This window comes from Gallinula chloropus (assembly GCF_964237585.1).
Source record: "Gallinula chloropus genome assembly, chromosome: 2".
Classification (NCBI taxonomy): Eukaryota; Metazoa; Chordata; class Aves; order Gruiformes; family Rallidae; genus Gallinula; species Gallinula chloropus.
In genome coordinates this window covers 22,415,027-22,559,205 of record NC_140086.1, presented here as the reverse complement: position 1 = coordinate 22,559,205, position 144,179 = coordinate 22,415,027, and the positions used below count along the sequence as shown (strand labels likewise).

The window sequence follows — 144,179 nt, the reverse complement described above, 5'->3', positions numbered from 1 at the left end:
CACTTAACACTGAAAGCAAATGCAAAAGCTGACATGCACCTACTATTTGTCATTGGGATACAAAAGAATTAATTTGACCCAGAAATTTGGAGGGGAAAACTAATAATACCACAAGTCTGTATGGACTTTATGAGGGAAAAATATAAACCCAAATTATTTTAAGCCTGTCTTAGAAAAATTATGAATTTAAACTCCCCCAGAGTCCCTTCCCCTACTCCTCCCCTGCCCACCCTGTCCCTTTACTTCCTACTGGAGTTTTTGGAGTAGGGAACAGCCATAGAAACCAGCACATCCAGAGGATCCGTAACTGACAGCACAAGGAGGAAAAGCATCGCTGCGTAGTGTGCATCAGGCAGCATAAAACCAGAACAGCTAAAGCACAGCCCAAGCTTCATGAACAGGATCTCTGGGAGACCATACTGTTGCTAACGATTAATGGAGAGAGGTCACATATTACTGCTTTAATAATCTCCTGGCATGAAGGTACCAGCATCACAAATTAAACAAGACCAAAACATTGGCATTCTTAATCTTACTCTCGCTAGGTTCCACCACCTTGGGGGCTGAAATAAAAGAAGAAAAGTTATAAAGTCACCCTCCCTTCCCCCCATCTCTGCAGATCTTGATTCTTCACTCACACCCTGCCATCAACCTCTTCCTGCCCTACACCGATGGACTCAGGCTAAAGAGTCATCTGATTCTGTGTATTTTCTGTGCCTCTGAAGGCAGGTTTGCTTTTCTGTCCACTTTCTTCTCTGGTACAATTTTCAGTGCAAAATTCATCTTATTGAATTAATATTCTTGTACGGTTACCTTACTGTGTTAAAGCTGCTGCCATCTGCTTTATGGCAGCCAATGTGTGAAGTAAAACACATTTCATTGCCATAGGTTTTGGTACATTGCCACTCTTGCAGAGACCCACTCCCACAAGTGCTACCTACCTCGGGGTTTGCTCTTCAGCTCAGGAGTGAATCCAAAGGGTGCAGATACTCACTTGCCAGTGAGAAGTAATTTGCTTAATTAATCAGAATGGATATTGATGCAGAGGTACACGCTATTGATTGCATTCGTCTCTTTAGCAAAAGAACACAAAACTCTGTTTTTCTCTAGTCTCTCAGAGCAATTCAAAAGACACCGAAGAATAAAGATTCTTTCAGCTGCAGAAAGAAAATGCAGCTTCAAAAAAGGCTTCTCAGTTCCACTAGGAATTGATGAAAATAAAATTAAACCATTTACTTACTAGAGTTAACTAGTGCATTTTGCTCATGTTATTCATGTAAACATTTTTATTTTGAAGGGTTTTTGAACTCATTTGAACCTTGTCATACTCTGATACTGTTACTATTGTCCATGTGATTTAATAAACAAACCAAAAATGACACCAGCTGCTTAGATACAAGAGCAGTAATGGTTATATTGTTGGTTTTATGCATTAATTTGCTCCATGTTCCACCAAAGGCAGAAATTTGGAAGTTGATGCGAACTACAACTGCAAAACCAGCCACCTCCATAGAACTCAAGGAGAAGGAATGTGGTTGGGTATGACGCCTTAGGAACCTACTTTGCATTTATGGTCTAACTCCTCCCTAGCAGTGGTAAAAACAACAGAAAAGCAAGAGAAGCATTTCATTGTTCTCTTGCCAGTTGCTTTTCAAGGGGTTGAAAATCATGCTAGAAAAAAAACATCTCCAAAGGTGAAGTTCCTGCAAGTACAGCTAGAACTGAAACCTGAGTGATGTGCAAGCACACGAGCAAGGAGATGCCGTCCTGCTGGAGCCCTTTCAGCTTTTAACTTGAAATGAAACAAAACTAAAAGACTCCCTCAAAGTTCTGTCCCAGCATGTAGGTTGTTTAGCACCTAGGGTCTAGAAAGTTGCTTCACACAGTTATGGTGTGAGACACTGACTGTGTCGCTCAGGTTTTCATGTGGAGACCCCAGTACAGCTGGCAGCTTTCCTGGGCCATGCCCTGTGCCCACTTAGGGCTCAGGCAATCCCTGGTAAGTGGGATGTGTGTGTTAGAGCTCTTTATTGGCTTCAGACACTGTTGTATTACATCACCCTGGGGACTATTTACTGGTGGGGCAGTCTGATTGAAACAAAACGCCTGTTGGATCTCCTTTAAAAAAAAATAAAAAAAAGTCTTATTAATCCAGGAAAAAACTTATCAGAGTGATGAAAAAAGTGTCTGCTTCCCCTCACTGCCCCACTGATCCAGGGACCTTGGTAGCACAAGTACCTATGTGGACTATAAATGTCAGCAGTGCTTGGGTGCTGTGAGGGATCTCAGCACATCTCAGTAGGAAAGTAAGATGGTTGTGAGTCAGTGTTTGGCTGAGAAGCTGCTGAGAAATATCTCAGTAGTCATCTGCTTTGGGAAGCATAAGGGGTGATTCAGCAACCCAGGCAGCACTCTCTGACCCGAACCACTTTGGAACTAGAACCTGGGACTTACCGCCTGGGATGAAAAGCTAAGGCCTGCTGGATCCTCTTAAAGATCTTGTACCAGCCTTTTAGGAACAAGAGCTCTTTGCTCCGGGGAGTTTGTGCTTCTACCTGTAACTCTTGCAACACAGGGCAGCCTGAGGTTCTCCAGATTTCACTGGATGTACCCTTTTTACTCAACAGCTGTGTTGTGTAACAGCATGAAGTGCAGTACACATGAATTTTGTATCACTCTAAGTCGTCTCAGGGGAATTAGTCATACCTGCTGCTCTACTACAAAATTATTACAGGAGAGGAACATTTATTTGGGATGAAGTCTCTGTCTCGTGATATGATCCCACAGTGCCTCATGTTCATGGGGATTGCTCCATCCCTGATGAGGCCCTTGAGGAGCAGCTACTGGCGTACAATCTGCAACCACTTATTGATATGGCTCAAAACAGTATCAAATCTCTCTCTCTGTGCCTGCCATTCAGATCCCCTGCAACAGCATAAATTATAGTCTGTTTCACAGGAATAGGATGCTCTCGTTTGCTTCCCAAAGTGCCTGTCTAAGAGAAAAGAGTGGAAGTTTCTCTGGAGTTAAGTGTTCAGCATTGCATCTTCAGTTCCAAATTATACAGCAGCAAATCAGCTCATGCTGAAGGTGGAAGCAAGGCTCTCCCACAGAAATCAAGGATGGAGCAGATGGCTTTAGCAAATGGGGTGCAAGACTCAATCAGGGTATTTAAATGGGGTGCAAAACCAGGCCAAGAGGACTGCTATGGCGGGCTGGCATGCAATACCGGTGTGTGTAGATATAGATTTGGTCCCTGACCTAGGGAAGAGAGAAAGCCAGCCAGCCCCAGGCGTGTGTCTGCTTCAGCTGCGCGGAGCCGAGGGGCTCTGCCGGGCAGGCCAGCGCCGCAGCGGGGACACCCATGCCCCTCCGCCCCGGGCCTCGGCCGTGGGCTCCCGGGAACCGGGCACGGGAAGAAATGGGGACGAGCCGGGAGGCGGCGGGATGGGAGAGAGGAGAAAAGCGGGAGGGGAGGGAAGGGGGTAACGGGAGGAGAAGGGGAGGGAACAGCCAGGAGGGAGGGGGGGCTACTGGAGATAATAAAGCCGGGGAGGAGGGAGAGAAGGGCGAGCGCAGCTGGCTAGAGCCGGGAGAGCGAGGATGGGGCGGAGGGCGTGAGCGGGCAGCGGGGGCGGGAGGTGGGGGCGCACCGGGGCAGGGGGGAGCCGTCCCCGGCGGCGCGATGCTGCCCGGACAGCGGCAGTGAGCGGGGCGCCGCCATGGGCTGCGGGGGCAGCAGGGCCGACGCTATCGAACCCCGCTACTACGAGAGCTGGACGCGGGAGACCGAGTCCACCTGGCTGACCAACACAGACTCCGAGAGCCCGCCGCAGGAGGGCGGCAGCGCCGAGGCCGGCGGCCGGGAGCAGGGCGCCCCGCGCCCCGGTGAGTGGGGGCCCCGCCGCGGGTGGGCGCCGCGGGCTGCCCGGCAGCCGGCCGGCCGGCGGGGAGGGCAGGGCTGCGCCTCACGTACTTCTGTGCACACGCACATAGCGGGCGGGGGTGCGCGTACCCACCTGCCCATCCGCCTTACCTGCTGGTCAGGGAACGGCTGTACCTCCCTCCCTCCCCCCCCCCCCTCCGAGAAACGCAGACGCCGAAGTCGGTGCTTAGAAATCCCGTGGGCTCGCCACGGCAGCGCGGTGGGCTCGGAGCATCTGCCCTTCCCTGCCGGCCCCCCGCTCCCGGCTAGCGCGCTGAGACCTGCTATCCGTGCTCTGGCCTTTCCCCTACACGAGCTGGTTCCCTGTCTTGAGACCTTCTCACGGCAGGGCTTGGGTGTGAGACTGAGCATATAAACACCATCAGCTGTGTGATAACGTCACTAGGAGGGAAGAGAACTTGGTGTTTGAGGTTTTTGCTGTGGAATACATGGGGTGGGGGTGGTGTTTTGTTTTGTTTTTTCAAAACAAGTCGTTTAGGAAATAAGGAAGAGGTGGCGATGCGCCGGCCTTCTTCCACACTGCCTCCAATTAGCATGACAGAGAGGAAACTGGCCGGATGGTGGGATGCGTTGGAGATGGCCTCCAAGTACCAGCTTCCCAGTTCTCTTGTCAGCGTGGTACAGTCTGAGCTGTGCACCTGAGGTGTTGGAGTAGGGACAGGGATGGGAAAGGGAATGGGGAACTCTGATCTGGTGTGGGGTTTAAAATGTTATCAGAATGACTACGTATTGCAGCAGTACCTAGAAATCTCAGCCTAGGTCAGAAATTCATCGTGCTAGATGTTGTGCAAACCCAACATGAAAGTAGTTGCTCCTCCAGGTAGGTAATATGCCTATTGGCACCTTCCAAGGAGAATAAGGAGCTGTGCAGACTTCTTAGCAACCCACAAAGTGACAGGAAGAAAACATGAAAGTGCTGATGTGAAAACTCACAAAAGTGGGTACCACAGGCCAGCTGGGTAGGGAATGGTGACCCTGTGCCTAGTGAAATGGAACAGGGATGGAAAAGTCATAAAATTTGTCCTGGACTTCTGAAGGCTAAAGAAAGACTTTGTGGTAATCACATGTGAAGTTCTCAGAGTTTGGAGGTGAATCGGTACATGAAATGCTGCATTAAACAAGAATGTGTCAGTTATGTAAAGAGGTTCAGGGTGATACTGGACAATAAGCATGAACAACAGGTCACAATCTTGTCTCTGGCAATGAAAGCTAAACACAGAGAGTGTTACCTCTGTACCCAGGCTTACCATCTTTACCTGAACGCAGCTGTGATGCCTGAACATCAGAAACAGAAGCCAGATAGTCTGAGACTTGAAATTGAATGGATGAGAATACCAGAGATAAGCAGAAAAGAACAATGCTCAAGTCCAATAGAGCCTGACTGGGGTAAGAGAGGCTCTTTCTTTCTTCATGAAAGAAAACCATGCAGAAGAGATTAGAGAAGAGGGGAATGAGGAGGGGACAGACTAGTAGGAACAAAGGAAGGACTAGTAGGACTTCAGTAAGGGTGAGATTCACCCTTCAACAAAGCCATGGTGGCAGCAGCTTAAGGAACCTGAGGGACACACACTGGTCCTGATTGGTACCTTCAAAGTCATAATGTACTTCATTGAGAGCCGTTGTAAGGTAAGGCTTGGGGTAGGAAAGGAAAGGGATAAGGAGAGGTACTCCAGGGATTAGAAACAGCATGTTCAGTGGATTTACAGTTGAAAGGGAGAGGAAGCAGCAATTGGAAGGGCATATGAGGTGAAGTATGGTTTTGAGACCTGAAGAGGAGAACGTGCCTTTATTGTGAGAACCAAAAGCTACCCAAGAGTGTGAGACAAAAAGGAAGAATAAGGGAGGGGATAAGAGCAGGATGGGGGAGAGGACGAGGTGGGGCATAACATTGGCATCAGCGGAGGCAGGAAACTTCTCTGACTGGGACATAGAAGGGGAGGAGGCAGCTGGGGAAGGGGGGACCAGCCAAAGGTGGCTAGGGAGAAAAGGATTAAGTTGTTCTTTGGCATTTTTTGCTTGAAATAAATTGATGAAATTCTGTGAAGAGAGAGAAGTGGAGGCAGGATGAAGGAAAGATTTCAGGAAAAAGCCAAAAGCAGTAAAACATGGCTGTGATTGTCAACATGTTTCAGTTAAGTGAAAAAAACCCTCACCAGATGCTGGACAGCAAAATGGAAGGAGGGGTAAATCACTCAGGGGTGAAAGAATGCATGGTATACAGGATCAGCAAGCATATCTATGAGAAAGGGGTTAGTAACTACTATGTATTAAACTTAGTAACCTCGTCCCACCCCAAAAATTTCATTATATCCTTCTCTTTTTGTCTGCCAGCATATTTAGCTTTCTTGTCAGCTCTCATTGCAACTGTATGTGTTTGTGTAGCCAAACGTTGCATCTTTACTATAGCATTTTGAAAGCTGAAGTATTATTAAATTAAAAAGGAAGTGATGAGTTAAATTTTTGCTTTGCTTTTCCTTTCTTCCTCTTTCAACTGTTTTCTTCAAACATTTGCTCACTTTCCTAACTGCTGTTTGAATCCATTTTAATAAAGGTGATTGCAGCCTCCCTGTTTTTCACAGCAAGACATGCAGGACAACAGGAGTTGTTGCCGTAAGACAACTTTTCCTGGGTTCACAAGGCACTAACAGCCACGAATAGAAGGGGTAGTGACTTATTGCAGTACGCTGCTGAGGCTCTGACAGTGATGAACAGGGCAAATTGATGTGGCTGAAGGGGGCTAGAAAAGGAGTAAGTAACTTCATGAAGCACTGCGGGTGGTGAAATTTTTAAAGGACATCTTCCAGAAGATAGGCATACCTACCATCCGTAGGGCAAGGGGCTTCCAGGAGGGAGGAAAAGAGGGCAGACTGTCAGCCAGCCTGTACAATAGAGCAGTTTCTTTGAAGAACATCCACTGCTATGTAAGCAGAGAACTTTTCACAGAATTCAGCTGCTGCGTAGGCTATAGCCGGGGAAAATAATAGACTGCATTTCTGCTTAGTAACCGTCCCTTGATCCTTGCAACCCTTTGCACAAATTGCCTTCTCTTTTCGAGGGTCTGATTCAGCTAAGTGGAAGTGTTAGCACAAGTAATGACTTTCTGGGGAGGTAGAAATCTGCAGGAGCAGGCGAGTCCCCAGGGCAGTCACCATGGGTTACGAGTGAACCGTGGGGAAAAGGTTCAATTAACAAAAACCTGCGCAAAAAATGTCAAGTATTTTAGAACACATTTGTGTCTTCTGCTGTGTTACAGGGGGATAACTCACTGATACGCAGATACAAGTAGGCCTGTTGCTTAAGATGCACATTTTCCTACCAGAAACCGGTGCTGTAAAAGGGCTTTATAAACCCGTTCAGTAGCACCTATATAAATATGTAATATTTTTGGTTAAAGCAGGCTTGAAGTAATCTTATTTCTATTTATTCCCATTTTTCAGTGCTAATAAAATATTGGTTTATTTTTTCATCCGTACGTGATTCACAGTATCAGCTGAGGCTTTAAAAGCAATTGTTTTTTCATTCTTGGTACTTTGCACTGATTCTACAGTAAAGTCTTTTTTCCTGAAGTGTATTAAAGAAAAACGTTGTCCTGTTTTCCCACAGTCTCACCTGATGCACTTGAGAGAAAAACTTGCTCATGGCATCAGCAAATGTACCTGCAGTCGGCCAGGAATAAATCTGCAATTTAGGAACAGTTCATCCCCTAGTGAAGACATTTGCAAAATAGCTATGAAATGGGTCGAGTGCTTTGTAAAATAAAGAAGGAAAATCAGAGGAATGCAGGAGAAATGTTATCAGTATCTAGTAAGTTGGCTGGCTACCGGTTTCTCTTGTGCAGTTGCCTTTAATATAGGTGTGTGTTTACAAATAATTCTTGCTCTTTCCTCTGGGGTTAAATGGTCGGTTTGAGCCGCTGCTCGACTTATTTTCTGATTGCTGACAACAGTCAGAAGCTTTATGGACCAGGCTCATCTGTGTGGTTAGCTTCTGGCTGAGATTCACTGAGCAGAAAACAGGGTTTGAGAGATAACATTTAATAGAGAAGTTTTTGGGAAATTGCTTTCCCATCCTTTACAGTAGGAGGGCTGGAAGCAGCAGCAGCCAAAGAGCAGGGCTGTGTGAACACCAGTTGCCGTAACAACCGGGACTGGTGCTGGCTTGGACCACAGCTCAGTCTGCGCTGTCATTTACCCGGTATATGTCAAGTTAAAAGCTGAACAGAAATGGCTAAGGAAGCAACAGGCTGTAAATGAAGAACGGGGTGCAGCAGATGGCTTCTTGTAAATCAGACTGCAGAGAAGTATTTATTAAAAAAACCCTATTTTATTTCAGGAGTGAAAGAGGGCTCAGTTGTGCTGGTGTGTAATGTGGGTATATCAGTGTCTCCTTGTGGTATATTGTCCTCTTACACCCACTTACTGCTGTTAATTTATTAATGGGTAGGTTCAAAATCTGGTATGTTTAAGAATCAATTATAGCAGTGATTCTGACCTGATATTTTCAGGAGATAAGCTAATTGCAGAATTACAGTAAAAGTGAATAAATACAGCCTCTTCCTGCACCATAGACCTATTACAGGAATTCTTTATTCCACCTCAGTCCAGATCTTGGTTATAACGATAAGGCATTTGCTAAAGGATCCCATTTGTATACTGTTTCTGGATTTTAATTATATGGTGCCTTCAATTTTGGTTGTCACTAGCTGTATGGAGGGTGATGCTGAGGAGACCTTCATAAACCTCACGAAAGGGGCAAGGAAATCTAAAACAGCATGTGGGATGTTTAATAGAGACAGGAGAGAGAGCCTCTGGATCTGATTTTTACCATCTAGCTTTCAGAAAGCAGCTTTCTAATGTGGCTGTTCAGTTTTGTACACCATCTTTTTGTGTGTTGATATCTACATGGGTGGGTAATAGACTTCTTATATATGTGAATTGCTTCTATAAAGTGGGTTTGTGTAGGTGCTTCCACCTGGACAGGTGGAGGGTACAGTTCAGAGCCCTCTGAAAATCGCTTTCTCAAAATTCTTCAAAAGGTTTCATTCCAAATGGCACCTGGTTTCGTGTTGTGCCTCACTGCACCCCTGGAAGACCACGTGAACCTCCCTGTCAGAACTGAAAGTGCAAACACAGTACCCAATGTGGAGGTCAACTAAAGCAAAGGGAAAGCCCGGAGCCCCCACTCCTTCAGAGGAATTAACCATTCCCAGATGCTTTAGGGACTTCTGGTGTAACTTTTCACAGCACATCTGCGGAATGTTGCAGGGTGGAAGGGAAATATCACCGATGCCGAATGGCTCCCTCAGAAACAGAAAAATAATGAGCTTTTTGCCAGTAAAAAATGACATTGGTCTATGGACCCAGGAATGATAGAGAACCTTAGACAGCAATAGGGGAAAATAATGGAATTAAATGGGTAATCTCTGTAGTAAATGATGACTGTCAACACACTGACCTGAAAATCCTCCACACTGCCATTCTTCATTCAACATATACTTGGGGTTTGTTCTGCCTAGTCAAAAATTCCAGAGCTGACCTAAACCAGTATTTACTCCACCATGTGACAGCATAAAAATTATTGGGAAAATTAGACTCAGCTAATAAATGCAACTTATTGTAATAACCATACTTTTCATCCCAACCTTTGCTGTTAATTTTTCCAGTCTGGACATTTTAATCTTTGCTGTCAGTTGATGGTTTAATGCTGTCTTAATTTCACGTGGGTACAGATGTAATTTAAGAACAAAAGCTGGAATACAGATCAGAAGGAACAAAATAGTTCAACATATTGTCAGAGAACTTTGGTATTTTCATTTCACATCACAAAGTCATCCCACCCTTCCCCATTCCACCCCTAAAACTAAACATCTCCTTGTTTTCAAGCATGGGAAAAGTCTTATTGATACTAATGCCTTAAGCTTTTTGTTGAGCAATGAGAGAGAGGGATTGTTACAGATACACGCGTTGTTTGAGTTAACGTATAGGGAATGTAGGTGATTTGGATGGGACTGATGCTGCTGTTTTGCGCTGGGACCGTTCTGTGTCATTGTGCCTTGTGGGTGTTGTATTGATTTTGTTTGGTTGAGACAGATTAAAAAAAGAAGTCACTGGTACATACTTGGCCTATCTGAACTGCCTCTCCCCCTGTAAAAAGTAATTTTGAATGAATTCCTTATTAATAAGTATTAACTGCCATATAAAAGGGAAGAGTCCATAGCAAGGAAAAATTTATTAGAAGTATAAGATAATTTATAGGTGAGAGAATTTCTTCTATTGTGAGCCTTCAACTTGCTATTTGGTGAGATGTATTCGACTCAATTACTGGAAAAAACCTTCAATCTCATTTAATGGTAGGTGGTTAGTGACATTCAGGTACTACACAAAGCCTCCAGAAAGGTTCTGGTGTCCCTGGCAGGAGCAGGCACCCTGTGTCCCTGCAGCAGGAGGGTAGGGGCTGGGGCTGGATAGGGATCTCAGGCTGCCCACTCCTTCCTCGGCAAGACATTTAATTGCACTTGTTGCCTCTAGGAGTCTCTCAGAGCAGTGCAAAATCTGTAAAAAAAACCTCCTATAAAATAAAAAAGATGTTAAAATATGCTGTGGTAACTCTTCCTGAGTTAGTCTGTGATTTATTCCTATTTAGTTAATGGCCAAGAGTCTTGCTAAACCCCTCTGGCAATCAAAAGCAGATGCACTAGGACTGAGCACCCACAGTTTGCCTCAGCACAGTCATTTACCCGTGGATAAAATAAATTCACTAAGACTGCAATGTGTGTGAACACTGGAGTTACATGAAAGGCTTTCCTAGCTGTCACGGCACCGGAAAGGAGAACGGTGGTTGAGCGTCAAGAAGGCGATTTGCAGGTGAGATGATTTGGAACCTTCCTGCTGGATAATTTTCCAGTGGGGAAAAAAAAAAATCCAAACCACTTCTTGCAGCACTGACGTTTTCCATGTGAAAAATTTTCATTGTCACTGAGAGCCAGAGGGCTGCCATGGACAACGTGAAGAGCTGCTACCCTCTGCCTCTGCAGCAGGTGGGGGGAGGAGGGGTGGTGAGAAAGGGAGAATGTCAGAAAGAATTTAGGAAGGAGAGCTGTGTGGTGGGTTTTGGCCATGGCAGATCCTGCCTGCAGGATGCACAGAAGTAAACTGTTCTGCAAAATTCTTCTTCTTGTAGAAAAAGCACTCCTTCCCCCCCACACCCTCCCCTGCCCCCACCCCACCTTTTATATCCTGATTCAGGGTATTTAAAAAAAAACTTATTTCTTTTCCTCAGGGATGGATTTACACTTTCTGTCCAGTTCTAATCCTGCCTTTTCCAGTTGAGGAACATATAGTCCAAAACTAACACTCTAAATGGAATTAGCATTAAGTGAGGACTCCTGCCAAACTTGAAGCAGATGTGTGATGTATTTCATACAGGAAGCACAGCTCAGAGTGACGTTTACCTCCCTGATGATTAAAATTTCCAAAAATTTCCACATGGAGCAGATATTCCAGTGACAGAAAGCTGTCTTTTCTGTACCTATAGTCAGGTATAGAGATAGATTTCTTAACAGAAATGGAACTGATATTCTCAGGCACTCCTGCAGCTTAAAAATTGGGCAAATTGAAGTTTAAAACAATCTCGTATCTGAAGCTGGGTTTTATCTTAAATAGAAATAGTGCTAGTTAAGACTCAGAACCTGGATGATCAAAGCCATGAGTTTATTATAAAGCTTTTTGTTTGGCTCGTGTCAAGCAGAACTCTTTTCTAGGTTATGCAGGTAACATTTGGAAAGCTGTGTGACTGTGTGCATTTTCTTGCATGAAAGAAGTGCCTTATTCCTTTCCTGTGTGCAAGTAAATAATGTGTTCCTATCCCAATTTTATTATCCGATGCTTACACGCATAACAGTTTCCCTAGACTGTCATATTGCCTTTTCTGTTCTGCTTAGGAAAAATGCAGGCTGAAAGTAAAACAAGCAGGGGGAGCCGACTGGCATGGGCAGGTAGGGCTGCCAGGCAGGGCTTTCCATTTTAAGGTTTTCTTGAATCAACTGAGCCCCTCCAGATTACTTCTGCGTTGCTGTTTACTTGACTGAGCCGTAAGTGTTAAGCAGCTGATGAAAAAGAAGTGACACCGAGCCTCTTGCTCCTCCTGGAAAAGCAGGGATGCAGGCTAGCCTGTTCAGGAGGAGGCTAGCTACCAAACAGCAAAATAATTAGTCCCTCTATTGATTTTCTGAATTTTTATGGTATTTTTAAACTAGTTCCATAGCAATGTGTATGGCTGTGTTTCCGTCTCTGTGTGTTTCATCTTCACTTTGCAACCGTCACTCCTGTAACCCGCTAGTGTTTCCCAGGTGGGCCATCAGAATTGTTCCAAGCACTTGCAGTGCTAGCAGTGCAGACTTCTGTTGCTCACTTAAAGCTGGTGCCTGAGTGCTTTCTGGGGTTTGGCACCATCTGTGGAAAAGATGACCAAAAAAAGCATGGATTTATCCGGTAGGTAGTTAACAGCTGATGGCGTTAGGTTTGCACACAGCCACTGCCCTCATTTTAGGGTGAACACTAAATGTGAGTGATAACTTTTTCACATGCTTAAGCCAAAAGATTTTATGACTGCAGTTGTACTGTGAGCCAGTTAGTTCATCAGTATCCTTTCCTATGTTCATCAACTGTAAGGCTGGAAACGTCACCTGGCCATACGCTGGTCTTTCCTGAACTAATTGCCATATGCAGCATACCTTTGGAACATTCTGACTTCATTTACAGCTTCTCAGTGGCTGACGTTTTGCCTAAACCTTTGTAAATTAGGCCAGTAGCTAATCTCTCATTGTTAAAAAACATGTATAATGGCTCACCTGAAACCTTCAGTTTCATTTTCCAGCTGCTGAACCTTGGTAAGCAAGAGAGTAATTTCAGCTCAAGTTTCATGTACATATAAAAGCTTTTTGTAAGGATTTCTGTTTAGTCTGCTCCTCAGTATGATTAATTGAAATGTTGCTATCTACTCATCTTAAAATTCCATGCATGATTAGCGAGGTAATGAGCATGATAATAATACTTCCCATTTCTGTGTTGGAAATCAGTCTAAAACATAGCGAGCGGTGTTTCATTACCACAGCCCGAAAGGAAAGGCCACAGGAAGGATATTGAAAAGGCCATGGGAACATCTACAAGTCTAAGTCACTGTTAAAAACCTCTAAAACAGGGTGGGTGCAGTTGTGGGAAGGATGGCTGAAAGGGGGGCAGCAGCCTGCAGCTTGTTTTCCATCTCACATGGTGCTTTCCTACAGGGGAAGCTTCTTTCTTTGTCATTTAAGGAAAGGGTCGGGTGGGAGCTAAGCTAAAAGTGAGCACCTTCTGAAAACAGGCTGACTTCACTTCATGATGCCTGTGATGTAAGGTATTGAGAGTGGAGGGTATCATTTTTAAGGTGAGTTTTTCGTGGAAGTACAGTACATAGCCTGTCTCCCTGTTTGTGGAGAAGCAGATCCCTACACCATCTATCCTTGGAAAATGCAGTGTTATGAGCAGCACTTCAGAGGTTTGCTGTCAGGGTGTTAGTTTTTCACTTTGGAGGAATGAGTGATCTGTTTCTGGTACATCATGTGGCACTGCTACATTACTGAATCCGTTCTGTCTTGTGATTTTCTCAGGCATAAAATGCACTCAGCCTTCGATGCCTTTGACTTCTCCGTGTATTTGAAGGCTCTTACAAAATACTGCCAATTCTTATTCCACAGTATAGTGAAAATTCAGTTCTTTCCTGTTCCAGTTATTAAAGTTTTATCTTAATCCATCAAACCCTGTTGTCTTTCTGCCATTAAGCCCTTCTCTAGCACCCTAATTGCAATTCTTTCAAGTCTGTATTTCATATCTGTCCTTCAGAGTCAGACTGATTTCCCCCATTCTGCTTCCAAGTCTATTTTCCATGTTGTCCTTTGACATGTTCACATATTGTTAACAAGTCTTGCAGTGTGCTTTTTATCTTTGGAATAAATACAAATTTTATATTTGGCCTTTATTTCATAGATGTGGTTGCAGCACCATTAAGTTTGTCTACAGGTCAGTCGTACCATGATTCTGTATCATGATTTAAAATGAAAATGTACCAACATGCAAAGATTTGGCATCTGCCTATACCTGGGAAATCAGGCCATGTAAGGAATATCGAGGTTTGCAGCTTTAATGCTGCCTTCTTTGTCTTCTGCTTGTCTGCTAGGATCCTTGGATACCCTCTAGTAGAAATACTCATAGTAATAAATCTGATCAGGCCTTCAGAGCTATTTATCATATGCTTATATGGTAGTGGTTAAAGAAGTTTTGAAATACAGAAATCCTTAGGACTCTGGTTTATGCTCAGAAATGAAGTGGCAGGAAATAGGAAAAGCAGCAAACCTGTCAGCCAAAATGGTCACAAGATGCAGTGCTTGGTCTCACAGCTTTGCCAGGACTCCGATGTCCGAATGGTCATCTAAAAGCATAACATATTCATTGTGAGCCACATCTTTTAGTGCTGAATTAGACTTTTAATGCCATAATCTTAGAGAAGAATGTAATTCCATAAGGCTCCTGATTATGCCCAAACCATGGCATGAACAGGATTGAAAAGTTTGATCTGCTTTCTGTTATCAGCTATTATCTGAGCCCCCTTGTTGAAATTATCACTTATCCCCTACTTCCCTTGGTACTGAAAAAGTGGATACCTTCAAATGAAGAGAGTTAGTGCTGGAGGGTGAGCTGAGTTCAAATAAGCATCCCCTGGAAGTCAGGAGGAAGGAACACAGCTCCCTCCTGCTTCCTGGCGTCTGCCGCACTTGGCATGGCTCTGCCCTGCCTGGCCAAAGTCAGCTTTGAAGGGACCTGCTCCATGTGGAGGGCTTCATGTGAGCACAGATCTCCCTCCCTTGCCTTGTTCCCAGCCCATGGGGGAACATTCCTGTAGCAACTCTGAAAAGAGACTCTGTAGAGTTTTGATGGTTGATATAGAATGTGTTGAAGATGGAGAGATGTCTCTTTTGTTTTGTTTTGCTTCACCACCTAAAATCCTTACTGCTTTAGAGTTGAGATAAATAATTCTGGATTCTCTGAATGTCTGGGCAGTAAATTTGTTGCATTATTGTGTTTGCTGATTCAATAAATACAAAACATGATTTCTGATGACATTTTCCTGCTGCAGCAGGTTCTCCTTCTGCAGATCTTCTGGATCCTTTGTCCTGCCTTACAACCCCACACTCTGCTCTATCTTAAAGTTTCTCAGTTCTTCCTTGTTAGGAAAAAAAAAACCTATTGCCATTTTCCTGAGCACTCCAAGGCTTCTGCTTTGGAGGAAATGACTTAAACTTGACTTTTGTCACAACCTCCGCTCCATTCATTTTTGATAGGATCCATGCTTGCTTCATTCCTGCAGCAGAAGGACACACCAGCACTCAGACCTGCAGATACGTCATTTTCCCAAAAATGCAGGGTTTCAAATCAGGAAAACGGGTATAGAAAACAGGGATTTCGGTGCTCTCTATACTTATCACTGCAGCATTAAAAACAATAAAGTGCCGGTAACAAATACCTATTTTGCTCTGGAAAGCTCCTGCATGCTGTGATAGCATCGTGCATCCATCTTCACTGCGAGCTTTCTCAGAGTACGTTCTTATAATGCGGTATCTTACTAAGCAGGCATTTTCTAAAACAGCATCTTATGCATTATTCATGAGAGAACAGCCACAATAAATTAAAAACAAGGGTGCTGCTGAACCAGAAAATTGAACCTTACTGGTTTGTTCATAGATATATTGTTCCAAAGATATAAATTTAGCATACTAATCGGCAGCTACCCACTTTAAACAAATACAGGCCTGCTATTTAATGGCAGAGCATGTGATGACACAGGGTCAGATCTGTAGCATATTTGGGTCAGGATTCATGTCCTGTTTTGGCCACTACCTGCTGCTTTCCAATCAACTAGGAGAATATTGTGGCAAGCATATGTGGAATAACTTTCTCCACGAAGGTCTGACCCTTTTGGCTCAGATTAGTTTAGCCTCTGTACCACAAGGCTTCACGCCCTTTTGAATTGCTTGGCAGCATTAGCTATTGCAGCTCTGCTGATTTTTGCCAGTCTTTGCCAGTCGCAGACATTTTTAGTTCAGTTTTGGATTGGATGAAGATACTGCTCTCTTGGTGAGGTCCATACAAAGGGATCCAGGCAGACCAACCCTCATGCTGCTTGTGGTTTGGAAAGTGTCCTGTAGTCAAGATAATTAAAGGGCAACCCCTAAATGTCGTCATTCGGTTCCTTCTCACATTCTTGATCATTAACAAATATATATTAGCTTTCTAATGCATAGATAAGGTCTAGCAAAATGCATTGGGGAAGTCACACCTTCATCTTCTGTCATGCCCAAAATTGACCCCCACAGTTCCCCTTTTTTCCTGCCAGTTCTCAATCCATGCTACTGGTTTGCTTTTTCCTCCAGTTTTAATTTCACAGTCTGAATTGCTCATGGAATTTTCCATCTCTTCGCATCATCTTTATTTCCATACTAAAATCTGGTTAGAAAGTGTTAAATATTAAAGGTAAAATTTTCCTCTCCTCTTTATGAGATATTCTCATAAAAGATCATTTGAATTTTTAGGTGCAACCAGGCTGTATGAAGAACTACAGCAGCATCCGTGCATTGTTATTATAATGGAAGAAATCAGAGATGCAGGTCTAATGTCTGAAATTTCCATGCCACAGTTAACATTTTCTCTGAATTCTCCGTGATGAACATCCCAGTTACTAAAATGATTCTTTAAAAATCTTTCTCAGAATGCTCCCTCTGTCTTTTAAGAGATAAAACATGATTTAAGCACATGATTTATTTTGAGTGGACATAACTTGCAAACCCGTGTGCAACTTTTCACACTACAATTGTAAGGATCTATCCCCTAAATTAAAAAATACCCGAGGGATGCTGCTGTTTGGGAATTTCTGAAAACCCATTCAAAATTTAAAAATTATTAGGACTGGTAGGCAAAAGAACACATGCTAGCACAGGTGAGGATGTCACATGGTGGGAGATGGCGGGCCATGGGTGGGCCCATGGTGGGACTTGGTGCCTCTTGCTCTTGGAAATGTGAGGAGCAGCCAGATGGGAAGCTAAGTGGGGCAGAGAGGGAGGTGCTGAGAGAGAGAAGTTAGGGCATAAGAATGTTACAGCCAGCAGAGAAAGAGGGGCATCGCAGACACATTCCTCTGAATGCCTTGATGAATTTGCCTCAGATTTCCAAGCGGGATTTATGAGCTGATGCACACACATCGGATGGACACACCGATGTTTACAGCCTGCAATTTGTTCTTTGCAAAATGGTCATGTCCTACCTGTGATTAACACCTGTGAGTAACACTTTGTGTCTGAAACACAAAGCATCCTGCCCACAGTAACTATGGTTAATTAACAAAGATGATTTCAAAGCAGGGATAGAAATAAAGTAACAGACTCACAGAATGATAGAACGGTTCACAGAAGCACTGATGTGTTCAGAGTCAGTCTTCTAAATACTGATTTTGACGTTTGCTTGGACACACTGAATTTTTCATTATGTCTGCAGCAGACAGAGTAGAAAGTTGTCCCAGAAAGACTGGAAAAACTTGTGTCCTACTGGCAGCCTGAATATTCAACATTAGGATAAACTAGTAATTATGAGTAGCAGCAGGGCTTATTGAGTTAATTTTATTCATACCGTTTATGTGGGCTACTTAAAAATACCAGTGCCTTTATTTTTGTGTTAGTATTGACAAATGTCATATTCTATTGTCTTTGTCCTCTTGTAGCAGTTTATATTACATTTAATAGGCCTGTTGTTTTCCACATAACATATGTATTTCAGACAGATTTGTCCTGTCTTGCTGGTCTTCATACTTACATTGAGAGGGCCCTGATTTTAGGTAACCTTCTGTTCATTATGTATCAATATAATCACAAAACTGTTTTAAAATGCCCTTCTCTTAAATCGTGGAACAGCTATAACATATCCAGGTATCCTAGGGACTGATTTTTAGTTTTGATTTGTAAAATTCAATAACTATATTTCATTTTTGTCCATATCCACATTTTCCAAAACTTCTGTATTTTGGGAATTTTGAAGAAAAGGCAGTGACCTAATGCAGGTATTATTGTGTGGAAAACAACTTAAGCAATTTGGGTTTTTTTTTAAACCCATTCCAATTTTAAATTTGAAAACACACAAATCAAAAGATTATTTGGACTGCCATCCTTTGGTCTAAATCATCAGATTCCTGAAGTGAAAGAGGTTTTAGAAATAAAGTTTCTTTGTACAGATTATTTGTTGTCAGTCAGCCAGATCACATCTTAGTCAGGGCCAGCAACTTCTGTAGAAGTCTTCGGGACACTGTTTTTCCTGTAGGACAGACAACAGGAATCCTCAGTGAATCCAGGCTAAATGGCTGAAACGAATGTGCATCTCCTGATGCAGGGGGTAGTTGGGAGTGACATGAATGCACCTCCAGCAGATTTAGACAGCTCAGCAAGGCAACTTGGTGAGAAAAACGAGTGTAGCTGGATGCGTGGGGCTTGGGGTTGTTCTGTCTGTTGGATAGCACACCAGCCTGAGCCGCTTTCTGCTGCTTGTTTTGATTCCTGTGCTACCTCCCAGGTTGTGCCAGTCTGACTGCTTGCGTCACTGGGTGATGAATAAAGTCTGGGGATTGATTTCAGTTTAAAATAACTTTCTTTTTATTTTTCCCCTGGTGCTGCTGAAAAAAGCGTTTGTCAAACTGCAGCCTAAAGGATTTCTGTAGGGCTGGTAGAAAGGCAGGAGTTAGCTCCCCTGTGTAGCCCAGCAAGCCCGTGAAAAGAAGACGACCATAAGCATTGCCACAGGCGAGGAAAGCCTTTTAAGCACGTTTCTTGTTGGAAAGATTGACTTGGATTTGCAGGCAGTGGGGCTGCTGCTTGGGTATTCTCCTCACATCCATTGAGAGTGAACTCATGTATGTACTTTATAAATAAACCTGATTATGTGCAATGAAATACCTGCCTCATTATCCAGAACAGCCTGGCAGACCCCCAAACCCTGAGGAACCATTCCTGAGGGAAAGGTCACCGTCACACTGGTGGGGTTTGATGATCACCCAGAAACTCAGGGTTTGGGATGGAGACGTAAGAATTTTCCAGGCTTGCCAGTTCATTTAAAAATAAAATATATGGATTGACAGAGCGCTGTGATGGGATCTGCTTTCCTCGGCCTCAGGAGCCCCACAGACTTTTGGCATAGAACACGAGAATGAAAACAACATTACTGAATCCATTTGTTTAAATTTCTACTGGAGCTTTACAGTGAAAGACAGAGGAGGTTATTTACCGATCCCATGCTAGGAGGGTGATAAAGAAGTCTTGACAGTTACCTTGGTTTAAAAGACACTGGGGCAAGATCCTGAGCATTACCACCCTGCTAGTCTGCAAATTCCAGATTGTGCAGAAGAAAAAAGTTAACTTTCCCATTTCTGTGTACTGTGGTAAATCCAAAAGAGCAATGCAAAAATATTTTCTAGTTAAAAACCAAGCGTGTGTTCCTAATCTTTTCTTAGACATCCTCTCTGTTTCACAATCAGCACTTCGTCTTATATATCTGGTCTATAAAATAGGTTTCCCCTTATGACTTGCCATCAAATCTTGTGCTCTTGCTTTCACTGCTCAGGTGTTCTCTCTGTAATTTCTGCTCAGATGTAAAGAGCAAGTCATTGGAGCCTGTAACCTTCAGAATAACAAACATATATTTCAGAATAAAATTTAAAAAAAAATCTTTCACTAGTATTGGTGCCACTAGGTCATGCATGTACAATTACAGTGGAGTGATAGTGGAAAGCTCAGATACTGGTGGCTGAAAAGTATTTAAAAAAACCCAAACAAACAGAAAAAAGGTCTCCCCTCAGCAGTGCAGGATGCAACAAGGATGCTCCGGCTGTAAAACCAGCATTAAAAAATGGACTAGATATACCATTTTTGGGACTGAGATTTGCCATCAGCTTCCAGAAATGGATTGATGTAAGAAAAATTATTCTGCGAGAGACCAAAAGATGCAACACAATCTGATAAATGAGCAATTGTGCTTGAACAAAGTGGCTTTTCAGCTGACAGCTGTTTCTCCAGGCAGCTTAGTTAGAGGCCAGATGGCCAAAGGGGCACATGGTGGAAAGTAATTTAGTAGGATGACTCCACAGAAGGAAAAACTCATAATTTGTATACGTTTGAAACATCCAAGATTCAATTAATGGAATTAGGATGTAATGCCTAGGGCATTTTCCCTGTTCAAAGCTGTACTCTGACTTGTTCTCACAGCTCCACTGCAAGGTGAAGCAGCAAGCTATATGGTGTGACTCCTGGCTTAGAGTTCTGATTCATCCACGGCTAATTGCCTCTCCATCTCCCTCCCTGATGACTGATTTGGGCTAGGATATCAGGCTAGGCCACTTCTGCACCAAGTCATTTTTCTGCCTCTCGTTTTGCTCTGCAGAGTGGTAGGAGGAGATCAGACCTAAACCACAAGTGGGTGAGGACCTTCGGGAGATGCCAGAGAGTTGAGGTTTGCCCCTGTCTTGTGGGAAGTTGCTGGTAGATTTAGGTGGGAGAATGACATTGGTTTTGTTTCCAGCAGGAAAAGGCAGCTTCCAAAGGTTGGAGTTTGTTGTGTGGGTTTTTTGTTTGTTTGCCGGTTGGGTTTTGGGGTTTTTTTTAAACTATAATGTAAGATTTTAAGGTTCCAACTCAATTTTTTTCCTTTCAAATAGTCGATGATTGAACATTATTCTCGGTGACCACCACGGCAAACTAAACTGGTTTAGGAAAACTCTAACGCCATCTCCTGACTGTGTAGGGAAATGCAATGACTACTTTGCACAGAAGTCCTGAACAGATTTAAATATTTTCAATAGCAAGACTTGGAATATTTGGTTGAAGCTTTATTGATTTCAGTCATCGCCTTTGCAGGATGCTACTGATGTTTCTGTCCAGTGATTTTTACAGATTTCTGGGAAATAATTCAGGGCTTTCACCACTTGCTTTTTATTACCCTCAATACTGGGCTTGAATTCCCACCCAATTCACAACAGAGGGTTCTGTCGACACAACACACACTCAAGTGAATTCAGTGAATTGCCATTGGTTTTCTTCATACTTATTTTTCCCTCCATGTCTGTGTCTCCTTGCTTCTTTCTTCAGTTTCAGTTCCTGCGTTGCCAGTTAGTAAATCTGGGGTTGTTTTGGTTTGGTTTTTTTTTGGGGGTGTGTGTCTTTTTCCTATTTGAACACAAAGCCCTTATAAATAAAATTGAGAACTCAAATAATGCATGCCACTTGCTCTGTGTCTTTGGATTTCAGACCCAGCATTGCAACATTTAGTGCTCTGCACTCACTATAAATGCCAACTGATTGTTTTTAATGCAATAAAATGAGAAAATTATTTTAGGCTGTCCAATATCATACTGTGAAATGCAACTTTTATCCATACAGCTAGAGTAGAAAGCAAATGAATCATTTATTTGATTATTGATAGTTCAAGTGGGTATGAAATATACTTTTTTTCTTAATTTCTTTTCTCAACTTTTGATTAACAAGATGTTCAAGGCCATAAATAGAGAAATCCTTCCATCCATATTGGTCTCATCTCTCATAGTCATATCTAGCCCCTTCAATTTATGCATCAATGTGCATCTGCAGCCCAGAAGGCTAACTGCATCCTGGGCTGCATCAAAAGAAGTGTGGCCAGCAGGTCCAAAGAGGTGATTCTGCTCCTCTACTCTGCTCTGGTGAGATCTCACCTGGAGTACTGCATCCAGCTTTGGAGCCCTCAACAGAAGAAGGACATGGACCTCTTGGAGCACATCCAGAGGAGGGCCACAAAGATGATCAAAGGGCTGGAGCACCTCTCATATAAAGACAGGCTAACAGTTGGGCTTCTTCAGCCTGGAGAAGAGAAGGCTCCAGGGGGGGACCATATAGCAGCCTTCCAATCCAAGTGCCTATAAGAAAGCTGGGGAAGAACTGTTCCCAAGGGCGTGGAGCAACAGGACAAGGGGTAATGGTTTTAAGCTAGAAAAGGGGGGATTTACAGTGGATATCAGGAGAAACATCTTCACTATGAGGGTGGCAGATCACTGAAACAGGTTGCCCAGAGATGTAGTGGAGGCCCCTTCTCTGGAGATATTCAAGTTCAGGCTTGATGGGGCTCTGAGTGACCTGACCTAGTGACGATACCCCTGCTTAGTTTTTCTATGATTTGCTGGAAATGGAACAGGTTTAAGTGGAACCCCTTTGGGTCCTCAGCCAGACTCTTGGTCAGTCAAGCAGCTGTGTGTGTGCAGAAGCCAGTGGAGACCTGCAGATGACCAAAAGGCTGCTGCTAACTCCTTAGCTGGTTTTCCCCATGTTCTGAGCCAATGTTTCACAGAGCAGTGGACTATAGGAGAAGGGCCAAATAACAGGAAGTGTGAGGATAAAGGTGACAAATGGAGGGAGGCTGCAGCCACTGCAGTACCGTACCTTGCCTTCCATAACATGTGCTATAAGAAAAGTATGGTGAAATAGAGGGAAACCAGAGGCACAACTATAAATTAATCAGTATTAATTGCCCAATTTCATCCTCAGGTATTCTGGAGGATGGAAAATCAGCTCAGCCTGGTGTAACTACAGCGTCAGCCACAGCTGGAATACTGAACACTGAGAAGAAGAACAATGCTGGTCCTCAGTGTGTGAATCCCATGGTCCATGGCACGGGAGCTACAACGCAGAGACAGAACGGCTTCAGAGCAGCGGAGGTGAGAGTATAATTATGTTCTCTGATGCTCAGCAGTAGCTTCAACTGGGTCAAACTTAATTTTGTGACAATCTTCCTCGCTGCAGTCAAACTGTATTTAATGCCTCAGGGTAAGACAGGCACAGCGTGATTGAGCCCAGCACCTCTGACAACACCTCATGCCTGAATGGCCACAAAATTGATGTTTTATTCGGCAGCTGGAGTAACACATACATTTGTTACAGCAAAACCCCTCTCCCTGCTTATTTTTTTCCAGCTCTGTCCAACTGTGGCATCTATTGTGCAAACTGTTCAGGTTAATCAACTGAAAGGGAATGTGTTTTTCCTTAATTGCTGCTTTGCCTTAATTATGTGCATGGCACAAACTCTGATTCACTCTGGATACAAATTTGATGGAAATCTTTTCAACAACTTCACCAGGCTTTGGATCAGTTCCTCCCCCCTTCCATGCCTCAACAGCCATAGACTTTGTCAAAGGATCACCTAGTGTAACAATAATGTATGGAAACCCAAGACTTTGGGAACTTCTCCTGTCCTGTCTCTCAAGGGTTTCCACCCGCTGCCCTGTCTATGTAGCAGCTGCTGACCTGCTGCACACTAAACTAATCCAAAACCTATGGTTGGTTTATTACTTCCTCAGTTTCTCAAACAGGGGAGATCTCTCAGCACAGAGTGTGGTGGAACTGCAACACCCACCCCATAAGAAGCTGTCCCTTCTTTGGAATCACATCCTTGAGAGAGGCAAATTTAAACACCGGGGGGGACTGAGCAATCAGAGAATCCAGCTTTAAAGGGACCTTTAAAGATCATCTAGTCCAACCCTGTTGTAAGTAAGCAGGGACACCTTTAATTAGATCAGATTACCCAGAGCTTCATCAAGCCTGACCTTGAATGTCTCCAGGGATGGGGCCTCCACCACCTCTCTGGGCAACCTGTTCCAGTGTCTCACCACCCTCATAGTGAAAAACATCTTCCTAATGTCTAATCTAAACTCACCTTGATCTAGTTTAAAACCATTGCCCCTTGTCCTATTGCTCCATGCCCTTACAGTCCTTCCCCAGCTTTCCTGTAGCCCCTTCAGGTACTGGTGGGCTTCCATAAGGTCTCCCCTGAGCCTTCTCCAGACTGAACAACCCCAACTCTCTCAGCCTGTCTTCATAGGAGAGGTGCTCCAACCCTCAGATCATCCTGGTGGCCCTCCTCTGGATGTGCTCCAAGAGGTCCATGTCCTTCTTCTGTTGAGGGCTCCAAAGCTGGATGCAGTACTCCAGGTGATCTCTCACCAGAGCAGAGTAGAGGGGCAGAGTCACCTCTTTTGATCTGCTGGCCACACTTCTTTTGATGCAGCCCAGGATGTGGTTGGCCTTTTGGGCTGCAACTGCACATTGTTGTCTCATGTCCAGCTTTTCATCCATAAATACCCCTAAGTGTCTTTCCATAGGGCTGCTCTCTATCACATCATCCCCCAGCCTGTACTGGTAGCAAGGATTGTCCCAACCCAAGGGCAGGATCTTGCACTTGTCCTTGTTGAACTTCATGGGGTTTCCATGGGCCCACCTCTCTAGCTTGTCCAGGTCTCTCTGGATGACATCCCATCCCTCTGGCATGTCAGCTGCACCACTCATCTTGGTGTCATCTGGAAACTTGCTGAGGGTGCTCTTGATCCCACTGTCTATGTCGTTGATGAAGACACTAAACAACACTGGTCCCAGTAGGGATCACCACCCATCTCCATCTGGAAATTGAGCCATTGACTGCTACCCTCTGGATATGACCATCCAGCCAACTCCTTATCCACTGGACAGTCCACCCATCAAATCCATATTTCTTCAACTTAGAAACAAATGAAAAGAGAATTTGTATTGAACTTCAGCTTGTGTTTGCCAACAACTACCCTCTGGATATGACCATCCAGCCAACTCCTTATCCACTGGACAGTCCACCCATCAAATCCATATTTCTTCAACTTAGAAACAAATGAAAAGAGAATTTGTATTGAACTTCAGCTTGTGTTTGCCAACAACCAACATATTGGTACTTCTATGTTTATTTTATACCTCCACTGCGTTATCTTCTGTAGTGCTGTAGTACAGACATATTCCTTGGTGACATGGATGCTGCTGTACCTTTCCATGAGATAACACAGCTCCAGAGGTACAGGGCCACATCCTACAGCAGCATGACATCTAGAGTCATTGGTTTGTTGTAGACTGGAAACAGAAATGCCTGTCCCAGTCATTAGCTCACAAATAAAAATGAATTGCTTGGGTTGAATATCGTTGAAGAGAAGTGACATAGTTATTAATCCAAGTTGAAAAAGACTTGGCGACACTTGAGAGTTGCAGTTTATGCCTGACATATTGTTGGAGAAAAAGGTTTGCCTGATTTTGTAAGCACTTGAAACATTATTTCTGTAGTTAAACTTACTAGGAAATGTGGGCAATTTCCCACAACATATTAATGATGTGAGTACTGACTAATGGGCCTACTTAGAGAAGTGTGGGTTCTTGACCTGGGGCCTTATGGCTTTGCATGTATCCTCCCACCTTTTTCTAGCTAAGATACATTCAGTAATATATATCTGTGCTGTTTCAACCCAGTAGAAAGACATTACTGATGATAAGTAGGGCATTCACATTATTCTATGCATCTAGTGGAGGTGTCTAAGAAAGAAAGGTAATTTGAGTCTTACAGTGAAAAAAGAAATGCATTTTCCTACAGTGAAAGTGTAGTATCTAAGTTAGGCTCCAGCCATTGTTTGCCATTCTGAATCTCTGTTTCTCCACTGATTGCTTAGGGAAGTGTAAGATGAGCAGGTTTCTAATTTGGACACCTAAAGTTTCGGTGCCTAGAGTTGAGAAGTTGAGAGTGTAGCTATCCCCCACATCCCGCCCCCCCCTCCCCCCCCTCCAACTCAAAATGTGCCCATTTTATTAATCTGAACATTCACATTGACTACAGCTCTTCTTTTGTCTCTTCATGCTGTAGAATGCAATGCAATGCAGCATAGGGCACTCTCAGGAGACATGGGCTCCACCGTCAGCCCACAGGGTAGCAGGGGGGTGAGCTGCTTTACCTCTCTGGTATCGAGCTCTAAAGCATCCTACTGCCTGATCCCTAACATAGGTTCTGTGACAGGGTACAGTTTGTGGTGTTGAAAGGGAAATGATTTGACACAAGCTGCATCTGGGAAACTCCAGTATCCTCTCACGAGGGTAAAAAACTTGGAAGTAAAAGGTGCTGCTGGTGAAAGGAGTCCTCATACCAGTAAAGGAAATATAATGGTCAGGCGCTCCAAAAGCCAAGGTGGTATCCAGATTATGTCATGGACTGACAATAACCTGGTTGATTTTCATGATGTGTGTAGTCTTCAGAGAGTCCTTATGTGAACAGGAGGAGCATGGGGTGGGTGGGTAGCAAAGGAGCACATGTATTCAGGCTGCGGCAGCGTGAAGTAACACACAGCAGCAAATATACACCAGGTTTTGCTCTCAGATAAATATGTACCTCCCGCTCACGTCAGTGGAAGTTTACCAGACATTATTCCACCTGGCATTATTACCATGTAAATGACACCTAATTTACCTGGCATTCTTTAGGCTTACAAATTGCCTCATGAAGCACTGGCAATGCAATCATCAGGCGCCCCTAACTCAGCCCTGTGTCTCTATCAGCCTGGATCAGAGTGTCCTTTGCTAGACCGATCCAGTTTACTGCGCAGTATAGTGCGTTGCTTATGGCAACAAGCAGACAGATGAGGCGATGGAGAAGGATAAATTTAAATTAGGGATGCACTTGCATGCCTCAGAGGGACTGACTTTTTTGAATATTTGGAAATAATCCGATGAAGCTCTGGCAGGTTTATATGTTATTTCCATCTTACATGCAGGCAGAACTAAATGTTATTTTGAAGCTATATTTTCACTAGGAAACATAAAATAAGGTACAGAAAATTCTGCCTCAGACTAGTCACACTCAACTCCCAGTGACCTCAAAAGGAACCTCTAATTTCCACTTCTGGGCCAAAACCAGATTTATTTGCTCCGTGTTACACTTGCAGAGAGAATAATTATAGCCAAGAGAGTTGATCCAAAGTCTGTTGACATCCACAGCCTTTATAGCAGGCATAAAACCTTGCATCCATGCTGAACGAGACAGTTGCCCTCCATCACAGTACAATGTGAAGAATGCTGGAGTCTTTCTGTTTATGAAGTAGAATACACCTGTTCTCATAAATTAGGAGGTAATCATCAATGATTCTTTGTGTTGTCAGTGTGGAACTCACTGTACTGTTTAAAACTTTCACAGAATAAATGGGAAACACAGAAAATGTCCACAAAAGAAGTCACCATTAATGTTACAAAAAGCATCAGACAAAGTGACAGAAGGAAAACAAAGAATTGTGTCAATTAACAAAGGCAAGCACAGGTGAGGATGGACCTACCAATGCTTCGCTGCACTTTAAGGGTCATCAGTTGCTGAAGATATGAAGATCTCCAGATGTTCCATGTTGAATACAGCAGGCAGCTGCTACTGAGTGCCTTCAGAAACACATCTTGTAGAAACCAGCTGCAGACACTGTAGAATGTTCAGATTGCCATTGGTCTGCAGCAGTGGTGCTGCGCAGACAATGCCAACATTCACGCCGTTCGGTTTTTACTAAGTCCCATGTCATCTACTTGTGTGTGTCCTGCTCTGCATTGCTGTGAGGATGAGGCTGGGTGCTTAGAGGTACAGTTTATCGCAATTTAAAACAGGAAATGAGCAAATGAATCTGCTGGTTTAGTGGCACAGGGATTTGAGAGTGTACAATCAAACCCACAGAGTCCATTTAAAGCGCTCGCCTTCATAAAACTCAGATCCAGAGAGCTCAGAGACACAGAGGTGGCATCCACTAAATATCTTTCAAACAACATATATTGGTTGTGTATAGTTAAGTTACATAGTAACCTTTTTATATTATTCTTTTAATTGCTTAGTTTTAATTTATTTTCTGTATTGGGAGAATTTAGGTTTCAAAATGGTAACTTTCATATTGATTAGCCTTCCTTGAAGTCCCTAGTCTTAGTGGGCAGGTAGGGTTCTGGCTACTTGGTTATTTTATACATGACCCTTCAATTGTGTTGAGGCCCAAACTGACTTGGAAAACGGTGATCATTAACATTACATGAAATAAACCATAATTCTTTAAACTCTATTCCAATGGCAACTCCAAAAATTAACTTTATTTGATCAGCTAGAGTTGATTTTCTGTGCAGAACTAATTTAATTCATTGTAAGCATCCTGTATCATAGGACTCCATGTTTGTCATAAATGTACAGCTAAAAGGAATATAAATGTTTTGTGTAGTAAAGACCAGGAATTGTTTCAATGTATTACTCCTCAATAGAGAAGGAATAATATATTTTCTGTAAGTTTGTGTGTTTATCAGAAAGGTAAATTTCTTTGCCTTCCCCAACAGAAACATATGAGTATCCTTTGAGGGTCAGTGAAAATAACTATTCAAAAGTTGTTCATGACGAACAGATGGTGTTGGGAAGAAAATCCATGTATGAACTGTAAAAAGTCCTTTTTGCACATAGGCAAATGAGTATAAACAGAATTGTGGGACTGAATCCAAATTTATTCTGTATTAGGATTATTTTAATAATTTGCTGCCAGGTGTGTGAATACTTAATTGTCTTGGGGTACAACAAATCTATGCAATAGGGAATTGTTTATTAATTATTCTGACAGAAAGGCAAACCGAAACACAGAGTCAGTGTGAGATTTTTGCAATGTGTATAGGAAAAGTTTATTTTCAGATGACCTAAAAAGGGACAAAGAATTTGTGCTAAACTTTCTGCAGGTCCATGTGTTATCTGGGAGTGACCTTGTGCTGCACATTGACGTAGAACTGCAAAATATGGAAAACAATGTTGTATGGGCGAAACAACAGCAGTGGTGTATGTCCTTCCAACTTGGTGGCAAGCTGCCAACTTGCTGGCAACCTTATATGTCAGGAAGGGGCTTGACTCACTCCAACAATAAACAGTGGTAGTAGCAGCTCAGCAATATTAATTTAGAAATGGATAGCCATTGTTGGTGGCTGGGCACTGACCTAATCAAAAGCATGTGTTCAGGATTCTGCATTGTTCATGCAGAGCAGAAGATAAACTTTCAGATCCATGCCAGACGTGTAGCCCACTTCTGTTTCAAAGGATATATGGGCAGAGAGAGTGTGGTATAAACATATGATAGAGGGAAGCCACAGAAAGCGGCTAATGATGCTGGTGTGTGAAAGGGAAGAGAAGGTTTTGAAGGAAGACAAAAGGGAATCGTAGTATCATAGAAGATGCTGAGTTGGAAGGGACCCATAAGGATGGAGTCCAACTCCTGGCTCAACACAGGGCCAGCCAAGTCAGAGCATGGGACTGAGTGCATCGTCCAGGTGCTTCTTGAACTCAGTCAAGCTCAATGCTGTGACCACTTCCCTGGGGAGCCTGTTCCAGTAAAGAACCTCCTAATATCCAGACTAAACCTCCGCTGTTGCAGGTTCATGCTGTTCCCTGGGGTTCTATCACTGGTCACCAAAGAGGAGATTGACGCCTGTCCCTTTGCTCCCCCTCATCAGGAAGCCATAGACTGTGATGAGGTCTCCCTTCAGCCTCCTCTTCTCCAGGCTGTACAAACCTAGGGACTTCAGCCTCTCCTCACAAGACTTCCCCTCCAGACCCTTCACCATCCTTGTTGCCCTCCTCTGGACACTCTCCGATAGTTTTATGACCCTCTTGTACTGTGGTGCCCAAAACTGCAGACAGTGCTAAGGTGAAACTGCACCAGTGCAGTGCAGAGTGGGACAATCCCCTCCCTGGACCGGTTGGCAATGCCATGCTTGATGCACCCCAGTTGGTCCTCCTGGCTGCCTGGGCACACTGCTGGCTCATGTTTAACTTGGTGTCAACCAAGACCCCCAAATCCCTCTCAGCATGGCTGGCCTCCAGCATCTGATCCTCCAGTCTGTACGAGCAGCTGGGGTTACCCCTTCCCAGATGCAGAATCCGGCACTTGTCCTTGTTAAACTTCATGCTGTTGGTGACTGCCCAGCTCTCTAACCTGTCCGGGTCTGTCTGTAAGGATTCTCCACCCTCAAAGCAGTCAGCATCTCCTCCCAATTTGGTGTCATCTGTAAATTTACTGAAGACACCTCCAGTCCTGTGTTCAGGTCATTCATGAAAATATTAGAAAGTGCTGGACCTAAAATGGAGCCCTGGGGAGCCCCACTAGTGACTGGCCACCAGCCAGATGTATCCCCATTTACTATCACCCTCTGGGCACGACCCTTCAGCCAGTTGCCCACCTGACGCATTATGACTTTGTCTACTTGTACGCTGGACATTTTGTCCAGCCAGATACTGCGACACACAGCATCAAAAGCCTCACTGAAATCCAAATTGTGTAGGAAGATGCTCCACAGGTAGCTGCACCATAACAGTGGACACCATATTAGGGTAAGTAGACACGATAATAAAGGAGTCCTGGCAGTGAGATTATTTACTAGCTGAGACATTATTTCATAACGATGTGCTGACAGACGCATCTGGTGGCTTGGGTCACACAACAGAAACAAGCCCACAATGCTGCATTGCACGTCTATATGAGAAACAGCCCTGGCTGCATGGCAGCAGTCTGCAGGGAGGCAGGTTTTGAGCCTTGGTACATAATTATTTGGGCAATACTACAGACCGTGCTGACGTTGACTGCATTCCCCACCACGATGGCACTGAGGAGTGGTGAAGGCTGACTGCCCTGGATGACCTTTCTGTCTCTCATGATAATTTGCCTGAGCTGCTTCAAGATCCCATAAACCTGTTTATATCCTGAAACTTAACTGTAGGGCATTCAAAGATTGGAACCAACTTCTGTGGTATAAACCATGTCTAGTTACAAGCAACTTTATAAACCCTTCTCATGTAACACATTGCTGTCCTTATTCATTAGGTGGTAACTGAAAAGAAATTACATTATGTCTTCGGTGGCTTCTTAGTTCCTGATGTGTAAGCTTCCAATTACCTTAATAAAACTAAGAGTGTGCTGTGGAGATGTGGATCCTGCCTGTGTACATAGGTAACGTTACATTTATATTTTATTTACATTCCATCTACTAGAGACAACCACCAGTAGAAACAACTGATTTGTTTATAAAATAATATACCACTCTCTATAATTAAGGGTGCAAATCTAGTCTATAGTGCTTAAGATAATTTAAAGTCCTAAAAATAGATTCCTGTGCTGGTTTTAGTGGAAGAAGCAAGCTCAAAGAATCATCTGGACATCTTCACTCCAGGTGGTCTTCCTAGGAGTAAGGATTGTTATTTACAGGGTCTGTTCTTCGAGTAGCATCTTTCCAACATAAATGGGTCAAATACAGGAAATAATCATGTTAGAATTCACAGATTTTTAGATAAAGGACCTGTGGACACCTCCAGGATTTTTGAAATGTAATTTTTCTGCAGAAGGATATTATGCCACTTAATTTGTTCAATGTCCCTTGGCTGCGCAACAGAGATTTCTACAGCTACACTGAAGCAACACGCTTTCTAATGGAATGATTTACCAACATCTGGTGAGTTTTTATGGTTTACCTGAGTTCACGTTTTAAACAGTAACAAACTTGTGTCATGTTACCATAATTCCAATCAAATGTATAGGTAGGATTTTCCTCTGATATGTACATACATGTAAAATACATTTTCTTCCACTACGTGAGAAATTAAATTGCTCAAAGCAGAGTTTGGATAAAGAAGAGAGAGGATTTACAGTTACCAATAGGCATCATTAGGGAAATTCATCTCAAAGACTCAGTGCCATTTTATCTTTCAGTATTCCTTCATTTTGTCCCTTATGCTTCCTGGAAGTCATTTATCATTTCACCATTACTGTAGGACATCGACTGGAAGACACAATTTTACTATGTGACAGAAATTACCTTGTACTGAAGAAACAGGAAAGTGTAATTATTGTGTAAGCAATAGATGATGAGTACTTGGTTAAACATGCATTCTTGTTAGCTAAATGACTGAGATCTCATGCAAACCAGAAAAGAGATATTTTTAATCTTCCCAGTATGTTCATATACATACATATTTATATGTGCATGTCCCTCTGTGTGTGCCCTGTAATGTCTTTAGTGTGTACTTCTATTCTGCGGTTTCAGGCATGGTTTTTTTACAAGCCTTTAACTTGTGTTTTTAATTCTGATGCCCAAGCATAAAATGTATTAATGTTTGAACTGAAATTTGGTTTACATGCCTTATGAAAAGAATGAGCTATATAATTTGTGCACAGAAACGGTGTTTGAAAAAGAATAACAGGCTTAGTTTTATTTGGAAATAATGAATAATCTATCTAAATTCAAACTAGACTAATGGGAACATTTTTGTACTCTCAATTATTGAAGATTGACCTTGAACTTGAAAATAAAATAAAGAAAATTTTTAAAGTGTCTGTTTATTACTTCATGCATTTTACACTCCAGTGTCTGTGGCTGATTTATCTGTAAGAGCTAAGACCAAAGACTGCAAAGATATAATGAATGGTTTTCACCTCCTCTCTTCATGGAATCAGAAGGTTTCTCTATCTGATGTTCTCAGGCTGTAGCTTATGGACTGTATGGTCACATCAAAGAAGCTAAATTTCCCATAAGAAATTGCTGTGTTTGCCAAAGAGGGCTTAGGAGATCAAATTGAGAGGAATTGTCGCTCTGTAATTTTCAGTGAGAGAGTTTGTGGTTCCTGTTACAGCTAAAGCGGAAGACACTTGAAATCTGAGACATTTTCTCTAGTAAGATGTTACACTGCTGGGGTGGAGAGAGGACACTAAGATCTGAGAGTTCCAGAGCCCACTCAGAGTTGCCTTAAGAAAGTTTGGAAGAGACCAGCGAAACCAATCATCAGCTTTGGAGGCATGGTATCCTGCTCGGCACGAGAGAACACTATGCATGCGTGTTTCTGGTCTTCCTTTCCATTGACTGGGGAGAAGATAAGAAATGGACTTATGAGGAAGTCAGAAGTTTAATGCTAGCAAAGAAAAAAAATGTGAGGATCGATATGTATTTGGCAGATCTCTCAGGAAAGTTTAAGACCACAGCAGATGGATACCTGCCATGGGATTTAAGGAAAATAGATTCTTCATTTCATGTGTTGTTCTGTCACAAACCAGAGAAACCTCAGTTCCACTCAATTTTCTAGAACCTTGTGCTCTCCAAGGAGATCTCCCCTGAGGTAACCTGTGAATAAAGGAGGCATTTGACATACAGTATTAGTCTTGTACTACTCAGGGCTCATTCAAATATAATGACCATGGGGAAAAAAGGTTGAAATGGTTATATCAGGCATGACATGCCCATGTAATGAAAGCCCCACTTCTCCTTGGGTGGTAATGACAGTTCTTTGTCCTCCTCTTGACATTTTTACCAGTTGCAGACAGAAGATTCATTACTGAGATCATTGTGTAGGAACACAGAATGAGACAGTCAAGGGATACAGAGTGTTCTCTGAGACAAGACATGGAAAGTGAGTATGATCAGCAGCAAGAAAAATACAAGGAGATAAGGAGAAGAATGATTCTGTATGTGACCCATGTAAGGAGATATTCAGGATATAGCTATATCATCTTCATGCAGAAGATACTAAGCTTTTCTGGCATGTTTGATACAGCCATATCCTCCTCTTCTTGCACAATAATCTCTGCTGTTTGTAATGTGGTGAAACAAGTGTGTGATGCGTGACTGCTCCAAAGGTAGCCAAAGGTGAGACGCAGATAAAAAAGCCCCACAAGAGACAGCAAGACATCAAGAAGAGAATCCTGCTTGGGGACCCTGACACTACGCACAGCAGGCACAAAAAGGTCTTTTTTATAGGCACTCAGTGACACACCTATATGGACATTACTTCAGTGAGGGCTGTACATTTGGGTCCCCATTAAACACAATACATCTATGGGGTTTAGAGTTCTCTGTGATGCCTAAAAATAAATCAACGAAATATTGACAAATTCTAGTCAGTACCTGTGGTAGCATGAAAAGAATGGCAGCCAAGTACAATGCTGAAGAAAACAGCACAAGGCTCTTGCCAGAGAAATTGCATGGCCCATGCTAGCAGCAAAGCTGTTCACTGCCTGATGAAAAGATCCGAGGTCTCCAGGACTCCAGTAGCAACAGATTAGCATCCGACAGCCTGATTCACATCCAGCAAGAGAATCGGTGAGGAGGGCAAGAATAGAGTGGAATTGGTTTATTCTCCCTGTTTATATGGTGCAGCTGCATTGTTTAACCTGTGTCATAGAAAGAAACTCAAATTTTACAGATAGCACTTCTTTTTTCTTTTTTTTTTTTTTTTTATCAAGTTACTCTATTTTTTAAAAGTTAATTTTCCTTAGTACCAGTAAGGGTTACTCTTGCTGAAATATCATCCCCTTCCTAATTGCCTATGCCTGGGGTGTCATCTGACAAGTAGCTTTTTCTCTTTGATTTCTGGCCAAGTTGCTGACACAGCAACTGGTTTCTTTCCTGTGGAAAAGGAAGAACAGTACAAAGGAACAGCTTTCGATGTGCCAAAAAGCAAAAGGACTTGGGGACATAAGAAAGCTTAGTCCAGCAGTCAGGTGTGTAAGAGCCCATGAGGACCCTGTGAATTCTAGGGCGAGAGTGTGCCTGGCAAGCAGAGCCTTTGTTGCTGCAGGGAGCATTGGAGGGGGAGAGGTCATTGCAAGAGAAGCCCCCAAAGCATCTGGGGTTTAAGGGACTCTGTTCCTCTCATCGCTCTGGGAAATATGTGCTGAGGTTGCATTTCCAAAACTAAAGCTTATGAGGTGCTGCGTGATTCGTGACGCCGTGCACACAGTGTGTCCACAGCACCTTTTCATTCCACTCTGAAGCAAATTCACCCTCATATTTTGAAGAACTTGATAAACCGCGATGTTTCAAAATTAAACCTTTGCTGTCCTCAGGCCAAACCTCTCCCATTGCACTAGTGCCTCCCCAGGTGCCTCCTTCACAGATTTTCTCAGTGCAGGGTGTGAAATAGGTACCAGAAAGAAATACAATGTGATAGTCAAAGTTCCAGAGGTATAAGACCTCATGTTCAGTCGCGTTATCATCCTGAGAATTTCAACTCCTCTTGTCTGATTTTCAGATTTCATTTTTTTTCACGGAGCTTGTACGCATTATCCAGAGTTAAAAGCCACTCTCCTGCCCATGAACAAACTAATAGCAAAGCTGGATCATTACTCTAGGATTAAAAGTGAGGTGATTCAGCAGAAAATACTTTTGTTGATTTATTCAGCATTAACAACATAAAATCAAAGTTTATTTGCAATAGCTCCTGGCACAGAAAACCTCAGCAAACACTGAAACGTAGGAGATACTCTAACCTTTATGGTAGAATTAGGATGCTCATAAGCAAGAAGAAGGAGGAATGCAATAATTTTTATTTTGGGAGGATTGAACATCATCTAGGTGCTGAGTGACAGAAGCAGGATACCTCTGTAAATGCATCCAAACCAAGCTTGATAGAGTGTTTGACAGCAGCAGGTTTAGATTGCTGTGGGTGCCTACTGAGTTAAAAAACAGGGGTGAGAGAGAAAGAGAGTGGTGTCCCAGGTCAGGACTGAGCTGTGCTGCCAGTTGTATTAATTAGCCTTGCTGGTACACTCTTGAATTATAATCAGTATTATTCAGCTTTAATTTAATATCCATTAACCTCTGCAAAACACCCACATGTTTGGATACAGGGAAACATGTCTGGGGCATTACTGCATGGATAGAAAGAACAATTTGCTCATAGTCTAAAAAGCAACTTAATAAAAGGCACCATAGCTAACCAGCAGCCTATTCTTTATCAGCTATGAGGAGCTGTCAAATGCAAAAGGCATAAAAATATTTACAGTCATTTGTATCTGCTCTTCCCAGGAAATAAAAGTTCATGCGAGGCAGGTAGAACTCTCCAGGTCACACGTAGTAAATGGCTTAACATTCAGTTTGCCTGACTCAAGGGCTGGAAGACAGATTTGAACTTAAAGCATCAGGTGTCGAGTCTTGCCATGTCGCTCAGCCAGTCCTTCTGCAGTCAGTCCTGAAGTATCTACCTTACCCCCAAATTAGTTGCCCCCTGCCACAATTTTTTTTCCTACTTCATTCAGAGTGTTACTATAACATAATTTTTGTGGGACATTATTATGTTATAGAGACCAAAACTTTACCAATTCAGAAGTGGACCTGGAGAAGCTAAAGCTCAGGCACAGGAGCTGAGCTACTTCTTGTCCATTCGCTGCCTGGCTACAACCTCGCCCGAGTAGTATCAACAGCTCTGGGAACTGTTGGGATGTAAGGAGTCCAACATTAACAGACAGGTAGAGTGTTCTATGTAGTTGATATTAATTTTTCATGCTTCCGATTCAAAACCACTTTTCAGATGAACTAACATGTTTAAACTAGTGTTGAGGCAAGTATTTTACACCCATTCCTGACACTGCTCTAGCTGGGACTTCATGCCTAGCACAAAAGGATTTCCTGTACCTTGTCTGTGGTTGATATCATGGTAATCTCTTGACAATATAGAGGAATAATTAAGAAATACAACAGATTAACTTCCAGAATATATACTGGATCACATTTTCCAGCAGGAAATTGCTGTCATCTCTGCTCATCTGTCTGCACGCTGTGTTTTCTTCCAATGCATTAATTACTTGCACCCATGGTAGGAAAAACGCTGCTTAAGCCTAACCTACGTAGGCATTTTTCAATAAGCTCTCCCTGGCATTTCATGTTACAATTACATTTTTATCCCTGGCAAACCTCTTAGCTCCAGTACTTGCTCCTGGATCCTAGACCCAGACCATCTGTACTGCACATAGGCACATGTGAGCATTCAGTCCTGGTGAACATGGAAACAAAACAAGAAGTTCCCTCTGTGACAAAGCCAGGCTCCTTGCAGGCAGCATGGGTTATGCTGTGTCACTCTGCCCTAGGGAGACCTCTACCACCTCACAGGCTTCTCAGCCTGGTGCAGCCATGGACACCCTTGCCCCAGGGCATGTCTCTCAGAGCATTGGCAGCATGCTAGGAACAGCTTCTGTGAGCTGCACAGCAATCCTTTCATTACTCTGGGAAAGGTGTTTTCACACATCATGAAAGGCAGTTTCTATCAGGTCCTCCTTTCCAGCTTCCTGGGGAACACCACTTGGGCAGCCCAACAGCAGCCCAAGCCTATAGTGTTTATGCCTCCATCCTGTGAGACCCTGTGCACATTCCTTGTTTCTTCCCTAGCTCACCCCTCCTGGAATCTTGTGTCTGTGCACATTTCACCATAATAGCCCTCTTTTTCCCCTGTCATTCACACCACATTTCTGTCCAGCTGTGTCCATGGCTGCTCTCCACTCGGCTACACAGACACTGCGCTGAAGTTCCAAGTGCTACCCCACTGCATCAGAAGCTACAGTTGGGGTAAATCGGTCCTTATCTCTGGTGATTACTGCAGGCTTGGGCTATAAGGGGCTGTTGACAAGTGTCCCATAGCTCTCTGAAGGGCTCTCCGAAGGGCTCTCTGGGTCATCCATCGGTGCCTGTACTGAATTTTAACTACAAGTCCTCCAGGCCAGGGTACCAGACTCAGGGCCAGTATAATTCCCAGGGGCTGAAGGACACTGCTACCCTGGGTCATGAATCTTTTCTGAACTATAGAGGAACCAGTGAGAATATAGTCCCGGTTACTCCTGGCAGCTCATGTCTCTGGTATCAGTCTGCCCACAAGCTGGCTTCCCTAAGAGGAATGGCTGCTCCAGCTGTCACCAGCTCTTTTGTGAAGACTTTGTTCAAGAGTAGGAGTCAGGTTTTGGACAGATCATAGATAACACCATATTTCTTTGATATGAATGTGAGCAGTAATACAGCAGCAGCAGAAGCACCAAAAAGCCATTTACAATGGTGAGTGCAACAGCAGCGTGATCTTGCAGTAAGGGGATGTCAATGTGGGGCAGACAATTTTTTAGGAGTCTGCTGGAGCAGTCGCTGACATACATGATGCAGGAAAGTGCCATACAAAGCACACTAGAAAAGGTCAAGGGATGAGCTGGTGGAAAGACTGGGGTACTGACCAGATCAAGCTCCACAGCTATGCAGTGTGGATGCAGCTAGCCTGCTCTAGGAAGGACTAACCTTGACATTCTGAAGATCAGCTAATATAAGTCTGATGCCTTCAGAAGTACAGGTGCTAGCTCCCCATATCTGAATTTGGATCTGGACAGAATTTGGATGAAGGACAGTTCATATGATAGTCCTCATGCAAAAGACAAAGTTTTTAATTTATCTCCAGTTTTATAAATTTGTCTGGATTACATTTAATTTTATACCTGGGAAATTCAATGAATTAATCCTTGCAGAACTGATCATGTGTTATCCCTTTCTTATCAAAGTGACTAGCATAATTCATGTCATTTGACTTAGAAGCACACTCTGATGACAGATCCAGATATCTCTGATGTAGTCCTGTTTATTTATAGAGTATACAAAGTCAGGTTGCCCTGGCCATAGCAGGATGGGAGCAATAGGAGATAATTTCTTTGTCTCCAAGCATTTCTGTGACCAACATTTCCTGAAAAGTTTTGTCTGAGCTTTTTCTCCTGGCCATTAAAGCACTGCTTCTCTGACTCATCACCCTTCAAGTTAAACGTGTCTCATGACAAAAGCAAGTGATCCACACTCACAGTCTCTGTGTCCTCCTTGGGAGATTCTGCATACCAAAATTTGTCTTTTTCATAGATCAGAGAACCTTCCACTGCTGGGTTTAAGCACATGAATTACATTGCAAAATAATGAGAAGTTATCCCAAGAATGGTCAGGCACCCTGTCTCAGGTGGGAGGTCATGCATTCAGAACCAAGGAGCTGTAACTTCTCAAACGGCAACTTCTTAAACTTGATTGCTTGTGGTTTTCCACTTAGATTAATGGAGAAGTCTTTCCTCCTGTCTCAATTATGTTATGTTCTGGAAGTCCACTGTCAAAGGTATTAGTAACTAAGGGCTTTTATTTTGGATACTTTTGAGGCAGGTGGAAGGCTGATGTCTAAGATGAGGTGCTGCTGGTTCTTGTTCATCACATTTATCATCACCTTATGAACCTCTCCAGTGATAAAACAATGATCTTTTCTTATTAGCTCAGGATATCCTGATTCATGTCTTTTCAGTTCTTTGAACTGTTTCTCTTCAAATTCAAATGGCACTTATCTCACATACTTCAACAGTTAGTGCTACTGAAATTCTTTGAAATATTTCTCTCCTTTAAAAACCAGTTGGTTTGCTTCAGCAAACTGAAGTGACCACTTTTTTGAACATGAGTAGTACAATAAATACATATATATATGATACTGCTCTCAGACTGCCTGTTAGAAGAGTAATAGCACCATCCACTTCTGCTGGGTATTTGGGATGTCTTTGAGGTCAAAAGAAATAATGATTTTTTTCTTCACATGACAGACAAGTTCAAGCTGTACTCAGCCAGAACAGTGCAATTTAGTATAAAATGTTTCTACTATACAATTTTTTTCCATATACAGGACCATAGACTAGTTTGGGTTGGAAGGGACCTTAAGGATCATCTAGTTTGAACCCCCTGCCATGTGCAGGGACACCCTTCACTAGCCCAGGTTGCCCAAAGCCCCATCCAACCTGGCCTTGGCCACTGTCAGGGAGGGGACAGCCACAGCTTCTGTGGGCAGCCTGTGCCAGGGCCTCACCACCCTCACAGTGAGGGTCCTCTGCTGGTCACACTGTTTTTGATGCAGTCCAGGATATGATTGGCTATCTGGGCTGTGAATGCACATTGCTGGCTCATGCTGAGCTTTTCATCAACCAACACCCCCAAGTCCTTCTCCTCAGGGCTGCTCTCAGTCCATTCTCCACCCAGCCTGTAGCTGTGCTTGGGATTGCACCGTCCCATGTGCAGGACTTTGCACTTGGCCTTGTTGAATTTAACATGGTTCACACAGGCCCACTGCTCAATCCTCTCAAGGTCCCTCTGGATGGCATCCCTTCCCTCCAGTGTGCTGACTGCACCACACAGCTTGGTGTCAGCAGCAAATTTGATGAGGGTGCACTCAATCCCACCTTCCATGTCTCTGACAAAAATGATAAACAGTGCTGGTCCCGATACCAACCCCTGAGCACTACCACACATTGCTGGTCTCCACTTGGACTTTGAGAAGGAAAAAGAAAAAAAAAAAAAAAAGAGAAAGAGCTGCTGACTGCAACTCTTTGCATGCAACATTCCAGCTAATCCAAGTGCAGGGTCCTGCTCCTGGGTTGGGACAATCCATTATCCATACAGATTAGGAGATGATGTGCTGGAAAGCAGCCCTGAGGAAAAGGACTTGGGAGTACTTGTGGATGAGAAGATGGACATGAGCCACCAATGTGCATCTGCAGTCCAGAAGGCCAACCACATCCTGGGCTGCATCAAAAGAAGTGTAACCAGCAGATCAAGAGAGGTGATTCTGCCCCTCTACTCTGCTCTGGTGAGATCTCAGCTGCATCACTGCATCCAGCTTTGGAGTCCTCAACACAAGAAGGACATGGACCTGTTGGAGCATGTCCAGAGGAGTGCCACAAAGATGATCAAAGGGCTGGAGCACCTCTCCTATGTGAGAGTTGGGCTTGGATTTGTCATCTTGGAGAAGAGAAGGCTCAGGGGGGGACCATATAGCAGCCTTCCAGTACCTCAAAGGTGCCTATAAGAAAGCTGTGGAAGAACTGTTCCCAAGGGCATGGAGCAATAGGACAAGGGGTAATGGTTTTAAGCTTGAAAAGGGGGATTTACGGTGTATATCAGGAAAAAAATTCTTCAATATGAAGGTGGTGGATCCCTGGAACAGGTTTCCCAGAGACACAGTGGAGGCCCCATCCCTGGAGATGTTCAAGGTCAGGCTTGATGGGGCTCTGAGCGACTTGACCTAGTGAAGACCCTGCTTACTGCAGGGAGGTTGGATCAGGCGACCTTTAAAGGTCCCTTCCAACCTATCTCATTCTATGATTCTATAATCCCTTATCTACCAAGTGGTCCAACCATCAAATCCATGTCTCTCCAATTTAGACACAAGGATGTTGTGCAGGACAGTGTCAAATGCTTTGCAGTAGTCCAAGAAGATGACATCTGTCACTCTTCCCTTATCCACCAGTGCTGTAACTTCACTGTAGAATGCCACCAAATTTTTCAGTCATGATTTGAGCTTAGTGAAGCCATGTTGCCTGTCACCTTCTTATTTTTCATGTGCCTGAACATAGTTTCCAGGACAATCTGCTCCATGATCCTGCTGGGCACAAAGATGAGACTGATTAGTTCCCTTGGTCTTCCTTTTTTTTTTCCTTTTTAAAAATGGTGGTTATGTTTCCCCTTTTCCAGCCAGTGGGAACTTCCCTGAACTGCCACAACCTCTCAAATATTGTGGATAGTGGCTCTGCAACTTCATCTGTCAGTTCCCTCAGGATCTTCAGATGCATCTTGTCAGGTCTCATGGACTTGTGTACCTCCAGGTTCCATAGAAGGTTTCAGACCTTATCTTCTCCTACCATAGACGGTTCTTCATTCTCCTGGTCCTTCCCTTTGCCTTCTGAGGCTTGGGCAGTGTGACTAGAGCTCTTGATGGTGAAGACTGAGGAAAAAAAGCCATTGAGTACCTCAGCCTTCTCCACATCCTGGGTAACCAGGTCTCCTGTTTCATTCTAGAGAGTGCCCATATTTTCCCTTCCATTTACCACTGATGTACCTACAGAGGTGTTTTTTGTTGCCCTCAACATCCCTGGCCAGATTTAATTCAGGACTTTAGTTTTCCTGACCTCTGGCTGCTCAGAGAATTTCGCATATTCCTCCCAGGCTACCTGCTCTTCCTTCCACCCTTGGTAGGCTTTCTTTTCCATGTTTGAATTTGCTCAGGAGCTCCTTGCTCATCCATGCAGACCTCTGAGCATTTTTGCCTGACTTCCTCTTTGTTGGGATGCATCACTTCTGAGCTTGGAGGAGGTGTTCCTTTTATGCTAACCAGCTTTCTTGAGCCCCTTTTCCCTCCAAGGCTTTGTCCCATTGTACCTTACCAAGCAGGTCCCTGAAGAAGCCAAAGTCTGCTCTCCTGATGCCCAGGGCAGTGAGCTTGCTGTGCACCCTCTTCGCTGCCTTAAGGATCTTGAACTACACAATTTAATGGTCACTGCAGCCAAGGCTACCTTTGAGCTTCACATTCCTCACCAGCCCTCCTTGTTGGTGAGAACAAGGACCAGCATGGCACCGCTTCTCTAAAACAGCCTGTTCAAAACTCAGTGGGGATAGGCCTAAATGACACCTTTCTTCCTCCACTGACTCACTGCTTCAGTTGCACCTACCATATGCAAGATTTGGTTTACGTGACACTGATTTTCACTTATACTGAGGCCGTTGCATAGCACACTGTCTACTGTATTAGCATAAGGGCTTTAAAAGGAGTGTAACTTGCACCTTCTCACAAATCCTTTTATATTGCCAATGTAGTATAAGGTGACCTAGCTGTGGGAAAAAATCACCAGGTTGGTATTCTTTCCAAGGCTTTTGTTTATATAATTTTATACAATATAAAAATAAATCACTTTTGTGTGTGCTCATAAGTGAAAACAGCCGCCTCCTTTATTCATTCAACAAGCATTATGCTACTGCTGTTCCCCCACAATAGTCTGTAATTCCAAAGAAACCGTGGTGCTTTAGCGTGAATTGGTATGAAAGGAGAAAGCTCCAGTAATGCAGGTCTGATTTTCTTCCCTCTTTATCACTTTCAAAACCAGAAACAGGTTAAAACCAGCACTTGAACTGACACAGCTAGAGTTACTGAACATAAAGCAGTTTCAGATTCTTCCAAATTGGTAGAAATTTCAGATTTTCTTCTTGGCATCTGACAGTTTCACTCACACAATTCCTGTAGAGCTTGAACAAAAGCTTAGGTGAATTATTATCTTCACTCCCAGGAGTGCAGAAACCTTGGGTTTGCTGGTGTTGGAAGAAAAGACACAATGCAGTTGGCAGAGATGCAGAAATGTATATCTTGCCAAAACAGGCACAGAGAGGAGAATGGTGTCCCCACCCTGCCATGGGTTGGGGGTTGCCCAAAGCCCCATACAACCTGGCCTCAGACACTGACAGGGAGGTGGCATCCACAGCTTCTCTGGGCAATCTACCACCCTCACAGTGAAGAATTTCTTCCAAATATCTATTCTGAATCTACCCTTAAATGGTTTAAACCCATTACCCCTTGTCCTATCACTCCCTCCCCTTGAAAACAGCACCTCTCCAGCATTCTTGTAGCCCTCCTTTAGGTACTGAAAGGCTGTAATAAGATCTCCCGGAGCCTTCTCTTCTCCAGGCTGAAAAAACCCATCTCTCTCAGACTTTCCTCAGAGGAGAGGTGTTCCAGCCCTTTGATCATCTTTGTGGTGCTCCTCTGGATCTGCTGCAACAACTCCATGTCTGTCTTATACTGGGAACCACAAAGCTGGATGCAGTATTTCATGTGGGCTCTCACAAGAGCAATGTAGGGGTCAGAATCCCCTCCACTGACCTGCTGGTCACACTTCTGCCGATGCAGCCCAGGATACAGTTGACTTTCTGGGCTGTGAATGCACATTGTTGGGTCATATTGAGCTTTTCATCAATCAACACCATGAAGTCCTTCTCCCCAGGGCTGTTCTCAATCCATTATGGATATGTCAGTCCTTTGGATTAAATCCTGATGTTAACTATATAAATGTAAATCAATGGATATGTTAAATTTTTTCATAGGATAAAAGAATGTTCTTTGTCGTCCACTAAAAATGCTAACATCTGCTTTTAATAGAAATTGCTCCACAATACTCACCTATACACCTTCACCTGAGTTCTGCAAGGGAAGATGGATTCATTTTGTGACAAGTATAACGAACCATGGGTTAGTATAATGCAAGTGCAGAGATAAGACTAGAAACAAACACTTTGTCCATTATCACTGATTTAAATTTATTTCCAGTCCCTTTGCAGAGCAACACACAGCTGCTCTTGAACAGTAAAGAATGAAGTTCCTAGATACTTATTTTCAGTTCTTACTCTACATTATAGTTATGACATCTGATACACAGAGACAGTAAAATCAGATTTATGAATTCAAGGGCCAGCCTGACAAATCCTAGTTACATTACTCCAATTGCATTTCCAGCAGAAATTGAGTTGTGTGAGTTAAACTGATTCTGGTCTTGTCCATCCATTTTGCACTACTGACATTTTGAAAAGGTCCCAAGAACTACATTACAGTGCTTTTGGTATGGAATTTCCCCTCTCTGACCTCTGTAAACAGTGCTACCATCCTTGGATATCCCCGCTCCCTTTTCAGACATTTGGACTGGTTGGTTGGCCTAGTCCCTTAAGTGCCTTCGGTATCTTTAGGTCTGTGTCAGCTACCAGCCAGGATCAGCCTTTCTATCTAGATGCTTAGTAGTCCTATTTCCTCTCCTGCTATGGTGGGGTTGTTTTACTTATCTTCACTTTTCACCATGGAAGTCATCAGTCCTACAGCATGGTACCACTGCAAATTTGGACCAGACTTTGAACCTCACCCCAAACACATCCCTAATACAGCCATTAGAAACAATGTTCCAGGAGAACGTATACTTCTAGAATATCATGATCCCAACTGAACCTCTCAAATTGTCATTAAACTGCCTGAAAGTTTGCATAAAGAATCATCAGTGCATGGGGTGACCACTGGAGGCACTGGGAGACTCACCAGGATCATTGTGCCCAGATGGCCCAGCACAGGTATGAATGCACCTTATAGCAGTGCAGGACTAAAACTGAGGCCCTGAGGCAGGCTTGCAAGACTGTTAAGACCGATAATGAACACTTAGGCATTGCTAAGTCATTGTTCTCTGCTGCTGTGAGGATCTGAACTGTGTTCTGTTGTGAAACAGGGACATGACATCAATTCACGTGAGCAGAATAAGACACGGACATTCCTATCATTCAAGGGCAGTTTGGGTGGTCTGAGCGCAAAGACATACATGATGATAAGGCTGCTGTTGGCAAGGAAGGCTACAGAATTCTCCCATGAACCAACATAAGCAACACTTTGCTCTCTAGGATCCAGGATATGATTGTATGAGTGCCTTTACATTTTACCTTTGTAAGAGGGAATGCTTTATGGGTACTTTTCAGCCATATTCCCAGTTTGGAAACCAGGACCACAGGCCTTCATGAACTACTGCACTGAGAAGGGCAGGTCAGGATTCCTCTGTCACAGACATGCATAAATCACCTGTTGCAGCTCTGGGTTCTATTTAACTTATGCTTATATGCCACATTTTCACCTTGTTTTGCCATTCTGGATGCTTCATAAGATCCTTAGCAATTTCCCAGAGCTGAGGTTTATATATTCCATCCCAATCCAGCAAGCAAACTCTCACCCAGCCTCCCGTCAGCCCTGCTTAGAGAAGCGAAGAGCCTCCTGGCCTTTCTCCTCCGCCTCTCATCCCACTGCTTTGGAGATGCCCATCACTCTGTCCCTTCCTTGCCTTTCTTCTCTATTAAAAACTGAACTTTTTGGCTTTTATCTTCATTTTGGGTTTGTGTGGCAAAGTTTTGGTAGCGGGGGAGAGAGGGCTGCAGGGGTGGCTTCTGTGAGAAGCTTCTAGAACCTTCCCCTAGGTCTGACAGAGCAAATATCAGCCAGCTCAAGGAAGGACCTGATGCTGATCAAAGCCAAACCAATCAGCAATTGTGTTAGTGCCTCTGTGATAATATATTTAATAAGGAAAAAAAACCCAACCCAACAAGTGGCAGGTTTTTGCCACCAGAGAAAGGAGAAAGTAGATGTGAGAAATTCTGCAGACACCAAGGTCAGTGAAGAAGGAGGGGAAGGATTCTTCAGGCTGTGCAGAAGACCATGGCGAAGCAGGCTGTCCTCTTGCAGTCTGTAAAAGAAGATGGGGAGCAGAGATTCCACCTGCAGCCCATGGAGGACCCCAGGCTGGAGCAGGTGGAGACACATGCAAGATGCTGTGACCTGGTGGGAAGCCTGTGCTGGAACAAGCTCCTGGAAGGACCTGCAGCCCATGGAGAGAGGAGCCTATGCTGGAGCAAGTTTCCTGTCAGGACTCGTGATTGCATGGAGGACCATGCTGGAGAAGTCTGCTCCTGAAAGTCTGAACACCATGGAAGTGACATTGGAGCTGAAGAACTGAAGGACTCATGTTGAAGAAGTTAATGGAGGATTGTCTCCTGTGAGAGGGATCCCACATGGGAGCAGGGGAAGAGTGTGAAGTGTCCTCCCCCTGAGGACAAAGGAGCAGCAGAGACAACATGAGATGAACTGACCCCAACCCCCATTCCCCATCCTTCTGTGCTGTTTGGGGGGGAAGCAGGAAGAGAAAAGGGGAGTGAAGTTGAGACCAGGAAGAATGGAGGGGTGGAGGGAGGTGTTTTAAGATTTGTTTTATTTCTCATTATCCTAGTCTGTTTTGATTGGGTAATAAATTACATTAATTTTATTCCATGTTGAGTCTGTTTTGCCTGTGACAGTAACTGCTGAGTGATCTCTCCTGTCCTTATCTCCACCTATGAACCTTTTGTTATAGCTTCTCCCAGCTGAGGATGGACAGTGACAGAGCGGCTTAGGGGATACCTGGCCTCCAGCCAGGGTCAACCCACCACAGGCTACCTCTTTTCCCTTGAAGCTGAACACATCCAGTTACATGGTAGAAAGTCCAAGAAAGACAATGAGAGCACAAACATGGAACTTTGTTACAAAAAATCATGGAAAAATACCTAACAGAGTAGTGGTTAGCCCCTTTTCTAACTCCCCTTCTCTCAGGTTGTCTGTTGGGCACAGCTGATGATATCTTTGAATTCCCAAAACTCTGCTATGCCAGGTGGGAAGACAAATTTTAATGTTAACTGGACGTAGCCAAGAAAATGTGGTTTTGTGCTTAGAATAAATTCCTTGCTAACGAAGCATTTTTGCTGTATATGACCTACTGATAATACTACTGAGACATCCTAAAGCCTTTCCTTTCTCGTTCGTTATTGGCTTTGTCTGTTTTTATTTTTTGTCTAACATTTCACATTTCACTTTTCTGCTGTATTTGTGTTTGAGATGCTTTTGCACTCAACACAGGTGGCTCCACAATCTCTCTGTCTACAAACTCCAGGACAGAAGTCTTCATTTCCAGACACTAATTGATGATTGATCCTAAACAGCAAGGATGAAAAGACCTGGAAGGAGACAGAGAAAATGAGGTTTATATAATCTGTCAGTGAGTGGTCAGCACTATCTCCTAGGATGTGGTATAACTGCTTCATAAGCATATTTTGCAAATCCTGGTTTAAAGTAGTAATGCTGAACACGAGTTCTGGAGTGCAGCAGATTTTATTAACCACAGAAATGAGTTATGTGGTTACAGTTGCCCCAAGATCTAAAGTGTGACTCATTTTTGTACTCTGTATTGATCTCAGGCAGAACTGTATGTCTCATCTGAAAACATATTTGGTATTCTGTATGCTGTTTCCAGTTTGTGATAACTTGGGAGACCTGTGAAGAAGCTTAAGAAAAGCAGATCCATCCATTATTTCTAAATAATTCATTATTAAAATGGTAAGATTCAAATAATCATAGAATCATAGAATTGTAGGGGTTGGAAGGGACCTCGAGAGATCATTGGGTCATAAACAGTGACAAAAAATTTTATAGAAACCAACTTGCTCTTCTATTTATAAAGACAATGGATCCAGCAGTCATGATGATTTTTACTTAATTCTTACACATGACCAATAATTTTACTCCACAGAATTTCAAAGACATGCTTATTAAAGATGAATATGAAATTGTGCAGCAATGAAAAACAAAAAATTCTGCTTCCTGTCTGAACTTCTTCCTTCACAGTTCAGCAAATAGTGAATCTGCTGCTCCAGAAATCCCACCGGGAGGAGATGTCAGATTAACGTACTTACAGCCAGATCCAGGGTTTTACACAAGGTGCTCTGTTAGGTCATTCCCCAGAACTCGGGAAGTCCCTGCAGCACAGGGTGGTTACCTTGCGAAGACAGAATCCATTAGCTGGGTTTGGGAGGGGTGTAATTACCAACACCCTGTGAACGCTCATTAGTCTGCCTTCAACATCTTGATTAGTAACTTTAGGATCACCTTGTAGCACTTAGTGCCTGAGCTTCCAAAACGATTGTTTTCTTCTATCTTTGGTATCCTCATGTTTCAACAAATACCTTCATCTACCAACACACAAAAAGCTGCACTTGAAACGCGTGTGAAGTCACTCCCCCTTTGCTAATCAATCACACATGGCAATGTCAGGCAAAGCTCAACTCAAGTTAATGCAACAGTGTTTTGGAGGGACAGGAGAACAAAGCTGTTTTGCTGTCAATGTCACCTGCACCTTGCCTGTAACAGAGTGGTTGGTTGGTGTCAGTCATTTCCATTGGAAAACTGTAGCACAGATTTCCTTCCCCTCAGCCTTTGTGACGTTGTCTGAAGGAAGTACCGCCCAGCCACGTAAACAGGGTAAGGGGGGCTCTTACTGTTACCCGAGAAGAGAGGCTAGAGATTTACCAGGAGTGAAGGCGGCTGCTACAAGTTCACAAGGAATGGAATAGCCTTCATCATTCTTAGGAAAGTTTACTCTTTACCAGCATATTTCCTGTGTAGTTTACTTTGTGCTTAATATCTGAGGCTAGCTGAGGTAACCTGATGGGGAAGGAATACTATTAGCATAATCACTGTTTCATTAAAGCAAGGCTATGAAGGCACAGTGCTGTCATTTACAAACAAATGAAAGATGAGGTCCTCCTAGCATAAAGGAAATCAGCGTCTTATGTGTGGGTGCCACAACCCACACAACCATAATAGGACGGAAGGACTTAAGTCTAAATAGGTGATAACTCTGTTCAAGGAAGAAGATGACATGGGTATCAAGTTCTCAGTAATGTGGTTAGCACACAACCTTCTGGCTTTCTCACTATGCTTCTTTCCCTGTTTTTCATTGCTGTTGGGGGCTGGAGGGGTAACAGTTTGAGGGCTTTATAGGAAAAGCTCATTATAAAGAAAGCCTTAAACTGACACAGCTGCATGAGAGGCTACATAGAAGTCCTCAGAAGGTATTAATTCCTGGATTTACTAAATAAGTAGGAAATTTCTGTAACACATCTATATGTTTTACTAAGGCTTTCTCACAAGTTTATGTGTCCAATTAAATGGTAGAGTTTTGGCATAGGAAACATATTCTGTTTGTAAACTGAAATGTTTTCCCTGACTATTACTGTAAACTAATTAGAAGAAATTATATCAATAAAGCTGTTTGGGATTTTTTTTTTCATTTCCAAAATGCATTTGAGAAAAAGACAAGGATTGCACTTTGCAATTTTAAGTCTCACAACAGGATTTATTGGTGCCATCTACTGGCTATTTAGTCCTTTTAAATTTTACCAAATTATGAATAATGTGTTTTAAATGCAGAATAATAAGAACATTATGAACCGTATAACTGAATCCACCAACATCAAACTAGGTAACTGGCAAATCCATAATACTTAAATTACATTAAGTCAAACTTTGGTACAATGTTCCAACAGCATAATTCAGTTATGCAGGTTTTAGATGTGTTACCAGGGGAAAGCTTGAGCCAGTATACAACTGCTTGTGTGCAGACTCCCAGCACTGAAGCCATGCAGGTACCACTTGTGTCGCAGAGGTAGGCTTCTTCCTCACAGCTGCTGACCAGCACATAGGGCAATAACACCTTCATGCTGTCTGCCTTTCCTGGAGGGATGCCCTCATAAAAATTTGGAAGAGAAAATTATACTTGAGTTCATAGCCCAGGGAAGATGTCAAATGTTTCTGTGGAGGATGGGTTTAAGTTAGTCACATTGAGGGCATGGAGGAGACGCATGGTCTGTTCCACCACATCCATTGCAAGGGTGGTAGGAGCCAGGAGAGCTCAGAGGGGAGCTGTTTCTGGCTGCTGCTGAAAGCCCCTCTATGACATTTGTCAAAAGGCATCTGAAGATGACCTAGGATTTAAACAAGGCTCTAAATCACTTAAACTCTTTGTAGTAAATATCATTAAACTATAATTGAAGTGGTGCCAGAGAAAGGTCAGCAAATTAACATTACATGAACTGAAATGTTAACATCTCCAGTGCCAGGTGAGCAAAGTACTTACACATCCAAGTAGCTGCATCCCTAAACACACACATACTTAAAATGCTTGATTATTCTTAAAGGTGCTTTGCTAGATACCAGTGAGAGTGCTTACATTCCTCACTCTGGTTAGTCAAGACCTTTATAGAGCTAGAAACAAATATATTTAGATCATGGCTCTGAGAAACAACCCTGGAATAACTTGCTTAGCAACTAGGTTGTGAGCAAAGAAAGTATATTAATAATGTGTTTGAAGAAAGGGCTCATCCTTCCTTTTCTCTGCCTTTTCCCATCATCTATGGACTCTTTAAGAAATGGAAACAATGTTATTTAGCCATATCTGTTTTCCAGAGATCAAATTTATGTATAAAAAATGCATTCAGATGGAAGAAATTAAGCCATCACTTTATATAATGCCATATTTATACAGTATGACACTAGCAGAACTTATAGCTGAGGCTGCTAAACTCCCCACAATACCCTGTTTTCAGGTGTTTGTTACTTTGACAAAAGTCTGTGGTTTGGCTGAAATTTCCACACCTTGGATTTTTGTCTGATTGCTTCAGCAAAATTCCATATTAAATTTTCATGAAAATCATGTAAGACATGATGGGGTTTTTCCATATTAAAATTATAACAGAAGCTTCTCTGAGAATTTTTTTGACCCTACATACTGGGTAGCAGAGACTTTCACTTGGTCCTAGATAGTTCTGCTGTCATTTCAAGGAAAATGCCTGTAGGTGTAGTCAATGAAACTGGAACAAAGAGAATTTGGTAGAAATCTGCAGGAATGTCAATCTGCACTGAACATTTCCTGTCCCCACAATGTTTCAGCTTGACGGTGTTCCTGGAACAGAGAGCAACTCAGCAACTTCATCAAGGGCTTTGTAAGAACTTCCATAGAAGGGCTTCAGCAGACATGGAGTGGGGAGACTCCCTCTTGCACCTCCTGGTGCTCTTACTGCCAGACCTGCAGAGCATGCAACCTTTCAGAGCTCAGGAAAAGAAAAATGCAGTATTTCTAGGATGGGAAGGGCTACTGAGGGACACCAGGACAGAAGCCATTTGGAAGATGAGAACTGCAGCAATGACAAAGGATAATGTAGGTAAGTGTTTTCATACACTAGAGCACATTAACGTCCACAACCTGCAAACAACATTTCATTTAACTTCAGGTGCTTGTTTGTACAGTGAATTTAATTCCAGCTATCAAGTCACTCCAATTGCTCAAATGGCAGAGCCATGTGGATCTGCATCAGGTAGGTATAGCCCTCCCCATGATTCATAGAGGTGCTAAAATGGTTTTGTGTCAGGGAATCTGAGGTTTGTGTTTTGTAGGTTGACAAAAAATACTTGCATGAAGAGACAGCTTCTATATGCTCATGGTCCTCTAAATAAACATGTGCAGCTTCTCACTCTCCACCACCCAGAGATGGATTCTCTAGGTAAATGTGCCTAACTGCACAGACTATCTTGGGGCTCATTAGCAAAAAGGCAGCGCTGCCTGAACGTTGTCAAAGCATTTCTAAATCTGTTTTGCATGTCTCGGCATCTGGTGTTTCCTGTTCCAGTCCTGGAGCACAGAGCAAGTTGCATGGATGAACAGCAGCCTGATGAGACCTCGGGTGGCTCCATGCAGAGAAATGCAGTCATCTCTGCTTAGTAACCTTCAGCACTTCATTAGCTCAGGCCTGTGTTTGTGAACACAGCAAAGTGCTACTGGACACAAACTTGCCTGGTGTGTCAGCAGAAAGACAGTTCACACATATTTGAGACAGATCTCTGGAAGACATTGGTAGCATGAGAGCCAGAGTCACCCCGGTGCTCCTCCTTTGCGTGAACACTCATTTCCCTTTGTTCTCATCTGTTGTGCTTTAACCACAGCTGGCAGCTCAGCCACACACAGCCACTCTCTCCCCTGATGGGATGGGGTTGGGGAGAGAATCAGAAGCGTAAAAGTGAGAAAACCCATGGGTTGAGACAAAGACGGTATAATAGTCAAAGCAAAAGCCACACATGCAAAGCAAATCAATGAATTAATTTACCAGTTTCCATGGGCAGGCAGGAGTTCAGCAATCCCTTGGAAAACAGGGGTACATCACCTTTAACAGTGACTGGGGAAGACTGTCCACTGCCTTCCTCCTCCTTCTTCCAGCTTTATCCGCTGAGCATGATGTCATACAGTATGGAATATCCCTTTGGTCAGCTGGGGTCAGCTGTCCCAGCAGCGTCTCCTCTCAACTCCTTGTACACCCCAGCCTACTCACTGGTGGGGAGCAGGAAAGCCCTTGGCTCTGTGTAAGCCCTGCTCAGCAGTAACAAAAAAACATCCCTATGTCATCAGCACTGCTTTCAGCTCAAATCCAAACCCCAGCCCTGTACTAGCTACCATAAAGAAAATCAGCACTACCCCAACCAAAACCAGCACATGACCACAGTGCCCCTTTCCTCAACCAACACCTCAAATCCCTTCTCTTTCCTTTGTTAAGTGCAGTCATTCCCCATCGAGTTCTAGTATTAATCTCTTCCTTAGCCTTAATGAGTGTCTGCACCCCTCACCTTGTGAGGATTTGGGCCCTGGCACAGGTTGCCCAGAGAGGCTGGGGAAGTCCTATCCCTATAGGCATTCAAGGCCAGGTTGGATGGGGCTTTGGGCAGCCAGGGCTGGTGGAGGGTGTCCCTGCCCCTATCAGGAGGTTGGGACTGGATGGGCTTTGAGACCCCTTCTAACCCAAAGCCTTCTGTGATTTTATGAGTCTGCAGGACCCTGGCAGGGTGGGCCGGCTGCCCAGAGCCCTCACACCTCCCGGCAGCACCACACCAGCTGGGACCCACACGCTTGTTTGGAAATGCGCCCCAGTACTGCTTCCGCAGGCTGGGTAAGTTTATTTCCTGACACATTAAAGCCTTTAAATCGCCTTAGTTTTTATCTAGCAGAGATGAGGCTGGATATTTTTATAAAAACGAGCGCGCCAGGCATCGCCTGGGAGGATCTGTCACGCCGTTCGTGCGGTCAGTCCCGGGGACTGCCCTAGCCGAGCGAGGCTCGGCCTGCACCTGCGCACGGCTGGGCACGGGCGGCACGGCCAGACCTGCGCCGCTCGGGGCCCCGGGCCGAGGCGCTCGGGCGGGTGGCCGCACCTCGCGGCACACGGAGCCCGGGCAGCCCCCGGCCCGCACCGGGAGGCGGGACAGCCCCTGCCTGCACCTGCCCGCCCCGCCCCCGCCCGCCAAGTATCGCGCGAGCGCCCCCCGCCTCCCGCTGCGAGACGCCACATCCTGTGCGTGCCGCGGGGTGTCGCGGCCATCGCGGCGGGGAGGGGGCTGCTGCTGGGCTGGCCCGGGTGAGTGCGGGGAGAGAGCGGGGAACGGGCGCTCCTCCGGGGAGGGGAGCGCGGCCCCCCGGGGCGGCCGTCGAGGGAGAAGCGCTCGCCGGGAGGCGGGTCCGGTGAGGGGGCGGCGGAGGCGCGGCCCGGGCGTGTCGGGGATGCGGCGCCGAGGCCGCGCCCGGCGAGCCCCGGCTCCTGGGCCGACTTCTCGGCCGGCTCCCCGCCCGGCCCCGCGGGCGCCGCTTCCCAGGGCGGGGCTGGGAACCGAGAGCCGACAGCGGGGCGTTGGGAGCAGCGGTGGCTCCGGGGCCCGGGCGGGAACGGTGGCCAAACGCAGCGCTCCCCGTGGGCGGGGCGGCTCTCACCGGGACGGGGCGCAGCGGCCGTGGGGACCGCGCCGTGCCGTGGCCCCGGCGGAGCGGGGCGGAAGGCTGCAGGGCTGCGCTGGGCTGCGCTGGGGTGCCGGCGGGCCTGCCCTGCCTGCCGCGGGCTTGTGAGCGGGCCGGTTCGGGGGTGGCGGTCGGGCTGTTTCGGTGGTTGGTTACTTGGTTCTGTCTCGTCTCGGCTCCGCAGCGTGCAGGCGCGAGGAAGAAGGAGCGCGGTGAAATCGCCATCGGCCGGCATGGGGAACTGCGTACAGCAGCGGTGAGAAGTGGATGCTCTGCCTCGCTGGCTGTGCCCTGCCTTGCGCCAGACCCAGCAGCGCAAGATGTGTGTCTTTGTCCTGTCTGTCTAACTGCTGAGGGCAGCTATGTGCTGAAGCTGGACATCCTGGCAAGATGGGAGTACTCGTGTTCTCTGCGACTTGCAGTTTGCTTCTGACTCTGGTGCGAGGGCACAGTTTGTTCACCTGCGAGCCAATTACTGTTTCCAGGTGTTCAGGAATGCCTTACAACATGACTTTTTTCCCAAACATCATGGGACACTACGATCAGGACACGGCTGCTCTCCAAATGGAGGTGAGTTCTACCAGTGCTACTGTAGTATGTAAATATTAGTGCTATGAAACAGCCTCTTTTGTCCTTGAGAAATGGTTTGTGGTGTCTCTTGCGATAAGGCAGACGTATAGCAACAAGATGTTTCTTTAAATGTTTTTGAAGTGCACTAGAGCAGCTTGGCTGTGTAAGCGCTGTGCAAGGGAGCTACAGGCATCCTGCCCTGCCCCGCCTTGGATCTTGTTCGAAGAGTGGAAGAGGAATGGGTGTAGCACAGCAATGTGGCTGTTCAGAGCTCTTTAGCAGAGCTGATCAAATATAGCCCTGGCACGTTACTAATATACAGAGCAGTTCTTGAAATTTTCTGGGGTCATAGCTTATGATATCCTGGCCTACCTGAACTCAGGCAGTGCAAAAATAACGTTTAGATGTTGCTCTTTTCTTCTCTTAGCTTACATCTCTGCAAAGAGGTACCTAAACTTACTTTTAGCCTTACTCTCCATTGTGGCTTTTGCATTCTCTTGTCTTCTGACTGGATGCTGAAACTTCTGACTGAAAGAGCAACTTTTTTTGGAAAAAAAAAAAACCCCAAACAAACCCAAGCACTGCTTTTCTTACTTGAACTGACTGTAACATATGGCTCCCTTGAGAATATGCCACCTTGTGGAAAGGCTTTGCCGAAAGCGATAGGTATAAAGAGTGAGAGCCTCTCTGGGTGAGAGGCTTGTAAAACAAGTTTTAAACCTGTTTCAATAATGGCTTTCAGTGGTAAGAGGAGGAGGAACATCTTAACGCGGGTCATGAAAAGCTTACTATCTTGTGCTGTGCAGAGTGAAACAAATGAGTTGAAAACTAAGAAGTTTCTGGTTTAAAAAAAATACAGGTGGTGTTGGAGATGGCTGTTGTTACTAAAGTCTTACTTGTATATTCTTTACCGAGCTTGGAGGTGGAGCTTGGTTCAGTTGCCAGAACTTGTTTTTTTAGTGTTGCTTGGGATAGTCAGTGTTCCCTGTTAGGCCTCTAGCTGCCAACCTGGAAGGGCACAGGCTTTGGTCTTGCATCATGTTTTTCAGCCCAGCATAGATGCATGGGAAATTCTGTATGCAAGCATCTCCATACAGCTGCAGGTCTTGGATAAATTGTGGAGTGTCTTTGGCTGCAGACTTTGGGTGTGAACTCTGTGCAGTGCCTTCTCCAGTCCTCATTTGTGAGGAATGCTTTCTACAGCGTCTGCCACTTTATCTTGTCAGATGTGCTGTTGTTCCTTACTTGGTGTGGCTTAACTACAGCTGCTGAACCAGCTTTTGTCAGTATTCATGCCTTCCAGTCATGCTGCTCTTAGAGCAGAGACCACAGAGCTATTTTTACTGTTACAACTGACTTAACTTTTAGTAAGTTGTGCCTTCTGCGTGGAGGGGGTTCCTTTTGGAAAGGGTTCGTGGCCTATCTTTTCTCATATAGCTACTTCATAAAAACTAGGTGGTAGTGAGAAGGTTTGTTGTTTTTTCTCTGTTTCCCTGCTGTCTCCCTTATAACTACCTCTGACTACTGCAGTGGTTGATCACTACTCAGCTGACCGATGGGGTGGCTGTGTGGAACAACAGTGTACATTAGGATTTGATTTCCCTACCCTGTTTCATTTGCCTCCTGGTGTCCTGTCATTGCCACTGTCTGGCCTCTAATTTGTTATACTTTGCTACTCCAATGCTGTGCAGACACCTCTAACCTTCCTAATGTGTATGTGTGCTGGTCTGCCTGTCTGCCTTTATTTGTGATTCAGCAGTGCAGATTGACTGCTTGGTGTCACTGAATTTTTCAGGCAGCTGTGTTAAAAGTGAAAGGGCAAGGAAATTTCCCTCCATTCTGTATGAATCTGGTGTTGAACCTGCTGCTGGTGGTTAGATTGGAATTAATATGGTAAGCTCAGGGCAGTTCATTGCTGGGCCCTTTCTCTGAGGGATGCCAGTGGATAGTGATATCACGTGCTTTGATGTGATTCTATACCGTATTTGATAGTGGCACCAGTATTGTTGTCCATGGCACTAGGGGACCTTCTCAGGATTGGTAAAGAGGGCTTTTCAGGAGATTTGGTGGTGTAGCAGAGGAGGAGTTAATGACTTCTGGACTGTTGTTTAATTTCACTTTGCAGCCCTTAAGAGGCAGTGGGTTGGGTGGTGGAGGAGTCTTCTGTTGTTTTGAGAGCTCGAATTTTTCTGTAATTGGTAGTCCAAACTTTGTTCGTACCAAAGAAAGAATTTTAATGTTATGTTGGTTAAAACTTCTTTCTTTTGATCTTCCATAGGAATGCTTAAAGGCTTTGGTTTTTAATTCCATCTCCCTTCCCCCCTCCCCCCCCCAGCCTGTTCTCAAGACTGGGCATGGTCTTAGAATGTAAACACGGAGTTGAGATTGAGGCTTGTGATACTGTCCTTACTTTATGTAGACTGATTTTGAGCAAGCTGTTTATCCATGCTATCTCAGGGCATGTGGCAGAGACTTCTTTAACAAACCAAAGTATTTTGTGCAGGAAGGCCCTTGATGTTAGTCCTTTCTTCTCTTCTGTTCCCTCTGGAAAGACTGTCTGTCTTATCTGGGGTGTTTGCTCCCAGAAAGAACATAATATTGTCAAGATGATGATTCTTACCCAAAGGTGAATTTCAGTTTCCAAAACAGTACTAACTCCTATAACACACTCTTGAGCATGTTCTTGAGGTGGAAGAGTGTCTTGTATAGCTGTAAGAGCTGTGCATTCCATCTGTTGGAGCACAAAGGATTCTTTGCAGTTATTTGGCTTCCTGGAAAGGTGTTTAAATTGCTGTTTCTGGGTTGGCATCTTCATAGTAATCCTTGGGAGAGGATGATGCAGAGTCACTGTTGCAGGTGGTGGCTGTCCTCCAGGAAACTAGCTGGGTCTCCAGATGATCTGTGATCATACATATCTGCCTCATGCATCAACTTTTCATAGTGATGTGCTGTAAACCAAACACTAAACTGATAAGAGCAGGAAAAGTAGACTAACTCAATGTTATGGCCTCTCTTATGGATGATCTGACTAGTGACAAGTCCCTCAGGGATCTTAGTTTCTACAACAGCAAATTAATCACTTGAAGTTGTTCCCTCCACATGCACCCACATGCCCCGGTTGGTGTTTTGGGTGGGCCTTTTTTGTTTGTTTTGTTCTGACCCGACAATTTGGCAGAGTGAGTTCAGGCTACTTGAGTTTTGCTTTACATTAGGATTACTGTTGTTTATACAACAAATGGTGATTGTAGGAAAGTAAAACCAGAAGACTTTGTGGTGTGAAGTTTTGTGTTTGCTGAACAGTTGTGTGACAGTGGAATCTGTTTGCAGGCGTTTACAGTACCTGTATCTTAAAGCAGTTTAACAGTAACACTGCTCATGTTACTGCTACCTCAGGCTGGGAGGTGGAAGATCTTGGGTTTGTCTAGTGAGGAAAATGGGTGGACAGAACTGAATACCTGGTTCCTTACAGCTCTACTGTAACTCCCTCTCGTGGTCATCCTCAAAACTAAGTCACTTCTAGTACCGAAGTAATTCCTACTTTAACTCTCCTTGAATAGGTTGCCAACATAAGGCATTATTCCAGCAAGGCAGAGAAGATTACTGTGTTGTAACTTTTTGTTTGCATCTCTTAATCTGTTCTCCTGCAGTTCTGGAATGTGTCCACCGTAGACAAGCCCTTAAGACTTCCTGACCTGGGTAGGTTCTACAGGTCTGTAGAAGTACAAAGGGCTTGCCAGCGAGTTTTAAAAGTGGACTATACAAAACACTGGAAAATGTCCCACAGAGAACAATAAAGTACCTCAGAGAGGCTGGAAAAATGATTCAGTAGTGAGGTTTCCGTTCACTCCTGAGTTCATGACCACGTGCCAGAATGTGTGTGTGTGTGTGTCTATGGAGAATGCAGTGCAGACAGATGCAGCAATAGGAGAAATTGTATGAGAACTAGGCTTGGCTTAAGCCAACAAAACCAGTTTGAAATGGATTAAGAAGCTTAATGCTGAAGTTCTGAGTTAACTTTTCTTGATATAATCACTTAATTCGCTTCTACTAAATGTGAATTTGCAAATAATTAATTATGGAGATACTTCAAAAACTGGAAACCTGGTGTCTAGCAAGCTTAAATCAGTACATATATGTATGTATGCATACACACAGAGAGGAGGAAGCTGTACGTCTTCTGTAGGTTGGAGGCTTGGGGGAAGTAAGTGCTGTCTTGTGTAGAAGGTTACTGGGATGTTCTGCACAATAGCATAGGTGTGAGCTTACTGAAACCTCTACAGGCAGGCATCCTGCCTCTCCCTATTATTACACCAAGCACTGCTCCTGTGAACCACTAGTACTTAAAACTTGAAGCTTAAATCTCCCTGCGCTTAAACTTTTGGTAGCTTCTTTTTTAAGAAAGCAAACGATGCTCACTGTCTGCCTAGAGTTACGTTGTTGGCCCTGATGCTGCCTCCGAGCGAAGCTGAACAAAGGGTGCGGAGGTGTGGACGTTGAGTCAATGGAGCAAGTGCAGGGGGTTCTTTAGTTCGTGTTTTGCTTGTAATGATTTTGCTGTTTCTTTACCACATAATAGTGGTATCAGCAAGCAGAGATTTGTGTAAAAAGTGGTATATGTAGTATGCTGTATATCCTATGTTAGTTAAGCTAGAGAAGTTGCTTTAGTTTGTCTTATCTCAGGACAAAGTAAGTGGTGGTTACAAAAGGTGGTTACAAAAGGTGAAACAGCTAAATTGCTGCTTGTTAAATGAAAGTTGGTAAATACCAAAGTGCCATATCATATGACTCAAGGGAAATACAAAGCAGTACAACTGACTTCTGTGCTGGATAAATTTCTAGAAATGCTGTGTAATTGGATAGGAATAATTAGGATTTTAACAATTGTGTATCTTGTAGAAAAACTTTGGCTGAGGGGTCAAAAAACATGAATTATACAGATCTGTGTAATTTTGACACTACCATACAAGTTTGTGAAGTGTATTTTCACTTCTGTGCTGTCTTGCACTCAGGTGTTCCAAAGAAACATAGGTCATCATTAGCTCTTACAGCGGTTCTTATGGCAACACATTTGTAAACAAACAGTCTGCTGATTCCCGTGGGTACACTGAATTACAGCCACTAAACAGTGCTTGTTGTATGGACTACTAAGGCCCTTCATCAAATGTGATTAACTTGTGCAGATTGTCTGAAACCAGACGGGCAAATGTGTGTAATCCTATTACACTGGCTTTAAGCCTATCAGTCATCTGCAAAACCCAAAGCTGCTTTGTCTGAACAGCATTCCTTGTCAACCCGATAATGTGATTAGTACTGCCTTGTCAGAGAGGGTGCTGCTTTGAAGGCACGGGGGTCCAAAGCAATGCGTGCATGATGGGGAGAGAGTGTTTGTCTTAGGTAAACTGGGGTTCATTGAAGTTGCTGACAGTGAGGTTCCCTGAGCCTCATCTTTATCCATATTCAGAGGCTATGTCTATGCTAGCAACTAATTTGGTGCTACAGGAGTGGACCTTGGGTTGTTAGCACACTTCTTGCCTGTCTACTGCATGGGATTGATTGGGGCTTTACTCTGGACTAGGTCTAGGCCAGTCCTACTGTGCGTGAGGTTTGAAATTGGCCTACAGAAATCTGTCTTCCAGCGCTTTCTCAACAGCAGAGTTTTCTGGATATACTGTGCTACCCTGTTGATGGTCTCCTGCAGACTGCTGTCCTTTCCATGGTGGCCTGTCTGGTGCTTACATGTAGCTGCAAGCATTGGTGGTTTCTGAGTCTCATTGTACCCCTTGCTTATCCCCACTAGGTGTGGTCACTGGCAAAACCAAGGCACCACGGGTGTGGAGTGATGGGCTTAGTCCCATGGCTGTAGCCTACTCCAGTAAGACACCCGTGAAAGGAGTCATGCAAGCTTCCCTAAAGCTGTTCATATAGAGAAGGAAAACATAGACAGAGCTACTGAGTTTGGAGCTGCTTTGCCTTTGTTCACTGATAGTAGGTGGTATGGGCTTGGGAGCTGAGCCCAAACTGGTGGGAACACATCCTTGGAGTTGAGAAAAGCCAGCAGTGAGTACAAAGCTTTCAGACTTACAAAGGCGTGTTCGAAGCTGGTATTTGTCCTTAGGCTTCACTATCATCATGTGCAATTTCAAGATCACCTCCATGTTTTTTTTAAGGAAGAGGCTGTTGCCCTGTGGAACCTCATGAACTTCACTGGTCAGCAGCAAATAAGATTAGGGAGGACAAGTCGGTTAAGGGTGATGTGACCACAATTTGAAAGGTCATTCTTCATGTTCTTTTCCTTTGAAAAATAGAGAAGTGGATAAAATTGTATACCAGTGTGCAGTGTTTTCCCTTTGCTGCCCATGAGTTGCCAAACTGGGATCAAGCATCTCATTAGCAGCTTTCATTGGCCCACAACAGCTCTGGTGGCAACAACTTCATTGTCTTGTATGCCTTGGTGAGCCACCAAGGTACATTTGGGGACATCTTTGCAAGGGTCATGATGCTTATGTCTTCTACAAATCTAGCCTAAGAACTGAATAAGGTTCTGATGCCTTTTTTCAGAAGCGGGCTTTGTGGTGTTCAGGAGCCTTTCTGCAACTGTGAGAGATTGTCCGCAGTGCTGCATGGGTCATAAGGCTGTACGGAGCCCAGGCCCTTGTTGAATGCAGGTGGAAGTGGAATGCCAGTTTAGTTTTTCATTTGCAAGATGGATGTGATCTACAGATGACAACTTGGCTGCAGGATGTTGTCTATGCCTTTGCTCATAAAGACCATGGAAAACCAAATGCTCCAGAAAAGGAGTGCATGGGACATGGGATGGGGTCAGATGTCAGTGCTGTGTTTAACAGTGTGACAATGCAATGTTTTGATATGACAATTTCTAAAACTACTATTGTGTCATGTCTTTAGTTCTCTACTACTTCCAAAGGAGGGGTAGGAGTTTCCGTACCACGAAGCTTGCTGCCTCTCTCTTGTTATCAGTTTGCTGTTGATTCACTAACCCCTTGGGCCAAGCGTGGTTGCTTTGCCTCCTGTTGCCTTTTTGGATCTTTTCTGTGTATTGTAAGCAGCTGTGATTGACACATCATGGCAGTAATTTGCTTGCCAGAGGAAAAGATGCATATGTCTGTCATCTTCTCTTTAACTAAACAGTGGAGATGAATGGAGACTTGCTTGTTTTCTGCTTGGCTATTAGAAGGAGGGGGGTGTAAGAGCTGTGTAAGCAATGGGAGGAGAGAAACTTGCTGTGATATACAGTGATCAGGCTCTACAGGACAGAAGGGCTATTCTCTCACCAGAGATCATCTCATTTCCATCCCTGTAGTGAGACAGACAAGAGATACCTGGGGAAAAAAATAATAAAATAAAACTATGTTTATCTTTGTGCTTAACTTCTGGTAGATGAAGGTCTTACAATGAATAACCACACCCTTCCCAGTTTGGCCCATGCTGTATTCCCCAGAGGCCTTGCACAACCACATTTCTTCAGTCCAGTAACTACTGCCGCTCTCCTGTTTACAAAGCACTTTGTGGCCAAACTCCCCGCACCTTGATCCTGCATGCAGAAACGAAAAGCATTCTTTCAGAGAGGGGCTGTGCCCATCCAGCCTCATGATGGCTCAGCAATACCAGCTTGCCCAGACTCCATGTCCCAGCTCTGTACTACTTCACGTGAGCTAATGCCTTTGGCCAGGAAGGTACAAGGTGTGCCGGCTTAAGCAAAGCTTAAGAATCCATCTAGGTGGGGAATCTCTGTGGGGAGTGTGCCTGGAGCTACAAACAGCATGTGATGTGCTGAAGGTTAGCATGGACCATAAGGTGAAAGTGTAGAAGAAATAGCGGCCTTGAGTTTTTAGAACAGGTGAAATTGGGAAGATAATGGGGGGAAGGCACTATGGCCAACAGAGTGAGCACTGTGGAGTAACAGTAATGAAACACTGGCTAATGCAGGCATTCAGAACGGGAGAACAGGAGGGGACCCAGTAGCCACCTTGCTGTATTGAGCGTGCTGACTGCCACCCCTGCCTTGGGTGCTTAGGTACCTGTGCATGGGGGTGAATAGCAGACATTGATAAGGCTGGAGGCCTTTCTCTAGGCCTGAGCCGACTTTTTTTAGGTCTTCATGCCTCTGCCCCACTCATTGCTGCTATAAAAGAAGTAATTTAAGATACATACATGTACCTGCAGAGGAAAAATCAGTAACTACTCAGGTTATACTTGTTTTAGACACTTTATCTTAAGAAAAATAACTGAACAAATGTGCCACTAAAGAAATAAACCTCTGTGGAAGATAAGAACTATTTCCCACAAATACTTAGGAAGTGTTGTCTTTTTCAGAAAGTTTTTATGTATTTTTTTTAAATCATACATACTCCTTTTCCTATTGCTAAAATTATCTAGTCTGAATAGTGATTATTGTTTTTAATAATTATAATTTTGTATCTTTAAGCTATAGTGAAGATAATCTAGCTGTAGAAATGAATTTGAAGTGAAAATCCTGGTTGTCCCCGCTGATCTTTCCAGAAGCAGTGGTTTCACAGAAAATCACTCTGGATCAAAAATTACAGCAGGTAGATGCTAAGCACATGGCAAGTTGGCTACATGGTGAAGGCTTCTCAAACACAAGCAGAGGCTGCTGTCCTGTTTTCCATTGTTCTTTTGAACTGTCTCGGGTTTGTGGTTCAGACTCTGGGTCATTCGTTTCTAGTGCTGTGTCTGACTTGTGTTGATCTGTGCTCATGTGTTATGAGAGTTCCTGCAGAAGATTCTTTCCTCCTTGTCAACATGCGCATGGCAGAAGTGTCTTGTGCAGATTTTCTGGGGACTAAGCCAGTGTGAAGGTCAGGAAAGCATTTGATACTGAACTGCATAAAAACTATTGAAACTACTAATTTCTGCAAGCTTTCACTATTCCATTTACTTAGTTGTGAAGTAAGAGATGCCTGTCAGACATAAGCAAGTCAGATAAATGCAGCTTCATGGGCTTCAATTCAGTTATCTACCTCACTACTTGCAGTTCTTAACCTCTGTCTTCTGATTTTAGTATCTCCAGTTGGTCATACCTTGAAAAGCTGACACGCTGCTTGACTGGCCATGAGACAAGCTATGGTGATACAGACAAGAAATGAATGGATGTGGTTAACTTTTTTCATTTTGTTGGATTTGGGAAGCTGAGAGTGGCCGTTTTATATTATTCCCCATTAGCATAGGAATTAACTTCCTAAGTCAGATGATTTTTCAAATTTGTATAGAATATCTCTACCTCTGTGTAACCCCCACCTAACCAGTAGCATGGCTAGCCCGGGTCTGCAGAGTGGATAGATTTTTAGTCTAAGCAGGCAACAGGGTGGCTTCTTGAAAAGCTTCCTCAGGTCTAATGGGCTCAGCTTTGAGCCAAAGCTGTTGTGCCATATAACTGTGTCTTGGATGGACTTGGAGCAAGATCTGCAGCCATGGAGAAATGGCACTGGTGGCTGGGCTGGTGCTGGCCTGTGCAGAGCTGGTTCGGATGCCTTTGCAGCCACAGAACTGCTTTCTTGCTGTCTTGGCAAATCTTTGATGTTAAAGAATATCAGATGTTCTGGTGTTCTTCTAGTATTAGCATGGCTTGGGTTTAGAAAACGGCGAGGGAAAGATGACTGATTGTCCCTTACTGGCTGGGTTGGCAGTGGCAGGTGTGTCTCTCAACTGCAGGTGGTATGGCTTTCTGGCATAGAGATGTCTCTTGCTTTTTCTCTGTTGGTACCGTATCACATTTAAAATACTGAAATACTCAGTGGAACAGGATCCCTGTCCCACGAGCATAACGCTCATCATCAACCTGTTGACTAAAGCTTTTTTTTTTTAAGATTGCTTAATTTTTTATTTTATAGTCAGGCAAAGAAGGTGTCTGAATATGGATTACTGAGCATTCTGAGAAGCAGTTTGTTGCAAAAACACTGGCTCAGAGCTTGGCATTAGTTGCCTGACTTCTGGAGATGCATACGATTTGATTCGTGTTCCTCTCGAGCGTTTTCTTCTGGCTGTGCACTTAGATCTGCTTCCTGAATTCTGTGAATGTCATTCCCCAGTGTCTCTTTCTGTAGATATCGGGCAGGGAAACTGCTATGAGAACTTTGTGAAGCACCTGAAAGTCAGGCATCCCAAGTTTCTGTTGCAGTAGAATCATAGAATCATAGAATTGTAGGGGTTGGAAGGGACCTCAAGAGATCATCGGGTCCAACCCCCCTGCCAGAGCAGCTCCCTAGGACATATCACTCAGACAGGCGTCCAGACGGGTCTTGAATATCTCCAGAGAAGGAGACTCCACCACCTCCGGGCAGCCTGTCCCAGGGCTCTGTCACCCTCACTGTGAAAAAGTTCTTCTGCAGTAAGCAGTTCCCTTTGTAGATCTGCCTCAATTGCTTTACTTGACACTGCAGAAGACTGAAAGAAGATGGCTTGAGATCAATCCTGCCATGACAGATTGTCCTGATATGGTTTATACATGAAGTAGGCGAGCAAGGAAGCATGGTGGGGGTTACTACTCTGGTAACTTGGGTGGTGTTGCTCCAGTACAGTGTGTGTCCACGCTTCCAAAGATGGGGAAACCATTAATGTGGTCTAGACTCCTTTTTTTTTTTTTTTTTTTTTTTTAACCAGAGCCATAGCAACTTTTTTTGAAATTCCTTTGAAATTAGAAGTTTGTTATAGATAACAGTCTATCAGTGGTATTACTGGTAATCTTCTAAATTGTATTTACACAAAAAAGTTCGGTAACAAATGAATTTACTCTTGTAACACATGTAAATACATGAAGAATTTAAGATTATTTTGAGGTTCTGCGGCCGCCACAGTTCAGATGTAAGAAGCTCTGTCTAGACTTCAGATGTTTGAGGGCCCACAGTATACTTTCCTTTAGTTAACTTGTGTTTTTCTGTCTTTTATCCTCTGTATAGTATACATGGAGATAAAACCATATATAATTGAAAGTTTTGTATAAATAGTTCAGTTCTGTAATGCTTGGGAAAACTCATGTTTGTTTTGCACTGTAAATTTCAGAGGCTGGAACATCTATAATTTAGATCAAGCTATAATTTAGGTTAGAACCACAAAATGCAGGCAATCTTGCTAATAAGCAATTTGGAAAGTATTGGAATATTTGGTCTTTACTTTGTTTCAGAGTAACTTCACTGAGTTGTAACATTCCTGTTTATATTCTTTCTAATGTCTGTTATAGTTAAGAAACATAGGGATACATGTATTCTTACTGTGTACTAAAGAAATACATAAAAGGAAATGATAAAACTAAGTTGTCTTACTACACAAAGAAATTCAGTATTTGTTAGTTAATGCAAAACAGGCCAGGGTCCATAGAAGTAAAAAGCAGAATAACTTGCTTTATCTTTCTGTGTGTGTGTCTGTGCCTGCTGTTAATGGCAATTAACAGCCTGGTTGTGGTGTTAGAGTGGGGTGTTTTGGTCTGGGTTTTGTTTTTTTTTTCTTTGTCTTGTTGCCCTACTGACCCCTGACGTCCTTCCCCGCGCGCCCCCCCGTCCTTCCCCGCGCGCCCCCCGGCCTTCCCCATGGCTGGATTTCTCATTTGTAGTCACATCAACTTGGAACAGTTACAAAGTTCACAAGCGAATGTGTGTTAAAGTATGTTGCATCCTTGGGTGTAGGGGTGAATGATGCTGAAGAGTTTGCAAATACACTCATGATTTCTGTTGCAAACATATTGAATGTCGGGATGATGAGTAACTTGGCTCATTGAGCAGTTGCACAGCCTGTGATTGGCACTGATGCGTGGCTGGCTTAGCCTGAGGAGGTTGATGGGTCTGGACCCCCAGGGTCTGCGCTACGCAGCCATCTAGCTGCTGGGGCATCTGGCTGCTGGCTGGTCAGTCCATGAGCCACTGGAGTTCACAGCACATCACTTTTAATATCAGTTGCCAGCTGATTTTGCTTTCTAAACTGTGATACTTCAGGTGCTGAGCAGTGAGCGGGTCTCACCCCTGTGGCTGTGGGAGGAGCAGGCTGCTGGGAACAGTCCAGCTTATCGGCTTTTGCAAAGCTGTCCCCACACTTTGTTCAGAGACCAGAAGTAACTCGTTGCCCTTGAAAGGCCAAGTGTGTGCATTGCTGTTGTTCAGCTGAAGGACAAAGATGAAAGCTCGTATCTTTGCAAACATTTTCCATTGTTTGGCCTGCTTACTACAATTTTATTTTTTCTATCCACATCTCAACCCAGCTCCTTGAACTCCAAATTGTTTTTGAGTAGGAGACTACAATTATTTGTGTATTTTAAACTATTGGGGTAACCTGATCTCTACTCTGACAAAGGAGTTATTTCTTATCTCTGCAAACACTACACTGATTACATTTAAAAAAAAGCTTTTTACAAGGTTTTAAGTTAAACATGATTGTATTTGCCCTAATTCTGTTTTGAAAACTGTAGAAAGTAATTCTGCTTTGTTTAAAAGCAGCTAATTTTAGTAGTCAAAATCATGTGCTTTCAATGGCTTGCTTTTACCTTTGTCAAACCAGCATGCACAAATGATGCATGAGAAACTTTTATTCGTATCTAAAGTATTCCTATCAGTGAATTTTAGTTCTGAAAAACTTTTGTGTTAGAGGAGTTTCCTGTAAAATCTTAGCTGAGGTTGGAAGATACATATTATGACCGGTACTTAGTGGCAGCAATAGTTGGTTATTACCCTCAGCTCAGGTAGTGACATGGAGTACTTGCAGCCCCCTTAAATAGGTAGCAAATTTGTTCATATCATCTTTGTTGGTAGGGTAAAGAATGGTTGATACTGAACGTACATTTCTGTTTGCAGCTTTGCTTTTGAAGTAGCAACATCTTCTTGTAGCAGACATGTAGTAACAAGACGCTGACACTTAAACTGCCTTAGTGTTCTCCAAAGTTGTTTCTAAATCCTTACCTACCAATTTAAGTGTCTTTAACTTGCCTTTGATCTAGATCCATCAGTAGAGTGTCCAATTGGAAAAAACCTAGTCTTTTTCTCAACATTGCTTTGAATCTAATCAAACTTGAAAACTTTATCCTTCGTTAAGTTTCATGTGTTAGGACATTTATTTATCTGTCATGACTTAATTGTGCATGAATTAGGAGCCAGTGTTTCTTGGCAGCTGATTCACTGTGGCCAGGAGCAAACTGCCACCCTTGCCAGCCCATCTGGGAGTTGTAGAAAGGCATTAATCTCTCTGGGTATGGTCTCCTTGGCGAATCTCATTCGCATTCAGTCTATAATAGCTCTCGTGGAACAGTGCTGTAGGATTAAATCAACTGTGTCATGCTTGTTTCGCTGTTTTTTAATTGAAACAGATTATCATTGTAAAAGTGGCTGAAGATACCATGAAGATCGTTAGTGTAGCTCTGTGAGTATGGAGAGTAATTACTGTCTATTCTTTTGAGTCCGTTTCTATTCGTGATGGCTGACAGTGCCTGTGTTTCCTACATATCGCATATAAAGGTGTGTATATAAAATACTTTGTGTGTAGGCTTTGAAGTTGTGAATGTTAATTCTGTCGTGACAGAAGTTGTGTTTGAGTCTGGTGTTGTAAATTATTAATCACTGTTTATTAATTGTTATGGTGAGGTGTTTTTTCCTGTAAAACGGATGAACAGTTCAGTGAATAGCAACGTGTAGCTTTAATATAGACAGGAGTCCAGGATACACAGGGTAGTATGGTTGTAGGAATTGAGATTTAAGCCTGGTTTGCCTCTATGATTGAGAGGCACAGTTGTGTAGGTGACAAGGCTGTAATGTGTTTGCTTTAGGTCACAAGATTTGCATCAAATCATGAAACCATTACCATAGCTGAACTGTGAGATGATGCTTCTTGTTACAACAACTTAGATAACACAGAGGTTAACAAAGCCGAATGTTCTAACTGGGTAGCTAGACCTCAGTGGTTAGAAGTTTGTTACTGTCTTAAGCAACTGGTTCCAGTGACTGAACAAAGGCCCTTATCCTCTGTGTATCTCAGCAATTCAAGCTATTTTCAGTCAGGGTTTGTCATAGCTGATTTTTAAAAAAGACCTCAATATTTTGATCCACTGTTTTTCTATATTGTTTGAATATTTCTGTGACGTAAATCAGCAGACTATGGAGAACACCTTCACTTACTAGTTGGTACCATACATCCCAATCCTAGAGACATCTGATCATCTGGAGTAAAACCTTTCTCTAGGATGAGGTAGGACAGAGCATCTGCGCTGTCTGGAATAATGAGCTTGCTTCTGTTGTGCCTTGGACCGGTGACCCTGCTAAGCACGAAACAGTAAAGCATGCTGAGCACAAGATTCACATGTCATAAAGGGTGATTCAGCCTGCATACTATACTTGAGTTTGCAAAAAGGTTTCGATGTGATCATGTGTTCTAGGTTGCAATTTACCTGCTGGCAAAGCACCTCTAATAGTGTTTGTGTGTAACCATTTACGATTTGTTTTCATTTGTCTCAGTTGGGTGATTGTAGGAGTGCACCATAACTGGATTTCTGAGATGATAAATCCTAGGTTCTTTATGAAGTATGTTTATGTTATACTTAATACAGCATGAACAGCACAGTGGAAAGTTTGCATTTTGCAGCCCTAGTGTGGCACTGATGCTGCTCAAGGCTCCTGTTGTTACAGACTACGTCACTGTTGGCTTTACAGTTGTAATGATTTTGGAGGTCTTTTAGTAAATTGTTAGTGGGTTCTAGTTCGCCTCATATTTACTGTTTGGGAGGGTTCTTTCTTTTTGGCTGGAAGATAAGAATTTAAATTTTAGGACTTACATTGGGAGGTATCATTCTTATTTCTAAGAATCTGTTTTCAGTTTATTTTTAGCGCTGCCATCACCAAATCTGCAGGTTTTAATCTCTGTTCTTAGTGTGACAGGGCAGTGGTTGCTAGAGCTAGAAATGTTGGGTGCCTTGGTTTCCTGGAAGAGCCTGTTTTGTGTGGCTGTACCACCTGCAAATCCTGAATGTCCTGTGGACATATTCCACATAGGACTCACAGGACAGGGTTATGGTACTAGAGTCTGAGTTTAATCCCGGACTTGGACATCAGTATGTGCATGAGTGCAGTTTACCCAACTAATCACTTGGGGAAAAAATGGTGGTTGGGAGGCTCATGGTCCAGATAGCCTTGAAGCAGTTGATTGTTACTTTCAGTGAGCTTGTGATCTTGGCTTTATGTGTTTTGCTTGCACACCATGCAGCTGGAGGAGCAAATATTTTGGGGTTGTTTTGTAAGATCTTGCTTTTATGGTCCCTCAGAAAATGCAACCCTGTTATTTTGTATAATGAAACGTTTCCAAATTGGCTAGCTGGAAATGAAGCCCACATTAAAGACACATAATTGTTAGCAGAGTTCCAGGCTCAATTTACTACCTCCTTTGCTGTTCTTTAATGGTAAAAGCAGAGTGTTTCTGAAAATAAATCTGTATTTTACAAATCCCATTTGCGTGTTCTTGAGGCGAAGTTTTACATTTTATAGAGGGATTTTTTTGGTTGAGGGAGCTCGTTGCCTGCAAAATCTATTGGAGTGTTTTGATGGACTTGACACACTTGTCGTAAAGGGTGATTCAGCCTGCATACTGTACTTGAGTTTGCAAAAAGGTTTCGATGTGATCAAACCCTTTTGTTTCTTAAAGAAACCTTGCTGGTAACCCAGTGGGGACTTTCTTTTCCAATGCCACCACAAAGAACAAGATGAAAAGTAGGAATAAATAAATGTTTTGTCACAGCAGAGAGTATGAAATCGTTAACCAGCAGTTTCGTCCTGTACCAAATAGATGGCTGGAGTGGTTCCACCTGCTCATTTGTGCAGGAATGTCTGGTACACATGAATGAAATGTGAGGTCAGTGTTCAACTGCAGTCAAGGAAAATGGAAGGCAAACTGTATTAGGAAAGAAATAGAAATAAAAATTTAAAACAGTATTGTGTGAATAGAATAGGTAAATGATAGCAGGGTGGCAAAATGGCACGTAGAGAGCAATCTGTTAGTTATTTGTCAGAACTCAAACTAGGTTGCAAACCCAGGAGTTAAAATAACCAAATAATAATATTTCCCCAGAGGTGCCTGACTTAATTATGCAGTGTAACTTACTGCTGTGGTATTTTACAAAGGGCATGAGCATAAATGGCTGAAGGAAGGATGTGTTCTAGGAAGAAAGGAGCTCTGATGGTGTCTTTCCAACACAGTGGTGGTGGTGGTACAACCGGCAGCTGATTTCCTAAGTCTTTTATTGTGGGAAACTGGGAGGGATGTCAAGCTTGTCTTACACACATCAACCTCCCCACCCCTCTGCTAGCAGCCATGGTGAGAACAGGGCAGCTGGCTAAATTCACCTCTAGTCTGACTCGGAATGTCTGCTGGTGTTTTCAGAACATCAAACTTCCCGCTCATAAATTGTGCCCATACTTCTGGGTTTCAAAAGGTAAATGTTTTTAGCAAGCTGAAGGGGATATTGTAAGAACAATTACCCTTGGCAGCCAAGTGCTTAGATTTCTACTCTCATTACCTTACAGGCTGAGGGTAGCTTCCTTCCCACAATTCTGCATTTTGTATTTATCCGTTACAGTAGTTTATCGTTTAAGATACAGCCTTTAAGCAACAGTATTTAGTGACTGACAACGTGCTATAGTAAAACTCTTAACAGAAACTCTGCTAGAATGGCAAAGGATGGTGTATCAAGGGTGAGAGTTTATAATATCCTTATTAGCTATGTTGGAAAGTGCTATTTAAAATTGCTAGTTGCTCATCAGATTAGCTAGTAAAATGTCTCTGTAGATAAAGTTGGTTTCTTAGATATGAATACTGTTTGTTTAAAATTCTTGCTTTCTAGAGAAAATATTGCTGTTTTACCTAAGTCTGCAGAAGTTCTTGACTGGCACCTCAAAACTTGCTCTAGAAAAAATTAATTTTATTTTTTTAATCCACTGAGATGAACTGTGGGTGACAAAAGACTTTGTAACAGTCAGGACAAATTCTACAAGAGTTAATTTCAGAAGTAACCTCAATTTCTATAGGGCTTGTGTATGGCTACCCAGGCTGTTACCTTTATTGTATCCTAAGTGCCAGAAAGAACAAGGCAAGCATAAATTAAACATTGGAGCAAGTAAAACTTAATTGCAAGGAAAAGAAGCATTATAATTGTGCAAAGGAAACTCAATTCATTTAGGGTTAACTCCTGACTATTTTACATCTGAAGCTGCAGAGCGTTTAGGAAATAATCCAACCTGTGGAACTGGAGCACATCATAGCAGAGCTGTACTTCTCTCCTTGTCATAAAAACCTCCAGTCTTGGGTTCCTGCGCCAGCAGCTCCAGAGCAGAGATCCAGAGGATGGGTCAGACTGGTGTGCGCCTGCTGTAAGGGCAGCTGCAGCGCGCAGCCAGGCGGCTCCCGAGGGCGATGCCAACGCTGCTTGGTGCTGTTTTTCATAGAGCCTTTGTCTGTTATTCTTACTCTGTCTTGTCTTCCCTTCCTCCCTGCACATTCCTGTGTTTATTACCGAGGTCCCTTGAGGATTTCTAGATAATTACATTTTGAAGGGGGAAATTTGTTTATCAGTGCCTTTCCTTTTAAGCTGCATGCTGGGTAGTAAGACTTGCTCTTGGGGTACAGGTGGGTATGGACACGTGGGATACTTTAAAAGCTGACACAAATAAAGATGCTGTTCTGGGCTCAGAAACTAATCTTTCCTTTGCCAGTCATTGATGCAGTATCTGAGATGCACAGCTGTTAATGGGAAAGAATGAAATAAAATTCTTAGAAAATAAAAATCTTACTGGATTTCTAGCTCTGCCTTCTTCAGAGACTGTGCAGCATATTTCAAAGTGTGTTAAATACTGTTTCAGCTTTCTTGATGGGTAGACTTGACTGTTTACATGTGATACAAAGATTCCTTTTTCCTGAAATTCCAAAAGTGTTTCATCAAAACTTTTTTTTCTTAAAAGCCTATCTGACTGTAAACAATGGATTGGAAGGGGACAAAAAGTCACACTGAATTTTATTTTATGAATTCTCTAGTAATATCAGTCATTAGTTATTCACTGCCTGGTGCTTGGGTAATACAGGTAGAGAAATTCAATCATCTTGAGGTTTTGAAATGCAGCATTTCAAAAATGAGGAATAATCATATTTGGATCTCCCTAATGAAAAAAAAACCAAATATCTGTTGCATGAGAGAAGATGGTTAGTGCAGCATGCTGCTTAGGACTGAAAATGTAATTTAACAGGAACTACAGTGACTAACCACCTTTACAAATCTCAAGGCGCTTATTTAGAAGCTGACTGGTGAATGTAGGTATTGAATGTTTTACCATATTAAAAAAATAAACAAATTGGACTTTGATATTACCTTTCAGATTTCTATACTGTCAAGTAGGAAAAATCGAGTTTGAATAGTTACAGGTTGGCCACAGTCCCAGGGCAGGGGCTGGGCTAGAAGTGCTAATGGAGCTGCTCACCGCTCAGGCCACGGGTTTTGCTCTTTCACAGCTGCTGAGCAAACACTATTTTCCACTATTTTTCAAACCTACAGGGGAGCCAATGGGAACCATAGTGATGAAGGTAGTTTTGGTGCCTCGAATTACTGTATTAAATTACTAACCAAAGCCTTTTTCTTCCCCGCAGCCCTTTCTGACGCTTATGAATCTTCACTGTTCACCTGAAGTCCACACATTTCTCTGCAAAGCCTTTGTCCCTGCCTGTCTGGAGCAAGTTCACGTGATTCACCCTTGTCGAAGCCTCTGTGAGAAGGTGTATTCTGACTGTAAGCAGCTGATGGACACTTTTGGAATCGCGTGGCCCGAAGAGCTGGAATGTGGCAGGTGGAGTATCTTTCATGCAGACAGGTGTTGGGGGCAGTATTGTCATGTTTGACCAAGAGCAAGTGGAAAACCTGAGGCAGTGTGTTAAATATCATCTGGTTGTAGCTTCCCCATCTCGAGTGACCCTACAGTGCTTATGCATAGGATTCTTTTTTTTTTTTTAAATTTCTTCATTATTCAAATGGTCGCCTGGATTTCCTGCTTGTGACTTTTTGCAGGGAAGTTCTGCAGCAGAACCCTGCAAAAAGGAGCTTTTTATTCATAAGCTTCTTCAAATTTAAAATATTAAATATTACAGCAATTTTTTCTTGCTGCTTTTGGTCTCTAAATTTCACAGGGGTTTTATAAATAATTGCTCATAAAGTAATGAAATATAAAATATTTTGTATTTGAATGGGCCATGGAGCATTAAATAGCAGAAGCATTGTCTTACTCATCACCACTTAAATGTGGTCTTGGGGTGCTTTTCCTGTAATGCCTGCCAAAAGTCTAATTTTTAAAAATATCACCTTTATTGAAATTGTTTAAGTGTCTGCTCTGGAGAGAAGACAGTTTATACTAGATGTGGTGAAAAGATGAGTCTGTATATATTAAGTGGAAATCACTGGAAGCACTCTGGCGTAATCTTTCAGAGCTTCTGGCCTTCAGCTTCAGAGCTTCAGCTGCAGATATTTATAAATTATTAAGACCAGATGTTGTGGGGTTGTTTTTTTTAAACATATGTCATGGCAAGAAGTACAGGAAAGCAGCTGTGAGTGGAATCTCAAATAATGTTTCTAACCCCCATGCAGTTGTGAGTGTGATAGAGGTGAGGGAGAACTGGTACAGTGGTCCTGGGGTAGGAATCCTTGTCGGCATGAATATGACAGGTGGTATTAATGCCATTTCCTGTAGTTCTACAGGAAAATTGAGAAGGTGTCAAGTTTTCCTGTCTAGTTCTGTCTTCCAAATGGCATTTTAAATATTTTTTTTTTTTTCTGGAATCACTGTAAATTTAAATAATTCTATTCCTGGGAGCATTTACTGAAAATTAACCCACTCTGTTACTGTGTGAAATGGTGTCTGCCCAGTAGCTGATAGACAGGTCCATGTAATGCAGGATGTTCTTAAACAGCAGACGCTGCTGGAGCCTGGTGTGAGGATGGGCAGTAACCAGACTCCTGAGATTTATGCTCCTGTATTCTTGCAGACAAACATCTTGCCTATCAAGACATGGATAAAAAAAATTCGCGCTGTTCCCATGCCTACTGTTGCAGCCCATGGTTAATGAAAGAATCTGCTACAGAACCAGTTTTCTTAATAAGTTTGGATTTATTTGAACAGGATGACAATGCACAGAAACAAAGAACTCGGTTTCAGCTGAAGCCAAGCTTGCACACTGACACTGGGACCCTTATAATGGCATTTGAGAAAGAGAATGGTTTCAGATAACAGCCTTACTTTAGCAAGGCTGGAATGCAAAACTACTTTTAAATCTATGCTTAAACTCAGAATGCATATAAGTATGCAACCCATTTTGAGTCAGTGCATGCCTTTTTGAGCTATGCTTACATAACCTAGTTTGAGGATGTGTCCCAACACTGCTAATACTGTATTAACCATATAAAAAGGTCACGTTGTGTCCAATTAAACTCTTGAGCAATTGAGTCTTGAGCGAGTTTTAAGTGAACATTGTGGAACTGGGGGTTCAAAAAAAGCTAAAATAACGATCCCATTTTACAGTGCTTCTGCTTTTGTCTTTTTCAGTTAGGTAGTTCTGTTGTTGTCGACAATGAAGTGTCACTATAACACACCATATACTGTACTAGCCATCAGTTAGTATCAGCCTTCTCCATCAGTTAGTATCAGCCTTCTTTCGCTTGTCCTTGATTGAAGCTTGTATTTTGTCAGGATAATTTGCTCTCTCCCTCAGTCTATTGGTAGCAAGATTTAAAACCCCCAACTATTGTAAATAATTTATCTGCATATGTAAAAGTTGAGCGGAATTTAAGGCTCTAAAACAACAACTGCAATTTAGGTAGTGTTTCATAAGCAATAAAACAGCAGTTACGGAGCTGTGTTTGAATATTCTAAACTGAAAAATCTTAAGTCTAAGATGCCATGTGATTTGAATTTTTTTCCCCCCCCTACAATGCCTATTTTGCATTGTCTGCAAAATTTAATGGTGCCTAGAATCAGGGTGGTGTTCATATTGCTGAGAAATAATTACAGCTGAGAATGAGGGCTATTGAGATATTTCCTCTTCTGTTCGTTTATGTAGACTAGTCAATTGTGATGAGACTGTTCCTGCCACTGCTGCTGTAACCACAAACATACATGGAACTCAGAAGACCCCAGGCCAGACCCGAAGGGATTTTGGATTCTGGTGTCCACGGCACCTACACACCACCAATGGACAAGGCTACAAGTTCCTGGGAATTGATCAGTGTGCACCGCCCTGTCCCAATATGTACTTCAAAAGTTATGAATTGGATGTTGCCAAAAGCTTCATTGGAATAGTGTCAATCTTTTGTCTCTGTGCTACGCTCTTCACGTTCCTGACTTTCCTGATTGACGTGAAAAGGTTCAGGTACCCAGAGAGGCCCATCATCTATTACTCCGTCTGTTACAGCATAGTCTCTCTGATGTACTTCATCGGGTTTTTACTTGGGAACAGAACTGCCTGCAACGAGGCAGATGACAAGCTGGAAATTGGTGAAACAGTTGTTCTTGGCTCCCAAAACAAAGCCTGTACGGTCCTTTTCATGGTTCTGTATTTTTTCACTATGGCAGGAACTATATGGTGGGTGATTCTCACAATCACGTGGTTCCTTGCGGCGGGAAGGAAATGGAGCTGTGAAGCCATTGCACAGAAGGCCATGTGGTTCCACGCAGTTGCCTGGGGAATACCTGGTTTTCTAACCATTATGCTCCTTGCAATGAACAAAGTTGAAGGGGACAATATCAGTGGAGTTTGTTTTGTGGGTCTCTACGACCTGGATGCCTCCCTGTACTTTGTGCTTTTGCCGTTGTGCCTTTGTGTTTTCTTTGGTCTCTCTCTCCTTTTAGCTGGCATCATTTCTTTAAATCACGTGCGGCAGGTGATACAGCACGATGGCAGGAACCAGGAGAAGCTGAAGAAGTTCATGATCCGAATTGGAGTTTTTAGTGGTTTATACTTGGTGCCACTTGTAGCGCTGCTTGGATGTTACGTCTATGAGCTGGTGAACCGCAAAATCTGGGAAACAACTTGGGTATTTGACCACTGTGACCAATACCATATTCCTTGTCCTTATCAGGCAAGTAGCAGTTTCCTTGCTAATTAACTTTCCAGTATTATTTATAATAAACCCCTTATGACTGTATCTGCTGTGCTGTTAGTAGATTACTTTCACATTAAGTAATCAGTCCAAGAATGTACAGTGATTAGTTGTTTTTTAAGTCAAAATCGGTGGTACTGTACTTCTGCCTTGAAATTTTTCACTAATCTGTAACCTTAAAGCACTCAAACTAAATTTTAACTCATAACTCTAAAGGAATATACAGTCTTCATGATGTTTGAACTTCATGTTACAAACTATGCTGGAAGGAGGATCATTCTTCATGTTCTCTGTTTCTGAAGTTGTTCAGTATCTGGTTGCCCAGCTCAGTATCAAAGTGCCTAAGGTAAATTTGCATCGATTTCAGTTGAAGCTGAAAATCCTGAAAATTGAGTCTAAATAGGATTTAAAATGTTGCTTATAATCATAGATTTAAAATCACTCTTGTCTTCAGAGTGTAGAAGTATAAAACACTTGAAATTACAAAACAAATTTCCAGTATATTTTTCTATGATTGCTGTAATTTGCAGGCTGATTTTTTTCACTAATATGAGGAAATCTTCTTAAAAAAAACCAAACTGACAACACCTCTCTCCCCTCCTCCCAATTTAAAACCCAAGCAACCCAACAGCACTTACTTAAATTGTGGTGGTGTTCATATTTAACACTTGACTCTTAAAAAAAAAAAAAAAAAAAAAAAATCCAGCCTCCTTGGAAAGGCATTTAAAGTAAATCTGCCCATGTTCAGTATTCTCTGTGGATTAAATCTCTGGTAAGTACATAAAACTCCCTGAAACTCCCTGCAATCACAAGTAATTTGTGGCTTGTTTCTTTCCATTTAAGAACAAATACAAATGACGACACCATCACTAAGAGAAATGCAGGTGCCTTGTGCCATCTCCATTGCATTGCACTTAGTGCTTACGTTTTTGCTGTGATAAAGCATCATTAAAGAGAGGAATACAAACACAGGCATCCTGGGACGATAAGGCTTGTTCCTGCTACATTCTTAAACATCCTCTGCATTGAAGCTCAGAGTAGTGCAGATAGCAGGCTTCTCAGTTAACTATGTTTGCTTCCATTACCATTCCTAAGGAGTCACTTTGTCTTTCAGTGGGTTTTGCTCTGAGGTCTGTATCAGCTGAAATAGTCCAGAACATACAAGGCTGAAAACAAGACTTTTATGCTTTTAAAAAACTTGTTTTGTAGTGTTTAAGTGTAACAGCTTGGCATAATAAGATGGAAAGAGCCTGTATTCTCAGCCTGTAATTAACCTACTGGAAAGAGTAAATAGCAGCAGGGAATGTTGCACAGACACATACTGGATGAGATCTGTCCCTGGAATAAACAGCGTGTGCTAACTGTGGAGTAGCTTGAGTTGGCGTGCTCGGCCTCAGCTTACCTGAGCTACCTTGTAGACCTTTATTATGTTGGCCAGGTCAAACCCAAATAAAAACAAACTCCAGTGTAAGTAGCTAAAGTTGCCCGGCTAACAAAAATAGTGGCTTTCATAGATGGGGCTGGCAGATAAGCCGGGTAAGGTAAATTAAATTTGTGGCATGGGAGCAGAACATAATAATCTCTTACAGAGTTAAATGTCTCTGCTCCTATGATCCTGTTCTGCAAATAGGTGGATTAATTTTGCAATAAACAGAAAACTACTATGTAGTTCCCTGCGGCTCCTTGAAGATGCTGTCTAATCTGATTACCTCCCAGCTCATCCACTTACTGTTTCTTTTAAGTTGAAGGGATAAATCTTATACATACAAACTATCTCTCAAGAACATGGTTGCTAATACTATTACCCACAAAATTATCTTTCCTTTCCATTTAAAAGAAAAATATTTCCTTCTGACTAATCTCCTCTCTGTGTATTCAGCTGCAGACATCAACCAGGTCTGACTTGACTGTGCATGCCTAACGTGTGTCCGCAGTACAAGCCCCAACAAAGAGCAGCAGCCATCAGGGGAAAGGCTTTTACATAATGTATTTTCCATGTTTAAAAAATAACAAGTATATTTTCTTATTTGCATTAATTAAACTTTGTTATCTTCTAGGCAAAGGCACTAGCAAGACCAGAAATATTTTTGTTCCTGATGAAATACTTGCTGACCTTGATTGTTGGCATATCTCCAGTCTTCTGGGTGGGAAGTAAAAAGACCTGTTCTGAATGGGCCAACTTCTTCAACAGAAACCGCAAGAGAGAGTAAGAACAATTTATTTTATTCCTTTTTTTTTTAAGTGTATACTTTAAAATAAGTTGGATTTCAGACACATCTCTTCAAATGTAGCTCAGGTAATCAAAATATCCTTAGACCCTTTCTTCAGAGCCTAAATGCTGTGTATGGGCATCAGTGAAACTCCACTGGAGTCTGAAAGTTTTACATATGTAATGACCTTTTGACAATGTTCACAGAGGCAGAAAATACTCTCCTCTGCTGATGTGCTTTCTTCAGAGAGCAGAAGATGTATTGTTGTGTTTAGCACTGACTAATACATCTCTGGTTTCCACTCAAATGAAGGAAGACAGTTTCAGCCATCAACTTAGATACTTTCATGTGTTCTCACTACTTCATCTGGCACAGTGCTACAGCGCTTAGCTGTGTTTACTATCATGCAAGAATAACATCCTCTGCTTTTTTCCTCTGCCAGGCTTGTCCTAATTTAAAATTAAAATTCATTGAACCCTCCTTAGTATCACTTTTACTGTATTAACCTACCGTTACTTTTTTTCCTGAAATGGGATAGTTCAGTTTTATTAATTTTAGTAAACTTAATATCTGTTGATTTAAACAGATAGATGTCATCTTCACTTCTAGTTGTTGGGTGTTTTTCCATTCCTTTTTATTCCTTGACTATTTTGGTTTAAATTATCTGTGTTAGTCACAAATTATACTGTATTTGTGGATACCCAAATTCTTTGGATTTCCCAAGGCAGCAGCCCTTAAGCTCCTTTTACTTTACATCTACATTCCTTGACGGTGAGCTTATAGCTTCCTCTCCCTCTCCCTTCTTTTTCCATTTCCTGTGTAATTTTTCTCGTGTTTCAGATGTTAACTGCTTTCAGATTTAAGAATTTAAAAATAATGAAGTCAATTTTATAATGCTTACCTTTTTTTCACTTGAATGAGGTTTACTTACTTTGGTAGTATAGCTGCTTATGAGCTAATCCTGCTTTCCTCTCGTAGATGGCTAATCTACTGAAGTCATTGGACCTACTTTCAGAAGTAAGAGATGTAAAAATCAGCTTTAATTGTTCCACAGACACAAGTCCTTCGGAGCCATTATGATCAGATTTTTTTTCCTCTTCTTTTCACATACAGTTGTTTTCTCGTGCTCATTAACATCCAGCTCAGATTACATCATTGGTTGCCATTCTCACACGTTTTTGTGTCCAAAGTTGTTTTCCACTCTACCCCAGGTTATCCTCTCCATTCAGTTACACGCTTGTGTTCTCTTGCAGCCCGATCAGTGAGAGTCGAAGAGTCCTGCAAGAATCATGCGAATTTTTCTTGAGGCACAACTCCAAAGTTAAACACAAAAAGAAGCACTACAAATCAACTTCACACAGATTGAAAGTCATTTCCAAGTCAATGGGGACTAGTACAGGTGGCACAACAAATCATGGAACTTCTGCAGTAGCAATCACTAATCATGATTATTTAAGCCAAGAAACTGTTGCAGAAATTAAAACCTCTCCAGAGACATCTGAGAAAGAGACAGAGGCAGAAGGAGCCTCAGCCCGAAGAGCCGAGGAGGGTGAAAACAGTGAAGATCAAATGTTACCTAGTTCTAGACTGACCATGGATCAGGTGGAGAAGAGGAACAAAGCAGATAGCACCTGTGATATAAGTAGCTTGGCTGAGAGTATGAAGAGAGTAGGGGAAGGAAGGTAAGGTTCTGTAACTCGGTTCTTTGCTTGTTTGTGTGTATTATTGTTATTTTTCTAAATTTTCTATTTCTTCATGGCAGAATCAGTATAAAATTAACACCAGTAGCTGTCAAGAGCACTGTAGTTCTTGCATGACCATATGAGATAGTTTGTGTCTCTAGTGTATGGATTACTTTCTGTGTTTTTAGGATTATTCATTTGCTTTTAAGCATCCCTTGAAGAATCCTGTAGCTTGGCTTGTAAGGTAGTTTCGTATTGTTGAGCGGTGGCTCTCAAGAAATCTGTGGCTGTAAAGCAATCACTTTGAGGTGAAGCGGGGACCCTAAGCTTGGCGAAGTATACTGCACTGTATTGTGCTCTGAAAATAACCTAGCTTAAAGCAATGATATTTTAGCAATGTAATTACAGTGTTTTTTTGCAGCATGCTTAAAAGTTTACTCCGTGTTTTATTTTTCGTTACTTACAGAATAACTCCTAAAAATGATTTTCTTGAACCCTCTCCGCTACAAAGCAGCTGTTCCCAAATACCTGATGCCTCACAGACACCTGTGTCACTACTTGTCTACTCGGCTTCAGAGGCCAGAAGAGAGTTGGATTCAGGAAACAGCTCCAACCCCTGAAAGATAGAAACTTTTTCTGGACGTTTTCAATGTATGAAACTGATATGGATTCTGTTACACTGGAAATAACTGATTTCTGTGCCTTATTAAAAACACACACATACCTTGCTTTGCACTTAAAATAATGTAGGTTTTGTTGTGGGGACAGCTAGCACTAATGTACTGTATTTAATCCAATCCAGGAGTAATGGAAACTGGAGTTCTGCAGGACATGCCTGGATGGACTAGTAGTAATTTAAGAAAAAGATGAGAGAGACAAATATTCCCAATATAAAGAACACTTTGTAATGAATTGCATTTAAAAAGCACTGTTACTTTTCAAGGCTTAAAAGTTTCTTAGGCAAAAGGTGCATCTTTGATATTTATCAAGACTTGTTATTTTTTTTCCTCTTTTTGTACTGTCTCTTGAACAGCAGCGTTGCTGTAAGGGACACGCAGGTTTATAAAGAGCTTCTAAATGATGTGTCATAATGTATCGGCTGTAGCACTGTTTGGTAGTTTGTACACTGAATATGAAAGGGAATCTGGAATTACGATGATTTATTTTGTACATAAAACTGAATTTTGTAAATAACTGGCAGCGTATGGTCAGTATGTAGCACTACTGTTTGTGTGTCTTGTACAGGCTGGGTAAGGTTGGCGTGCCTCAGACAGTGTTCCCTGGTTGGGAGTGAAGCAGACTGTGCCTCTGTGCGTAACCCGCACCGCACGCGGGGCAGGGCTGGTCAGACAGGCGCCCGTGCAGCCTGTGACAGGGCAGTGTGTTAGGTGCAGCACAGCCCCAGCAACAGTCCTTCTGGGAGCCCCTCGGCTGCTGTGTTCCGGTGCAGCGTGCCAAAGAAAACACTGTGGAACCCCGGTGGCACGGGGGACAGGAGCTGAAGCACACGCTCTGGGGTTTTGTACTGAGCTGCAGTGGGAGTGTGTGTTTCACGTTCTTTCTATGCAAGTAACTTAATTTTTTTTTAAAATTCTCTAGAGAAATATCTTGCAGAAAATAAAACTGTTGACTTATTAATGCACAGGCTTGTTTAACAATATATTTACTGAAAACAAGATACTTTTTATACAGAGCTTAATTTTTCTACATACTACAGCAATATATTTTCTTTAAATCTAAAAGGTCTTCATACACGTAGCCTTTCTTGTGATGGGGCAGCTCTCCTGTCTCTTACTGACGTGGATAACAACGTTATTGTTTGGCTCTGAAGAAATCCTGGCTCCAGTGAAGTCAGCATGATACATTACCTGAGATAATTTGGAGCCAGGATTTTGCTGTTTTCTAACCCTAAACGTCAGCATGTCTCGTAAGACGGTTCAGCATCTTGCATCTGACTACTAATAGGAACATTTCTCAGTATTTTGATTTGGTGCAGAGAAATTATTGTGCTCCAGCTTGGGCAGGGTTCACATTGATGCTTTAAACAATTGAGCAAAATTGCATGGTAAAAGGTCACGTAAATGCTGAATCAACAAGAGCTACGGTTCTGATAAACCAAAGTTATTTGTTTTATCCAACATGCATTGAAAGTTGAATGTATTTACCCTTATATTATGGCATTGGCCTTTTAGCATTTGTAATTTATTGCCTTAAATAGGACACGCTATTTCTTTTATAATTTCCCCACTTAAAACACATAGAATTCTTACTGCTGAGCAGGACAGTGAGGAAGATCTGGAAAGTCTCCAGTGAAAACGCACACTAAGTGTACCCTTCATTCTTGTAGTCGTGCCTGTAAATGGGTAACTTTACACACATGTTCAGTAGTTTTGTTATTACTGTCTTTGTAAGTAATAATAAAATACATTGTTGTATAGGAAGAGCTTCTGAGTTGATATTTCTTATTAACTAAACGTAGCATGTTTGCTGCTGTATTGCTGTGGTATTTCTGCACCTAAGACACCTCAGTGTATCTTTCTCATAGAGCTGTGTGAGGTCCTAAGTATTTTGCAGTGTTTTTACCCCTCCTGTGTAAGTGAGAAACTGAAACAGAGCAATGGTGGGAGTTGCTCACGTGAACATGGAGAGAGAACCTGAACTAGTTCTTTCCTCCTAGCAGTTAGAGCGTTCTGTGACCTCTGGTTAAAGACCTCCTTTAGATGACAGTGGACTTGAATTTCCATGCTATGGTCTTGCTCAATGTTCTGAAAATATCGAGGCGCGTTAAATTTATTTAATATTACTCCCTTTTTTTTGTAGTTACTATAAGTCATGCTTTTGTGATAACTCCCCAAAAAAACCCCATGAATACAAAGTAATTTTGAAGTTAGAGCAGTATGTGAGCTTAAAATAGATAAATTTTTGAAGAACTGTGAAATCTTAACTAAGCAGTAATCAGAGCATCTGTTGGCTGTGAAGTGCAGCAGTTGTAGGAGGAGATTGCAGCACTTGTGTGTTCCAGTGCTACTGTACCAGAAGTGACGTGCAGCCTGTGAGCTCCCAAAGTGACCTTTATGGCCAAAGAGATTGTGATCCCTGCAGGCTTTGACCTGGAAATACCTGGGCAGTAACTGGCAAGTGGAACAGCTACTGAAGTGCCTGCAAACATGATGGGGGTGCAGGGTGGGATAGAAGCTGCTCAGGGATGTACAGAAGGCTGCCTTGCAGTAAAGAACCTGGTGGTTTCTCTAACGAAAGGCATTAGGGTCATTTGTATTCATCTGTTACCTGGCCAAAGTTAAAACTGAAAACACACGCTTCCTATTAAAAGGGCTTTTCTTAAACTCTTTAAGAACAAGTTATTACTGTGTGTCTTATTCAGCTGAAGTCAATTAGTTGAGACTGGCTATCTTCTGAGAGGTGCACTAGAAATCCAGCTATTTAAAAAGATTGATACAGCTCTTTTAGCCTTGTTTTCTGCCTTTGTGGAAAGCTAGAGTAAAGGATGCTGGCAACTTCTCCAAGCCTTAAAATAAAGGTGCCAAATGGCCCTTCTGTTTTTTAATGGATCCCTGTCATAAATCACTTTTAAATATGCATTAGGCTGAATTACACTGAGTTTTGATGTTGCATAGAAAATCTTTCTAAGGACAAGGTGAATTTAACATAGAAATATTTGATTTGTGATATAAACAGCACCTGAGCTTGCCAGTACAGTAGTTTTGTGGTATGTTTTGAGTATGTTCTATTTTACTGCCTTACTTTGCCTTTTTGTGTGTGTGTGTGAAAATTGAGATACAGTTTACCTCAAGGGTAAAATAAAGGCATGTGTAGGTCTGGAAAAAAATAGTTCCAAAACTAACCCAGGATATGAAGGGAAAAAAAGGTGTTTATATTTCTAATGTTTAAAAGGTGCTATTAGCAGATAATGAGAAAAGTATCTGCAATATTTAAAACATCTTTAAATCCCTTTGCTGTTTTAAACTGACAGCAATAATTCAGGGATGGGGCACTAACGGGCTGAAGCATCATAGTGTTTCCTTTGACAATTGTTCCACAAAGACTTGTAGGTCTCTGCAACATACAGAATGTACTTGGTTTCAAGATGGTCAGGTCCAGTTTAATGTCAGAAGCAAAATAAAAACATTTAACCTCAAAAAGGTTGGCTTTGTTTATAATAAACGAACTTGGCATTCTGCAAAGCACGGGAAAGATGCGGTAGCTGAGCAGGAGGGAGAGTCATGCTTCCCTTTGAAGTCTGACCACCCAGTCTCAATGTGCAATTTCAGATCCTGCACATCAAAGGAGAAACACAACATCCTTCCCTTGACACTGGCCACTTGTTGAATCCGTCTTTGAAGGTCTCTGACTGCTCTCTGTTTGCTGCGTTGGCTGCATTAACCGCTCTCTGCCAGTACTAACCACTGGCATTCGCAGTGATTTAGATGGGCTGCACCAACGGTGGTTTAGGGTGTCTCACAAGAATAAATGTTGTTTCCTGTGCGTTACCTTCTCTGCACTTACTCCACTGTATTTTTGCCTCTTTTCTTTAATGGACTAGAGTTTAACTGTAATTGAAGAAGTCTGGCAGCCTATTCCACACAGCTGCTTGCTGTGTATCTCCAAGCAGAACTCGGAGTATCATTCTGACATCACATCTGTGAAATCCGCTTCTGTGCATTAACCAGATTCTAAGTCCTATTAAAAAGCACTTGAGAGGCAAAGTGTAATTAAAAGATTAAAAACATGCCAGGACATTTGTGTCTGAGCTCTTTGTTAACGCTTATCCCCTGTGTTTCAACTTTGTTCACTGAAACTAAATCTGAAATAAAAGTCTGCTTTATCTGAGGTCTTACTAGTGAGAATGATGACAGACCCAAGTTACCTTTAAACAAAGATCTGCCTTGGGGAAGTGGCTCACAGCTGGTATCACAGCACAAGCTGCAGCTGGAGAGGAGAAGAGTTTCTGCAAGAAGAGCTGTGGGGTAGAAAGCAGGCTTTGTGGAAGTGCTAAATGGGCACTCGGCACTGGGTGAGGTGGACTGAGGGGACACTGATCTCCAGCCTAGGGAGCATGCAGGGAGGTATAGTCATGAGAGAACATCAGGTGGTGAAGTAGAGGGGAATACACTCATATTTTAAGACTCAGTCTCAGCATAAAGGGTAAAGAGAAACTGCTAGAAGAAATTTTCCTTCCATGAAATAGTTTTTAAGTTGCAGAGGTGATGGTGGGATCATTAGACATGGTCACCAAAGGGATCCTAACAGGAAAACTTATGTTCCATGTTTGTCGTGTATGAAGGACAAGCCAAGTGTCTGTATTTTTATGAAGCTAAGTGTATCTCAGTTTACTTTCCTGATGCTCTGATTGACCACACAAGCACTGGATAATAAGAAACGACATGGGGACAAAAATAAATCACTCAAAGTCCTTGAGAAAATTATTAGCGAGTTATTTCATTAGTTCATCACTTAAGCTATCTGGGGAGCTGCATTGTCTCCAAACCCAGCTCTAGAAGCATCACACCTACTATCTGAGGTTGCATGCGAGTCTAGAATGGCCCAGATAAAGAGAGAGTTTTTGAGGATGCTGGAGCAGTTGAACAGGTTTCTTGGCACTGGGTTTGAGCCACTGATGTTGCCCACCAGACACGGTCCTCTCTGGGGCTTGCTCTCTTTCCAGAAAGAGCCTCATGAAAGCATAGTAAGATGGGCACCTACTGTAAAAAACGTAACTCAAAGAAGGACTTGACATTTTTCTTCACAAGAACCTGATAGGTCTGTTGCTGTTCTGGCCAAACATGGTTTCACCTCCACATGAGCCAGGGACTCGGTGCTGTGCTTGATCCTTTCTAGTACCATTGTGCCAGTCAGTTTTTGATGCAAGTCAAAGTAGATTTCTATTTTAGCACAGGCAGTAACATTAATGCAAGGGTGTACCTGATGAATTGTCCTTGGGACTTGATATCCTCTGCACTGCTTGGGGTCAAACTCTCTCACTGTGCCTGACCCAGCAGCCCCTGTGAATCCATCGCCCTTTTGGGGACAGCAGGTCATCAGTGAACAGGCAAGGAAGGTGCTGCCCAGCAGCTATGTGTGTGCCAGCTACGGTGGCTGTGGGCGTCTGGTTTCAGGGGGCCACCCCCAGCTGCTATGCAGCCCATTCTCAGCCTGTAGCCTACCCCTCATTGCTGCCTTGCTTATCCCAAGGAACACCTTTTCAAAGGGCTTGCTGAACAGCCCCACAAATAACATCTCAAAGTTCAAGTGCCTTCCTGTAATTTAAGGATTATCACTGACTCCCAAGTGCCATTTCCAAAACTGGAATGACAAATCTATGGCTGTGCACTAGGTGAATGCTGTAGAAAACCCAAGGTTATTCCCTTCATTGAACTTTTCCTGTCTGAATGCAGCACTGTATTTCACATCCTAAGAACTAGTTGCTAACACAGGATTCAAGGAATCCTTTTCAGTTCTGCAAAAGGCCTGTTGAGGATTCATGAGGCAGCCAAGTAATTTTTCTACCATTGACTAATTCACAACCACTCTAATGAGCAAATGTTTCTCCTGAGCCTCAGCTCTTTCCTCACCAACGTTCATTCACTGGAGAACTGTCTGTATATTTGTTCTGCTGACTATAATCACTGGTTTCTTCAGGAATTTAACTTAAAGCTGGACTGAATCCATTCTCCCATACTACCATGAGCCCTTGAGCAACCTGATCTAACTGGACCTGCTTCAACCCCATGAGCTCCAGCCAGCCCTTCCAACCCAGATGTTTCCACAACTGCAGCTGGGATTGGGCTGGCTTGGGAGACAGTCTTGTGGAGGCACAGACCAGGCTCCTTTGGTCTCAGACATTTTCAGCCAGTGAAAACAGGTCTCAGTATGAGCATTTCCTCATAACACTTACAGCATGGATATGTCTGGAGATACGTCCGGACACCCTTTATCACTGAAGCAGACAGTTCTCTCAAATAGTTTGGGAGAAATTAATGTTTATCTAACTCTGCCTGACAGTTTGTGAGTGGTGTTTAGTTTAAGGCAGTCAGTGCTTCAATTATTGTTATTAAAGCCACATCTACAGGGAAATGCAACTATAAACCAGCTGATGACTTGGACAGGAAAAGAACTGCCTGGAAGCCCCTGCAGGCAACGAAAGGAGATGTTTCCACAAGATCAGCTCCTTGGTATCTGATCTATGTCCTGCTCTTGACTTGTTGGTAACAATGTTAAAGATTGATCCTAATAGAAAACTTAATTAATCTGAATAATAAAAAGTATTATTCCTCTCTCAAATGTTTTCTATTGTGGAAAAACATGTTTCCTCCAGTAACGGGAAGAGCTGCCACGTGCTTACTCAGAAGTAAAGAATTCACTCTTAACTGCAGGACTTGGGGGTTGGGCTCCATGATATCTAGAGGTCCTTTCCAACCTCTACAATTCTGTGATTTTTCTCTCGCACTCACAAAATTGCTGTCCTGTATATGGACACGGGCATCTTCTTCCACAGACAAGCCTCCTCTGAAGGGTTGGCATGCGCTTTCCTGACACTTACACCCCTCTGGCCTCTGCCAAACTCCAGTATTGTGCTCTAGCCTCTGCCTGCCCTTTGTCATCCACATGATCAGTTGGGTTTGTTTTTTTCCTGGCTGGCTCAGTGACCCGCGACTCGGCTGTCACCTGGAGGCACAGACTCTCCAAAAGTAATATACTGATGTGAAAGACACTTTCAACCTGCCCTCAAAAGTGGGGAGAGGACATCAGTGAGGGTTATAATCCACTAAAAGTCTGCCCCAAGCTAGTTTTTAAGGTTCAGGGGTTAAGACACATTACCTGCAGAGCACTGCTGCGGTGCCACACTTCACAAGTGCATGTAGAAGCTCCTGGCAGATTTGTTAGAGAGGTGTATCTGTGCTATTAAAGCAACAGAATAGAGGGAGGGAAGTTTTGGATTATTTTACCATATTAAGCATGCTATATGGACAACACATTTAAATTAGAAGGTGTTAGAAGGGATCAAGGCCCCAATCCCACTGATTTTTATGCAGTTCCAAAGTTGTTTTCTTTAATTTTTTGTTTTCTTTTTGGTGGAAGAAAATGAAATCTATTTCTTAAACCTGTAATAAATTTCCCTGAGAGCTCTTGCTTTGGTTTCCTTCTACAGCAGCACAGATGGCTCTTTGTTCCCCTGGTCTGACTGGCAGGCTGCAGAGCCATCTGAGAAATTCAGCGGTCTTCTCTGATCTCAGCCTTTGACACCAACTTACAGTGAGCTGTAAAACACCAGCCATGAAGTGATCCTGAGCTAAATGATGAACTCTGCAACTAAAAGCACCAAGAGTAGAATGATCCTGAGTGTTGCAGAGCTGAGCACAGCACTGCGGAGCCTGAGCTCTCTGCTGCTTGCCCAGGATATGCTGGCATTCCCCAGAGAAATGCAGATAGGCAGGAAGCACAGAATTACAGAACTCTAGGGGTTGGAAGGGACCTCTAGAGATCGAGTCCAACCCTCCCTGTCAGAGCAGGTTCCCTAGGACAGGTCTCACAGGTAGGTGTCCAGATGGGTCTTGAATATCTCCAGAGAAGGAGACTCCACAACCCCCCTGGGCTGCCTGTTCCAGGGCTCTGTCACCCTCACTGTGAAAAAGTTCTTCTGCCACTCAAAGGACTGCCAACCAAAGTCAAAATCCCCAGTCATCCCCAGAACAGGGAAATGTATAAAGCAGTAAGGGTTAAAAGTGGGTGAAAGGTCCAGGTCTTGGCACATACCTTACTGGGCCTCTTTTGGCTCAGGAATCTCAGCCTTGTACCTTCTATAATCTTCAGACACCTAAGCCTGGTGTTCCTGGTTGTGAAAAGCCACAAGCAATATGGCTCCTGTCTGAAGAGAATCCTTTTCTAAGTGGTTTAAGCTTCTCCTCACTGTCTTAGGAGACTCTCCTACCGGATCTGGTAGTTTCTTTTACCAGATTTAGACTATGGACCCAGTCTTTCATTCCCAGGCTCTGCATTCACCGTGGCTAATGGGTTTCCATGATGAAATGCTGCCAATCTCTTTCCTACTGCAGTTGTTTCACTCTGTAAAGACCAAAGAATGAACAGCAATGATTTGCTAGTTGAATTCAAACGGATGCCACAATAAATAGTATGCATAAACTGGAAAAGTTTGCACAAGAAAGGCGGGGAGACCCAGAGGCCCAGTGGGCAGAGCCCTGAATTCAAACATTTTCTAGCTGAGGTAAACAAAAGTTCCTGTGCTTATGAGCACACTGCCCTCTCCAAGCTCGTGTGGCTGGTGTTTGGGATGCTGAGAGACTATGTGAAGGCACAGAAACAGCTTGAGTCGCAGTGGAGGGACTGCACTCATGGCACCAGCCTGGTGGTGTGAGCATCTGCTACGTACAGTGCTCTGATGGCGCCACGGTGACATCACATGAGCCCGTCTGGGTTACGCAGCAGCAGACTGATCATGTGCAAGGTTGTAATGATGTTAAATGGGGGATGTATGTACCTCAGTCATCTTCACTGATATGTGTTTAAACCACATATGGAAGATAAATTCTGTGTCATATGGCAGTATAGGTAGGATGAAGGTACAAAAAAGACAGGGAATCCCTGGAAAGAGTCCAGTGGAGGGGCACAAAGATGATTAGGGGCCTGGAGCACCTTCCCTATGAGGAAAGGCTGAATGAACTGGGGCTGTTCAGCCTTGAGAAAAGAAGACTGAAGGGATCTGATTGATGTTTATAAATATCTGAAGTGTGGGACACAAGGGGGAGTAGCCAGCCTCTTTTCAGTGGTCTGTGGGGACAGGACAAGGGGCAACGGCCTCAAGTTGGAGCACAGGAAGTTCCACACAAATGTGCAGAAGAATTTTTTTCACGGTGAGTGTGACAGAGCCCTGGGACAGGCTGCTCGGGGGGTTGTGGAGTCTTCTTTTCTGGAGATACTCAAGACCCATCTGGACCTGTGCAATCTGTCCTAAGGAACCTGCTTTGGTGGCGGGGAGGTTGGACTTGATGATCTCCAGAGGTGCCTTCCAACCTCTACAATTCTGTGAATCAGTGAATCTGTGAATCACTAGCTGACATATTCATAGAATCATAGAATGGCATCGGTTGGAAAGGACCCCAAGGACCATAGAGCTCCAACCCCCCTGCCACAGGCAGGGCCATCTTATGGATCCTGGTCTGAAGACAGTTAGGTACTTGATTACAACAGCCCTTTTTGTGCTGGAAGTGCTTGAGGCAGAGTAGATCAGTAGTTCTGATTCAATTCGAGTATCTCACCAGCATTCAGCAATGGTTACTGCCCTCAGAGGGGTCTGAACACGCCAAAAGCCCACAGAACATAAGCCTAGCAGGTGGCAGGGGCTTGCTTGGACTGAAGCAGGCCAAGGAGGATGTGGATATTTCCATTTTCCAGATGGCAATGTACAAGTGAAATGAGCACTGGGAACTGCACAGTGCACCTACTGCTCCAGGCAGACGCTCCACTGCTCTTTGCCAAGATCTTTTACAGCGTTCCTCAGTTCACTTCCCCGGGCAAAGCCAGCGATTCGGGATGTCAAAGCCTCTGGCCCAGACCCAGACCTAGCAGTGAGCAACCCCAGGTGGAGAATTGGGTATGGATGTATGCACCAGCTTTGTTATCTAAGCTACTGCGTATCAGGAAGGTGCATGGGGCTGCTGTGCTGTGTGCCTCAGCGACTGCACAGCTCCTGCAGAAATTAATCCTGTAACACCCAAGTTTGGCAGCCTGGGAAGGGATGTGCTTTAGCAGCAGCCTGTATTGATGCTGGGGTTCTCCAGCCACTTGGTAACAATGCTTGTGTGGACATGCACCTTACAGAGAAGTCGAACGCTGCCACCTCCACCCGGACCAGAGGCAGGAGGGTTTCCTGGCAGCACAACTGTGTTTGTGGATATTCACTGAGGCTGCCATGGGAGCAACTGTTGTAATTAGGGATTTACATCACTCCACACATTTTCCCTAGGGGTTAGGGAACCATTATTATGATGTTCTAGCTGTTTTATGAAGTCAGTAGGGTGTATTGCTGCACGTCTTCACAAGGCAGGAGCCTACACCTCAGCAACACGGCTGACGTCAGGCCCAGTTCTCGGGACAGTGTGTGACAGGGTTGATGACAGCGGTGTGACCTGTGGTGCAAATCTCACTCCATCGCTATTGTTCAGCCAGGACGGACATGGAAAAGGCAGAAAGGCAGAAGGAGCTTCAAGTGCAGAGGTAACTACACTCAGAGCAGCATCAAGAGGTTTAGTGTAAAAAAACCCTCCCACGCGGTCTAGTGTGAAAGGCTCAGCATCCTGTAACGCGCATCCTACGGCAGGAATGTGGGGGGTTGTTAAGTACTTCAGCAAAAAATTGCATTGAAGCTTATCTCCCCCTTCTGGAAACTCTGCCTCTACAACGCCACGAAGACAGCAGCCTACAGAGGTTATCTTGCAAGTACGTGCCATTTCTATTTTTAATGTTCAGGACACACAGTGTTCTTTATTTCACAGCACTTTCATTCCTGGTGTGTTGAAAAAGAGAAGTGCTATTTTGAATGAAAGCGAGACGAGATGGTTTACGCTGGGATGCTGAGCGCTCTTCTTGTTTATCATACCGACCCTGTGCAGCCAGGGTAGTACCAAGTTACTCCGCACAAGTCCAAACTCCGCTGGTGCTCAGCGGGATGTTGTGTCCTTGCCTTGTCCCTCTGTTAAAACGAGACCAGTGATTTCTGCCCCGCTGCTGTTTTGTCACCGTTTCCCACCTCCCGCTGTGGCCGCTTTGGCAGAACAGCCCTTTCTTTCATCAGGAGGGTGTCACCGCCTGCGGGGCAGATCTCCCGCCTCGGAGGACTCGGGATACCTGGTGCTCCCAGAGGGACGGGCGGGCGTCCCTGCGTGCCCGCTACCCCGCAGGCCCGCCGCTCGGCGCGGCTCGGTGCGGCCGCGGGTGCCGGCATCACCCGGGGAAAACTCCGAGGGGGCGGGAGCCCCCTGGTCCCCGTTGCCAATGGCTGAGGGGGGGTGGCTCTGCCTGGACGTTCCCGCTCGGTTACAGGATGGAAATTCCCGGCCTCCCCGGGGAGGGAGCTCGGGCTCCGCGCTCTGAAAGGCTCATTTATCCCGGCGCTGCCGCCCCGAGCGGCGGAGACGGGTTCCTGCGCCGCTGCCTCCCCCGGCCCCGGCGCATCCCCGCGCCCCCGGCCCGCACCATGCGCCGCGCCCCGGCCGCCGCCGCCCCGGTGCTGCTGCTGGCGCTGCTGCTGGCGGCGGCCCCGCCGCCCGGCGGCTCCGACAGCCCCAAGGGGAAGCAGAAAGCGCTTCGCCAGCGGGAGGTGGTGGACATGGTGAGAGCGGCGGGACACCGGGGCCGGGGGCGGCGGGGAGCTGCGGGGACGGGAGCGGGGCGGGTGGGCGCTTGGCGGGGGGAGAGGCGGCGGGGCACCGGGCGGGGCGGCCGGAGGAGCCGCCCGGCTGCTTTGTGGTTGCAAAGATTTGGGGGGGGGGGGAAGGGAACACGGAAAAAAAAAACACCGGTCCGATTTGCGAAACCCCCTCACTGCTGCACCGAACCGGGCACCGCCGGGCCCGGAGCCGCCTTCCCCCGCGCCGGGGGGTCTCCCTCGGTGGGGTTTTTGTTTAAGCCGCGGAACGCTGAGGAAGCGTTGGGCTGGCTCGGATGGAAACCGCTGGATCCCGGCGGGTGGGTGCGTGTTTTCTACCCGCTGTCAGAGCCCGGCGCTTGCGGTTGCGGCCGGCAGAGCCCCCGCTCCCCGGCACGTCGGCGGGGCGGGGGGCGGCGGGGGGTGGAGGGGGGGGGGGCATCGCGGCGGGAATAAAGGCGGCTCTGTGAGCCGGGCGCTGAAGTCTTACAGCCCGTGCGACGTGAGCAGCAAATGCGGTTTAGTTCCTAAAGGGCTGGTGAATACACAATAAACGGCAGAAAGAGGAGTGAAAGGGCCGCTCTTTAGCAGCCAGCGGGAACGGTGATCGCTGTGTGCCTGCGTGCCCACTGAACCCCCTTTTCCTCGGGGTCACACGGCTGCGTGAGCCCCTGTGGCACCGGGGGCTCCATACCTCTGCCTGCAGTTCCACTGCAACCAGAAACCCGAATGCGCTGGGACTATCCCATCTCGGGGATAGAAGAAGGCAGAGAGATTTTTCCAGTCCCTGGAATGTGGAAAGCAGATGTGAAGCTCTTTATGTGAGCCGCTGGGCTGCCGTTCACCTCCTATAGAAAATCAGCAGCACGACCACTTCTTCCATCATCTCCAGAGAGCCCCGAAAGTGATGCGCTGGGAGCGCCGTGGGTGGCAAAGCGCCTTCCCTTTCATGCCACCTCATCAGTCCTTCACTTCTCCTGTGGAAATTGGGAATGCATCGAGAGCAAGGAGCCTGCACACATGGAAGAGCTTATGGTTTCTGTGGGACCCGTGTTCTAGGGTCCTTCGTACAGGGCATTTCACTTGCTTCGCGCTTTCGGGTGCGACAGGGCCGGCAGCACAGCCCAGGGAAGTAGGATAGATGGCACCAGAGTCAGCCACAGCCTGGCTGCACAGACTGCTTCAGCTAAAGGGCTTCCAGGGCAGAAGGAAGGCTTGCCCGAGGTGGGATCCTGCCTTCTTTGGACACTGTCGTTATAAAAGATGTTTTATGCATTTCCAGCTTAAGGAAGCATGGATTTGGCAAGCATAGATGAATTCAGTTGGAGTGGAGCCCAAAGCCCAGGTAATTCTTTTGCCTACATTGAGGTTTTTGGCTGTGCAACATCTTAAGCTGCTCTTTCTGGAAAGAAGATATGCCAGAAGACTGGAGGAAAGCCAATGTCACTCTGGCCTTCAAAAAGGGCAAGAAGGAGGAAACAGGAAACTACCAGCTGGTCCACCTCACCTCCATCCCTGGAAGGGTGATGGAATAGCTCATTCTGCAGGTCATCTCTAAGCATGTGGAGGTAAAGAAGGTTATCAGGAGTGGTCAACATGGATTCACTGTGGGGAAGTCATGCCTGATCAGTCTCATAGCCTTCTGTGGTGGCATGTCAGGCTGGGTAGCTGAGGGGACAGCAGAGGTTGTTGTCTACCTTGACTTCAGCAAGGCTTTTGACACTGTCTTGCATAGCATCCTCATAGGGGAGTGGGTTGGATGAGTGGACAGGAATGTGGGTTGAGAACTGGCTGAATGGCAGGGCTCAAAGGGTTGTGATACATGGTGCAGAGTCTAGTAGGAGGCCTATAGCCAGTGGCATGCCCCAGGGCTCAGTACTGGGTCCAGTCTTGTTCCATATACTCATCAATGACCTGGACAAGAGGACAGACTGTACCCTCAGCAAGTTTGCGGATGATACTGAACGGGGAGGAGTGACTGATACACCAGAGAGATGTGCTGCCATTCAGTGAGACACAGACAGGATGGAGAGTTAGTTGGAGAGGAACCTAATGAGGTTCAACAATGGCAAGTGCAGGGTCCTGTACCTGGGGAGGAATAACCCCAGGCACCAGCACAGGTTAAGGATTGATCTTCCAGGAAGCAGCTCTGTCTGGTGGACAAGAAGTTGTCCATGAGCCAGAAGTGTGCCCTCATGGCCAAGAAGGCCAATGGTATCCCAAGGTGCATTAATGAGACCATGGCCAGCAGGTCACAGATGGTTCTCCTCCCCCTCTGCTCCACCCTACTGAGGCCACAGCTGGAATACTGTGTACAGTTCTGGGCTCCTTAGTTCAGGAAAGACAGGGAACTACTGGAGATAGTCCAATGGAGGGCTATGAACATGATGAGGGGACTAGAGCATCTCTTGTGTGAGGACAGCCTGAGAGAGCTGGGGCTGTTTAGCCTGGAGAAGACTGAGAGGGGGTCTGATCAATGCCTACAAATATCTAAAGGGCAGCTGCCAAGAGGATGGGGCCATACCCTGCTCTGTAGTGCCCAGTGACAGGACAAGGGGCAATGGGCAGAGGAAGTTCCATCTCAACATGAGGAAAAACTTACTCACTTTGAAGGTGACAGAGCACTGGGACAGGCTGCCCACAGAGGTTGTGGAATCTCCTTATATAGAGATGCTAAAAACCTGCCTGGGTGCTGTCCCGTGCAGCCTGCTCTGGGTGATCCTGCTTTGGCAGGGGGGTTGGACTAGGTGATCTCCAGATTTCCTTCCAACCCCAACTCTTCTGTGGCTCTGTGATTTGAGATGAAGACTGTAGGAACCAGTCAGTCACCAGATGGGAAGAAGCATTTAAAAAAAAAAAAAGACCTGTGATTTCCAGCCCCTGCTGAGTGTTTCTGTGCCAGTTCCACACACATGTGCTCTCCTCCCCCCCCACCCCAGCATCCAGCACTTGTGCCGCTGGTAGGATGATCTCTGGGCTGCACAAACCTGCTCTCCAAGGGCAGCAAAACCAAATGTCCTAAGATATGGAGGGTGTGTGTGTGTGTGTGTGTGTGTGTGTGTATGTGTGTGAAAATGTGGTTTGGAAGGGCAACACGTGACCTTGTTTAGTACTGTGATGTTACAGAGGATGTTACTGTGCTGCCCCCCCACGTGTGCCATCCCACCACTACAGATGGGGATCCAGAGACTGCGGGGTTCAGCTTCCCATGTCCACGTCAGCACCCACACGCTCTGGGTGCTCCGGAGTCTGACTCATGTGGCATGACTATTGCGACCTGATTCTGACCCACAGGAATGGTGGCACAAGACAACTGGTGTTAACCTTTGCTCTCTATGAAATACCACAATTTCTCTACTTTAAAGAAAAAGGGGATGAATGCTGATGAAAGCTTGTGAGCCAACATAGCCAGGCAATGTTGGGTTAGGAGAGAGCAGCCATTAGCATATAACTCTTCTTTTTCTTTCTGCTTTGGAATGTTTTGGATCTCCTGATGTTTTTCTGTCAAGTTCTAATCCTTGGGAAGGACAATTTTTAATTCTAAGATTTATGCATCTTTTCATAAAAATAATTGGCATCTTAATTTACAGCAAATTCTATTTTATTTTTCCTGGTTTTTTCCTCTACTGGAACCGTTCTCTTGGTGCACCAGAAATAACCCATTAGCTTGTGCCACAGGAGGAGGTTTTGTGTTCTGTTGATGTTTGTTTGTGTTGAGCTCGGTTAGCCTTGGAGTTAACAGAGGGAAGCAGAGACCTGTTCTGTGTTTCAGTACAACGGCGGCGTGTGCTTGCAAGGCCCCAGCGGCGTTCCTGGGCGGGATGGAAACCCGGGAGCCAACGGGATCCCCGGGACACCTGGAATCCCGGGACGGGACGGGATGAAGGGGGAGAAGGGCGAGTGCATGCGGGAGAGCATCGAGGAGTCCTGGACACCCAACTTCAAGCAGTGTTCGTGGAGCGCACTGAATTACGGCATCGATCTTGGGAAGATTGCAGTAAGTTAGCTTTGCCCGGGATGCTGCACATCACCAACCATGGCAGGTTCCAGACCTGCCTCTGCGAGCTGGGGGGCACCAGTCATACAGATTTTCTTTTGGAGCCTTTTTCTACATGTCAGTGTGAACCTTTCAAAGGTTCAGATGTGTCTCAGGTGTGTTTTCCAGCTACGTGCCCATAATAGCGTTTGAAAGGAATGATGTGGCTGGTGTAAGAGGACACTGAGAGATCCAGAACCACAAGGCTAGAAGCCACACACTTCAGATAAAGTATCTCCAGCTTGCCCAAATTTTGGCAAGGTTCTTACCCTTTCACTTGTAAGGAACAGGACAGATGTGTGTCCTTAATCTGTTAATTGTTCCTCTCTAGAATTCCCACTGCAAAATGGTTGTTCCCTGAAAGACAGCTGCAGGATGCTCCAGCCCAGAGGATCCACTGTTAGGAGTGGGGTTAACTAGTGTTACCCAGACTAACCCAAACAGCCTGTCTGTCCTCCTCTGTAGCCCCAAGAGTCAGACGTTCAGACACAATGGTGCAAGCCGAGAAAAGGGGAAGTCCCGGCTCAATCCCAGCTACAAAGCAATGCCCAGATCCATTGGATTAATTTAACTGTGACTAGAGTGAGAATCAAGGTTTTTTGAGTAGATATTTCTCACTGCCTTGTACTTGCAGAACTGTCCCTAGCCCTCACCCCCCTCCCCAATCCCCCTCTCCCCAAATCCAGCATTTTGAAGGCAGAGTAATAACCTCTTAAAAACCTGAAAACGTTTTCTACTTACTTGGTAGTGGAGCTTTTCTTAGAGCTTAAGCCTATTTTTTTTTCCTGCAGATGAATCTTGTGAGCAGTTTAATCCAGAGTTTCTGGTAACAGAGGCAGAACCTGTACTGTCCTCTCATGCAAGGCCTCGAGCGCAGCTTTCAGACAGCTCATACCTCTTTACATAAACCCTCTACAGTAACTAGGTTACCAACTCAGCAGCAGGCAGTGTTTCAATAAAACTAAAGATTTCTGTAATCCCCTTTTTCCACGGTCGACTGTGAGGTGCAGTTTCAGATTTGCATCTTTGCATCATATGCTATTTTTCAGGCTCTACTTTTTTTTTTTTAGTTTGTTTTTGGGGGCAGGGGGTATTTTTTGGATTTTATTTGTTTATTTGTTTTCTAGTTTGTTTTTTCCCTGGGGGGGACGGTGGGGGGGGACGGACTGAAAAGAATACCCAAACAATTCCAAAAACAATTACAGGAACTAGGTTCCAACCCAGAGGTTGCTACCAAAGCGTCTTTGTCTCCTCTTAGGAGTGCACATTTACAAAGATGCGCTCGAACAGCGCGCTCCGCGTTCTCTTCAGCGGATCGCTTCGGCTGAAATGCAAGAACGCCTGCTGTCAGCGCTGGTACTTCACTTTTAATGGAGCAGAATGTGCTGGGCCACTTCCCATTGAAGCCATAATATATTTAGACCAAGGAAGCCCAGAGCTGAATTCCACTATTAACATACACCGGACTTCTTCAGGTACGTATGCCAAGGCCACATGAACAGAGATAGAGTAGAAGCCAGTAGGAAATTGCATCACCAAATGCAGGGAGTGCAGCCTGCCTCAGGAAGTCTAAGACTGAAAGATGAGGAGGAAGAGTAGCTGGTTAACACAACTGATTAACAATAGTAACAGTATTAGAATTCGTTATTAAGCGATGCTGTATTGCTCTGCATTTTGTGGTGCTTACAGCCTGCAGTTTGGAAACGGGAGAGGCTTCTAACTGGACAGTTCTGTTGATCCTGGCTGCCCTGTGAACGCAGAGCCCGTCTGTGCTGCATTGGCATGTGGAGAAATGGCTCTACTGCCAAGCAGACGCTGTCATCCAGGCTTACAGTGCTGATGCTTGTGCATTATCTGTGCATAGAGCGAGGCTTCCTCCTCCTGGAAGTGCTACTGTAATTTCAGGTGGGCACAGAAGTACCTCCAAAGTGAAATACGTATGAACAGTAATTCTGTTACTAAGTGAAAGGCAGATTAGGGGTGCCATTCAGCATCAAAGGGGGTGGTACTGGGAGAAGGGGACGTGCATCAAGTCAATACGTGCATCAAGTCAATATCCTTTCCAGTGGTCGATACTTACAATGAGAAGTATTTCTGAAACCAAAAGGGCTGTATTTGAATACTCTCTTCATTACATCAGCGGTTTAAGCTGTATTTTGGCCTCCACGTTGAACAGAGCTGAAGCACTGTGGTGCTGGCAGCCCAGCTCTTTGCAGAAGGCTGTTTTTCTCCCTGTTCTGTTTCATGACTGTATGAAATCTGTCCATGGCTGTGATTGAGAGGCTTTTTCTCTTCAAGGGGTAGGACCCACCTGTCTTAATATTACCCCATCTCCAACTAGTGGTGCTAGTGGAGGTGTGGAAAAAACAGGGCAATAAAAGTGGAACTTTGTACAGAGGTAATGGATTAGGAGAGGAGAAGATGACAGGGCGGCAATCATCTTTGCAAGGCTTAGCTGTGGGAGTCAGGTAAGGCTGTGTCCCTTGTCCTCCCTCCCTGTCACTGCAAAAAAGATGACTGGACGGGACTGAAGCCACATCCCAGCTACCAGTTTGTTAAATCTGGACATGTAAAGAAGCAGGTGTATCTCCCATTAGCCATCCTGTGGACTGTGATCTGCTTCACATGCCACAACAGTCATCATGCATCACAGCATCATAGACAAAGGCCATGTATGACTCTGTAACCTCCATCGCCACGTCTCTAATAGGTCTTATTTCTAAAAACGCTTTTCACATGTAACTGAGCAGCATGAGCTTTCAGGGACGTTCCTGGCTACTCGTGTGCACCTTCAGTTGTGAAATACAAAGGGATTTGTGCCTGCTGAGGTAACGTGGTTTTTGTCTTTACCCAGTGGAAGGTCTGTGTGAAGGCATCAATGCTGGCTTGGTGGATATTGCCATCTGGGTCGGGACTTGCTCGGATTATCCAAGGGGAGACGCTTCTACTGGATGGAACTCAGTCTCCCGAATCATCATTGAAGAACTGCCAAAGTAACTTGCCCGCCCTTTTTTATAATCTCTCCCTAGTTTTTTTATTGTTTTGTACAATTTTCTTCAGGATTTATTACTGTAGAGTTGGGTGTGAGTATTTGACTGAAAGGCACCAAACTCTTGCATCTGTAATGTTTGTCTAGCCTTTTTTTGCACATTGCAGAGGCTTTTTATAGTAATCTTTTTAGAATACAAATATCAAACCCAAGTGTATTAACTTTTTTGAATTGTTTGATGTATGGAAATATACCACCATTTTAAGAATCAACTGTAACTTTTTGTATCGAATAAATAAGACCTTTTACAAAAAAAAAAAAAAATCCAGGCTATTTTATTGATCATCAAACTGTTTTAAGGTATTTTACACGGTGTTATGATACACGTTTTTTTAGAAGACTTCATAGAAAGTTCAGGTATTGGCTTTAACCTTCAGAAAGCACATGTAACACCTACGCCTGTGAGCCTGACTACAGAACAGGACACTCTGCTGTTAAGCCTTGTGTCTCTCCACAAATTCCTGGTGACTTAACTGTGACCTAGACGATGTGGTAAGCGTTAAATGCCTCATTCTGAATCACTAAGTAAAACCAGACCATCTAGGCTTCCCTCCTCTCTTTCCTTTCTTGACTGGATTTCAGTATGAACATCTATTGCTGATCTCCACTATGGACATGCAGATACTAAATCATTTTGCGGTTATAAAACTGAACGTCATTACTCCAGTAAAATAATTGCCTTGGATTTAGCCTTTCGTATCTATACAATCACTTTGGTGTTAATTTAAAGCTAGATATATTAAAGAGTTTGGAAGATATAGGAATAAGCCAGGGTGAAGCGCCCTGGCTTTCAAACCTGGACAAGTGAAAGAATGGTGTCACAGATATTTGACTGCAGCCTCCAGACTGGACAAGTGACAACACTGATCATGCACAGCATTAGTGTCAGTGTTTTAAGTATTTTCTTCCAAATGCAACAAGTGATATACTCAACTATATGTACAGATTCTAAAGGGGAAAAACAGTCATGTTGAGATTACAAAAATCAATGTTACATTAATGAAATCCCCCCTCCCCTGAAAGCATGTACAACATGCAGAAATAAATGCTCTTCCCAGAAATAAAAAGGAAAAAACACATTAAATCTGAGATAAGGAATTTCAGCCACTGAGGATTAAATCTCAGGGTTTTTTTTCTGAGCAGGTGGTAAGATTTTCCACAGGCATCTCTCAAATGGGTAGCTCTCATGTGCTGGAGGGACATACCTGAGGCTATGAGAGCGCTCAGGCTTTCCTCACTACGAGCTCACAGGGATAGTGCTGCAAACCAGCTTACTGTGCAGCTGCCATTTCGTCTCCAAAGAACCATACTGTTTTCATTGGCCTGGGCAATGGGTTTTACGGTATCTGAGCACAAACAAGTTACTATGAGCTGTGCTATGGTGTGAATTTACAGGATGTCAGCTAACACAGAGTAACAGTGTATAGGCTTTTGCCTGTCTGCATTTACCCTGGAGCACGAGTAATCTGTTCTGTGCCTAGAGCACACTAATACCAGGTAGTAAGTGCTCAACTTTTATTCTTATAACCTATTCATTGGTCTTCACAGTATTTTTTTTTTTGACCCTGGGTGGCAGAGTTAATTCAGTGTCCCGTTAAATTCATTCTGCACACTAGAAAAAGACACAAAACCAAGTCAGCACCCTCCAAAGACAAAAGAAACGAAATGCTGTTAGGGATCTCAGCAGTAGTTTGCATGGTAAACTTCCAGGAAAATTGATCTTCAGCAAAATACAGATGGAAACGTTTATGCTGAAACCCAGCGCTGGCCCTAACAGCCACATGCCCTTTCCAGATGAATTTATCAAGTGTATCAGCAGAGGGGACGAGATGGCAGAGGAGAAAATGTAAACCATCAATAAAGAATGTGGTGTGTAGCAAGAGGAGCAACAGAAACAAATGAGTGGATTGCTGAATTAAGATTCAAAATAATTCAACGGTTTCTGTAGTCTTCCAGATTTTAACTTAAAATTGAAACCAGTTCCTTGATCTGTTACGTTTTAATTAAAAAGCCTCATTTCTGCTTTAAGTTAGTCTTTGGATAAACAAGAAGCTTCTCTAAGTGATTATTCAGGTGTTTTGCTGGGTAGTACCCTGCACTCCTTACGAAACTCATTCTTTCCCTCCTACCTCACTAAATGTTCTTTGCTAACATATTTCCTCCTCATTTAAATGATACTGTCTAGATATTTCTTACCACCTTCTTACTAACAGCAGAGGGCAGATGTTACAGCCAGTATGGTATTTTCTTAAAGAACTAAAAAAATAAACCAAACCCAGATCTCCACAAGGTACATACCTTCGACAGCAATCACAGGCGTGCAAATAAACATCACTACTATTCAAATCTACTGAGATGTACTGTAATTTATCTTTAAGTTAGCAATCGATATATTCTCACAGTCTTTACCTTAGACCAAATCAGAAGACATCAGTGGATGGTTTTGGTTCTTTAAAGCCCTGTGCAGAATATTTTTACGACTACTCATGGAATTTTCTTCTTTTCCAGAGGTATTATTGAAAATAAACATGGTCATATTTTTGCTATGAAAGTGGTTTGAAAACTGCATCACTGTGGGACTACTAGAAACCCCTTCCTGTTTAAAATGTAAGCCGCCTTTCAAATACGCATTTACTTAGCAGTGTTTGGTCAAATGAATCAGTAATGGAGACAGAATCTCTTCCTGAGAGAGAGTAGAGTGTGCATGAGAGTCAGCACAAGCAGGGCTGAGAGAGAAAATGAACTAAGTGGCCAGCAATGCACACAACATACATTTTGGTCTGGTGCTAAAAGCAAGCCAAAAACCACAATGCAAATCTGTCCTGGTAAGAGGCAAGAACTAGGTTTCATCAGATTGGCAAGTATGCAAACCCAAGAATGGACAGCTGTTTTACAAAACAATTTGAGTTTCCAAACTACACCCCACTGAGGCAGCATTTTTGTGTTGGATGAGCAATGGAATTTGGAGCAGTCCATATCCTAAAATCTGACAAATAATGCAGAGGTGGATTCAGAAGACATTCCTGCAGACAACTACATGCATACTTTCTCCATGAGGCGCAGAGATTTAATACCATTTTGACAGACTCCAGAGTTGCTTTTTTAATGAAGTTTTCCACTTCTGTAGCAGTAGAATCTGACCAACTTGGTCATTTTGAGACTTGTCATAACAGATTGGCCCATCTTTCCAGGCAGGCCAGGATGAACTGAATCGCTGCACAGCTGCCTTCACCCAGTCACAGTGCTACGATTTCACAGTTGCAGAGACATCTGTTTCACACAGACGTGGCTGGTTCAGAGAGGAAGGCAGCAACGCAAGAACATTCCGCAGTAGAGATGTTGGCAGGGTTTTACTATCTCCAGGTTCCTTCTTCAAAACACTGGATCACTCCACAGTGTCAAGGAAGATTGCTGAACTAAACCTCCCCCAGATCATAAATACACATAAGGTATGTCCCTTATGAACACAAGCTCATACCTTTAATTATTTTCTTTTCTAAATCCAAGTAAAAAACCAGACACATTTTCATAAACAACAAAGGTAATACAGCAGGCAGGAGTCACTCTGATCACATTGGGGATAATTCCTTTGTAAAATCCATGAACTCCTTCTTTCCTTTAAAGACACAGAAAAACATTTGGCTTTAATTAACATCTTTTAACAGGAATCAGGCATAAAACAAGCCTGACGTTTTTCTTCTCACATTCTCATTGAGAGAGGTACTTCAGCTTAGGAATAACAATTTCAGAATAAATTTCTTACCATAGAGTTTAAAGAGCTGTAATATATAACATCTCAACACATCATTTTTTCTTCTGAACACAGAATAGTATACTGGAGGTCAGTTATTTAGCCTAGAGTACGGATGAGGTTTGGGGGGGGTGGTGTGGTGTGGGTGTGTTTGGTATTGTCTAAGTAGGAAAGAGTTTACCATCTTTCTTCCTACCACAAGAACTGGTTAAAACTTCTTAAGATTTCTGCAGATGGTTCCAAAAAGCATTTACATATTTAATCTCACTGAAGCCGGGGGGGTGATAGGCTCAGTGGTTTTGAGTCAGGTAACGGCAAGTGAGCAGAGGGTCAGCATAGCTAAGGGAAGTCAGACATTTTATTTCCAGAGAATTAAAGCACATCCTGCAGAATTTTGATTCCACTGGCCAATAAACGAGAATTTAACTTCTCCCAGTTTGAATCAGAATATTCATGTTAGGGCTGTTAAAAAGTTTCAAAGACTTTAAAACTCAGCTCTGTATTTCCCAGCCTCACAGAGGCCTAGGACAGCTAGAGTGACAAGCATGGTTAACACAGACCCTGGGAAGCACTCGGGTGTGCTTTACATTACCCTCCCATGGGCTCGTGGCTCCATCTGTTACATGGTCAGGGCAGTAGTGGCCCCAGAAGGCTTTACACATTCATGCTTTATCAGAACTAGTAAGTCTTTCTGCAGACTTCCAGGAGAAATCAGGAGTACACTACAGACCCCAGGGTAACCCAGGGACATCATATAAAGAGTGTTGGCTAGCTCACTGCCTCCTGTCAGAAATTTGGATTAGTTAGCCCCAACTCCCAGCACAACACTACTGTAATAATCTAAGGCAGTTCCAGTGAGACTTCATAGCATTTACAGGCCCTGAAACTCTGTTATTACTTAACCCATATGTGAAGTTTGCTGGGGAAGAGAGAAGGGAGGCAGAATGAACAACAGAAGGGTGCAAGCTAGCACTGAGCCTCTCCTGTCTCCTCCTTTGTCCTTGGATTACAGCGATTAGCTGCATCTTACACAGAACAACTATACAGCTAACATGTTGCTTGCTCTGAGCTGCACTGGTTCTGCAAATCAGCATGGAAGCCAGTAAACAGAGTTCAGATTCTTTAAGACTCACTTCCCAAGACATAAGCTTGTAATTCTGCATGCCTACCTCCATGTCCTGCGGATCACATCAAACACACCGGAATACGTATTATGCTGATCTTGAAGACGAGCTCGAACAACTTGATAGGGATATGTTGCTGACACAGCAAATATTTTGGATACAGCTGCCATTATTATGTACTCCATAGTGTTCTAAAAGCAACAAAAAATATTAGGCTTGCATTAAATAGGATTTAAATTAGCCAGCCAATTTCCCTCCCCAAATTATTTGATGTTTAAATGTTGAACTGAACAATACTCTAGATTCCCCCCTTACGCCACATACAGCACTACAAGTCACTAATTGTAAAACCTGTGCTGTGCCCTCGCCTTCCTATCAAGGGAAACATTTCTTCCAAAAGTAACTAACTACCTTTGCCCAACTTGCCCCTGACCAATTTTCCGTGTAAGGGTTGAAGACCACCACTTATGGTTCTACAAAGTACAACAAAAACCCTGTCATTCCTGAAATTCTCAGAACACTTCCCCAAATAAGCAGTTTGTTTCCTTGCGGGAAAATAGCACTAACCACTTGCTTGTTCCTAAAAAGTAAGAGAGTTTTAATTCCTTCTGTATATTCTACACCCTGATGAAAGCAGTGATGCTCTGTACATTTGGCTGTTCTGTGAGCTAGACAAACAGGATAAATTTCTGCTTATTCACGTGCCACCACACAGGTGCATTCACAAGGATCGTACCAATTTTGTATCTGAGGCTCTGTTTCTATATGTGTTGTATCTCAGCTTCAAATCCTCATAGGCCATGAACTGAAGTGCTCCATGTGAAGTTCCAAACAGACCAGGCACAAATCCCTAAAGAAAAGGAATAACACAAGGTTAAACAGCAATGCACAAAAACTATACAGCTTGACAGAGCTCAGCTTACACACCTACCTATGTCCTCTGTTATTTACAGATTGTGACTGCACCACTGTCACTGTGCACTACGACACAAAGCTGATGCTGGCCTGGTATTCTGACTGGCATCTGGTGTAGTAAATGTTACTTGTCTACAGATGACATAGAATCACAACACGTTAGGGGCTGGAAGGGACCTTGAGAGTCTCTAAAGTTGGAAGAGACCTCTAAGATCAAGTCCAACCGTCTGTTCAATACCACCATGTCAATTAAACCACATCCTGGAGTGCCACACCTACATGTTTTTTGAAGCCCTTCAGGGATGGTGACTGCCCCAGCTCTGAGCAGCCTGTTTCAATGCCTGACTGCTCTTATCAGTGAAGCAATTTTTCCTTGTATAGATCTAAACCTCCCCTGAGGCAACTTGAGTCCATTTCCCCAAGTCTCCCAACTTAAGACCTTTGGGAGAAGAGACTAACCCCTGCTGGATACAGCTGTACGGAGTAAGAAGGTCTTGACTAAGCCTCCTCTTCTTCAGGCCAAGCTCCTCATCAGACTTGTGCTCTAGACCCTTCACCAGCTTTGGACACCCTTAGCACCTCATCTTTCTCACACACACACTCACACAGTGGAAAACTGGATGGCACAGACAGAAAGCTAACTCATGCACAAGGACACACAATGATGCACATTACAGGAAAAAAAAAAAATTTGGATTAGTTAAATCTACAAAGACATAACCAGGTGGACAATGGTAGGGCAGTGGATGTGGTTTACCCTGATTTCAGAAAGCATTTGACACCATCTCCCACAGCATCCTCATGGCTAAACTGAGGAAGTGTGGTCTGGACAAAACTGGGAGGAGTGGCTGACACACCAGAGGGCTGTGCTGCCATCCAGTGAGATCTGGACAGACCGGACAGTTGGGTGGGGAGAAATTTAATGAAATATAACAAGGTCAAGTGTAGAGTCTTGCATCTGGAGAATAACAGCCCCAGGTACCAGGATAAGTTAGGGATTGACAGGGGAGAGGGGCCTGGGGGGCCTGGTGGGCAGTAGGATGATCATGAGCTAGCAATGTGCCCTCATGGCTAAGAAGGCCAATGGCATCCTGGGGTGTATTAGAAGGGGTGTGGTTAGTAGGTGTAGAGAGGTCCTTCTGCCCCTCCACTCTGCCCTGGTGAGACTGTGTCTGGAATAATGAGTCCAGTTCTGGGCCCTCAGTTGAAAGACAGGGAACTACACGAAATAGTCCAGCACAGAGTCAGAAAGGCAGTTAAGGGAGTGAAACATCTTCCTTATGAGGACAGGGTGAGGGAGCTGGGTCTCTTTAGCCTGGAGAAGAGGACACTGAGGGGTGACCTCATTAATGCCTATAAATACATAAAGAGTGAGAGTCAGGAGGATGGAGCCAGGCTCTTCTGAGTGAGGGCCAGCGACAGGACAAGGGGCAGTGGGTGCAAGCTGGAGCATAGGAAGTTCCATGTGAATATAAGGAGGGACTTTTTCCCTGTGAGGGTGACAGAGCACTGGGACAGGCTGCTCAGAGAGGTTGTGGAGGCTCCTTCTCTGGAGACATTCAAAACCTAACCGGATGTATTCCGGTGAGACCTAATCTAGGTGATCCTGCTCTGGTAATGGGGTTGAACTAGATCTTTCAAGGTCCCTTCCAACCCCTAACATTCTGTGACCAGTTTGAATGCACTCCTTATCCTGCTCAGAGCACATCCCAAGGCAGCCCAGCGGAAGTGACCGAAGGTCTAACAAAGCCATCTGTAAATACTTCCCATGTGTAAGAGGCAGCGATGGCCAGTAAGAGCGTAACATGAAAACACACAGAAATATTTCCTTTCAAAAAAGTTGAATCAACGGGGAAAAACAGGGATTTTCCGCGGTGTCTCCACAAGAAAGAGGACAGGTGCTCCTTCATGAACAGGACTAACTCACTTGAAAATAAGCTAACACTGCATGGGTTCTGAGCAGCACTAGCTGTCTTTTTGAAAAGTTGGTCACTTACACTGGAAGAATAGAGATAAATGGGGAATATATCATCTTCACCAGAAATGACTGAAGGGAGCCAAAAGCTTGGTGAAAGCTGTTGCAAGGTGACAATTACAATGGACTAAGTGATCAAAATGTGAGTAAAAAGAGTCAAAGAACCAAAATATCCCCCTAAATAGTGGTATTGAAGAGTTTTATTTTATTTCCCATGATCCATTCAGGTAAGGCAGAGGAATTAGAAGATGTATCCAGACATAAACTCTCCATTAGATTAAACTGGAAACTCAGATTGTTGAATAAAGATGTATCAATATACTACTAAGAGCCTGGAGAAAGAGAAGAGAAATAGATCCTGGTAGACATCCACTAGAATAGCGTAACAGGACAAAATGATAAACTACTCCAGAAACTGCTAACCTACAGAAAATGAATTAAAAAAAACCCAAACAAAACCCCCCAAAAAAACCCACCCCAAACCTAAAACAGCAGGTACAAAAAGTGCACAGAGCTTCTACAGCTTTGGAGACTAGCTCTCTGGATGCTATAGATTTAAGTTTACAGTATTATCACCATTCAGGAAGTGAATTATAGGATTTCTTTGATAAATGAGGATGAATTTCTTCTTATAGTAGAAAATAATGGTCGTGTACTCATCATCAGTGACGGTGAACTGACAAAGTGCATTAAGGGCTAGCTATAGTCCCAGAAAAAACACTCCCCCTAACAAGCACAAGTGGAATTAAACTAAACACCTATATTTTGTCACCTGTGAGCACAACCAGAGAACTTTGTGATGTCTGAAGCCAAAGAGCCACGACAGAGGGAAAAGGACAACTTTGTTTTTCAGAAATCCACAAAACAAAACAGTAACATAAAAACAGAAGAGGGAAAACAAAGAAAAACAAAAGTACTGGAAATATCAAAGAAAGAACAGTAGAAAATTTATGTATAGTGATAGCAGAGAACATCTTCACAAACATTTGTCCATGATTAGACAGGAAAATTGTTCTAAGGCAGAGGAAGTAATTGCTCTCTACTTGGAAAAAAACCTTAGAATGGTGTACTTCTATCATAGGAGAATGAGGTAATATTTTCCCTACCGACAGAAGAAAGAAGAATGTTAAACAACATTTAAGAGTGCTAAACTCTTAAATTTAAGCCAGCAGGTTTGGATAACTTGCACCCAAGAGTCATAAAGCATCTACTGATGATACTTGTGAAATGAGCACCAGCATGCTCCAAGTCCTGTGCAGATGGGGAAAGCTTCCAAAAACTGAAGGACGTTTAATGTCGGGCCAATATTAAAAAAAAATGCAAGAATGAAATGAGGCAACTGTCGTCCAATGCTTGTCAGTAAAATAAGGGCTGACCCAGGCTTCTATTGATCATAGACAATGTGTTCTTATGGAGAAAATGTTTCAAAGCAAAAGTGATTTCTTCACAGTAATGAAGTAACTTGGCTGGGGAAGCTTTTGAAGATATTCCTTCTAAATTTTCTTATTCTTACAATTTTACACAAAAATCTTTCTTGCCACAAAATTTGGTAATTTGATATTTATTTTTCATCTGTAACTGTGAAGATCGATTTTAAAGTAACTTCCCCTTATGTACTTCTTGTTATTTTTCATTTCAATATCCCAAACACATCTTTGTAAGATTTTTGCCATGAAGGCTTGACAGGATCAATGGTTGCTCAAAGAAGTCCTGTTTGAATTCTCTTTTTGAGGCTTAGAACAATAGACAGAATTACATTTCAAGTAGAAATTTAAATGGCAAAGCATATGATTACGAACAGCAGACAGCTAGAAAAGGTTTGTCATTTAAAGTTGGCTTAAACAGCATTAAGAGCTGGAAGATCCGTAACCAGAGGGTATCATCCCATTGGTTAGCATTTCAAAGGTCACTCATGCCAATGAAAAGGAACATGGGCAAATGTATACAGGGCCTGTGCTTCTCAGTAAAGTAGGGCACAAGGTTCATGTGGTGATGTGGTACTCACATCGCTGCCTGAAATGTTTGAGAACGCTTACACCAGGGCAGTGTCTGCTCAAAAGATGCAACAAATTCCCTTGTAATCTGTGTGGTGTAGTCTTCATTTAGGTTCTCAGTGTGCTGAAGACAAGTAGCATCAGAGCACTCTGCTCTGACAACTTGTGTAGAAAGACACTGGAAGTATGCCACTATCTCTTATGCATCTTGATTCCTTCGTGGTAAAAAATGATACCATTGTTCATGTCAAAGTTAAGCTTCTGTCTCTCTGTAGAACGGCACTAAAGTTAAAATCCAGATGGTCAAATCTCAGTGGATTTTGCTATATATAAGTACAAAGACATCAAAAGTCACTTAGCTTACACGCTTTGCATTTGGACGAATGAGAACAGTAAAAGCAAAAGCAGAGCAAAATAAAGAGCCAAGTGCCTTGGACATGAATGGACTGGAAAAAACACTTTATTCTCAGAGCATGGAATCTTGCCTACCAAAGCTGAAATGAGAATACAGAAGTGTCCAATATCTCTTTCCACCTCATACCAAGCACACAGTACTGCTAGGATTTTGTTGCTGCTGTTGTTAGCATAGTGCATTACTTGTTATTCTTGATGACTCCCCATTTTCCTTAACTCTCCCACACTTCCTGTTTGTTTTACTGCTGTCTATCACACATTGCTCTACTTCAAATTGCTGCTTCTGCACCATTACTGAAAGAGAACAAAACTGGAAATACAAATACAGAAGCATGGTGGCTAGGAACAACGTTAGTTGCGTTCCTGATTGATGTTTGAGTAGTCAGTCGCTCTAGAGTAGGCATCTAAGTTTCCCATAGCTCAGAAATATTAATTTTAAAACTTTCTCAAAGTGCCAGCTCCTACAGTTTTACAGTGTTTGGTTCCTCCTGCCTTACACCTGGAAAGAACCATACAGTGCTCTTGCCATGGTGATGGCTGTGTGACATTCAACTTCAGGGCAAAGTAATTTTTAGAGTTCAGATCTCCCACAGGTCTACAGGCATTTTCATACTACATCATCCCAAGCTGTTTCCTTCCTCTACCTGGTGTTCAGCAAAGCAGTTCTCATCTCTGTCACCTGGGGGATGGAGGCCAAAGGACAAAGCCCAGTGGATGGAGGGTGGGGAAGACTACTGGTTAGATGATTACTGAGGTGCCTTTCCTTCACTGATTATCTGTCTCTTCAAAACCAGGCCAAGTTCAAGAAGAACAAGTTACTGAGGAACCCAGCTTTAGATGAAAGACAGTTTAATAAACAAAAAATACCCAACAGAGCTAATCAAGACAGCTTTGATCCCTGCTAGAAAGATTGATGCATCCTGCCATTACTAGTCTTGTGTCCCAAGGGACTGAAAATAACTGCTCAGACCAGTAACATTTGTGCAATAGAGCTAGATATGGAATTGCCTGGGCAGAAATACCATTCTTTAGGAGATTCATCTCAAATTAATCAGAAAGAAACTACTTCCAGATGGTATTTCCAACTTGTGGTGGCATTCTCTGAGATTCCCTTATTTACTATAAAGACCTGTATCTGAATTTAAGATTACAAGGAAGAATGTTGCATTTATGCATACTAGAGCTCCTGCAACTCTGGGCAAGTAACAAAACTTCAGCCATCAAGTTTCAAAGAAAGCAAGAAAGAGAAAAAATTAAAACTCCTTCAAAACCAGAAAACGGATGAAGTTAAAAGTATGGACAGGTCAAAAAAGCCACCTGAAGAGGTGCCTTTTTTCCCAGTATAGACAAGCTTGAGAGAATCCTGACGTCAAATGGAAGTTGCTCAGTGTACATAGTTATGTAGGTCACTTGGAACCTGTCTGGGTCACCTCCTTCGCAGATTTAAGTAACGTGCTCTTTGTACCTGGTTTAGTTCCCTGTTTATGGATTAACACTACAAAGAAGTGTCTAGTGCCAAAGGCAACACATGCTACATGCATGGATAATCTGAAAAGTAACTCAGTAGAAAACATCTTAAGCCCTAACACAGACAAGAAATTAGAACTTATCTACACGGCACAGAGCAGAGATCCAGGCAGACAAACAAGAAACCCTGACAATTTTGATTTAGGAGTAAGTAAGGTGCCTTGTTCCTGGTGTCAGACTTTGACATTCATCAGTATGTGGCATACTAGTCTTTCAGCATAGGAAGGATTATATTTTTTCCACTGCAAATTAAAAAAGTTAATGTTCGGTAATCAGGAAAACTCCTGAGAGACAGTGTTCTTGTTCTATAGCATTACTTCCAGGAGAAGAGCCAGACTGAATTAAAATAGGTTTCTTCACACCTTACAGGCACTGATGAATGCATCTTTATGTCATGGCCTGAAGGAAGGAGGAGGCAAAAAGTCCAAATCCAGTTGCCATCTGTTTCTCTAAACTAAAGGGAATTAAACCCCCACACATACACAGACTGTACTTAGAAGTCTCCAAATTTTATGGATGTAGAGATGACAGATTACAGACCTCAATAACTAGAGGGCAAAAGAGCAATTGTGAAATCATCCATTGTGGAAGAACAAATTAGCAACTACTTTAATCATATGTTATGTTTCACAAGATGTCAGAAAGGCAGAGATAAGGGATGAAATGGAAGAAAGCACTAGCAGCAAGATAGATTATGCTATTGCTGCCTTCCTTATACAAATTCTAACTACAGGAAGACTCCAAAGAATTAAAAGGCAGTTTGTAGTTTACTCTAATTTCAGCATTATCACCCCATAGAAGATGGCTTAGCCATAAAACTTAGTGATTTCCTAAATTTCAACCGTATAATAGCTTTTCTTCTGGTTAAGCCTTTTCACTGTAGTTCTTCAGTGGGAAAGAATACTCAAAATACAAGTACATGAGCTAACTGAACAGTGCCAGCCAATCCCAGAACTTTTCTTAAATTCCATTACCTTATATAAGCCACGTATGCCCTCCGTCTTGTGTATCTTTATAAGAGCATCAAACATTCCGTTATACTGTCGCTTTGATGGATCAACACCAGCATTATACTGTAGCACAAGTCGTGTCTTCGTTACCCATATTGGGTTTGTAATGCACAGAGTCATGGCTCCTGAGAACAGACCAAAGTTTGATTGTTAGGCCGACCCTGAAACTTGCCCTGGTTTGCTCAGCCCAGCATAAGGCAGGCTTCCACACTGACAACACTGCTTACCCTGCACGACTACCCACACTACTTAAACAGGCTAAATTTAGGCTCACCATTGTTCCCTCTCTGCACCTTCAAAGCCCACAATGAAGCCCAACTTACTCCTGCTGGGGGTACTTCTGTACGACTCTCTACATACTCCTAGCAGATCCCCTTTTTGCCTCACCTTTCTACAGTCAGTAGTGTATCTGTGGTAGACAGGACACATAAGTACCTTCTTCATGTACTCCCAATTATCCAAATCATTCTTCAGGTATACAGTTGTCCAAAATATAATGGACACCTTGGTCATGTTATAGCTTTATAGGTTATCGAAAAATATAGTTGCAAAATAACCCATCTCTGTTTTTCACATCAAATAATATACCTACTATTTCAACATTAAATGAGTGCTCCAACATCCTAATAAGTCTTCCCAATTGCCCCAATTAAATACAACACAGAAGCCTGTACAAGAAGATATGTCAGAAGCACCCCATTAAAAGTCCTGCTGATAGAAGTTGTATTTTTATTTCTAAGAAAACATGGAGCATAGACAAAGATTTTCAAGGACCAACGACCAATTCACTTATTCTATTCATGTCAAAAGGCCTTTTCCTTTCCAGGTCTATGTGTTAAACATTCACTGAGTTAACAAGCTGATGGCAGCAGATTTGTACAGTTACATTCTGGGACTCAACATCATACTAAATATGGAAATTGCTTCCACAAAATGAAAACAAGGTCAAAAGGTATTCTGACAACTATTATTTCTGAGCAAAACTGAAAAGACCACAGTGATACACCTGTTCATCCTAGACATCACTAATTTATTCACAGACAATAAATTATTGCATTTGGACACCAACACTTACACTTACCACCTGTACAAAAAAGCAGCACTGACACACAAAAGCAGGGAGCAACATATGGAAAGGCCAGAAGCAAGTTAATCTTCTTTGCATTTAAACTCACCAGCCTCTGCAGCTGACACTAGGTGTTCAGTTGCACTGAGACTTTCCAGCTTCCCTTCCTTCTTGTAAGCTTTGATGGCATTGTAACTAGAAAATGTAAAACATATTTTGTTAAAGGTGAAAACAAACTTAAATCAGTACAAAAAAAATCCCAAGCCAACAAAACACTTCAGATCATGGAAAACATTAGGTTAGACTATTTTTGTTTGGCTGATTCACTGATCTGTGAAGAGTTAGATTTTTAAAGTGAACTATGGCAATACATACTTAAATTGATGAAGTATTACTGTCAGCACCAACAGTACTGCACCTTGAAACCACAACTGGATCTCAAGAATTAACTTCTAAAAGAAACTGATGATATAGTCTGCCTTTTATTGAGTGCAACAGTGAGAGCTATCTATTTTCCAGCTCAGAAATACATTGAGCTTTCTTTTCTTCATCCAGTTTCCAGTCTTTGTGGATTGAGAAACTGTCAATGGGAGCCAAAAAGTCAATAGCAGAGCTTGAGGACTGAAGTACAATAACAGAGTCTAGACAAATGACAAGTGAGGTTTGCATAAGCAAACCAACTAACCATTCCCTGAAGTGTTTAATTCATAGGAGTCAGCAGTATATCAGGTCGGTCACAGTTACGCAGCTAATGAACCAGAAAAGACTGAGTACATACAGACTTTATAAGCAAAGCCCATCAACTCACAAAAGCAATGAAACAACTGTCACTAGAATTATTAAAAATAAGTTAAACATTTAGCTTTAGTAGAAATCTTTATCAGTTTTTTATTTTTGAGAGGTTTTAAGTACAGTGTATTGGCACTTTTAGAGGATTCTCCATGAACGATGTCACCACCTCTCATGTCCCTTAGCATTTTCACAGCATCAAGGGGATGCAATGTACTTGACAAAGTAACAGGTCTCTGACTCAAATTGCTTTAATTCTAGAACAGCAAACCACGTAAAGACATTGACTTCATGAAGAATAAGAAGTTTTTAAGTCACTCAGCACATTTTTCTAAGCCCCCAAAGAAGATACAGTGTGTATCTGAGCTCTACTTACAAGAAAAAATAAAGTCCCCAAGAAGCCCCAGCTCCCAACATGTTTGGAGTTACCCCTTGGTACAAGCCTCGTAGTCCTTCATGCTTCCAGACAGTGGTCATGCAGTGGAGAATCCCATTGTATTTCGGCCTCAGCTCCAGTCCATCACTTACTACGAAAGAAAGAAATTGTATTGAAAAACATTTCAGGAAGCATGAAGTTCAGCTGTATAAAGCCACCACAGAAGAACACAGACTCCAAGACAGCTAAAAAGGAACATGAAACCTAACTTATCAGCTGTATTTTAAAAGTATTATTTTAAAAGAATGCAAAAGTTGGGGTTTAGAGTTTTGTAAATCTAGAGTTAAAGAACAAAACATAACAAAAAAAATTTCTAAGCTCTGTAAGAGGAATTTCCTACCAATCTGACAAAGCCAAACAAATCCATTGCTGTGCATTTTTGGCAAGCAGTACCTTTGAATTGAAGGTATTTTTATTTCTTCTTTTTAGCACCCCAGCAATTTCACATCATATTTGAAGTGGTACGTGCATGGTCCTTGACATCACACTTTTATGATAAGCTTAGACAAGCCCCAAATAACAACTCCTTTAAGTTCAACCTTCTATAAAAGTCTGAGTATTTTCAGCGGGTCACATCTTACTGATTCCAAAGTCAGTTTTTACCAGAACACTCAAAGGTTATTTCCATCAAAAATTCTCACGTTCTGCTCCTTTTCTCATTGAATGCATTTGCAGGAAAACACCAAACACAAACAGTTCTCCCACAGAGTAACCAACAAACAGCCACTTGTCCAAATTATTCACTAAATATGACTGCCAGCAAGATAAAACACACCAAGATTTTGTCTTGCATTCAATTTAGAACACAGAATTTAGAACATAGTTTACAGTGCTAAGTTGCTCCTACCATTAACAATGAGTAAATTGTTTCCCAACGACACGCATGATACAGCGCGCGGTGAGATGACAAGAGGTAACAGACACAAGCTGGAACAGAGGTAATTCTGACCAGAACTTTTTCTCCATCAATGGTCAAATACCAGAACAAGTTACCTGAAGAGGCACCTCTGGAGCTACTAAAAACTGCAGCAGACATGACTCTGAGCAATGTGACCTAAGCAGACCTTATCTAAGTAGGGGATGAACTCCATACGTCTCTTCTGACCTAAATTACTCTATGATGCCAACACAGCAGTGGCTTTCATTCTTAATGCATGCCTAAGGCTAGACTGCAAGTTTTACAGTCAGCATAGTTTTTGTGCCCACATCAACATTATTCCTGGTAATCATGAATTTCAAGTGTCTTCTGTTCAGTGCCCTTTGAACTTTGTGTACAGCACAGTACATCGTGACTTCAGGACTTTTCCTGAGCACACTGCAACAAGGCCTGAACACCTGGACAATCACTCAAAACTTGAACACAAATTAAATGCTCTTTTCTCCCTCCTGAATAGGCACTGCTAAACCTTTCCCAAAGAGCTGATTTTTTTTTTTTTTTTTGCTATGCTGTCATTAAATCATGTTTATAAACATATTAAAGTAGGTGGGAAATCAGAGATATTAATGCAAGTCTGTCTGCCAAGAATGTTCACAGCTTTGATTTCTGGTCTCATCTCTTGCTTCCTCATTGAAAACAAAACATCCAGGTTCCAAGAATCAGTACATGAGCTATTCTGTTAAAAGGCAGACTTCAGATCTCTATGATTCAGAACCAACTTTTGCAAAAAAAGCTGTGAGTGTTGGAAAGTCCAACCAAAACCTGACAGATTATTATCAGGAACAAACCTCAAAGTATCATATGCTAACACAGAGTAATTTAGACTGCCAGTGACCTCCAGAAGTCATCTAATCTAACCCCCTGCTCAAAAGATCTAATTAGATAAGGTCACTGAGGGACATGTCCAAGGCTGAAGAGATTACAGCCTTTCTTGGTAACTGCTTCCAGTATTTGACCACTCTCACAGTAAAAATCCTTCTTACTTATAAATAACTGGAATTCTCTGTATTCCCTCCCACCCTATCACTGTTAACCTCCAAGATCAGTATGTCTCCACCTTCTCATGTGTTCCAATCAGAGTCATCAACTGCTACATATATCTCCTCAGATTTCTCTTTGTGAAGCTGAACTCATCCTGTTCTGGCAGCCTGTACCCTGTCATATACTCCAGGTGCTTCATTGGTCTGGAATCACACCAGCACGTCAGTGTTTTCCTTGTACCTGTCAGCCCCAAACTAGACACAGTATTGCAGCCATTGTCTTACATGTGCAAAACAGAGAGAAAGGAACACTTCTCCCAGCTACACTCTTCACAACACAGCGCAGGATGTGCCCACGCTGCGATATCACAGAAAGGTGTGGGTTGGAAGGGACCTCAAAGCCCATCTAGTTCTATCCCCCTGCCATGGGCAAGGACACACTCCACTAGCCCAGGTTCCCCAAATAACCATCCAGCCTGGCCTTGGGCACTGCCAGGGAGGGGGCAGCCACAGCTTCTCTGGGCAGCCTGTGCCAGGGCCTCACCACTCTCACAGGGAGGCATTTCTTCCTGACATCTAATCCAAACCCGCCATCCTTGCCTTGCAGGAAAACGTTTAAACGCAACTTTGCAAAAAGCCTGTTTGAAAAGGCAGTGGTGTAGAACTCAACGACAGTTCCCTGTTTGTGTTGGTATCAGAAACACCCATGCATCCACTGAAGGGAACAGTCCAAAGATAAAGCAAAATGCTTCCACCCCTACGAGAGGGAAGGCGGCAAAAGGACAACGCGGTTGTCAAGTCTGCAGCAAACCCAGCAGGGAGAAGCTTCCCTGCAGGAAAACGAAGGGGGGCACTCCGTAAAACAATGTCCCTCCTGTTAGAGACCGGGATTATTATAACACTCTCGTTACGCTTTGAGCGCTGGGAGCCTCTGGCACAAGGAACTCTGAGCACTGCCGTGGGACAACCCCCCTGCTCCTGAGAGCCGGTCTCGCCGCGCCCTGTGGCGCCGGTGCCGGGAAAGAGCGGGAGAAGCCGCACGCTCACAGCCCCGAGGACGAAGGGAAGAGCGGGCTTCGGGACCGGGGGCAGAGGGACCCCATGCCGCCCCGGGCCGGGCCGCGGGGCCACCCCGCCAGCACCTGTCGTCACGGGGCCGCACGCGGGCTCGGGCAACGCCGTGGAGGCTCGCCCGGCTGCCCGCCCCGCCGAGAAACAAGCCGGCGGGTCAGCGGCTGGGCAGCAGGGCGCCAGCCAGGTTCACGCGGTTCGCCTTCCGCGGCGGCGAGCGCTGTGGGGGAGCCGGGCTCGGGGGCTTTCCCCGGCAGCACACGCCGCCGCCCCAGCCTAAGCTTCCGGGAGCGCCGGCGGCTCCCGTCCGGGGCACCGCGGCCTCCGTGCGTGCGAGGGCGGCCGGTACGGCCTCACCTGCGAAGCGGATCTTGACCAGGTCCAGCGGGTGCAGCACCAGGGTGGAGATGACGCCGCCGCTCAGCCCCGCCGCCAGGCTCTCCAGCTGCACGTGGCGGAGGAGGGAGCGGACGGGCGGCGGCGCCACCGGCTCCCTCGCGGCGCAGGCGGGCGCCGGGGCACTCATCGCCGGCACAGGCAGCACGCGCGGCGGCGCGCGGGCAGGGGCGGAGCGGGGCAACGCTCCCTCCCTCGCTCGCGCGCGGACAGCCGGCGCCGCGGGGAGCGTCGTCGCGCGAGAACGGGCCGCTCAGCGCATCCGGTCACGTGTGCGCGCTCCTTGGCGGCGCGGAAGCGGCCGTGCGTGCGGAGAGGAGGAAGATGCGGGTCAAGGTGTTGAGCCGCAACCCCGATGACTACGTCCGCGAGACGAAGTTGGACCTGCAGCGCGGTGAGTGGGGCGGCGCGGCGCCCGGAGCGGGTCTCGGCCCAGCCCGTTTGCCACCCGCACGGGAGGCCCGAGGGGAGCAGCGGCGGCGAAGGGAGGGAAAGGCGCTCAGGCGTCCGCCGGCCCAGCCCCGCTGCTTCCGGGGAGGATGCCGGCGAGCCGCGCAGCGCCCAGCCAGCTGCGCTCTGCTCTCGCTCCTGTCTGCGGGCTCGGCCGCGGAGGCGGTCACTGACGTCGGAGTGCGCATGCGCTGCGCCCCGCTCCTCGTGCCGCGGAGCCGTGGCGGGCCGTGTGCGCTCGGCGGGGCTGCCGGCCTTCCCCGCCGTGCTGCCCGCCGGCAGGCCCCGCGGGGCGCCGTCCCGAGCGGTGGCCGCCCTGCCGCCGGGCCGGGGCACTGCTGAAGCTTGTGGGGTCTCGGGGTGCCGGAGTGCGGTGAGGAAACGCCGCCGGGGCTGGAGTGCCGGGTTGGGAGGCCCGGTTAGTCACCCGTCTGGCGCTCCGAGGTTGCCGTCGGCATGACCTAGGTTACTCTTAGCGGCCTTGGGCAGTTACTGCCCTCTCCCGCCGCGTCTCGGCCTGCTTCTTGCCCATCCCACAGTAAAACTGGCAAAAGTCGTGTAGTACCTGCCCTGCAGCGGCTGTAGTGGTAGGCGAGATGATGGTTTTCCATGCCTTGTCCTGTGCATCCTGCGTAGCACTGGTCTTACACAGCTGTGAAGTTGTGTCTCTGTAACGTGGTAGAAGGGACAGACGTTCAGTTTCTGTCTAGTGTCAGAAACAGTCTGTAAAGTAGCTGCCTTCTGCCAGAAAGAACAAGAATAAAACTCTGGACATCTCAAACTATTTTGAGCAGCGCGAGAGACCCATATTATTTTAAATTGCACTGTGCTTCATTATTTGTTTGGGTTGGAGGTAGGAGTCTATGTTGTGCAAAGTAGCATCATAACTAACACGTTCCAGTCATTTAGTTGTCATTATATACCTACAATATGGAAAAATAGCGAGGTTTCCCACTGGACAGTAGCTGAATACATCTTAATTTTCTAAATGGGATTTGTTTGTAAGCTGTTAAATTCCATGTTGTATTATAGGGTGAATACCCAACCTCATTTCGTGAGAGATTTTAGAGGTTTTGATCTGGATCAAATAGTTTTTTGAGACCTGCAGCCTGGACTAAGTATCAATTCTTAATGAGTGACCTGTTGTCAGTTGCTCTACTGACTTTTCTACCTTTTTTGATGAGATGGAATGAGGGAGACAAAACCCAGAAGCTGTGTCAATGTCTGCTGTCTTTCTCAGTTTATTGTAAGGTGTGTTTATGCGGGTGGATGAAGGGAGACCCTTCCTTGAAGCTTGTTGGATGTTAACACTCCTGTCTAGGAAAACAGCGTTAGCAGAGGACCAAGCTAATGACTAAACAAGCTGACTAAACTTGAATGAAGAGAGCTAGGTTGCCTCTCTCTGTGCATGTCCATGCAGCTGTGTGCTGTCTGTGTATATTAGACTTTAGTGGCAGGAGGTTGGTATTGGGTTTTAATTGTTTTTTTTTTTTAAGTAATAGTTGCAAGGCATCTGCAACTTCATTTTGTTGTGTACATACCTATCTTCCCTTGACAAAGATGTCAAATTATTTCAGAGTTATTTCAGACTTTATTGACTTCAAGCTTGTTAAGTGAGCATGCTAATGATCTCACAGACCAACTCCAAAACAGTTGGAATGGTAAAAATCTTAGTGTGGCAAAAATCTTAAGTGTAGCAAAAGCTTCTTCCATGGCAAGACAATCAAAGAGAAAAGCTTCTGAATTCAGCTTACCTTGAACTACAATACATACCATGGGTTTCTAATGTGGGTGTTGCTTTTACTGCAGTTCCAAGAAACTATGACCCCGCATTGCATCCGTTTGAGGTTCCACGGGAGTACACAAGAGCTCTGAATGCAACAAAGCTGGAACGTGTCTTTGCAAAACCCTTTCTTAGCTCACTTGATGGCCACAGAGATGGAGTTAACTGCATGGCCAAACATCCAAAGAGTTTGTCTACAGTGCTGTCTGGAGCTTGTGATGGCGAGGTAAGATGCAGTTACAAACCACAACAAACAAGGTACCTTTCTTCCTCATTTTCCTTTTCCTTTATGTGGGAATTGTTTTTTCTTGAATAAATTATTTTTTTAAATACCCCCTGCTTACTTTTCTTTTATATATTTGTTCAGCATGATGCCCTGTCTTTTCTCAGAAGATGCAGCTTACCCAGTTCGGGGCAGTGCTTCTCACACTGCAGGTTGTAATCTCCCAGCACACAAAGGCAGCAGCTTTCAGCTGTTCAGCTGTGAGCAGAGGGTGTGACATTCAGCTCCTCCGGATGGAGCAGTAAATGTTAATATTTACAGTCTGTAGTGATTGCTTTTTGCTGCCCACACAACCTGCCTCCTCCCCTTGAAGTTAAACTGCTGCTGATTAGGACAATTGCATGAAGGCAGATGAGCCAGAGGGAAGGGGTGCATAACCAAAACCATTTTGGAATAAAAATTTGTCGTATTGTCTAAAAAATGCTAACCCTGTATTTGATTATTTTACATAAATATTACAAATAGCAAGCAAGGGCACTTTAGTTGGAGTCAGTTGCAGAAAAAAAATGCGTGTACTTTCTGTCTTCTCTGTCCTCTCAACCTTATGTTGTTCATTTGATAGTACTTGTAGATTTTAAAGGTGTCTTCTGAGTAGCTGGTTCCTGCTTTTTATAAAAGGTGCATATGTCATGCAGTACTGTAAGGGTTATTAACCTTTTTAGAAAGGAGGGAAATAAATTTAACTGAAATGGTGGCCCAATTTCTTACCCATCAATGGAGCAGGTAAAGTACTAGATACTGTAAATGCATACAACCTGACCTCCATTTGTTTGGTTTTTAAACGGGCCCAAACTCTTTAAAACCTCTGAGAGAGGTGGACATGTATGTAAAATGGTACAGCAGCTAGACTAAGGACATTGTTAGTTCCAAAGGCTTGTACTCCTAAGAGGAGTATTTTCTCTTAAAATTATCACTATTGCTGTCTTTTAGCAAGAATTCTAGCTCAAAAATAGGGGAATGCAAAAATACACTTAAGTATTCATCTCGGGGGGAAGGGGTGAGGAGGAAAGAGCCACACTTTTTTTTCCAAGAAGGGAATAGTTCAGTAGTCTTAACATTATAAAATCTGGCCAGTATTCAAACCAGATAGTCCATTTCGTTACAACATGTGTGATCTCTTGTAGCTGAATTAAAAACTGGAGTTGTGGTCCTAGGCAACATAAGCAACAGACTCCTTCTCTGTGTTCTAACAGGTTAAAATCTGGAACTTGACCAAGCGACAGTGTATCCGCACTGTGCAGGCCCACGAAGGCTTCGTTCGAGGCATGTGTGCTCGGTTCTGTGGTACCTCGTTCTTTACTGTAAGTACAACGTGTCTCCCTGGTGCAGTGCAGCAGCACAGAGTGCCTGTGCACCAGCTGTTTTCTGATGAGCAGCTTGCTTTCTGCCCTGCAGGATTTAAATATTGCATGAGTACGGGTATTAAATTTGTCAGCGAACCTGACAGTTCTATTTCTGATGATTTTTTTTTAATTTTATGCTGTAACATGGCTGTTAATCAAGACTCTGGAAGGGATTAATACCAGAAAATTCCAAAAAGATGGTCATGCAATTAAGATTCGAGTAAATTAGTTTTCATTAAAGTAGTAGATAGATTATGTTCACCAAAATACATACAAATGTTTAAAGTAACCATTTGCATATATAGTGATTAAAGAAAAGCTGATTAAGTCAAGATAGTTTCATGTTAATTAAGCTTTATTAACTTATATCAACTGCAACTCATTCTGTTGTGAGTGAGCTGCCTGGAAATAGCATGTCTTCCTGTTTGCATTAAAACAATTCTAAGATGAGATAAAATAAAAAGAATTGGTTTTGAAGACAAGAGTGTCCTAACATTTTCCTTCAAGTTGAACATAGAAGAACTATTTTCACTGCTGTAGATTTATCTTTTCTGTAGTACTTACCATGTCATGAGGACAGTAGTTTGGATATAGGTGAAGTTGTAACAAAAAAATTCAAGTAACTTGAAATTAGAACCTTTGACAGTCTCTCTGCCTGAAAATTCAGAGAGGGGTAGAAGAAATAATAATAGTGCTGTGAAGAGAGGAAGTTAAACTTGTACAGCTATTTTGTTTTATTTTGTCCAGTTTGCCTGATCCAGGTCACTGCACAGTCATGTAAAAGCTTGTACTGGCATAGTGCAAGACGTAGAATAGCATCATGAGTGGGCAACTGAGGTGGAAAGTACCCTTTACCTGTTGGTATGCTCACCAAGATGACTTCAGAGGATAATTTGCAATTTAAGGTGCCATTTGATTAGGAATTGCAAAATGTAGCCTAAAAAAAATAGTGATGATTCCAGCCCACCTTTTTCCTATGCAAACCTGGAATTATCTCTTTTGAAAACTGGAAAAGATTCATGTATCGAAATGGAGACTGTTGAATAGGTGAAGGAAAGGTGGTGGTGGTGGGAGAAACAGCGACAGACTGGAAGTGAGTCACCTCCTTTCACAAGCAGACAGGTCCCCAGAGCTGCTCTGAGCAGCAGCTGCTTTGGAAGCTAGACCCCACCTCCGCTTTCTTTTTCCACTACCCCAGTTTTTATTGCTGAGCATGATGCAAGGAATACTCCTTTGATTCAGGTCATCTGTCATGCCCATGTCCCTTCCCAGTCTGTTGCCCACATCTAGCCTATGCGCTGATGGGGGAGGCAGGGGTGATGACCGACAAGTCTCTGTGTTGGGGGGAATGACTTGACATTATCCAAGTACTAGCTGAGGTATTGGTGCCTTAACAGCACAGTTTTAGCCACAAATCCACAGCGCAGTGCCATATGGATACTGTGAAGAATGTTAACTCTTGTTCTAGCCAGATGATGTACGTGTACCTTCTCAGTTTCTAGCAAAATATTATGACAAGGAGAACTAATCTTCAGCTTGGAGGTGTAAAAAGGAACAGTGAATAGGCAGGAGAGAGAACTTCTGTATGACACAGATCGTTCTCTTTTGAAAGGCTGTCTGTACTTAATTGCAGAGCACATGTAGTAAAATAAACAGAATATATCTATGTAAAATTGTACGTGCTTTCTCCATTATTTCCAGGTTGGTGATGACAAAACTGTGAAGCAGTGGAAAATGGAGGGCCCAGCGTATGGAGAAGAAGAAGAACCTATTCATACAATCCTTGGAAAGGTAGTAAATCTAAGTCTTGATTCTTTTTTTTTCCCATTGTATCTTTTGAAGTAAGTTTGAACCAGATGTTATTTAGCTTTTGGAGGAGAGAGAAACAAGTTGATGTCACTGGTTACCATAATGGGTTGCGAGGTGATGGCATCAAATTTTATAATGACACTTTTAAAGTACCTTTGAGTTTTTATTGCATTTATTTTACATGTAACCAGACAGGAATATCTGAAATGCCCTCAGAGACTGCTTAGATCTGTCTCTAATAATCACCCCTTTTCTGTGAACTCCAAGGATCTTTCTGAAATCTCTTTCTCTTCAGACGTGTGTTGCCAGCGTTTTGTCTGCATTAAATCACTTTCTTTTCATGCTGATACTTCACAGTCATTCAATACAAAGTTCTCACTTGCCTCTTTCTTTTCGACAAAAGCAGACTAAAAATACATTCAATTTATGATAAGCTGATTTTAAAAGCAATATTAAATGCTTTTTGTAAATAGATTGAAACTCTTTAACCATTGTGACGTCTATGGAATCTGTTCAGATCCGCACTGAAAATCTGTAGTTGTACCCTTAAAATTTCCATTTGCTTTAAAGTCAACCAGGACTTTGTAAAAGGGCTTCTAATGCTGACCCCATTATAAATTCACAAGAGATGCATGTGTGCACAGGGAATACTTAGACAGCTGGTCTATTGTGTAAGCATACATCTGATAAGGCTTAGTTCGTGGCAGCAGTGGTGACTTGGTTTTCAGTGATATAAATGGAGCAATACATGGCAGACTTGATATGCAATGATCTGATGATCTTTTTTGTAACAGAACATGCTTGCATATTTATGTATACAGTTGGTTATGTAAGGTTTTTTGTTGTGGGTTTTTTTTTCCTTCTTTTATAGACAGTGTATACAGGAATTGATCACCACTGGAAGGATGCTGTTTTTGCCACCTGTGGCCATCAAGTGGACATCTGGGATGAGCAAAGGACAAGTCCCATGTGCTCTCTGACATGGGGGTTTGACAGCATAAGCAGCGTAAAATTTAATCCCATTGAGGTAATCTTTCTGTTATATAGTGGAAATCAATGTGTGTCTTGATTAGCATAAGATCTAAATTCTATTAACACCATCTTTTTCTTGAAATTTAGATTTTGATGTGTGTTGATGTAATATTTAGGAGGGTGTATGCATATATTTTTATGGCTGTATTGCTTTGGAATGTAGTAACATATTTTAAACCTTGTACCTTTTGTCTGTGTTAGTGGGGAAGAAAAAACAGTAGGGTGGTCTCCATTCTGCCTAAGCAGTGCATATCCCCTACTTCACTCCTACACTTGCGATTGGGTGACTCTGGAGCTCTCCTCCTCTTCCAGTGCTGTACTCCTTGTGACCAAGATTTCTCCCCTCTCCATGGCAGAACAATTGCATTTGATCCTCTAGAGCAGTTCCTGTGTACTGCTTTGCTGGAATTGCTTGTGACTTTTGAAGTAGAGACAACTGGGTGGCTTCTGAATCTTGCAGGGGAATCTATTGAAAGTGTTTGTGCTGAATAATTAGCTGCCTATAAAGAATGGTGAACACATTTCCTTGACTGAAAAAGGAACTATATGGCTACCAGTTTTGTGAAATTGCTTACTTGTCTAATGTAAGCTGTTGACCATACTCTAGAAGTGTTTTTATTTTTATTTTCTGTTTTCAGACCTACCTTTTGGGAAGCTGTGCTTCTGACAGAAATATCGTGCTGTATGATATGAGAAAATCAACTCCGTTAAAGAAGGTAATCTTTTTAACAGAAGCTTATGGCACTAAAAATTATACTGAACATGTAAATAGTCTAGCTGTTGATGACAAAACAAAAAGTCTGAACTGTGAGTTCACTGACTTTTCACTTTCTAATTTTGAGTCTTTCAACTGAGTTTGAATTAATGTTGGGATTTCAACCATGCAGTTAGAAGGGCCCTTTTTTCTGCATTCAAACGGGCTGTCATGCTCACTCTATTGTTATTCTTGAGAAAGTGCCTGACCTGACAGCAATTTCACAATAAGAACTTTATGTTCCTATGTTGTGTTCTGTCTGTGTGTGATTTTTAAAATTTTTTTTAAAAAACTTTTTCCCTTCCTTGCCAGAAGGAAACAAGGTAAGTCCTGAGGCATTTACTTTCCACCATTAGAAAGCCTTAGTCTGCATTTGAGAAGTTGTATTTCTTTTGGCATGGAGATAAACCCTCCCCTATGCATCTAATATAATCACTCAGAAATCCATCACAGTAGAATCAAAATTGTGTTTATATGTGATAAATTTATCAGTGATGATTCCTCTTTATATCTAGGAGAACGTATGTATTTATTACACACAGGAAGCGTACACATACATTAACCTCAATCAAGTTCTGTACTTCTGAGCCTCAGAGCTATCTTACTTTTCTTCTTGAATTACAATATTCTGGCTTTTGAATATACACTTGGTATCCTTCTGGTATGTTGGTATGTTAGGTACTGTCTGCAATGACACTGGTCTGATACACACTAAAACACTGTAATGGTACGTCACTGAACTATAAAAATAGGAGTGTTGTTAGCATAATGATATTTTTTTCTCTCCATGTGTCCCAACAATATTTAATGAAGTTTTGTCTGAGCCACTGAGACAATGCTTGTAAAAAAATAGTCAGTGGTGCCAGTTGGAGACCTGAATGTCAAAGTGAACATGACTAATGCTGTAGATCCCCAGGAACAATTTTAAAGGAGGTGGTCTGAGCCTTTGAAGTTTGAATCAAACTATTTTACACATATATATATATATGTGTGTGTGTGTGTGTGTATGCTAAATATATTAAAGTATGCATACATGTGCATATAAACACATGTGTGCAGATATGTGTATCTTGTGTGGCAAGCAGCATGGCTAGGTGTGTTTCCTGCTCTAGGAGTAAAACACCTAATACCTCCTTACATCTATGGATACGGTTGTAGGTTTCCTGCTGGAATAGGGATGATTCTCCTGTGGAGAGGCAGGTTGAATGTCTGCATTTCTGCTTTGAGAGTGAAGAGCTCTGTAGCTCCCAAGGGAAGGGTGCTGGTTATTAGAGGTACCTTACCTGTGTATGGACTCCGCCTTCTAGCACTGCTGTGTTCCTGGTGTTTGATCAGCAAAGCAGCCTAACTCAGTGGGAGTCCCTTCCTTAATGGAAATCAGAGTACAACTTGCCACACCATGGAGCAGTAGCTCTCTTGGCCGTTTGTCCTGTTTTGTGAGTTTTGAAGTCTTAGTTCCAAAGAGGTAAGATGGTGAGATGCTTTCTAAGTGCAGAATAAGAACTAGTCTAAACAAGCTGAGAAAAGATGAAGGGAGGCTCTCCTGTTGCACGACAAGATGTTGTAATGGAAGTTGATACACTTTTAAAGTCACTCTTGTGAAACCTGTGGGATTGCAGGAAAGCTTAAGGTGTTTTAAAGATAGACTTCAGCATTTAAACAGCTGGAAGGAACTGTGTTGTTCGTTGCTTATAACGTTCTTAGCTGTTCACCTCAACCAAATACCTTGTAGTAAAGGAGGACAGTTTAATTATTGGGGAGATCCGGTTTTGTGTTCAAGTACTTGCAAAATCTCCACACTGACACTCTTTGTAAGCAAGTGCTTACAGTTCAAAGAAACCAAGATAGCCAAGTCTTTAAGGACTTCACAACTCTGACTTAATAAGGACTTTTTCTTATGAAATTACTGAGTGTATTTACCTTTGATTAGAAATAGTGTCAGAAGATGGCTCTGCTGTAGGTTTAGATAGTTGTGAAATTACCTTATTAACGTCTTTACAGCAATTTAAATCACTTCCTGCCCAGGTTGCCTTATGTAGTTGTTACTAACGCTAGAGCTGTACAGAGAATTCTTTCCTTAGGTATTATTTTAATTCCAAATGCCCCTACTGAAATAAACTCAATGCTTGTAAATTTGGGTGAGAAAAGAGGGAAGCAAGATGGAGAGCATGGACTATGACAAACCCTGACCCCTATTCAGAAGAGCTGGATTTTTCAGCAATGTTGACTGACTTTGTGGCATTCTTTAAAATATTTATTTGCAAATAATGCATTAACATTAATTGTACTCATTTTGCAGTGGCTGAAAAACTTGGATAGGGAAGAATGAAGAACCCTCCTTCTTTATTAGCTTCCCTGATATGTGCAAGGTTTATAACTAGAAGAACAATACTGAAATCTGAACAAATTGTGGTTGTCATGTTACTGTAAACATAAGGCCTTTCAGTGACCTTTTGGTGAAGTAGAGTTCACGTTAGCCATCTGATTACATTCAGTTCTGGATGCAGGTAGTTTCTGGAAATGAGCAGTGTTTTGCAGTGCTGACTTCATACTGAACAGGATAATGTCACCTAGGAAATGAGGATTTATGGAGAATGAGAATCATGAGAATATGTACAGTTGTCATAATCTCTTTAGGGGTGTGTCAGTAGAGATCGTTGCTGTTAACTTGCTTTGAGATTGTGCTCTTCATAACTTTACAATAACAAAATATAGTTGCACATTTATATGTATGTAAATTGATGGTATTTGGGTATAGTAAGCTGAGAATAAAAATGAGATTGGAGTACCATAGTGTTAGACACCCAAATTTCAGGATTTTCAAGTGGGATTATGGCTGGCCTGGAACATTGTGGAAAATCCTGTTTAGAGTTGTTCAGCTTGTTAATAAGTTGCTCTGTAATTATACATCTGCTTTGTGTCAGGGGTACTGTGTGGGATTTATTTTTAAATACAATGGCTGACAGTGCCTCCAAGACTCAGCAGAAGCCAAAGCTGTTGTCACACGGGGTGTCAGATGACCTCCTGCGTGCCTCCCCTTCTGCCACAGGGACCCAGCTGTTACTGCCACAGCTGTCCTCTGAGGTGGGGGCATCTGACATAAAGCTTTTTAATACCTACTGTCTAATCAACTGTTAGAAAAATAGAAGGCTCTTACTAGGCTGTCATCAGCTGCCTTCCTCCCACTTCAGAGACACACTGGCCTCTCTGTAGTCATGTGCTTACTAGGAGCCAGCAAATCTTAAGAACTTGTAGCAAATACCCTAACACGGTGGTGGTGAGTAGGTTACACCACAGGAGCTTCTACATATGGTACTCAGCACTTCAACTAGAAATGGCAACTGTCCTGGAGGATCGTGAACTCTGATTTCAAAGATAAAACAACGAAGGGATAGTAGCAGATGGGAGAACTATAATATCAAGGTACTGTAATACTGTGGGACAGGAATTTCTTGAGTTCCAATTCTAACACTGCTAAGAAAACAGTCTGTTGTGTCCCTCTTCCTCTGTCATAATTCTGTAAAGTGCTTCTCTTTGGTAATGGGAGAGGGTTTGAACTGTAGTGAGTATTTTTCTGCTTATAACGAGGTATCAATGTGTAAATATCTTTCAGGTTATCTTGAACATGAGGACAAATACACTGTGTTGGAACCCCATGGAAGCTTTTGTTTTTACTGCAGCAAATGAAGATTACAAGTAAGTGTGACCTTGCTCTTTGATACTTTTAATCTGTATCATGGTGATTTATATCAACTATATCAGATTTAGCTAAATAAGTTCTTAAAAAAACTGCTTAAACTCTAAATTTGAATCACTTAAGTTATAACCTAGAGATTTACCGGTTTGCTGATTTAGAAAATCCCACAATAGTGACACCGTAACCTCTTTCTTTGCATTTCAATACCTGGGGCAGAAAAGAGAAGTGTGACAGGAAAAAATGCAGCTAAGCCAAGAGAAGTGTAACATGCACTGGGACCTGGAAAATAAGTGCCTTTGGTCCAGGCTGAGGCTGTGTAGGCATTTATTTTCTTGCTAGCTCATGTGAAGCTTGGTATATTACACTGATCAGCTATTTTGATGAAAATGTTTCATAAGAGAAATGTTAAAATAATTAAAAAAATAATCTTTTGTGAAACTGTTCTAGAGCTTGCAATGCTTATCCTTTCAATGTCTCAGAGCAATGTTTTTATTTCTGAACAGCTCTATTCATATGAACAGCTAATCTGATATTGAAAAAGCTGTCTCTGCAAAACTAGGCCACTGCAAAATGTGCTCCATATCCTTTTTTTTTTTTCCAAGAAGCTGGTGATCTAACAATAGATCACTGTTTTCTTCTAGAACATACACAGTTTATCACTTATCTTAAGGCTGTTTTTCCAAAGAAATGGATTCTGGCCTAGTCCTTGGAAGTGGGTGTTGTATCTAATGTACTGCTTTTCACCTATTTTGGTCATGATAGGGTGGCTACCAGGTGACCCGATCTGTTTGTATTTCTTCTCCCCTGCCCCTTGCTAAAACAGCAATGGTAGCTGTTCCTGTCAGGAGAAGCTGTCCTCTTACAAACTAAAGCAGTTAGTACAAGCACAATGGCAAATGTGTATATCAGCAATGCACATGCAAGCAGTAGCTGATGATATGGAGTAGTGTATTTGAGTATGATGCTAGTGTATTTTTGTTAGGGAATTTAGAAGGAAAAAGCTGTAGTTGCCAATGAACTATTGAATGAGATGTTGAATTAATTCTCCTGTAGAGAGAATTAATTCTCCAACTGGAGCAAAGAAGGTGAGAAACCTGCTAAATTGCACGTTTTTAATGTAGTGGTTTTAGTAAATATTATACCTTAAGGAGGTTTCATCAGGTGCTTTGTAAAACACATTTGCTTGTTGGCACTAGACAAATTGATGATCTATTCTGTAGTTATGCCTTGAGATGTATTGATGGGCTTGCTGATTCAAAGGGTGTCCAGGTAGATCTCACCTGAGCTTTGAAGTGCTTAAGAGCAAACCAGCTGTGGTCCAGCAGCTGTGTGTTTATTTTTAACATAATGCTTCTCCACAGGTAATGTGCTTGTATCTCCACGTATTGAAGGACCAGGCTTTCCTTGGACTCCTACACTGCCTAAATAGTAGGAAAGTGTGCTAACCTTCAGAGTAGACTCTGACTTACTGGGAGTTCTTAGTATGGGGATATCGAGAAACCTTGCAGCATTGATAGGCTTCCGTTAATGATTCGGAGATGCTTGTCCAAGTTCAGGTTGTTTACTTATATCTGAAGATGGAGAGTGTAGTGGTTGGAAAAGCAGGCTTGATCAGTGACCCATGAACAGAAGAAGTAGTGCAAACTGTCTGCTTTTTGACAGCGAGCAAGAAACCTAGGTCTGATCCAGTAGCTGAAGCCTCTGGGTAATAAACATTTTCAAGCCTTAAGCAATGCATCACTCTGGGTTTTTTTCATGTGTTATGAGCAGTTTTAGACTTTGCTCTGCTGTATGGATCTACCCTTAGGTGTGGTTTCTGTATTATTAAAGTAACTTCAGCAAAAAAGTACTGTTTCCTTAGGAAGTGTTAAGGTATTAAGCTGTTGGTGAATTTGTGTTGAAGCTTGTACACTTTCGATATGCGGTTTCTGGAGTCGCCTGTGACGGTGCACATGGATCACGTGTCTGCTGTTCTGGACGTGGATTATTCGCCCACTGGGAAAGAATTTGTCTCTGCCAGCTTTGATAAGTCCGTCCGCATTTTTCCTGTAGGCAAAGGTCACAGCAGGTGAGTGATTTTACACCTTTCTCTCTTGCTGTCATTCATTCCAGTGACTCCCTAATCCTCAAAATTCTTCATTCATTTGTTAGTATCTCCACTGGGGCATTCACTTGGGTGGATAGTGAAATCTTACTCTGTATAACTTGAGATTGACAGGTTGTGTAGTTGGCAGATCGTTCTGAAGTATGTATTAGGGTGGAACTCAGCAGATAGCAGTACTTATATAGTTTTGGATTAAAATTGTGCTTGATTACAGTATTGGGTGTACTCATTTGTATTTTACCAGGATGAATCCCATCCTATTTCCCTCTGTATGTATCTTTAATGTATTTAGGTCACTTTGTACTCTTATCTGTCGCCACTTAAGTTTGCAGTGCCTTGTATGTTGTAGCATTTGGTTTTCTAGGGACTGTCTTCATCCTATATGGATGGTTGCTAGAGACATTACATGGAAAGCATTGTTCTGTGAATTCCTCAGGATCAGTTTGGGACGCTTTTGAGATGTGTTTTGGTACAGTTATTACATTCTGGTCCTATTTCCTTAACCAGGTTTTGATTCATGTGACAGTGCTTTGAATGCAATTCATTTTGAGTTAGCTTTTCATGTAAGATTTCATAAGGCAGTGTATTAAATATTTTGCTGAAGTTCAGATTGGATCTACTGTGTCTCCATTATTCATTTTTTTTCCTGTTTGATAAAAATTGAAACAAGTTATCAGATCTGTCTGGTATCATTTGTTCTTCATAAACCTGCCTTCATTATTCTTTGTTGTCAGTTCTTCCTTTTTTTCTTTATTCTAATTTTATTTTATTTCTAGTTGTCTTCCTCTCTCCAACCTCAGTCCCCCCAAAAGTTGCTCTTAGGTGGAGTTCTAGGTGGCTTGGGAGGTTGAAGTGTTGAAATAGCGATTGGGGGAGAAGTATGTTTTTATTGTTGATCGATGCAGTTATGTATGCATTATTCAACGTAACTGTATGCTCCCATGGTGCATTAAAGATTGAGAGGGCCTGTTTACATTGTCCTTTATATCTGTTCTACTGGTAGCTTTAGTTTTCTTCCTGTCTAGCAAAAATATTTAAAAGATAATTAGGTATTGCTGTTTCTTTGTGGGTTTGTTTTGATATTTTTAATTCTTGTGTTATTAAACAACATGGTTAGTTCTGGAACACTTAAAATAAGCCCATTTAAAAGCTGGGCTTTTTCAGAATCACACAGTTGAAATTAATCCCACTGAATGGAGAAAAGTCTCCATATGGAATATCCGATCTCGCTTGGAAAACTATGTAAATAGGGATCCTGATGGCATTCCAGTTCTGACTTTAGATCTCCCACCAATCTGAAAAACTCACAACTTCTGTTGCTTTCTATTTTATATTAAAATGAAAATTTTAATTGGGAAATTGGTTATCCATAAGAAATGAGATTTATTATGAAGTTGATTAAATTTCATAAATTCTTGGTTAGCAGAACGGGGTGTCTATGCAGATTTTGTGAATGACAGATCCGGGCTGCTTGGCTGTGTTCTGTGTTTTTCCTTTCCCTGAGAAAGATAATAACTTGCAGTGACAGCAAGAGGAGAGACAAAGGCTGAAAATTCAGAGTAAGGAAAGGAAGAGTACTTAGTTCTGCGAAGGTGGCTGCAGAGAAGCTTTGTTACTGAGCCAGATAGTAAAATGAAAGTAAACATAGAAATGCTTATGAAAATGCTTAATGTGCACACATGCTATTATACATCAGCATCAGCAAAAAACCTGATGTGTTTATGTTTTTTGAAGGTCCTTTTGCCTAGTCTTTCACTTGAATGTGAATTACAAGAGGTGATAAAGTTTATTAAAGCTTATTTAAGGTGATACATTGATTATGGTTGTTTTTCTCACAATCTCTCCAGCTCAACCCCCAGTGTAGTTTTTCTACAGCTCATGAATAGGTGTTATTTCCATATTTCCTTTTCATTACTACTTGAATTTTACTTGTAAAAATAACTGTGTAGAAGAAAGAGAATGGTCTATAAGCTGCAGTGTGTGACTGAAACACCAAAGGAGTGGGTTTTAGTGAACAATAAGAGGGCCTGACTTATTCTTCACCTTTAGAATGCTAATAAATAATTAAAATTATCCAAAAAGTGTACTTAGTCATATATTTTTATAGCTGAAATAAATTGTTTTGCTTGTTTGGTACATAACTAATGGAAATCAGGTAGGAGTTTAAATATGGTTTAAATGTAACATGCAGAAACATATTTCAAAAAGTGCCAACACTTGCTGAGCAGGAGTCTCATGGGCAGAAATGAAATATAGTTTATGCTTTAGTACTCACACAGCTGTGTGAATCTGTTGTGGGGTTGATTTGGGGTTTTTTTTACTATCTGATATCTCTTGTTGAGTTCTTGTTTGCAGGATTGAGAGTTTTAAGTTTTCAGTGTTTTAAAGTTTTCCCTAGAAGTCCTTCAGACAATGTTAAAGCAATCCATTTTTGGGGGAAGGAGGGAAGTCGCAGTGCCAGTCACATTGCCGTGCCATAAATGGACTGACAGCTGGAGGGGTTTATTTACTGTTCTTTATTATTTGTAATGGTGTCGTCAGATTCTTTGGCACCCATTCTTCTGCAGTCCCATTCTGTAATGCTTCATTGGTGTAACAGCATGTTAGTGAAAATCATTTCAGGAACAGGATGCATATCACACTGTATACTCATGGCATGATTTGCAAAAAGAATTATTCTTTAACTATTTGCTGTAGTTCCTGTTGTGCGACACTGGCACAGGTTGCCCGGAGGAGCTGTGGCTGCTCCCTCCCTGGCAGCATTCAAGGCCAGGTTGGATGGGGCTTTGGGCAACTTACTTAAAAACATCTTTTCCTAGGTGATCCTTTGTCAGTCTAACCATCACACTTTATTCGAGTGTTCCTATATGTAGATTTAAGGTCAGTACAGTGTTTAAAAAACAGATTTAAAACCCAACAAAAACAGCAACAAATTTTGCCTTGAACAGAAAGGTTTTCTGTCATTTGTAAGGTAATGTTGGTGGGAAAAGTGATGATAGATTGCTTAAAAATGTTTCTCTCTGCTTTAGGGAGGTGTATCATACCAAACGAATGCAGCATGTCATCACTGTGAAATGGACTTCAGATAACAAATACATTTTGTGTGGCTCGGATGAGATGAATATTCGTCTGTGGAAAGCTAATGCTTCTGAAAAACTGGGAGTGGTAAGAGTTGCATTCTGCTTTTTGTTCTCATAAGACATTTGGGTTTTTTGTTCTTACATCTGGCTAGCCTACTCAGCTTCTAAAATCTTTTTTCTAAAGGGAAAATGTAAAACTGGAGTTTGACATTTGTATTTAATTAGAAAACTGACATGCACAGTATAGCTCACTCCATTTACTGCATTCACAATAATACTATTAGAAGCCTCATTGCTACACAAGGTGACTTTTTTGGTCTTGTTTAATATAAACAATAATCATCAGTTCTACGTGAACTAATTAGAGCAGTTTACTTGGGTGCTACAGGAGAGAGTTCATCTGTTTGGACTAGAGAAAAAGCAATGAATTATGGTTTGCCATACATGAGTCATCCCACTGAAGCTTAGGGTTACTGCTTTGAAAAATTCTGACTGGCGTGTGCCTGGTTGACTTGCAGTTCATACTGTGACAAGCACATGCATTGGAAAATAGACCATTTGCCCCAGTGAATGCATAACTGGGATTGTCTTTAACCTATTTTAACTCTCAGACGCCAAGTGGGCAAATTAGGGTGGTGTCTGAAGTCCATTTAATTTGATGTAAGCCAGTTTGGTTGAAGAGTTCCTGGTAGGAACAGACATCAGACTAACTAGACACGTGTCTTTTCAGTTGCACTTGTTCAAATGTTTATGTATAGGCAAAGCCAAAATGTTCTGTTACAGTTACCTCTTGCATATATGTGTCTGCACAGTTGTATTAAAGTATTGAATGACTTTGGAGAATGAATTTGACACTTTTTCTGCTGGGAGTGATCCCTCTATGTAGCTTTATATTGTTAACGGTATTTTGGAGGTGCTTACAGTGCTCTTTCTGAGCCCATCAGCATAGCTGCCAAAGAGTGCTTGGGGGAATTTCTACTTGTTGTTGTGAAAGGTTGAGGGGGAGGAAGGGGGAGAGAGGTAATTCAGGGAAGAATATTGTACAGTTAAGGGGGTGGATCTGTTGCATAGTTATGTCCAGGGCTGCTTGTGGATACCCGAAGCTCCATCAAGTTACAGGACCTGCGTAGGAGGGAAGTGGAGTGGAGCTGGGAGAGGTGGTGGGTGAATGGGACTGGTAGTACTTAAGGCTACAACATGAAATGGGATAATTCATGGACTGCTGCATGTGCTCTGTGGAGCACTGGATATGGAGTAGCACAGCTAAAACAAGGTAAACCAAGCCATGGGCTGCCCTAAGTATTTGGAAGTCCTGTTATTTTTCTCAGCTTTGCTGCAGTTATAAAAAGTCCACAACTTTGTGCAGTGTGTGTGGGTTACAAACTACTATTTAAGTGAATTTAATGGAAAAAACTTCCTTGTTGAGGACGTTATGGGTTTTTTTCTGGTCTGAATTGATTCTTGGGCCTTTTCCTTGTAATGCTTCAGTCAAGCAGTTAAATATAAGACCCATTCTTGCTAATTCTGAGGACTCCAAAAAGCTCATTGCGGATGACTTGGTTTGACTTCTATGTCGAATTTGCTTAGACAGTGTGATGTTGGGCAGAAATATTACCTGCTTTCCCATTGTCATATCCACATGCTCGTGGCAACGCCCTTTTCACCTGTTTTTACAGTATTAACTGAAATTTTCTGTCTTTAGTCACTATATTCTTCATAAGAGAGCATGTTGTCTCTCCCTAAGATGTTCTGTAACAGAATTGCCTGGTGGTTCTGACATGCATCTGTACTCTGTGCCCTTTATGTGAAGGACAGCAGGGAAAAAAGCATGCTGAATGAACTATTTACATGTAGAGTGAGGCCTCCTGTCTTCAGGTGTGAACAGAAAATTCATTCTATTGACTTCTAAGATGGCATTGGCTCCTCCTCTTATAAAACAGTAAGGGTACTTGGCTCTGGGAAGTGATGGGCAAACTCCTGCATTATAGGCATGCTGCATACCAAAAGGACAACTTAGCTATTGTTTAAGAAGTCACAAAATGACATTCTGCTGTCTTCTGTAGTATTTGCATCAGTGAAAACTGATGGTGGATGGTCCTAAAAAAGGCTTTCTGGCTGTCAGCTCACAAGAGAACTAAGTCAACAGGTATCTGTAAGACACAGATCAAGTGGTATGTGGTTTGGGTTTTGGGGTTTATTTTTTTGTTTGTTGATTTTTGGTGGTTTTTTTTCCAATCAGAAATGAAAGTCATCCCATCATTTAAAATACAGAACTTGTCATCCTGTCATCCTATCTTAAAAAAGCCACCTTGCAACATCAAAAGGCACCTTAAGAAAGCAAAATTATTTAGATATACAGGAAGAACTTAAAAGGGACATAGTGAATTATGTAGAAAAACTGTTCTCATTTAACATGGATGATGCTAATGAACTTGTGAAGAATTTGTTATAATAAGAAGAGATAATGTTTCACGTCCCCATGTCTTGTGTGGAAAGGTGCTGTTCAAGCACGATGCAGTCGGAGCCTTGAATTTAGCAAGACACAGAATTTGGATGTTAAACTGGTAACTGTCTGAAGCTGCTGCAGGGTTTTTTCATGGAAGCACAATGAAATTTTATTTTTCAGGTGTTCAGAGAGTAATTTAGAACTAGAATCTTTATGGCTTACCACGTTCTTGGATATATATATATACACACACATATACACTTGGAAACTTTGCTTGGATTCAGGCAACTCTGCCAATTCTTGTTTGATCCAACTTGGTAACTCCTGTGATTCTTAACGCTGCAGCTGTTAATGGCTATTTACCAGGTCCCACTGTTTTTCTTTAGTACCTGCTCCTTTTTTAGAAGACTGGCGTTCTTATCTTCACAGACATATGTTTGCTTATTTTATAAATGTCCAGTTCTTCCATAGTCTGTGGCTATTTTTTGAACATTTTGAATATTCAAAGCTGAACACTCAGTAATTCTGTCGGAAGTGTCAGAATACGTCTGAAGTGCCTAGTTGCTTGGTCTGCTATTTTTCTTTGCTGAGAAGATTTGATTGAATGACTCATCCAAAGGTCACTGTATTTCTGATAAAATGCTAACATCTTGTAATACATTGTATTTTAAGATGGATATTTTTGGGGTGGGGGGGTGGATGGAAACCAGCATACTTTTTTTTGCTCCTTTGGTTACTTAGTGAGTTGTTTTCAGTCTGAGTTGGGTTCTGAGGAAGTTACAGGGAATGTGTAGTGCTTGTGTTGTGACTGGTGAACATTTATCCAGTTGGAAAGTTGTACTTTCTGAACCGTGGCTGCCCTGGCAGTCATCAGTTCTGACATGCATGTTTCTTTTGGGTTTTTAATGTATTTGGCATCGCACTCATAATTCAAAATCAGTGAAACATTAAAGAATAAAAGTCTCTGGAGGAGCCAGAGGCATGCTGTGTCTCCACTCCACTGACAATTAAGTCTGCAAGGTTTTACGTGGTGGCAAAACCCCCCAGTTCTCCCAGTTGGAGCTACTGCAGAAGTTGCTTTAAAATAATAGCAATATTTAGGTGGGTTTCTTTCTCAATAAAAATGGATTAAATAATAATTATTAATATTATTAAATAAGACTTCACAGTTGTTCTTTTAAAAGCAGTAAACATCTGGCTCTGCAAATCCAGAAGCAAAAGACTCAAACAAGACTTTAGAGATAAGGTGTTGTATTTTATGCACAGTATTTGAACAGTCTGGAGTTCAGTACGTTTGAGGCTTTTGTACATGTGGTCTTGGAGAGGTTTAGGGGTTCTGAAAAGGTAAGTGACTTTGCTTTTCAGGAAAAGAGGCGGGTGAAAACTTGTCATAGTGAAAAGGCTGGAAAAGCAGCAGTGATGTATAGAGTGGATTTCAGTTTATAGAATAGAATTAATCTAATTAATACGAAGAAAGGGATAGATTGGTTGGGGCTTTTTTTAACTGTAGTGAAAGCAGTGAGCCGTCAGTAAAACTTCAGAAAGCTGTATTGTTCTTCAGTCTCTTGACACATTATGACAAAAGCTACACTTGCAGTTCTTAGAGTGCAAATGCTTAGTAATGTTACTTCTGTGAGTAACCGCTGCAAAACTTAGCTCTGTTGTATTTCCAGACTAGAGAGGAATTAGAGTGTAGGACAATTGAAGAAGAAAATTTTTTGCTTGGGAAAGGTTTGTATTTCAGTAAATGTAAAACAAGTGTGAGGAGTGACTGTAAGAACAGGGGAGCATAGGTTTGCTGCTTTCTTACAGGATGCAGAAATAGCTTTTGAGCAAGGACTGAGAAAGGAGAAAGTGCTGTTACAGGTCTTGGTTTTGATCTAGCTAAGTGCATTAGAAGGAGTGCATCAAAACCGTGTCAGTAATGGTGTAGCCTTTCAGTCTGCTTCTAGTGTGCAGCTCCATTTTGTGAGATAAGGCTGATAACAATCACTACCAGATGTTGTGTGACACAGCATTCTTCACAGAGTCATCGAAGGCTTTGGGTTGGAAGGGACCTCAGAGATACTTAGTTCCAACCTCCCTGCCATGGGCAGGGACAACCTCACTGGACCAGGTTGCCCAAAGCCTCATCCAGCCTGGCCTTAAACACTTCAGGGAGGGGGCTTCCACCACTGTGCCAGTGCCCCATCACCCTCATAGTAAAGAATTTCTTCCTCACGTCTAATCTAAACATACCCTCTTTCATCTTAAAGCCATTGCCCCTTGTCCTGTCACTGCACTCCCTGGTGAACAGTCCCTCCCACTTTACTGTAGGACCCCTTTCAGGTACTGGAAGGCTGCAATTAGGTCACCCCAGAGCCTTCTCTTCTCCAAGCTGAACAACCCCAACTCTCTCAGCCTGTCTTCACAGGAGAGGTGCTCCAGCCCTTTGATCATCTTTGTGGCCACCTCTGGACTCGCTCCAACAGCTGTAGGTCTGTGTTCTTTTCGTAGTGATTTTTGGGATATGGTGCACACATATCTTCATCTCTTCAGCTATGATTTTGTGCTCATAACAGCTGCATTACCTTTCCTTTTTTGTCACCTCTTGAGATGTAAAGAAGCCATACAATTCTGGCTCAAGGAAACAATTATTAATGCACTTTATAGCGGTAAATTTAGCAGCAGACCAATGAAAAAAAATAATAAAGACAATCTGTGGTGGTGCAAACTGCTGGGATACATGTGCATCCTAAAAATGTTTACCTTCCTTCTGCTCAGATGTGAAAAATAACCAGTCTCTTTCATCTGGAGGGAGGAGAGAGGCATCGGCAGTTTACTTCAGGACATATTTTCCTGTTGCTGACAACTTGGTTGCATTTTAGAGTCCTTTGTCCCCCTTTTTCAGTGTAGGCATTTGCTGTGAAGTACTGCTGTGGTAATGGCACAAATCAGCTGTCTTTCTGCCACATAATTCCTGTTTCATACAGGAAGGAAGCTGCACGTTTGTTTTTGGAATGTATGAAAAAAGGGTCATAATGTCATCTTTGAGCACGTCTTCCACTCATGATGTCACATAAATCCTAATTTATTATATTGTAAAGTGTTCTGGAATCCTGCTAAATTGTGCTTTGTGGCATCTTCTCCAGCTCAGAGCAGAGTGGGAAGTAATGCTGCTCTCATCAGCTGTTGACGCTGACCTGTGGAAAATGACTTGCAGGAGAGAGGCTGGAATTCAGTGCAGCGTTGCAGTCTGCTTCCCGAGCTGTCACCTGTCTCTCAACATAGGCACAAACTTGTCACTACTGCAACGTTTTCCTCTACTGTCATGTAGATGAGGGTGGACTTCTTGGAGTTGGTGTTCTGTAGTTGGATGGAGATTCACCAGCTACGTGCCCTTCGTACCTACACCACACTACTAGTAAAAATGGAATCAGGCTCAAGCATAACAACCACTTAATCTAAGAAAATGTCTCCACTGAATATTAATTTTTTAAATAAGATATCCTGGATGTATCTTTAATTTACAGATTCACTTCTTGTCTGTAGCATCATCAAGGTTACACTAAACCGACAGCAATTTCTTGTTCTTAAATTAAAGGAAAATCAGTGCATTTAATTAAAATAAAAGCTCTTTAATTTGGATTATGCTGGTGGTTTTCTGCAGAGTGGGAACACCTGGGATTTATGGAGAGTGAACCAGCTATTCAGTCTGGCTCACAAGACTGAATTTCAGTAAGGGGGGGCAGGGGAGTGGTGAGCTGGGAAATTTTAGTGGATTAAGGTTGTGAAATTTACTCCTTGAAATGTGAGAGGTCATGATAAATGTAAGTAAGCAGAAAGATTTGTGGTTTTACAAATGAGGGGGTATGGAGAAACAGAGATTAAGAGCATTATGCCTGATGCCTAAATAAGAATTTCTGGGTGATAAGCATCTCTGCATCTGGTACCTGGTTTTTTTTATTGTCCCAAAGGAGAAACTCCTTTGCAATATGTTTTATTAATACTTGGTTTTAGACCATTAATGGTATTTCAGAACAAAATTAATTTTTTTTTCAGAATTTGTGAAATATTCTTAACAGAAGTCACTTCTAAAAGTGGCCTCCAGAGCGAATTGCTGATTACAAAGGGGGGGAAAAGCATCTTTCATAATAATGTAGCTGGAATTTCCAATTTGGTATTTGTGCTGTTTTTTCTTCTGAGAAAGTAAAAAGTAAGTGAAACAGTCATTTGCAAAGCTGAATAAATAGAAGTCATGTGAACTACTGTTTTGCTTTTAATGCTTTAGGCTCTGATAGTAGTGGACAAAATAAATAAGGAAGAGTGAAAGATTTTTCCCACTGCTTGTTTGAAAATATGAAGTGGTTTAAGCTGTCTGAAGTAGTGGAGTTAGATACTTCATTTTGGGTGAGAGAGTAGAAAGAAGAGGGTTGGATTATCTTCTGTTATTTAATGTTAATGGATTTTCTGTTTCTCTGAAAGCTCACTCAACTGAAATGCAGCTTGATCAGAGATCCACACAGTCCAAGATATAGAGAGACTGATACATGAAGCAGGGGGTGCTTTAAACAAGAACACAGCACAGGTGGATTTTTTTTCCCCCCTTTGATAAATAAGCATTAGGGCTAAAGGAAACGTGGCTAGCTGGGAAAAAACACATCCTCTAGGGCAGCTGTCAGGAAAAAGCATTTCTCACTTTCAGTGTTCTTAATGGTGGCTCAGAGGTACTTTTAAGCACGGATACAATTGAAGTCCCTTGTGGCATTACTAGCTCACCTGTACTTCACGTGTTTGTGGTACTAAGATAAGTTTAGCTGTTGGGTGAAAGTTGGAATTCCCCGTGTGCCGTAAAGTCAAGCAAATACTTGGTAGCTGGTACTGTGCTTCCTAATGCATCTAGGTGCTGGGTAAGATTTAGGCCACCTGAAGAGCTGTCTGTGGAGCTGTTCATGAAGACAATTCATTTATAGCATTTGCACTTAACACCAGCTCGTGATTAAAATGCCTGAAGAGCATTTCACAGCAGAAGTTGATCATCAGTGGTTAGGAAAGCAGGCAGCTCTTCTTCATCAAAGATGTTCTACTGTCAGCTATTTCTATTCTCTTGTTTTCTCTACAGCACATTAGCATCTGCTTTTTTTCAGGGGTTAAATTCAGTTACTTCACTGAACTTGGAAACTGATAATAGGTGTTGTAAGTGTCGGGGTATTGCTGAAATTGTAGGCATTTCAATACTTGCCTCCCCTAGTTCTGAAGTTCCTGTGGTTACAGCCATTCGCCAGAAGAAAAACATTTGAATTAGAAGTTAAAAGTTTCATTTTACAGAGCAGATCGTGACAGTTGAGTCCCTGTTGCATGTTCCTGAGAAGCTGATCCGTGGCCTGTGCTTTCCCCGTAGCTGGCACCGCGAGAGAAGGCAGCCATGAATTACAATCAGAAGCTGAAGGAGAAGTTCCAGCATCACCCGCAGATCCGGCGCATCGCTCAGCACCGCCACTTGCCCAAGAGTATATTCTGCCAGATCAAGGAGCAGCGTATCATGAGAGAAGCTCGGCGGCGGAAGTGCGTCTTCCTCTTGGGGCTTTGCTTTCTCCTGCTCTTAGTAAAATGCATTGCTGCAGTGCTCTAGCAGCGATGTAGGGGAGTGGGGGAGCTACAACGTGTGGGAGGAACAAGTAGGAGCTACTTTTAGCATCTGAATAAGGGATCATGAACTACTGGATCGATTAACCTTTGATTACAAGGGGATTGCGGACAAGAGCCAGTGTCAGGACCAGGCTGCTCCCCAAAAGTACACTGAAGAAATGGGAGCAAATGCCACGTTGGAAGGAGCCACAGTGCTCTGTTAAGTATGATATGATGCGGTATTGCAATGGAAACAGAATGGGCTGGTTTGGGTGTGTGGAGGCTTTTTTGATTCTGTTTTGGGGTTTGTGGGTTGCTTTTTTTTTGCCAGACTCCAGGATGAATGTTTTCTGTCACCTGGATCATTGCCATATTGGAATATCTTGGAGCAGAAGGTGGCATACCTTGCTGTAGCCATTAAATTAACAGTAAAACAAAAAAGTGGTGGGCTTCGTAGTGATCTTTCTCAGCTGAAAGACTCTACAAACTTGAGCAGCAGATCCTGTTGACAAGAAAACTAAGCAAGCTGAGCTCCCCAGAAGAGGCTTGATTTGAAACATTTCGTGTTGTGGTTTAACCCCAGTCAGCAATAAGCCCCACACAGCCTCTTGCTTGCTCCCCCCATGCAGGATAGAGGAGGAATGAGAAGAGTAACAGTGAGAAACTTCTGAAGTTATTTTTCACAGGGACAGTCCTCAAAGGAGGAGGTACAGGGAGGCTTTTGATTAATAAAAGCAAAGCAATTTTTATTTTTTTTTTATTTTAAATTGCAGGCTATCTCTGTTAGTAGCCTAAGGAGAAAACTAGTATTTGTTAAGCCTTTGTGCTGACTACTGAACTGTTTTCCTGGTTTTTGTTTCTAGGGAACTGAACCGTCGCAAGCACAGCAAGCCAGGATCTGTGCCACTGGTGTCAGAGAGGAAGAAGCATGTTGTGGCAGTAGTGAAATAATTGTCTTCACGTGCACCAAGTGTTACAAGGAAAGAAAATGTCTCCACTGAATAAATCCACTGTAGAAAATTTGATGGACATTGGTAAGACAGTGTGTGGCTCCAGAAACATGGCGTTTCTTTCAAGTACACACATGCTCTGATTTCTGAAGTCAGTGTGTGTGCCAGATAGTTGCAAGAATTGGCCCTGTAATCTTCTGTTGCGGTTTTCCTGTCTGATGTTACTGGCCCAACGCTCTGTATTGCAGTGGAGTTTGACCCTTTTGATAGAAGCAGGTGACTTGGAAGTTGGTGGAGGGTATCTGTACTTCCTGTCCTACTCCTTGAGACGTGCAAGAGAAGGATGAAATCAACTCAGATTTGTCAGAGGCACAAAAAACTCTTCCATACAGAGTTATAAAATCAGTTGTCCATATGTTTTTGGTTTATTTTTTTTTAAATACAAATTTAATAAAGTAAACAAGTGACCTTAAGGCAGTGGACTAGATCTTGATTATTCCAACTGACAGATATACTGCATTATACTTAATCCAGTACAATATATTATTTTTCTTCTCTCCAAAAGGAATTCAACAGGTTTCTCAGACATATGTAAACATATTTATAGTTTTGTTCTGTCTTCTTAACTATTGTTATATGACCTGACAAAGCCTGAGACTGTTGAAGTTACTAATATTAATGACATAGTTGA

The 144,179-nt window shown here is 43.1% G+C and overlaps 5 protein-coding genes across 5 annotated transcripts; 4 read left to right on the top strand and 1 right to left on the bottom strand.

Moving 5' to 3' along the window:
• Nucleotides 1-3,722: 3,722 nt before the first annotated feature.
• On the top strand, nt 3,723-27,162 carry BAALC (BAALC binder of MAP3K1 and KLF4; the record flags this gene model as incomplete). Its single annotated transcript, XM_084260740.1, has 3 exons — nt 3,723-3,888; nt 22,581-22,750; nt 27,058-27,162. The coding sequence occupies 3 exons, from the start codon at nt 3,723-3,725 to the stop codon at nt 27,160-27,162; spliced, it is 441 nt and encodes a 146-aa protein (XP_084116866.1).
• Nucleotides 27,163-54,079: 26,917 nt separating this feature from the next.
• FZD6 (frizzled class receptor 6) lies at nt 54,080-80,905 on the top strand (the record flags this gene model as incomplete). The annotated part of the gene is made up of 6 exons (XM_084260288.1): nt 54,080-54,259; nt 72,893-73,089; nt 75,350-76,367; nt 78,446-78,594; nt 79,852-80,280; nt 80,747-80,905. 6 exons carry the CDS (start codon nt 54,080-54,082, stop codon nt 80,898-80,900), a joined length of 2,127 nt encoding a protein of 708 aa, XP_084116414.1. The 3' UTR covers nt 80,901-80,905.
• Nucleotides 80,906-92,356: 11,451 nt separating this feature from the next.
• On the top strand, nt 92,357-99,713 carry CTHRC1 (collagen triple helix repeat containing 1; the record flags this gene model as incomplete). The annotated part of the gene is made up of 4 exons (XM_084280332.1): nt 92,357-92,644; nt 96,453-96,677; nt 97,975-98,191; nt 99,571-99,713. The coding sequence occupies 4 exons, from the start codon at nt 92,357-92,359 to the stop codon at nt 99,711-99,713; spliced, it is 873 nt and encodes a 290-aa protein (XP_084136458.1).
• Nucleotides 99,714-102,926: 3,213 nt separating this feature from the next.
• On the bottom strand, nt 102,927-118,280 carry SLC25A32 (solute carrier family 25 member 32; the record flags this gene model as incomplete). Its single annotated transcript, XM_084260325.1, has 7 exons — nt 102,927-103,381; nt 104,686-104,831; nt 105,377-105,490; nt 112,440-112,600; nt 113,651-113,736; nt 114,707-114,857; nt 118,112-118,280. 7 exons carry the CDS (start codon nt 118,278-118,280, stop codon nt 103,246-103,248), a joined length of 963 nt encoding a protein of 320 aa, XP_084116451.1. The 3' UTR covers nt 102,927-103,245.
• A 167-nt stretch (nt 118,281-118,447) lies between these two features.
• On the top strand, nt 118,448-143,923 carry DCAF13 (DDB1 and CUL4 associated factor 13). Its single transcript, XM_084260857.1, has 11 exons — nt 118,448-118,544; nt 120,410-120,609; nt 121,860-121,967; nt 123,711-123,800; nt 124,690-124,845; nt 125,489-125,566; nt 129,218-129,300; nt 131,205-131,369; nt 134,435-134,570; nt 142,312-142,475; nt 143,402-143,923. Exons 1-11 carry the CDS (start codon nt 118,475-118,477, stop codon nt 143,487-143,489), a joined length of 1,338 nt encoding a protein of 445 aa, XP_084116983.1. The 5' UTR covers nt 118,448-118,474; the 3' UTR covers nt 143,490-143,923.
• The last annotated feature ends 256 nt before the right edge of the window (nt 143,924-144,179 follow it).

Coding starts and splice junctions, on each gene's coding strand:
- DCAF13 (XM_084260857.1), top strand. CDS start 118,475: ATGCGGGTCAAGGTGTTGAGCCGCAACCCCGATGACTACGTCCGCGAG. Junction 124,846..125,488: donor TAAAATTTAATCCCATTGAG/GTAATCTTTCTG, acceptor TTCTGTTTTCAG/ACCTACCTTTTGGGAAGCTG. Junction 125,567..129,217: donor AATCAACTCCGTTAAAGAAG/GTAATCTTTTTA, acceptor AATATCTTTCAG/GTTATCTTGAACATGAGGAC.